Genomic DNA, 144,179 nt, shown 5'->3' on the forward strand with positions numbered 1-144,179 from the left:
GGTTATCACAGAATGGGATCTTAATCCTTCTAAGATCCCTTGCAATGGAATGCAAAATTTCTTATTACAAATTCAGCTTATTAGTAACAATCAAATGTGAGAACCACAAATGATGAAGACATTCTTCTTATTATTTTCATATACAGAACAGCTGACTAAAACATTTGAAAACAATTCCCTTATATGTCAATTAGCTCATGTGTTTTTCCTTTGCCTCATTTGTAGCCATATCACAGTCTTAAAGTATAAAGATTATCTCAGCTCTTGTCCCATAAATACTTGCACACGAGTGACTTTATAATGCTGCATGGTCCCATTAGTTACTCATGTATGCATGTGTTTGCAGGATTGGGGCTAGAGTTTTTTAAAAAAAAACAAAAAGCACCATGCAGGTTTTATATAACTTTTTAAAAAAAAATCTGCGCAGATCACAATGGGCTTGAGATTGATCTCACTTCCACCCATCATTTTATATTGTATTAAGTGAGTGAAGTTCTTAATGTTTTTCAGGGGGAGGGGGAGAAGTGTCAATTCCATAAATTGTCCGTCAGTCAGTCAATACCTTGACCGCAAGTAATTCTCTACTCTAAAAAGAGCAAGACTTTGTGGTGATGTATGTAGACAGCAATCTGTGTTTGAAATCACAACTGGCCATTAGCCCTAAATTGAACTTCTACGATTAAGACAGGGTTCTGTAACAAAGCCTTCACTTACTACTGTAACTGAAAACACAACGCTTGGTGTTGCAAATTGGTCCTCATCACTAAAGACAACTTTATAGTAGCTTTAAAACAAACCTAAGGGGAAGCTGTCAACGGACTGTGGAATTCTGAAGCACCAGGAGAAAATTGTGGCAGAGATGCAGAAACAACAAAAGTGCCATGGGCGGTACATTGTTAGCATGAATGGAAAGGAAAGTTGTAACACCCTAAATCATTTGGAAAGGAGAAGTAACTCAAAATTCTGTGAAAACCTGACATTTAAATGTACTCACTTGCAATGTATCATGTAGGTAAATGTTTTGCAATTAAAGGCTCTGGAAAATCTCAAGTCAATGGCACTAATTGAATTAGCAAGGCCTGCCTGCATGAGTGAGATGTTTCTGCATCCAACAATTGCAATTCATTTGGGCCCTGACTGAACAAAGCACGAAAGCATGTGCTTACCATTAAGGACACAAAGCCCTTGACTTCAGTGGGAGCACACATGAGCTTAAAGGTAGGCATGTGTGAAAGTGCTTTGATGAATCTGGTCCTCAAGATGCTAAAAGCAGCTCAAAGAGATTTTTGTCAAAAGAAACAGACAAAGAAAGAACCCTTTAAATGTGATGTTTGCAAAGGACACAAATAATGCGGGGACTGATACTGCAGACATTACTCAATCAAAACTCCCATCAAAATGAGCCCTGCAGAGAAGTTTATCATCTAGAAGTTAATAAGCCAAAACAAGAGGGAATACAGAGACTTAATTGTTTCCTCTGTTGGGATTGCAGCATTGGCAACTCTCACAGTTTAACAAGTGTCTGGTGCTATTTGGTGCTTTTCTTAAAGCCCCTCTTCTGGAGTCATGAAAGTTAGAGGAGAATCTCAGCTTTCATTTGAAAAATAAGGCAGTTTCTAACCCTCCTGGCTGCAGAGAAAAACTTGAAAACGTAGCCCAAATGTAACCGAAAGGCCCAGAAGCCAGAAAACAAATCAAAAGAACCCAAATTATATATTTGTTCATTTTGGATTTTTTAAAATATCATAGTTTTAAACCAATTGAATGAGTTTTTGAGGCCTAACTCGCAATTTTTGAATGCTTGAGGCTGGCAATACTGGGATTGTGAGTCATTGTCTCCAGTTTTCTCACAGGAGGAATAACAGCTGCAACAGGAAACAATAAAGTTTACAATGAATTAAAAGTTTTAAATAGGACTCATTTTATTACTTACAACTGACATCACCATTGTTATTGAATGGATGGGAGACTGTAGCCAAGGTATGTTTTGTTCCAGCAGTTTTGTTATAATGAAAGTATTATATTTATAGAAGCATTTGATGTCTGATCAATTACCATTACAATATGAATTTGAGGCATATTGATACTAAGGAATATATTTTGCCCTTGGATGCATGTGGGCTGAAATTAATGTGAGCTTCAGTGGGTGATGTTTACATAGATAACAAACCATGCTGTGTTACGCTAGGCTGGTTAAGGGATCTAAGAACTATAAACCCTCATGCTTCATATTTCATGAACCAATATCTAACAAAGGCGTTTAAAAAGGAACTTCCTCTATGGGCAGAGAATTCCATAGTTACTTGCTACAGGGTTTTTGCACCTTTTTTGAAGCATCTGATACTGGCCAATATCAGAGACAAGATGCTGGGCTAGATGGACTGCTGGTCTGATGCGGCATGATAATCCCTAGGTTCCTGTGTGCTCATTCAAGTGTGAAGATCACAGTGCAGAGTGGCCCTAAATCATGAAATGAAACTCACACAATCAGTTAACTTGACTTTGTTTTAAACAGCTCAAGAGCAATGTGCGCAGCAGCCATCTGCCAGAGTGAACTGTGGATATCCGTACATCAGTGCTGAGGCATGCAACAACAGAGGGTGCTGTTTTGATAACTCTATTGTTGGTGTCATCTGGTGCTTCTTTCCTAGGACAGAAGAAGGTAATAGAGCCATGGGCTTGTTTTTCCCAGTTTCTGAATACACGGAAAACATCACTGTAGTATAGATTAGCTCAGTGTGATTAACCTAAAGCAGTAGTTGGATGGGAGAAAATCGTCTGTAAACAAATAACAGTTCTGGGCTGGGATTATGTGCTAAGACTCCAGGAGGCACAGAACACACAGGACAAGCCAGCGGCAGAGAGGGCCAAAGCCTTTAATCTACTTTGGGGAACCTTCCCAATTCCGGACACCTTCCAATTCTGGACTAGTCAGTGGCCAAAACTTGGCAGAATGAGTGAGTGTGAGGATGGGGGAAAAATCAGTGTCTGGGGAAAGCAGGGGCATGGCGGGTGAGAAAGGAGAGTATCCATCTACATATCCATTCCTTAATTTATTGGATTATTTTTACTTACATAGTAAACACCATCTGACATATCCGAGACTGCATATTTCTGAAGTTCCTTAGGGTTTGTGACTTATAAATTAATACTGTTGGGGAAACATGGGACTTTTGGTGCCGCTCTGTAAAACATTAGAACTGAACAAAATTTGGAATTTTGGTCCCATGGGAAATCCTGACATTTCCACATTTGTTTTCATCCCACAATGGGGTGAAAGGTGGAAATTTCTATTTATTTGTTTGTTTTTTGCAGAATGGAAATTCTAAAAACATTTGATTCACCATTGTTGAAACAATTGAAATGTAATATTTTGACATTCCCAAAACTGAAATGTTTCATTTCGGTGTATTGAACTGAACCCAAACATTCAGCATTAATCTGCCTTTTCCCATTGTGGCTCATTGCCTCTTGGGAGCTATAATTCAGGGGTTTGATGTCCCTATCCTCCCCTATGGGCCAGACTCCCTGGCCAAACTACATCTCACATGATACACCCAGAGTCATGTTACTCCCATGATGCATCATGCAGCTTGATCAGAGGGAAATCCACTTTGGATTGTGGGAGATGTAGTATTCCAGGGAGCCTGGCCCAGAGGAGAAGATGGTGCTTCCAACTACAGCTCCCATAAGGCAATGCACTGATAGGGAAATTCAGCTTAATGTTTTGTTGAACTAATTCAAAACAAAATGTTTGGGATCAGTTCAACAAAACAAAATGTGCTGATCTGGGTTTAACTGATCCAAAATTAGATATTTCATTTCAGTTTTCCTGATGAAAAATCAATTTGGGGGGCAAAATCAAAATTCTCCTGTGGAAATTTAAATTTTGCTGAAACTCATTTTCCATAGGAAAATCATTCCCAACCAACTATAGTAAACACCTTTGAAAGTTAGCTAGTCCTGTCTTTGACGTGGAATGGACAGACTTTGGTTTGGAAGCAGATATCAATGATGTGCTTTTGTTTTGTTTTGATTCCAGAATGTGGCATCTAGAGTGAATCTGTCTCTCTCCGCTGAAATTCCTGAAGCAGGACAAGAACAGAAAGCTTTCCTGGCTTACACTATGATTTACATTAATTGCCGAGCCATTTTTGGCTCTCGTACTTTTGCTTTTCAGTGAGATGGCTCACCACTTCTGTCCACAAATGTTTCAATACTTTACTATACAAAGCACATGTCTTAAAAAAATAAAAGCGGCAAACTAAAAGCTTTAAAGCAGTTTCCAATTCTTCTGCAATTACCTTGAGGCTAGATTCTGATTTGTGCTAGGGAGTAAGAGGGATTACAAATCCCCCAACATCCCTATAAGGGCCCTTGGATATAGGTATGCATGAACAGGTGTCCCACACACGTTGGAAATGGGCAGAAGCTTTACCTGCAATGGTAATAACAAGCAAAACATCTGTAAAATATGTATGTATTATGTAACTCTTCATGGCACAGAAAGAATGCAGAGTGCCAAATGAGACCAAAACAAAAAGAGAGAAATTGATGTAATCAGTGCTTCTGAATGATCTGACTCTTGACAGTTTTTCTTCAGGAAATAGATCTTCCAAAATATACTTCCTAGATAGGTTCCCTTTTATGGAACTTCTAAAGATAGGCCTCACTACTGAGGCATTGTACTACCTTAAAACTACTAACCATCTCTCTAACAATCTGATCCCTGCCCAGTTACTTTATCCTTCAAAATAATTTTAAAGATGATGTAGGAAAAAGATTAACCCTTATTGTGATAACTTTCCCAAGACTTTGTGCTTTTATCCTGCATTATGAATCAGGATTTAAATGGCTAATAAGTTGAAGATACAGCACAGAAGAGAAGCACAGAAAATCCTTTTACTTAATATTCTCTTTATTTTTTTAATGTACTTAAAATGAGTTACAGAAGGTAGTTGTACATGTAATGTATACCACTTCTTGCACAGTCGCAAGAATGAGAGGTTTGTGTTTTGGCTTAGTTTTATAGTATTCACTATAGAATCATACCCTGAAATAATGAGTTTACATTGACACTAGCACTAGATAACATTTTTGGGAGGCCTGGTGCTTTTTGGTCTAGAAAGGGTTAGTTTGGGGAGCAGACAAAATCCATGACTATGACCCATACCCAACCTTTTAATTTTGCAGGCCTATATAAATACAATATCCACGGCGATCTCAGCTTTAATTGTAAAACTGTCTGGCCTGTAGCAATAGGTTTGCCTTTTTAAGGCAAAGGATGAAACTTTGTTCGTGTGATCTTTCCAAAAGCTCACTAGTTGCTCATATCATCCAGGATTGGCCATTTTACTGACCTGTAAAAAAAAACAATAGCCAAGGGTCCCCTTATTATGAGTAGCCCTGTGGACCATTTAAGAATGGGAGTCAGTGTTGTATGAGCTGCCTCTAATGAGCTTAGGCCCACTACAAAAATCGACAGCTTAATAGGATAAGAGGAAACCTTGCCCAATGAACTAAGCATTAGGACTGAGAGTAAGAGACTCATATTCTAATCCCTGCTCTGATACGGGTATCCTCTGGGGCTTCAGTCAAGTCATTTAGTTTTTCTGATGTTGTTCCGTGCCTGTAACATGGATCATCTACTAATAGGACCTCCATCATTGAAGTGTCTGAGCACGGAGTGTCTGAATTTAGTCTCATAATACTCTTGTGAGGCTATTATCACCATTTTACAAATGGGGAGCTGAGGTACAAAGAAACTAAGGGAGAAATCCTGACTCCACTGAAGTTAATGGCAAAACTCTCACTAACTTCAATGGGGCCAGGATTCCACCCTTGAGTGGCTTGTCTGAGGTCACACAAAGTCTGGGAGAGATCTGGGCATTGAACCTAGAATTCCCAAGTCCCATTTCAGTGCCATAGCCACAAAATCCTCCCTTGTAACTCTGTCACAGGGAGCAGGAGATTCCTTAATATTTGTAAAGCACAACTTGGAGTGCTAAAAATCACCAGAAGGAACATGTATAAAAGCATCTGAACAGCTCCCAGACAAAAAGGCGGGGAATGTGGACAAGAAGGAGCATGTCTGTGGTGACATGGACTTCAGCATGATCCTCAGCATGAAGATGAAGTGCTTAGCAACATGCTCCTCTCTTTGGCCTTACTCCTCCCAGGCACGAGTAACTTGGTAATGCTCTCATTTATGCAGGATTGGGTTTGTCTGCACACCCTGGCCTGTTCATCGCTCCTTCCTTGCATTTATACGGACTATATCTTTGTCCTGCTCTTCTGCTTCCTCCTTGATATTTTATCTGAAAAGGTTCACCTAATGAGAAGATTGACCCTGTACCAGAACTGTACATAAGGAGGGCATGCACGCAAGTAATATACAGCATGCTTCATTAGCATGTGTGTACAGGAATGAAACTGTTGTAGACCTTCAGCTTTTCAGAATGAAGAAAGGAGAAGATGAGGAGCACAGAGAGTTGAGTAATGCTGCTTGATATGGCTTATTCTTTAAGAAATTTCCCAGCACCCTCTAGTGCACAGTCGGTGACTATCTCATCTGAGAAAAGGCATTGGTATAAATAGGAACTAGGGTCATGGCTAATTTGTATTATTATTAAATATTGATATTGTGGGTAGTAGCAAGAGGCCAATCAGGCTGGGGTTCCATTAGGCTAGGCACTATAAATGACAGTCCCTGCCTCAAAATTCTTATGAAAGACCCTAAAAATTCACTATAGACAAATAAATTGATTTCATGCGCAATTCATAATCCTGGGACACGTGAGCTCGCATTTGCTCCAGATTTGTATTCACAGCACTTTTCACTGGGTAAGAAAGCCCCTGGCATATGTTGGGCTTGATTTGCAAAGACAGTCACCTAATTTACACATGCAGGAAAGCGTGAGCAAACTGACTGTGTGTGCGTGTGACCAACGAGATACATCATTGCCCAGCTGTGCACACAAATTCCTGCCTTACCGGTACTGCCACAATAAACACACATACAAATTAACCATGCATTTGTAATTACTTTTTGCACATGACCCTTGCAAATCTGACTCTTTGAACACGAGGCCTTTCCTTAAAAGTGAAATATTCACGTTTGCAAATTATTAATTTCAAACCAGTTATATCTTTACGACAAGTATATGTTCTGTCACGACTTCATAGGCTTGTCTACACTGTGGGGGCTTTGGCAGTACAGCTCTGATGTCATAACCCAATAGCGTTGATGCATCCTACAGTGACGGAAATAGATTTGTTTACCTGCCGCATCCGCAGGTGCGGCCGATCGCGGCTCCCACCTGGCCGCGGTTCGCTGCTCCAGGCCAATGCGGGCTGCGGGAAGCAGCATGGGCCGAGGGATGTGCTAACTGCTGCTTCCCGCAGCCCCCACTGGCCTGGGGCTTGCCCTGGAGGGCAGTGTGCCGAAGGTTGCTGATCCCTGACCTAGCATCTTGCATCCCAACCAAAACACTTTACAAACTTAAACTGGGATAAAAACTATAGGCTTGAGCCTGCAAAAGCCCTTACTCCTGGGAGTAGGCTCTACTCATCCAAGTAGTCACACTGACTTCAATAGGATTAAGCAGTCAGGTTGATGGGAGTTGTAAACATGTATACCAGGGCTGAATTTAGCCCAAAGAGAAGTTAAGTGATTTATTCAAGGCCAAACAGCAAGCCAATGGTAACGGAACCAAATTCTGATCTCATTGCAAATCTGGAGTAACTTCATTGAAACGTGGGAAGTATAAATCCAGAAGGAACAGCTGTAAAAGTCATAAGCTTGCAAAACCAGGGGAGTACTGCTAATATTGTTAATTTGTTTCTACTGGTGCCCAAAATGTGCAATCTACAAATACAACAAAGGGCACAATCCCTGCCCTGAAAAGCTTGCCTTCTAAGAACACAAAACAGAGTTGGAGGGCAAAAGAAAGAGGTTCAACGAAGTAATAAAATGGTCAGAGGGGAATTGGCAACATCCTCATTAAACAACATTTTAAGAACATTTGCATGATAAGAAATACCAACCGCACAACTTAGCCACAATCAGCCAGTTCGTTTCTTGAAGGCACTAGGATAGAATGTTGGTCTGTGGACCAGCTCAGGATGGATACTCCTTGCATAGGGGATAGTGTGGAAGAAGGCATAGGGATGCTGGTGGAAGATGCAGACAAATGGAATGTCCAGGTTGTCATCACAGGCAGAACATTGGGATGGGAATAGGGGTATAATGGAAACTCTTCTTCAGCCTAACTATATTGGGAGATACCTGTAAGTGCCATAATACATATGTGGAACTAAACAAAGAGCAATACACTGCCCTGGATTCATGGCAGAACTCCCCAGATTGGGTGTATACGTCTAAGAGCAGTCTATGAAATTCCAAATCATTCACTGGCGGATATGCTTGTCATTTCTGATTGAGAGTGAACAGGGTCTAAGGCAGTAATCTTAAAATAATTAATACTTTATTTGATTTTTGTTACATCATCATAAATGTTCTCTGTTTTCAGAAAACAAAGCCCTAATTTGGAAAATAATGCACATACAAATCTTCTACAAGTATACAGAAATATACAAAGCTTAATGTATCGTTAGAATGCCTCACATCCTAAAGTTGGTACTCAGGTCTATTTTGCCAATGAGTATGAACTACAAAGGTAACAAGCAACCTGAAGAAGACCAGGTTTATATATACCTACAACAGTGCAAATATATCTCAGCGCGCAGGCAACAACTGTCTCTAAAGAAGCGTAACAAAGTTGATTCTTAGTAATGCATCTTGCATCACGGAAACGAGAGAGAACAATTACATATTAGACAGACAGTGTATGCACACCTTTGCACACTGATTTAAAATGTTACTTGCATTGAATCTTGCTTTTTAAAAAAAATTAAATAACAATAACAAATTCAAGGGCAATATCTCACTACAAGTTCAACTGACTGAGATCAGGTATTGCACAAACAGTCTAAAACAAGTTAGCTAGAGTCCCAGCTACACTGTAGGACTGATTTTTTTCCCCCTATTAAAACGTATCTATAATAAAAAATATCATTTTCCTTCCCCATCAGAGGAGGACACTACAAATGCAGTATATTAACTTTTGTAGCATGCTTTATGAGCATTTTTCTGTCAGAGCATTTTTTATTTATATTGCATTGTTTTTCAAAATATTCCCATTGGTAAAGGTTGGTATAGTCAGAGTTAACCCAAGCAGCCTGGTTTTCTGAAGTAATAGAAAGAAGTCATTAATAGCATTTAATTTTAATGTGCTCCTAAAATAAGAAGTAATGGTGCAAAATCATGGATGTCACCAAAGCACAAAGATCTTTCAGAAACAAGGACTTCATATTGTCTCTTCAATACACTTAAAGTACATTTTAGATTATTTAGGGGGGAAGGCAGGGGGAACACCATTAAATCCAGCACTTCCATTTTCAATATTTCAATAAATTTTGCAAAGGCTGTTAAGATATTGGAATACCTAACATTGGCACCAAGGGCTCAGTTATGCCATTCTGTTTCTACACTATACAGTGCAACACCCAGTGAATAAGGACATGAAGTAACTTGGAGTGAAAGGGTGAAATTCACTCCTGTGCAGAAGCCTAGCAGAAGGACCATGGCCCAGAGCCTTAAAGATATTTAGGTATCTAACTCCCAAGGTCTTGATCTATGCCCCAATGAAGTCCCACTTAAGCTGTGGATAGGCCTTGTGCTGGTCCCATGCACAGAGGTGGATTTCATCCCAGAAGAGGATCCAATTTGATAATTTACATTAAAAAAAGACTTGGAAGAAAGCAAAGACCTATTGAAGGAAGACCCTTTAAATGAAAACAATATAAAGTACCATACATTACACCAGGGATCTCAAACTCAAATCACCAGGAGGGCCACATGAGGACTAGTACAGTATGAAGTCCGAGGGCCACATCACTGACATCCTCTGCCCCCGGCCCTGCCCCCACTCCACCCCTTCCATGAGGTCCCACCCCTGTCCCGCCTCTTCCCATCCCTTCCCCGCCCCCATTCCAACCCCTTCCCCAAAGTCCCCACCCCAACTCCACCCCCTCCCTGCCCCTATTCCAACCCCTTCCCCAAATCTCCATCCCTGTCCTGCCTCTTCTCCGCCTCCTCCGCCAAGCACGCGGCTCCCCACTCCTCCCCCCACCTCCTGGAAAGCCCTAAGCGCCTGGAGGTAGGCAGAGGAGTGGGGACGCGGAGTGCTGAGGGGAGGGGGAGCTTGGCAGGCCACAGGAAATAACTCCGGGAGGGGGGGGGGTGGGTGCAGGGAGCTTGGCGGACCGCAGGAACTAACTCCGCGGGCTGCGTGTTTGAGACCCCTGCATTACATGGTGATGGTATCAGAAGTCTAAATTAGGGCTCATGCTCTTCAGTACTTTTGTTCTTAGTGTATGTAGGTGCTGCATGGAATGTGTACAAATAAGTAGAAATGGGCCAGTGTCTACACAGAGTTAAAACAAAATTGTTATGGCTGAAGGCAATTGCAACTCATAGACATGTCCAAAGCACAGTAGCGTACATACTGCAATCCACCTGAATGTAACACGTTAAAATGATCCCTACTATATAAAAATATGATTTAAAACAGGATAGTCTGGATTCAATCCTGGAAAGTTGCTGAGTATTCTGGGACCCAATGCAGCAAAGCCCTTTAGCACATGCCTAACTCTAAGAAAACAAGATTGACCTCAATGGGACTTAACTACTTGCTCTATGTATTCACTAGTGGCCGTGCTGCAGACCTAACAGGGCCTACCTAATGACATGGCAGGGATGGGGGTTATACAACATATAGATGACATGTCAGAACATCAGCCCCTGCCTACTTCTTAGTTCCAGCACAGCTTTTAAAATGTCTTCAGTATTATCACACTTTATGAATGGCACTTCACAATGTGTAAACTACAAGAGCGCAACAGATGTACATACAGCTGAGCAAAGAGCTGATAGGTCAAGGCTGCATACCGCACATACAATTTTTGTTTTCCTGCTGCCAGGGGGTGTGGGGTGCACTGAGTCAGGATTTGTCAATGCACAAGGTCAAGGTAAAATGCATTAGGGCTTAATGTCCCCATTGCTTGTGCCACGGGAGTTAAGACACAGACACCATAAAACAGCAGGTCAGAGACAAACAAAACAAGGCTGAAAATGAGTCCATGGAAGTGCTGGGTGTGCAGTGAAGGCAAGATCAAGCCCTAGGTTTGCTGTGTTATCGTAGTAAGATTTAACATCTCATGCAAGGCTCCAGTGCAGCGCTAGGGTGAGGTTGCTGTCTTTTAGCCAACAAATAAGCAGAATCAGACACAAACACCATGATGTACAAATAATTCGCTAATGGGATTTTACGTAAAGGGCTGCAAAAGAAACAGAGCTACACAATCGCTGTCAGGAAAAGACTATGTTGATGTTAAAATTTAAAATAAAAGATATTCACATTTAATTGGCAAAATCAGTGTAGACGGTGGCTAAAACAGCACGGAAATCATTTTCATTGTGGTTCCTAACTACTGGTGCAAATATTAGTGCTGGATCTTTGGGACAGGAACTCTAGGCTCTTGCTACATGCATTAAGAACGGGCTTCTGCTCTTGCTCCAGTGCACTGCCGATTCCATTGTTTACCACCCAGCTATTTGTGTTCATGCTAACTCCCAAAGCATGGGTTGAACCAAAGGCACGGGTCAATTCAGGAAAGCATCCCTGCTCAGGAAAACACTTAAGTGGATGTTTAAATCCCACTGAAGTCAATGGGGCTGAAGCACGTGTTTAAATGCTTCCTGAATAGGGATGGATTTAAGAACATGCCGAATCAGGGCCCCAGTTACCAGACTGGAATACAAAATTCTGCAAAAGGGAGGTGTCAAGTACTGACTAGCACAGCTTAACCCTTGTGAACAAATCCAATTATCTGAAAAAGTTGGGAATCACTAAACTAATAACACTTCCTACATCAGGGCCTGATCCAACTGCCGTTAAAGTCAATGGGAGTCACAGTTTCCACTGGTATCAATGGGCTTAAGATCAAACCCCATACATGAAGCCCTGTCATCCTGCAAAGCCTCAAAGGACTAACTTCAACCCACTGAGTTAGCTACTTTCATAGATCCTAGCGCTGGAAGTGTCCTCTTGATTTGTCCACTACGAGTCCATTGTATTTATCTGGAATGTCAGGGGGGTAAGTAAATGGCAATGTTGAGGAGAGGAGAGCTTGGTGAATTGAAAAAAGGAGGCACATGTTGTTAGGCCACCTGGGGGTTGCATCCCCCTTTGCAAGGATTTTCAGTGGGGGCTGTGTTCACAAATACAAGTTATGATGCCTGAACTCTTCTCTTGAGCCCTGTACGGTTCCCGAATACAAGGGTCACAGGGCAGGAGAGAAGAGGGAAATAGAATTAACACAGTATGTTTAAATATAACTCTATTATGTCACCACACTTATGGCTGTAAATACTAAACACTTTTTTTAGGATCGAACAGCAGTTCTAGATTTGCACTTGTTATACAGTGAGGAAAATATAAGTATACAATCATTTTTTTGTTTAGCACAATTATGCCATTAACAGTAGTATCTGTTTTACAGTGAGCACATAGAAAAAAAATATACCTTCTTCTCTGTGGTGGTCAGTTTCTTCCTTCCTTCCCGGCCCCCAGGAGAATACTTTGCATTGTAGTAAAGAGCTTAAAAGGTTATTTCCTATTTAGTCGGGGTCACTCTGGGGAATGAACCCATTACACGAAGGCCATGTCTACACTACAGGGACGATAATGGCATAGCTACAACGCTGTAGCTATGCTGGCGTAATCCCATAGTGTAGACACAGCCTATAGCAATGGAAGGAGTTTTCCCATCGTTGTAGGAACACCACCTCCCTGAGTGATGGTAGCTACGTCGAGGGAAGCATACTTCCATCAGCCTAGTTGCAGCTACACTTGGGGTTAGGTTGGCATAGCTCTGAGGTGGATTTTTCTCGCCCCTGAGCAACATAGCTATATTGACCTAAACTATAAGTGTAGACCAGGCCTTTGATATAACAAATACACTTTTCACCACAGCCTTGGAGCCAGTGCAAAAAGGAGATGTCAGCTTTCTGGACAGTATGGCCCTAATCCAGCAAAGCTTTCCAACATATAGTCCACTTTGAAGACATGAGTAGTCCCAGAAGTCAAAGGACAACTCTCAAGTATAAAGTTAAGTATGTACTTAAGTGCTTTGCTGGAACTGAGTTTATAAGAACCTCATTGGAATGGAATAGATCCATCTAACATGGAGTAGATGGAGTATCAGAGAAACTCTTCCTTTTGTGAGAACAATCAGGACAGAATGGGTCACCTTACACCATCACACCATTTTCTAAATGAAAACATGGTGGTGATCAGTACAGTGTTAATTTCTGTAGTCACACAGACATTGATGCAAGACCGTAGACCCACACGCCAGCCTCCTACATAGAGTACTGTGATGGGGTGTCCTCTCTACGCAAGGCCCGAAGGGGTTAAGGTGGCCGGGGGGCCTATTAATTGCCTAGGCTGCACTTGGAGGAGGAGCCAGAGAGCAGGGACTAATTAGAGACCAGGCTCAACAGGAAGGAACAGGGGGGCTTGCATAAAGACCAGCAGCTGAGAGTAGCTAGGGGCTGCAGAGAGAGAGGATGCAGTTACTCTGAGGGTGAGAGCAGGCAAGGTAGGAAGTAGCCCAAGGATACAGCAGTAAGTTTTAGGACTGTGCAGACCTTAACTGCTTGTTGTAGGTTCTCTGGGTTGGAATTCAGTATAGAGGGTGGGCCTGGGTTCCCCTACCAGCCACTGCGGAAGTGGCACTATGAAGGGGCAGTGAATGGGAAGACTGCCTAGGATAGTAGGTCCTGAGAGACTCTGATACCCAAGTCAGGGAAGACTACACTGACCTGGTCTGAGGGCCAAGCCATGAAGCAGGAGCAGTTTCCGTCCTGAGACAGAGAGAGAGTGATGGAGTGTAACAGCAGGAAGGGGAGTCGCTCTGGTAGAGCTAATCCCGAGATGTGGACAGAAGGAGGCGCTTCAGCAGTGAGTAGAGCATCCCATGACAGTAATTCAGACACAAATGTTCACTGTCTCACAGACAGCATTTAACCAGCTATCCTGGTTTGCAGGATTCCTTTAACTATATTCAAGCTTCAGCCAAAAGGAAATATCTGAAGCATTTAATGTTTCAACTGATGCATATATGACCAAAAGTAAAATGATACAAACCATATCCACAGATATGGGCTAGATAAACGAAGAACCCAACAGAATGCTAAAAACTTCTAGATGTCATTACAAAAGAAAACAGCCTTGGAGCTCTTTGCTTTTGCATTCATAGGAGGTAATTCATGTGGATAATGAACACAATTAGCATTTTAAGTATCACAATTAAGGTGGGTTTAAAAGACTTTGCAAAAACAGATTTTTTAAAAAAATAAAGCAATCATCTGTGGACAGCTTAAATATTCCTGACTATCTGTGCTCTATATTTTTTTCCATAGGGAATCACAGGTTTACAGCTCTAACTCTGATTTTGTCTTTTTTCCTTACTATTACAATTTCTGAATCTCAGACCATCTTGTCAAGTAAAGCACCAGAATTCTAAATTTAGATACACACACAAAAGTGACATGTATCACTGATTTTTTTCTTCTTTTTTTACATATTATCCATCCCTATTGAAAAGATACATCTTTTCTTGAGAATCAATAAGCTTACAGACTTTGGGTTTGGATGGATAATTCTTGTGGAAGAGAACTGCAAAGTGATATATAAAAAAAATTTCAAAGATGACACTCTGAATTTAAAATGACGTGATAATGCTACTTTCTTTGCATTCCCGCACTTGGTACTTGACTGAATGTTGATCAATAATCACCAGCCACGTAAAGATGTCACTTTACAACTCTGGCTATCAGGATAAACATCATCTTATCACAGAGATGGTTTTCAGAAAGCAAAGTTCCTGGAACCAGTTTTTACATCGTTTCACAGCTGAAATTCTACATGGCAAAATTCCCTTCTATTTCTTCTTCCCAGTTAAAGCTAGAAGTGTAATGAAAATGTGACCCAATCCAACTGGACTGATTAGCTTAACACTACACATCCACTAACCCAATACGGTTCTCTATGGGCTGGATCATAACAGCGTCTGTAACTGGGCACTGGACACCAGCCTGCCACAATGAGACAACAACAAGTGCCCTCTACTGCATGTCTAGGGTTCTTCCTATTGGATAGTTTTGTTTGTTTTTCCTTTACCTCTCTGCTTGGATTTTGTATCTGAGAACAAAATAGGCAATGAGACGCAGAGAGAAGAAGAAAATTCCAAGCACAATGAAGTCCAGGTAAAGTTTGGCATTTTCTACATCCAGTTCTCTCAGGATGGCCGCTGATTTTTGGAAGTGGCAAGTATCATCTTTGTCGCAGTGAAGATCTTCTCGATCCAATCCATAGATGGAGAGAATAACACCTTCAAACCCATACCTAGAAAGGAAAGGATGGATTACAAGATAAAATTCTAACCAGGGCAAGCATTGTTCATTTTTTCAGATGTACCGTATATACTCATTCATTAGCCCGTTCGTTTATAAGCCGACCCCCCCAAGATGGATACGTAAAAATAGTAAAAACTGTATGACCCTTTCATAAGCCAACCCTATATTTCAGAGGTTGGCAAACTTTGGCTCCCAGCCTGCCAGGGTAGGCTGCTGGCAGGTCAGGATGTTTTGTTTACCTGGAGCGTCTGCAGGCATGGAGCCCCTCAGCTCCCTGTGGCAGCGGTTCGCTGTTCCCAGCCACTTTCCGCAGCTCCCATTGGCTGGGAACGGAGAACCATGGCCAAAGGGAACTGAGGGGCTCCATGCCTGCAGACACTCCAGGTAAACAAAACGACAATGTATTAGATATTCAATTCAATGATTTCGCAGAGTTTTAAATCATCAAATTTTGGTGTAGACCCGTTTATAAGCCGACCCCCGCTCTTTGATGTGTCACGTTTTTACCAAAAATATTCAGCTTATGAATGAGTATATACGGTACTCAAAATGGAAAACACTCATAATTACAGCTCAGATGGTAAACACTGAAGATTTAAATACTGCCCTCAGAGGCAGGAAGTTTTAGGCTAGATTCTTTCTTCGGTTGCATTCAAGCAAATCACACTTCAGTGGGTTTTGCATGGGTGCAATAGGATAGAATTTTGCCTTTAATAGAATATGCAAAAACAATACAGTCAACTTTCCTTAAAGGAGAACACTTTTTAAAAAAAATCAGAATAATCTCTTTTTATATTAAAAAAACATGCTAATGACTTTATTAAAATTGACATGGTTAATATAAATATTTTTAAAGAGAAAATATACTTAGTGCCTGGAGACAGTTGTATTGTGTGATGAGGAAGAAACTGGAATGTCTCATTTTAACTGTCCTCTGCATGCTTCTCGTGGCACACCCTCACCACGAAGGAAACTTCCCCCAGCTCCCCCGTCTAACCTGGATCTGGTCTCACTTAGGACCAGATGAGCTAGCATGGATCCCTCTGTGGGACTCTGATTTCAGTGGGACTTCACATGGGTTGGTCAGGGGCCTTAGGAACAAAACCATTTCTCCTCCATCCTGACATTGGATGCTAGCTACCATCCCAGTTTACACTGACTTCTGGCTTCTGATAAGTCTTTGGATATGAGGCATGAACTCGGTCTGGTGTATTTGCAAACAAGACCAGAGTTTGACTTGTGTTGTCTTTATAGTTCTACAACCTGGAAAGAAACTATTTTTCCCCACCTTAAACTGACTTTGCCATTATCTAGGACATATACAAAAGTTCTTTTAGTGGACATTTCCTAAGTCCCCTTAGCTCCCTCTGCGATGTCACCTTCCTGACCCTCTTCCTCTGGAGAAAACGCATTGCTCACCTACAGTAGTATCAGTATTGGTTAAACTGGACAAACAGGCTTTATCCAGGAGGTCTGTCTGAACCGTCAGTGAGATATGCCATGAGATACACAATAAAGTGCTAAACAGCCTCCAAAGTGAAGTGCTGGCAACCCCATTCAAGTCTTGCTATGGACACTTTTTGTCTTCACCTTTATATGTCAAAGCAACTAGTCCAAATTCTCTGCAGACTTACATGCTGTGCACCCATTGAATTTAGTGAGATTGAACAAGGCATAAATCAGCACAGATATTGACCCATTACATATAATCCATGGTAAGATTTTTCTTATTTCATGTTGTTATACATACTTCGTACAGTAAAATAATTTGGTATTGTTCTTTTACATATTTCTTACTGGAAACATGGAAATACATCACATTAAATCCTGAAAGAATGTGCTGTAAATGTGGTAACCTTAGCATTAAAAGACAAAAAATTCCAGGTTAAGATACCACTGGCTTCCCACATGGTACCTGACATATGAGATGTAGGACATCCACTGGAGGTATGCGGGAATGGTATCAAAACTGACAAAGAATCCTGAGAAAAGGAGGACTGGGATGGCTGTAACTGGACCCACGAATGTTGCCACCTGGAAAAAGGAGGAAACAAAAGATGCCTTCTCAGACAGCCAAACAAACATCCAGGGGCTCGGGGTACTCCCTGCTTTTAATTTCTGCATTGCTGTGAGTCTTTAATTCAGCAAACACTCTTTAAGGCACAAATCCTCTGTCCTTGTGTCAAACTCAGATAAGCAGTTGAAGTTCACCCGGCCAGGCTATGGAATGGCATTGCAGTGTCGCCCCCTGCAGCTAGACCTTCTTCAGGGCAGCAGTCATGTCAACAGCTGCTTCACTCTCTCTGTGTAGATGGTTTGGGTTATAGATCTGTTTAGTGGTGACTCTGCCTTGCCTCCTGCACATTTCTGTCTGTACTTGGATGCCACCAGTGAGCACAGCTGCAGGTCCCCAGCACCCTAACTCCCTTTGCACTACAGAATCACATCAGTTCTGCAACTTATAGGACATAGTGCACTTGTGGGTGAGTGGGGTAGAACATCCATTTGAAAGAGATGGGTGATCTGGCAACTCATTCAGTGCTGAGGTGCTTAAAGAGCTCATTCTTTTAAAATGCTGTAACAACATCATTGCTTTCTCGCTATTATTTATTAATTCTCAAGCAGCTGTAAAGATACCAAGAACAGGCTAGAGAACCCCTTCTTTGCTGTTTCTTTGCAGGTGGTTCAGAGTCAGATGAGAAGTGCAAAGGAGGTCAGAGAACTTACAGCAGCAGCCGTGGCAAGAAGGCATAAGTAGCCATTGCCAGGGGAAGCAAGGTTCTGGTGAGTTCATAAAATACAAATGCCAGTACCTGAAGTGATGTGGAGGCTGCACCTATCAAAAGACCTAATGACTGAGCCACTAGCGATGTCATTGTTCCCAGGGCTGCGAACAGGACAAATCGGAGCGCATCTGATGGCTGTGAAGTCATCCAATACACGATGCTGCAATACGCCACAGGAAACATAATCTGCAGAAAGATACATCTGCAGTTACTACATTATAGAGTCAAGCCAAAAGCCATACAGAATGTTTCAGTGTTGCTGAAAGCAATATCAACACCTAGAAAGCATTGTATCCCACTTAACCCATCTCTCTCATCCCTCAATGCTGTACTCAAAGTGATGATGCTCAGAGGAGTTAGCACCTCCACCACATCCTATCAAATCTATCGTGTCCTGCATGCTACTTTAGACTAAAAAACCTGCTTCCACTTGTTATCAGCCCTTTGCAGCCACTAAGCACAAAAGCAAATGAAAAGTCCCAATCTTTGTTTAGTTTATTTATTCAGGAAAGCTCAGGTTAGACACAGGATCTTGATTTCAATAAGGTCCTGCCATTTATTCCCAATGGGGTGTTTGGTTTAAGTCAAGAAGCTCACACACTAATACACAGGCAGTTTTCCACCACTCTGGTATGTATATGAGATTAAAACATCGATGAAATGCTGGTATCTACTTCATTTGCAAGCGGATACAAGAAGAATGCTCTGTGGTTTATTCAAAAGTATATACCTGAAAAGGAACATCAGCCATGGTTTTAGCTAGATAGTAGGCCTTCAGACTATACCAGTAGTTCAGATGCTCTCTGAGAAATACACCCATCTCAAGAGGAACTAGATAGAATAAAAATTAATAAGATGGTTACTTACACCGTTAGAGTGTGACATGCTTGTGCATAATAACACCCTACCCGTTTATAATTCTGAGATGCTGCAATACTACAGCGTGCCAGGAACTCCAAAACAATTGTCAGACCAGCAACACACACTGACTCATGTCTCTTGAGGCACAAGAGGTCAGCCTGGAGAGCCTCTCCTTGTGCACATATCTGCCAGGCTGCTCAGATGACACGGTTCTCCCTTAAAGTGGCTTTGTAAACAAAAACTATGTGGTTAAAAGTTGAAAGCCACAAGTCTTCTCTCCTGTCATAGAGGGATTCTAAGATGACAGCCTAAAATGTAAGACTGCAAGTCCCTCACATGTTAATGGTGACAGCCCTATAGTTAAAGAGTCACAAGTTAAAAAGCTTAAAGATGTCATCCTAGTACCTATCCATATACATTGTTTACATATGACACAGGGTCACATCACTGGCATCTTCTGAACATGGCAAATTTCAGACCAGAGCTGGAAATTTTTCTCTGTCCAGTGCAATTAGTCCTTGAGTTGAATGAGTGCAAAATTTACTCAAACACTTTAATTAAAAATTAAGCTAAAATTCATATGTGGTTTCACATGAAATAGGTATACTCCAGCACTGCTTACTTCATTCCAGCTAAAATAACTTATTTACAGAAAATATAGTAACATGGTCAGTACTCACATGTAAGGACAGTTGGCATGAGAGCAGCAAACATAAGGAACAACATGGAAAAAAAGAGGAAGCCAGAGTTGCTTAAGACCTTCTTAGCTTCATTTCCAATCCCTAAATATAGCAAGCCTATGAGAAGTCCAATTCCAATGTGTGATGTGATCCGCAAATGTGTCAGGACCTAGGAGCAAGGAAAAGTAGTATCTCTGATCACCATGTTTGGATCTAACAGCTGCCACACTGAATGTAAAATCAACTAACCGCCTGCAAAAATCTTAAATATATCCTAAAATGAACTACTTTCAAATGGGCATTTCCTACTAGCAAATTGGGCTTCAGATGGACAAAGCTACATTAATGGGATTTCTAGATGTACCCCTGCCAATCAGATACAAGGACCAATGGAAAACAGAATTTTGCTCTCCAGGCAAAGGCTGTAACTGAGGATGTGCCAGAATAGTGTCTGACAATCTCAGTGTAGCCACTGGCATACTTCCTTTAGAGAAGCAGACTTTTTCCTCTGCCTAAAAAGTAGCTGAATCATAATAGAAAGGGCCCTGAAAGAGTCAGACAAGATATTTTGAGCTTATATTGACAAAACCAAATTAATCTGATATTGATTAGCTCTTGGTATTCTCTCAATCATTCAGTATGACTACAAATAGATATGGCACAAGGTACAGAGGCCAGAAGAAAATCTAGAATAGTTGCATCTTTATGATTAGGCAAAAAGAAACTTCCTAAAGTAATAGCTATTAAGTGCCCAATTTGAGCACCCCACTGGAAGAGATGAGGAAACTATTGTACAATGAGAGGATGGTCTTTTGAAGGTCTTATCTGTGGGGTAGCCTCTGTAGGTAACTAGTAAAACTCATAATTTTCTAAGAGGATAATGCCTAGATGGGTAATCTGGAAAATCTGAAACTGGATATTCCTTTTTGGATGCTATTATTCCTTGACATTAAGATTACAGTGTCTTAACTAAACATTTTAATTTACCTTAATTAACTATTGGGAGCTTTGACCAACGGGGGCAATGGTCCCGTGCTGGCACATGTGGAAGTGCAGGGTGGTGAAGCTCCTAATCCAGCATAGCCGTTCAGAGCCACAAAAGGAACTCTAGCTGAGTGACCTGAGAATTCCTCCCAAGATTCCTGCTGCTGTGCAGCCTCCATACACCCAAACATATACACAATGCACACTGTGACTTCACCTCATTAACTGGCCAGTTATATTTGAAAAGAACACATTTATCTCACTCCTCCCCTTATGACTCTGTAATTAATAACAGCCTGATTCTCCACTGCCTTACAGTTGGCAGAATCATTTACACCAATGCACCTTTGCACTCCCTTTGCACTGGTGTAATGACTGCACAGGGTGTAGCGTAGCAGAGAATCAGGCCCTGGATGGGATTTTTTCAGACGTTTCTCCTATCGGAATACCAATGAAAACTGCATGATTCCCCACTCTCGTACTATTATTACTGAGACTCAAAACACAACCACCATGTTTCAAAGTTCTGTGCCAATCTGCACGCACATAAGGTGGATGCTGAAGTTAAGCCCACATCACAAACACACGAAAAGTGCCTTGGGCTACAAAAATATGTTAAAAGCAGCCTTACCGAATCCCTCATGATGGTGAGAAAAGTTCTTTTAAAGAGGATGCAGAACTGGGTGAGGCAGCTGGCTGAGAAGCTGTGACAGCCTTCTGTGGATGAAGAGTCCTGAGGCGACAGACAACACAACAAACTAAGCTCCGTGCAGAATCTTATTTACTTTTCACTAACAAGCCCCAACTTCACGCAGCAGAACATGCAAAACTCTCCGCTACTTCCTTAATATTTAGATTATTTCTCTCAACCTCCCTCCCCTTCAGTGCTCTGCATGGATTTACCTCTTCAGAGGGTCGATGCCATAAGAAGGGGTTCAGTTCATGCTCGCCACCAGCAACTCTCTTGTAGTCTGTGTCGCACTTCCCTTCCCGTGCTGCTCTGACCAGCCGACTGTTCTGGTCCCCGTATTCACCAGATGCAACCTCCATCACTACACAGAGCATTTAGAAGAGATGTACTCATTCTACACCAAGCATTAGTCACAGGCTTGGCTACTGGGGCCTAATCCTGCAACACTGAAGTCAATGAGAGCTTTTGCCGCTGATTTCAATGGGAGCAGAAGCAGGCCTTAAATGCACAATATTTGTATGTAAAAATCCCACATTTTTCTGCTGCTAATACTTGTTAAATACAACATTTTAAAGGAAATATAGTGAATGTATGGCTGCCTTAGTACTCATTATATGGATTTCAGACCTGTTTCTTTTGGTCCCTACTGTTACTGTGAATCACTCAGCTATGACTGTAGAATGATATAGTATTGTTTTCATAAGGGCTGTGGTGTTTTGTTAGAAAACCACGGTAGTTTATAGGTGTGACCCACATTCTGCCTTTCATTTCCTACTACTCCATAGTTTGCATTTCAATCAGAAAAAGTCACTAATTAGTCCCACCACTAGATGGCATTAAAATGATTTACAAAGAAGAGGGGACTCATTTCACACTGACTCAGTAAAAATATAGAAACAAAAACCAATAAAAGCCTCCCTATTTCTATTTCATTCAGAAGAGCTAATCAAAAGCAAAATAAGCAAACCAGAAAAGTTATTCAATTTTCCTTACCAAAATCTGCTGGATTGTGGTAGGTTGGACAGTTTAAACCCAAATCTCTCAAATAAGGGACAAGGTTTAACACTTTCCCACGGTAAATACATTGTCCTTGACTTAAAACACAGAGCTGAAAAATAAAAGATATAGAAAGTGAGAAAACATCAGAACCTTTGAATGTGTGTCTACCTGCTTTCTGACAGCAACTGGAGTAGTCAGTTACTAGCTGTTTGATTTGGAAGGAAATAGCAACGGATTGAAAAGATTTGTCAACACTGAATGTGGAATTATAATTAATGGAAAATCTGCAGAATATTAAAGATGTTCAAGATGTGAACTCTGCAAAACTACCCCTTCAGGGCTTGTAGTGTACTAATACAGAAACATCATGATTCACCCCTTAGACCAGAAGTGGGCAAACTACGGCCCGCGGGCCACATCCAGCCCACAGGACCATCCTGCCCAGCCCCTGAGCTCCTGGCTGGGGAGGCTCACCGCCAGCCCCTTCCCTGCTGTTCTCCCTTCCCCGCAGCCTCCGCTCACTATGCCGTCAGCGCTCTAGCCCACCGCTCCTGTGGCTGGCTCCGGCATGGTAAGGGGACGGGGAGCCCCGAGGGGCAGACAGGGAGCAGATGTTCTGGGGGGATGGAGGGCGCCAGTCAGGGAACGGGGAGGGGCTGGATAGGGCATGGGAGTCCCAGGGGGCCTGTCAGGGGGTGGGGGTGTGGATAGGGTCAGGGTAGTCAGGGAACAAGGAGCAGGGGGGTTGGATGGGTCGGGGATTCTGAGGGGGGTAGTCAGGGGGCAGGGGCAAATAGGGGGTGGGGGCCAGGCACAGCCTTCCCTACCCGGCCCTCCATATAATTTTGCAACCCCGATGTGGCGCTCGGGCCAAAAAAAGTTTGCCCACCCTGGTCTTAGACACAGGTTGGAAACCAGGCTGGAAATGGCATGACTGTGCCATCTTATTTCCATAAATTATTTGTGTTTTTGGTATGAAGATGGGGCTGGTGAATTCAGGGGGCAATGGGAGAACAGGAGGAGGAGAAGGAAGAGCAGTAAGAAATAGCTTGATTAGTCTTGCTTTCAGCCTATTGACTTCATTTAAACTTATTGAAAGAGTAGTAATCTTCAAGAGCTTGTTCACCTACTGTAGAGTGGGTTTTCTCTAAGCTCTCACAACTCTCACTTAAATGGCACTGTCATAAATATAAAGGGAAGGGTAAACCCTTTGAAATCCCTCCTGGCCAGGGGAAAGCTCCTCTCACCTGTAAAGGGTTAAGAAGCTAAAGGTAACCTCGCTGGCACCTGACCAAAATGACCAATGAGGAGACAAGATACTTTCAAAAGCTGGGAGGAGGGAGAGAAACAAAGGGTCTGGGTCTGTCTGTATGCTGCTCTTGCCAGGGACAGAACAGGAATGGAGTCTTAGAACTTTTAGTAAGTAATCTAGCTAGGTATGTGTTAGATTATGATTTCTTTAAATGGCTGAGAAAAGCATTGTGCTGAATAGAATAACTATTTCTGTCTATGTATCTTTTTTGTAACTTAAGGTTTTGCCTAGAGGGGTTCTCTATGTTTTTGAATCTAATTACCCTGTAAGATATCTACCATCCTGATTTTACAGGGGGATTTCTTTATTTCTATTTACTTCTATTTTTTATTAAAAGTCTTCTTGTAAAAAACTGAATGCTTTTTCATTGTTCTCAGATCCAAGGGTTTGGGTCTGTGGTCACCTATGCAAATTGGTGAGGCTTTTTATCCAACATTTCCCAGGAAAGGGGGGGTGCAAGTGTTGGGAGGATTGTTCATTGTTCTTAAGATCCAAGGGTCTGGGTCTGTAGTCACCTAGGCAAATTGGTGAGGCTTTTTACCAAACCTTGTCCAGGAAGTGGGGTGCAAGGTTTTGGGAAGTGTTTTGGGGGGAAAGACGCGTCCAAACAGCTCTTCCCCAGTAACCAGTATTAGTTTGGTGGTGGTAGCGGCCAGTCCAAGGATAACGGGTGTAATATTTTGTACCTTGGGGAAGTTTTGACCTAAGCTGGTAAAGATAAGCTTAGGAGGTTTTTCATGTAGGTCCCCACATCTGTACCCTAGAGTTCAGAGTGGGGGAGGAACCTTGACAGGCATAAAACGTTTAAAGTAAACTTAAATCTAATCTAAACAGGAACAGACCATATCCTGCCACCAGCGTGAACAAAGATTTCTGACAGACTTTATTTTTCCGTTTTATTCTTTTCACATGAATGCAAAAAAGCAATCTGTTCTCAGTTATTCAGGGTCAAACAGGAGTAATTCCATCAAAAATCAGTGGAATTTTCTGAATTTACACCAGAGTAGCCAGGATGAGAATTTGGTCCAGCAACATTACAGACCTTAACAGTAACGCACTCATACTAATTCTTATTTACTATAACACACACCCAAAATTCAAAAGTGTGATAATCACGACTTCTAAAATTTACCAGTCAGATTCTTTAAAAATCAAATAAATAATAAATATAACGTAATATAAAAATAGGAACATGAAGGAAAAAAGTGAAAACCATTTTGTTCAAACCTACGACTCCAGTGATACTGATTTGGGACATGATCTGTGATTTTGCATTATCTCCAGCCTACACCAATTATAGATACAACATATTCAAACAAATATGTAAAGAGAAGAATTTCTGAAGGGTACCTGATCAAATAACTCAAACAGTTTGGCACTTGGTTGATGAATAGTGCAGATGATGGACCTGCCACCCTGGGCTAATGCCTTCATGAGAGAGACAACCTGAAAGCAAGATGCACTGTCCAAGCCACTGAAAATAAAGGCACAAAGGTGTTTATTAGATCTGTGGTTCCATATGCAACTGTTCAAAATAATACATGTCCTATGATGTTTCTGTTTCTCATTATTATCTTTTTACAACATGCATCTTTATCATCTAACAAGAACCCAGAGATGCTGTGTGGTATAGTATTTCTCTTCCCTTCCCGTCCCTCCCCACAGCCTTTTCCTTTATCAGGCATTCATCATACTTAATTAAAATGGGAGCTATTCTCAGAGCTACCTAATGCAATTTTCAAATTCTGTGATTGTGGGTTCTGACTAATGACGCTCCCAAGTCGAACAAACTAAATTCTACTCTCAGATACACACCTGTGGCCCGACTGTCTTCAGGGCTGTCATGAGTGTCTACCTGAGGGCAGAATTTGATCCTAAATATATTATATTTAAAAAATTCAATAATCAAAAATGTTTAAGCTAATTGGAAATCTTCACTTAAAGGGAAACTACACATTATAATCTGAAGAATTTTTTCTGCCTCTCTTCTGCGGGATCCTCTAGGATTTTTCTCAATCTCCCCCTTCTATATTGTTTCCCTAACAACCACCTTTAACAGCCTCATGTCATGTCAGGTTACAAGAGTTAGCCAGTGCACTAACTGGTGACCCTATTAAAATTATTTCTTGGGGGTTGAATTGCTCTATAGCTGTACGCAGGTGTAACACAGTTGCTTTCTACAGTATTATGTCAGAATAAACTGGAGTAACACAGATGCAAATCAGGCCCTTTAAAAACAGTATTAAAAAATTACAGCTTTTACTGATGCTGTTACAAATATTTTAAGTAAAACATACCAGAAGCATTTTCTAGCAATGAAAGGTGAGTGTAGCAAACGAGAAGCTACATAGCCTGATGCAGCATATAATCTGCTGTCTACGTTTCAAAGGAAAGTCTTGATTTTCTTCTGTTTCAGCTAAGATGCTAACAAGGGCTAGTACGTTCTGTGGTAGTTCTCTAGCACATGCTGGGGGGGGGGACTCACAAAGGTAGGTAGGCATCTAAGTCCCATTTATATCAATGGGCATTAGGTGCCTAAATACTTCTGTGAATCCCACCCATAGTAGCAGTGGTCCACTTTCTAACATTTGGCCTTGATTTACCTGGTAGGTTCATCAAAAAACATAACTGGCGGGTTGTTCACCAGCTCCAAAGCAATGGCAAGACGCTTCCTCTGGCCCCCAGAAAGACTTCCAGTTCTTGTATTGGCACATGTCAGCAAACCCAGAGCTGTCAAGATCTCCTTTACCTGGGGACAGAATCAAAGCAACAACACAGGTCATTTAGATTGTTACCACAAAAAACCCCAAAACATCTCTTACTATTATCACTGGTTTTTCTATAAAGGATGAAAACAAACCAGTTGAACACCCTCATGATTTATGCAGATTCTCTGGGATACTTACTCAGAGGATGTACAGAACACTCCAGAAAGGAACATATGCCAGTATCTGTTAGAGCCTCACGCTCTATTGTGTTTCTAAGGTTTCAAATAGCTTTTGTCGTCCCTACTGTGTGCACAATTAGGTCAGAAACAAAGGCAAAGAAAATGTATTACAATCTCTGAGTGCTTCAGGAAGGGTGTAAAGTGACCACCACACGGGTCAGAAAGGGTTTTCCCATCTCTCATCTATGAGCAGCACAGCCGCAGCTAATTCTGCAGGAAGGGGCAGAGTGGGAGGAAACCTCAGAGTCTCAAGCAGAGTTCCTCTCAAGTCGTTGAGTCAATAGGCCACGGAGCATCCACAAACCCTGACAGATCCCCCAGGGATGTGTGTGAAATTTGGCGGAACATCCCTGAGAGGCCCTGTGCACCTGACCTCACCCCATGCATCCAGGTAGTGTGGTTCAGAGCAATCTACCAAGGACTCCTTGTTGTCACAGCTGCCCTGATACACCACAGAAAAAGGAATATAGCTCCAGTCTGCACTCCCTCTCCAGCTATACCACCAGTCAATATGGGACTGTCCACTTCCCATCCTCAAAAAGAAAAGGAGTACTTGTGGCATCTTAGAGACTAACAAATTTATTTGAGCATAAGCTTTTGTGAGCTACAGCTCACTTCATCAGATGCATTCAGTGGAAAATACAGTGGGGAGATTTTATATACACAGAGAACATGAAACAATGGGTGTTACCATACAGACTGTAACAAGAGTGATCAGGAAAGGTGAGATATTACCAGCAGGAGAGCAGGGGGGGACCTTTTGTAGCGATAATCAAGGTGGGCCATTTCCAGCAGTTGACAAGAACATGTGAGGAACAGTAGGGGGGGAAATAAACAATGGGAAATAGTTTTAATGTGTGTAATGGCACATCCACTCCCAGTCTTTATTCAAGCCTAAGTTAATTGTATCCAGCTTGCAAATTAATTCCAATTCAGCAGTCTCTCGTTGGAGTCTGTTTTTGAAGTTTTTTTGTTGAAGAATTGCCACTTTTAGGAGTTTGTGTGTGTGTTTTTTGGAGGGGGGTGAGGGGATGAGAGAACCTGGATTTGTGCAGGAAATGGCCCAACTTGATTATCATGCACATTGTGTAGAGAGTTGTCACTTTGGATGGGCTATTACCAGCAGGAGAGTGAATTTGTGTGTGGGGGGGTGGAGGGTGAGAAAACCTGGATTTGTGCTGGAAATGGCCCAACTTGATGATCACTTTAGATAAGCTATTACCAGCAGGACAGTGGGGTGGGAGGAGGTATTGTTTCATGTTCTCTGTGTGTATATAAAGTCTGCTGCAGTTTCCACGGTATGCATCCGATAAAGTGAGCTGTAGCTCACGAAAGCTCATGCTCAAATAAATTGGTTAGTCTCTAAGGTGCCACAAGTACTCCTTTTCTTTTTACTCTGAAACCAAAGAGACTGAAGCGTTCTCCGACGGGTTTTTGAATGTTATAATTCTTGACGTCTGATTTGTGTCCATTTATTCTTTTATGCAGAGACCGTCCAGTTTGGCCAAGGTACATGGCAGAAGGGCACATCCTCACTCACTTAGCCCTGACCCGCTTTCCTTGTATGGATTTCTGTACCATAAAGCAACCTCAGTGGGCCCTGGTCAAGTAGACTGTGCCCCGCAGGTGGCTGATCCCCCACCTCCTTTGCCATTTCCATGCAGATGAGGTGAGATGTGTAAATGGTGCCTGGATCTGGGGAGCACAAGATGGCCCCTCAGCATTTATACTAGGTTAACAGAAATTAAAATCTGGCACTTCTTCCAGTAAAGAAAAAGTGACAGTACCCAGAAAAATCACGGACACCCTAAATCTTGAACCCCCACCGAAAGAAAATGCAGCAAGCAATCTGTTTGGGATAGAGTTGTGTTGTATTTAAGTAGTACTAGTAGTATGTTAAGGCTGGGTCGTGGGTGGCCTGTGGGCACAGAATGAGCTGCTGGCATTGGAGCCGAAGGTCAAAGGGCAAGGGCAGGTAAAAACCGCAAAGTCAGAGTCCATTACCAAATTGGGAGCGTGAGGCGAGAATTGGGTCAGGCTAGGCCAGGGTCTTTCACAGAGTCTGCAATGGCCTTAAGCCAGAGACAATAAATCAAGGCTGGGCTCAGGAGCTGAGCCTAGGTCAAGAGCAGGGAATCAAGGCAAGTTGCAGCGGGGGAGACCTAAGGCAGAAGCACACCAGAGGTCTGCATTGCTCAGACGACTACCAGAAGTGGTTTCCTGGTTTATATGGGCAGTGCCAGCCAATCAAGGAAAGCTATCAGTCATGCCTCTTAGAATGGGATTTCCTGCAGCGCTTAGCCTCTCAGTTCCTCTTAGCAGCAACCCTACATGGGCCCCTGGTGCTGATGAGGAAGCAGCACCTGCCAGAGACCATAGTTCTAGGCCTATGGGTTCTTACAAGCATCAATAATAAAACAGACCAGTTCCTTTAACAATCCCTGCAATCTTTACTCAGAAACAATTCCCATCGACTTCAACTAGAGTTTTGCTTGAGTAAGTGTAACACCGACAGACCCCAGTCGTTGGCGGGCGGGATTGAACCTGGGTCCACTGAAGCTTAGTGCATGAGCCTCTACTTCATGAGCTAAAAGCCACACGGCCCTTAGCTAAGGCTGTGGCAGACTCATTAATCTCTAAGTCGTGGTGGGCAAACCACGGCCCGCGGGCCGGATCCGTCCCGTCAGAGCTTTGGATCCGACCCGCGGGATTGCCACCCCCTTGGCGCCATGGGGCTAAGGCAGGCTCCCTGTCTGCCCTGGGCCCGCACCACTCCCGGAAGCGGCCGGAACCACGTCCCTGCGGCCCCTGGCACCGCCCCCCACAGCTCCCATTGGCCGGGAACAGGGAACCACGGCCAATGGGAGCTGCGGGGGAGGTACCCGCAGGCAAGGGCAGCGTGCAGAGCCCTCTGTCCCTCCTCCCCCAGGGGCTGCAGGGACGTGGTGCCGTCCGCTTCTGGGAGTGGCGCAGGGCCAGGGCAGGCAGGGAGCCTGCCTTAGCCTCACTACGCACCGCTGTCACCCTGGACCCGCTCAAGGTAAGTGGCGCCAGGCAAGAGCCCACACCCCGAACTCCTCCTGCACCCCGCACCCCAATTCCCTGCCGCACCCCAACCCCCTGCCCTGAGCCCCCTGCCACACCCTGTACCGCTCCTGCACTGAGCCCCCTGCCGCACCCATTTATAACACCAACAGACCCCGGTCGTCGGCAGACAGGATCGAACCTGGGACCTTTGGAGCTAAAGGTATAAGCCTCTACTGCATAAGCTAAAAAGCCATATAGCCTTGGTTAAGGACTGTAGCAGACTCTTTAATCTCTAAGTGATATGGGTGCCACTAGTGGGGACAGAGCACCACACCCAGAAGGTGCGTGGGTTACATAAGCACTGCAGGATTTATCCCATAATGTCACTTATACAACATTCAATTACTAAAATAACAATAGTTTAGACTTCTATAGCTCCTTTTGAATGAAGACCTTTTATAAGGATGGTGAAGTATTACTGTCATCTTACAACTGGGATAACTGAGTCACAGACTTGCTCAAAGTAACACAGCAAGTCAGTAACAGAGCCAGGAATAGAACCCAGTTCTCTTGACATGTAGTCACTGCTTTAACTACAGGAACACATTATTATGCAAATCCTATTAGCCCCAGCACTGCCCACAATCACACTAAAGGCTTCCTACATTAAGACACACAGGGACGTGTCTTTTGCTTGTTAGTGTCATTTTATGCTGGACAAAAACACAGCTTTCAGCATGCAAAAATAACCCCCAGCTAACAAAATATCGTATTTTAGTAAAAAAAACCTGACCTAATATTTCACTTCTCATGAATCTCTCAACAACCTGAACTGTCTCTGTTTTCACCAGTGCTGTGATTTCTTTATTTTTAGCCTCAGTTGCCATCCTCCCCGCCCCAATCACATTCTGTATTAAAACATCTACACAGCAATGAATAGGTCTTTTATCACATGCATGGGAATGCTCCTGTAACCTCACCCACACAGTGATGAGCACTTGAGCTGCAAGTCTGCCTAGGAACACAGGCCCACATTTTCAAAGGCCCTGGCTTGCCAGACAAAAAGGGTGCATTTTCCAATTCTGTTACTTCAACTGAGTTAGCTTAACAAGAAGTCACATTAAGATGCAGGCTAACATGTCAGAAGCCATATCAGCTGGCTGTATTTTAAACTTAGTCTCCCCACTAGACCACGGAGTGGCAAACTTAACAGTTTCAGATGTGTTAGCCTGCACCTTCATGGATCTTTTTAATTGTGTTAACTCAACTGAACTAACATGACTGAAAAACACACCCTTTCTGCCTGGCAAGATGTACCCAAAAACTCATGCCCTTATGTGTGCAGTACCTGACTTATGCTTGCAAATTTCTGTAGCAGTTGTAAGAGCTATTGACTATGTTTGTGCATTCCTAGGTGCACACACACAGCAACGGAATTGTACTCGTAGCCAGGCACTGGGGATTAGTATGGACATGTGCAAGAGTGTGTATGCCCTTAGGCACGTAGGTCCAAAAATTTGAGCCACAAAGTGCAACTAAAAAAGCCCCACAAAAACTGCAATATATTTGAATAAATCTTTCATGTTTACCTAATCAACCTTCCCGTCAGCCATACTGAGTGCTACATTTGTAGGATTTTACTATCCCTCCCACACAGTAACAGCTGTCAACTTTGTTATGTTATTATTTACCCCATTCATGCACATTAATTGCAATTCAATTTTAGATACAAACTCAAGCTATATAAATTTCACGCTAACATCTTCACTATGCAGCCAAAGGAATACCTCAGTTTGAAGAGCAATATACATACCATCTCCTTTCTGCCTTCATCCTTCTCTTGAAGTTTCAGATGAGCAGATACCTATTATATAAACACACAATATGATGCAAGTTAAATTGGAACTGGTCAGCAACATGATATCTTTGGAATATCCACTGTAAGTCTAAGCGCAGGTCTGCGCTTAAAATGCTGCATTGGCGCAGATACACCAATGCAGCTGTGCTGCTGAAGCACTGACAGGAGAGCTTCTCCTATTGGTGTAGTTAATCCACCTCCTTGAGAGGCAGCAGCTATGTCGACAGGAGAAGCTCTCCTGCTAACAGTGCTGTCTGCACCAGGGGTTAGGTCAGTCTAACTTCATTGCTCAGGGGTGTGGATTTTTCATACACATACCCCCGAGCAACGTAGTTATATCGATATAAGTCTGTAGTGTAGACCTGGCCTAAAACACACAATGCCAGAATTGCAACTGGACAATTTGTTCTAACATGAGGCAGAAATTAGAAATCAGAAGCTTAAGAAAAGCAGTAATAGCTATGATGTTCTAATCATGAGTATAGTGTAGGCATATGCATGCTTTCTTAAGGGACCCTCAAGGCACTGACAAAAATAAGTGCTTAATAGAAATGCTCTCTCATATCAAAAAGGATAGTCCAGTGGACAAGGAAGCACCGTGGGATGCAGGAAGTTCAATTCCTTGCTCTGCCACACACTTCCTGTGTGATGCTGGATAAGTCAGAGTCTCTCTGCTTTAACTCCCCATCTGTAAAGTGAGGACAGCAATATTTCCCTACCTCACAGAAGTCTTAAAAAGCTAAATTCATTAGTGTTTGTAAAGTGCTCAGATACTACAGTGATGTAGAAAATAAGTAGAGAGATAAATAATGCTGTATAAGATGCCATCTGCTGTCCTAAGAGATAACTACAAAATTCTGCTCTACCTTTATTAGAAGCAATTAAATGTTAACTAATTAATTTTTTGTCAGCACTTTGGGTGTTTAATTTAGACAAAATATATCATCTGGGCCCAACTTACCAAAAGAGGCTCTTTTTTTGCAGCTGTAATTTAGTTTGCCAGTTTGAAAAACATTACCCTATTGGTCTTTGACTTTGATTTCAACTAAATGAACTAGGAAAGCTTTTTGACAGAGACGATCCCTTCCAGAAATCAGTATTAGAAAAATTACAACTCTGGAAAGTAAACAGACAAGGCATACGCCAGACTAGCTGATCGTAACGGTCCCTTGTGGCTTCAGAGAATTGATGAAAGCCCTTTTCCCCTTACCAAATGATAACAGCCATGAACTACTGACTTTACATATTGAAGGTTCGGCAGGTACAACAAAACTATTGGGCTGATTTTCTCATCAAACTGAGCAGCAGAAGGTTACAGACTGAACACTCAAGCTGGCTCTCAGTAAACAGGCACTATGTCAAGAGTGAAGAGGAAGAGTTTTTATCAATGTTAAGGCCTGGACTCCTTCACAAGGAGCCCAGGTGAAGACAGAAGGAAAGAGACTGTATCTGAGGGCTCCTGGACCCAAGACAGGGACAAAAGAGTAGTGACAGCCAGGAGCCCTGGCATACAGCAGCATCATGCCAGCATAGAATCACCTGGTTAGGACATGGAAACCTGACAGAGAGATTTAACAGGTCACCTGCCAATGTTCCAAGGAAAGAGATTCACACAGGGGTCTCACAGACTCACTCAGTCTGGCAACACTGACCATGACCAGCATTTCAGGCTCCAATGGTTGGCAGCTACTGGAATACGGAACAAGTGACAGGATACTGGTAGGCACTGGGAGGATGCGTGGGTGAGAAGGTGTAGTTGCCCTTCTCTGGTATCAGCCTATTGTTGCCGTTTTTATCCAGACACTAGCCTGTCATGGTATTTTATTTCCCTGAGGGTGAAATGAATGCAGGCTCACAAATTTTCTTCTGAACCCTAACAGTGATCTTAAAACAGCAGCGAAGCCTGGGAGACTCAAGTGAAGTCCAGTCTATCTCCCAGAACCACAGCCAGGAATAAAAATGCGTGCTCATGCATAGAGGGGGCCTCACTCTAGTCCCACACCCCAAACCAATCAGAACCAGATAGAAAGTTCACCATCATAGCTTCTTGGACAGTAAGATGAGGGAGCAGCATGTCATCTTGCATGATGTAACAGGACACTTTGCGAAAAGAGCGCAGGTCACGAGGCTGCCCGTTAATGAAGATTGTTCCTTTCATCCCAGTCTCTCTGAAATGAAACAAACAAGTGAGTTAGAGTGAGAGTTCCCTTTATAATCTTTACTACACATCTCAGAGAGTGGGCCTATTGGGCAATTTTAGCCTCTTTTTAAGTGATTTCTTAGGACCAAAACGACAGTGGAGGGAGGCGCACATGTCCTGTGTGTGCATCTGTGTGTGTGCGCGAGTATTGTTACATCAGAAATGTCACACCTTGGCAAAAAAATTAATTCAAACTTGTGCAAAAAAGTGTGCTGCCCATCTGAACGTTTGCAGAAATGCTGGGTCATTTCTTGAAAGGCTGTTTGTGAGGTGTCTCTGCCCCTCCTTTTTGTGATCTGGTAGCAGGAGCAGCAGAAAGCAACAGCTTATGGGGGGAGGGGAGGGAAAACCACCCAGTTGTTTCACATATTGCAGTTTAATCAAGAATTATTCTTACATCCTGAAATTTTTGATGGAAACATATTTTCAAAGTGTTGATAAAACCTAATTTAAAATACTCCACAGATAAAATCTTGGGCCAAATTCGTCAGATGGCAGGCCATCAGCCATTTCTCATTTTTGGAATTTTAATAACTATATCTTAGTCTTGCATTTTTGCATTTAAACAAATAACTCAGAAATGTCTGCTGTATAGAACACCGGAACATGACAATGGGGATAGTATAATTCAATATTTGTGAAGTACTTATTTTCTACAAATATTGGGTGAGAGGCTGTAGAGAGGTGGAGTGGCCTCCCTCTGAACTAAAGAGCAAGGGACCACTAGACTCCCCCCTAGTAGGCAGAGCTGAATCCACCCTGCCTCCGGCACCGGAAGTCCAGAAGTGGGGCAGGAAGTATAAAAGGAGAGCCCTGGAGTTCAACTGGGGCTGGACCACCCGAGGGAGCAGACATCTCTTTCAGGGAGCTGAGAGTTCTACAGGATCCCAGACTAGCCCCCAGGCGGAGCTGCCCCCTGCGGTCAGAGGAGACAGATGAGTAACTCAAGTAGCTGCCAGGACTGCTGCCAGACGAATGCCCCAAGAAGCTGTGGGAACAGCGTGGCCCCTCCCCACTCGAGAATGGGGAACCACTACAGAGTCCTTCTGATTTTCCAACAGAGGTCAGACTAAATTATCATGGTGGTCCTTTATACTGACCTGTACCCTGCCAGGATATTCATGAGAGTGGATTTCCCAGCCCCAGAAGGGCCCATAATTGCAACAAGTTCTCCACTGCTGAACTTCCCTGAAATTCCTTTCAAAAGGGTCTTGTAACCTGAAGGAAGAAAGAAAATATTACTAAATGGTGACACTTCACAGTTATTCACTGTATGTGAAATATGCTTCACCTATGCAGAGGTGACAAGGATGGCTGTTAGTGAGTGGAATGCAAGAGGCTGGGAGGAAGCTGGCAGTTATATCAGCATACCACAGCCACTTTACCACAACCTACAGAATGCACTGGAGGTTGCAGCCTTTTTCTACTACTTGAGCAGTGGTGATGAGCCTACACTGATCCATTTAAAAATGGCTCTGTTTTTGATTCACTCCAAGAAAATAAGAATGGCCGTACTGGGTCAGACCAAAGGTCCATCTAGCCCAGTATCCTGTCTTCCGACAGTTGCCAATGCCAGGTGCCCCAGAGGGAATGAACAGAACAGGTAATCATCCAGTGATCATCCCCTGTCACCCATTCCCAACTTCTGCCGAACGGAGGCTAGGGACACCATCCCTGCTCATCCTGGCTAATAGCCATTTATGGACCTATCCTCCACGAACTTATCTAGTTATTTTTTGAATCCTGTTATTGTCTTGGACTTCACAACATCCTCTGGCAAAGAGTTCCACAGACTCACTGTGCGTTGTGTGAAAAAATACTTCCTTTTGTTTGTTTTAAACCTGCTGCCTATTAATTTCATTTGGTGACCCCTAGTTCTTATATTATGAGAATGAATAAATAACACTTCCTTATTTACTTTTTCCACACCAGTCATGATTTTATAGACCTCTATCATATCCCCCCTTTGTTGTATCTTTTCCAAGCTGAAAAGTCCCAGTCTTATTAATCTCGCCTCATATGGCGGCCGTTCCGTGCCCCTAATCATTTTTGTTGCCCTTCTCTGAACTTTTTCCAATTCCATTATAACTATTTTGAGATGGGGCAACCACATCTGTATGCAGTATTCAAGATGTGGGCATACCATGGATTTATAGAGAGGCAATATGATATTTTCTGTCCTATTATCTATCCCTTTCTTAATGATTCCCAACATTCGGTTTGCTTTTTTGACTGCAGCTGCACCTTGAGTGGATGTTTTCAGAGAACTATCCACAATGACTCCAAGATCTCTTTCTTGAGTGGTAACAGTTAATTTAGACCCCATCATTTTATATGTATAGTTGGGATTATGTGTTCCAATGTGCATTACTTTGCATTTATCAACACTGAATTTCATCTACCATTTTGTTGCCCAGTCACCCAGTTTTGAGGGATGGCAGTTGCCTGGGACTTAACTATCTTGAGTAGTTTTGTATCATCTGCAAATTTTGCCACCTCACTGTTTACCCCTTTTTCCAGATCATTTATGAATATGTTGAATAGGACTGGGCCCAGTACAGACCCCTGGGGGACACCTATTTACCTCTCCATTCTGAAAACTGACCGTTTATTCCTACCCTGTGTTTCTTATCTTTTAACCCAGTGGTCTCCAAACTGGGGTGCGCGAGATGATCCCAGGGGGTGCGCGGCAGCAGGAGTGCCGCCGGACGGCACTCCGCAGTTTTTTTTCTTCGGCGGCAGGTTGGCACGTCCATGGCTGGTGTTCCCCTCCGGCAGCGCGCCTGCGGCAGGTCTTCCAGTCTTCACCCTGGGGGTGCGCGAGCCAAATAGTTTGGAGACCACTGTTTTAACCAGTTATCGATCCATGAGAGGACCTTCCCTCTTATCCCATGACAGCTTACTTTGCTTAGGAGCCTTTCGTAAGGGACCTTATCAAAGACTTTCTGAAAATCTAAGTACTCTATATTCACTGGATCCCCCTTGTCCACAAATTTTTCTAAAGTGACTTGGGAGTCCAACTGCCATTTTCCAAAGGCTTTGTTCCTGTATATTAGCCAGGTGCTAGCCTCTCCATTGCGATCCCTGCTACTCAGGAGTTAATACCTCAGCTTTGAAGCAAAAATCCAGGCAGTTGCTTCAAATTTTATGCCAAGTCCCTGCCCAACAAAAAAATAAAGAGTAATCGTCATCATATTTGGAAATCTTAAAAGCAAAATATATAAATATTTGTCTTTCCCCCTCAAAGAGGTCAACAAAAGTAACACGGCAAAGGGAGACATACTGTGCAGAAAATCCTACTTGATCCTTTTCTCCTAAAGATAGACCTGAGCCAAAATTCAAAGGGCTTGTCTGTACAGGGAAATTGACTAGAATAGCTATTGCAGAATGTGCCCACATGGGGATCTATTCTGAAATAGCTATAGCACGTTAAATTCACATTCTACCTATTCAGCATAACTTCCTCATGTAAACATGCCCTAAATTGGAACACCCCCAAACTTTGGATATGCAGATTAAACTCATAGCCGCACCTATATTTGACCGGTTGAATGAAGACCTTTGATCCAAATGTTATGATCTGGGTTCATCTCGAGCTGCTTAATGACAACCTTTGAAAGTATACCCAATCTAACAATATGGCTGTTGTGCACTGAAATTCAGGACCTTTAGTATTTGACTCATTAATGATGCTGATGAAGAGAAAGACATTTTACTTGCTCACACATGGATTCAGTGTTCTGTATGCATAAAACTGTCTAGATTAGCACTCAAACAGATGACATCTAGTTAACTATCATTTATAAAGCTGAAGCCACATTAACACAGAGATTGTTAACTGCAGAACATCACTGTCTAACTGGATTTTCATTCTAATCTGTATCTGTGATCCACTAATGTACCTTCTTTGATTATTTGGATTTAGACGTCTTTTTCCATCAACTGCACCTGGGAGATACACTCGAGTGTGTGATGTGCATTTGTACTTCTCAGGATTGCCTCTCCTTTTGTTTCTAAAGAGTTAAAAAACGACCCTTTGCTTGGGTTAAACTTTGTAACCTGAAAATATTGGTCAGATGGCAGGAAACAGCAATGCTTTGTTTTGAATGTTTCTATAATGAAATAAAAACAAAAATGAAGGGGGAAAGAAAAGAACCAAGCATATGACATGTTGGGATTTGGCAATTCACTGAACCTAGGTTAATTAATATGCAGGAAGCATTTACACGCAATGTGTTACATATTCCCACTGTTGGAATTATTAGCATAGATTTCAACTGGGACACTGAAATGCCAGAAAATGAACTTGATCACAAGCATCAAGAAAATAGGTGGTAGATTCTCTTCACATAATTTCTGTCTCCTCGTTACCACCTCATGGCCCATCCTGCCTTATCTTGTTTTCCTTTCATCTCCAGATTCCCTCTTCCCTTTCTCGGTCTCCCCTTCTCCTTTATACCTTCTTCTCCTCCTCCTCCTGTGTTCTCTGTCCATGCTGCTCTAGCAACAGAGGGCACCCTTGTGCACTCAGGACATGCGATTGAGGGATCTTTCTGATCCACACTCTAGTCCAGGGATTGGGAGCCTTTGGCATGCTGCCCGCCAGGGTAAGCCCCCTGGCGGGCTGGGCTGGTTTGCTTACCTGCCGTGTCCACAGGTTTGGCTGATCGCAGCTCTCACTGGCTGCGATTCACAGCTCCAAGCCAATGAGGGCTGTGGGAAGCGGCGCAAGCTGAGGGATTTGCTGGATGCCGCTTCCCGCAGCCCCCATTGGCTTACCCTGGCGGGCCACATGCCAAAGGTTGCTGATCCTTTGCTCTAGTCTCTGCTTTGAATGTTCCACAGGCAAGGAGCACATCCATGGCCAGAAGCAGCTCAAATACTTCTAGAGGGAGCAACATGCCTGCTCCCAATACCACAGACAGTTGTCTCTAAAAAAAAAATAATAAACTAACGAAATACTCCCATATACTGGCTCTGAAACCATCCTTCCATTTTTTTTCACAAGCCAGAGGATATTTGTTTTGAAATGCTGGCCTAATCTGACTAATGCAAGCCATCTGGGAGCTGGCAAGATGCTATGTGCTTAAGCATGACCCTAATGGTGCAATATTACAACCTCCGTATGGAGCAAACCTCAAGAACAGTAATAACAGTTTAAAGAGTCTGCCGTATGAGGGTTAGGACAGGGGAATCCAGAAAGGCAAGGATGAGATACCAGTGGCTGCCTGTCTTGCCCTTGATGTCAATATCACCACAGATTGGATCCCATAATTCAAGGGAAAGAAAAATCACACCTTTTACAGGGGTATGTTTTTAAAATATGTTAAGATTTATTTATTTAATAATTGTAATAGGGATATGGCCCTTCACACTGGTCCTTTATGTCAAAACTGGTCCTTATTGAAGTATTCTTGGCTTTACCTCAGGTCTTTAGTAGACTGATGAAGGACCAGAATGTCAGGCCTTATCACGCAATTAAAATTACTACACATTACATGCAAATGTGATACCCTTACACTGGGTGAAAACCTGGCCCCACTGAAGTCAATGAAGAGAATTTTATCATTAACTTCAATGAATCCAGGATTTCACTCTTTATGTAGTACTTTACTCCCACAACTAGCCCAAGTACTAGCTTAGTTTAGAATACTATTGACTGTAAGAAAGGCCAATAATGAAGCTCATGTGATAACACAGAACACATTGCAACTTTCTGGTACACCAATTTCTACTGTTTGAGATTATCCTATACCAGTAAAAATCTATATCAGAACAATTTATTCTCACTATAAGGATTTCATAATATGCAACACATCATAAGCACCAAGAATAGTGCATGTGCTTCATAACGATTTTATACTACAGCATAAAGAACTGGGCCAGTTATAAATACGTAAGGAGATATAATCCAAAAAATATTTCATAGCCCAAAAAACTTGTATAGCCTCAAAATATTCATCCAAAATATACATTTACTGACTAAAAATTAAGCCTCTCTTTACTAGTAGTTACACTAGTTTAACTAAAACAGGTTAAATATATTTCCACTACTGGTCCACCTAATGACTCAAAAATAAACTAGGCTTGTTTTAATTGCATTTTCCTTTTAAAAATTTATTTGTAAACCTGTAAGTCAAGTTTTAGTGTATTTGTAACTTGAGTTTTTTCACTGTAAAAACTCTTCTAAACGGAAATGAGAGATCTCCTGCCAAAAGGAGATGTAACGTGCAACAAGTCGGTTGTTCAGAGCCCGTCCATTAAATTGAAGAAAATAGCTAAAACTGCAGAAAAATAAGGAATATCCCTATCTTTAATTAGACAGATTTAAAAATTTGGATCCAGCACTACTGTCTTTGACAGGATACATTTTAAGCATCTTACATATTGTATTTTGACTAGAGTGGACTGAACTTGCCAAAATCATCTTCATGACACACAGTACGAGAATGATTTTAAAAGGACAAAGAAAAAGAAACTCAATGAATTTTAGGTCAGGATGTCATTAATTAACATTGTCATTAATTGGCACCACTAAGTCCCAACATATACAACACCATCCCTTATTCTCAGCAGGAGTGGGTGAGAGGTCTTTCTACTTACAAAGGTTAATTCTGCCAAATCAAAGAGAGGAGGTTTTATTATGTAGTGGTAGTATTGTGCCCTGCATAATCCCTTATCAGGAATTAAAAACGTTCTGAGCCATAAGTAACTAGAGACTTCTGTTACAGAATATTGAGGCTAATCTTCCACAGAATCAGTTGACCTATAAATTCTATACTGGAGTCACATGCTTTTCATGAGGAATGGATTATGTGTTTGGAAACATTTGCATTTCTCAAATACAGGGACTGCTTTCCAGCGATATATCTACCATGTATAGCAAAGTTTCCCTTATTTCCCAATTCACTTTGGCCAAATTGTTCCATTTACGCACTAATTCATGTTGGGGGAGCAAGGAGTTGCACTGCTTTAGAGAAAGTTCAGGGAGGGATTGTACCTCAGAGAGGCATAATCCACTCTTAGATTTGCCCAGTGTGTGTTAAGGACTATGGTCAATCCTGATCTAAGTAGCTAAATCTCTGCTGAATTCAGTAGAGTTAGACCAAGGTTGAATTTAGCCCTAGACTGTAAAATACTTTCACTAAAATTATTTTATTTTTCTTAACAGAAAAATGGCCCGAATTCTTAAAGGGGCTGAACTCTTCTGACATTTCCCAGGAGGCTCTGTGTACTTTAAAGAATCAGGCCTGTATTTGGAATCTACCTGAAATACCCTTTTTTTTTTTTTTTTTTGGCAAGTTGTATCTTAAAAGCTGGCTAATCAGTTCATACTATTGTCAACAGTTGAATTAGTCAATTTCCTATCGAACATTCTTCCACCAGAAAAGGCGGACACATCAACATCAAAGTGTGTTTCAATAAGGTTGTTTCAAAATGACTTTTTTGTATATTACCTTAAAATACTTTTATCTGTATATTATATCAGTTACTAAATAGATTACAGATTACCAAACCAATTAGAATATCAATAACCAATTTCAATAGTTATTACCAGTGACCAGTTAGAATACCAACTGCCTGTCAGAATATCAGTAACTAACTTCCAAATGTCATTTAGACTATCAACTCCAATACCAATAATTAAGGCTAAGATTTTGTCATGGATATTTTTAGTAAAAGTCGTGGACAGATCACAGGCAATAAAGAAAAATTCATGGAAGCCTGTGACCTGTCTCTGATCTTAATAAAAATAACCACGATAAAATGGGAAGGGACTGGGCAGCTGCTGGGTGGCTGGTAGCTCTGGCACCCCGACCACCCATGGGGGCTCAGAGCTCCAGGATCTCCCTACCCCCTCCCCCGGTGGCGGAGGGGAGCTGCAGGGTCCCCCTGCCCCCTCCCCCGTGGTGGCCAGGGACTCAGGGGGTCAGCCTGTCCCCCCGTAGTGGCTGGGGGCTCTGGGGGTCAGCCTGTCCCCCTGTAGTGGCCGGGGTCCAGGGAGCTGCAGGGGTCCCCCTGCCCTGCCATGGTGGCTGGGGAGCTGCGAGCGTCCCCCTGTCCCATGCAGAGGCCAGTCAAAGAGGATGGAGGCACAGAATAGGTCCACAGTTAGGAATACAAGATTGCCCAGCAGCAGGGTGCAATAAGCAAGTAGATTTCTCTAGCCTTCTGATCCTAGGTCAAGTACTAAGCAACCTTGTATTTCATGTATAAACAATTAACTTTCATCAACTGAATTAGGGAGATTTCCTTACATAATAAAGAAGATAAGAGGGGTCTAATAGAGAAGAATTTTCTCTTTGCTGGAGTCAAAGGCTTTGTTGCAGGACTCAGCAGTGAAGAAGCTTGCAGGAGATTACATCTGCTTTCTCTGGTGAAAAGAAAAGGAGAACTTGTGGCACCTTAGAGACTAACCAATTTATTTGAGCATGAGCTTTCGTGAGCTACAGCTCACTTCATCGCGAAAGCTCATGCTCAAATAAATTGGTTAGTCTCTAAGGTGCCACAAGTATTCCTTTTCTTTTTGCGAATACAGACTAACACGGCTGTTACTCTGAAACCTTTCTCTGGTGAGGAATACAAGGGTTTCTGGGGAAACTGAGATTTTTCATTTTTTCTAAAATTAGAATAGTCCCAAGGCAGCACATGCTTAACTTTAAAGTGAACAGGACTACTCATGCTTAAAATTACACACATGCTTATGAAGTAGGCTGTCGATCTGGGGTCAAAATCATTATTAGAACTACTGCTTTTCCAATGGATTTATTGAAGTAAACAACGTCTTTAAGGTGACAGATTCATTTGCATTTCATTGATGTAATGCATTCATTTGGTATTCAGAGAGATGTCACACAGACTTTCTAAAATTTCCATGAGTTCTAGCATAATTCTGCATCATTAATAGACATGTGGAGCCTGGCTGCGCTCCCATTTAAATCTATGGAAGTTTCACACTGTCTTAAATGGCAGCAGGACTGGGCCTTGAAAATGAATCTAAGCTGTTTCCATTGCATCACCAATCCTTTTGAAGGTTCTGAATGGCTGCTGATGCTGTTTATACCTCTACTGTACACATGCCATTGACACCTTTTTGCTTCTCTGTGGATTTTCATTGCATATGATGACTAGAACTGCTACCATCTGACCTTGAGGATGTTATAAATGTAGACAATTAGCACAGGTTTCAGAGTAACAGCCGTGTTAGTCTGTATTTGCAAAAAGAAAAGGAGTACTTGTGGCACCTTAGAGACTAACCAATTTATTTGAGCATAAGCTTTCGTGAGCTACAACTCACTTCATCGGATGCAGTTTCCACGGTATGCATCTGATGAAGTGAGCTGTAGCTCACGAAAGCTCATGCTCAAATAAATTGGTTAATCTCTAAGGTGCCACAAGTCCTCCTTTTCTTTTTACAATTAGCACAGTCAGCTTCTATAAGCAACGGTTGGAAGACAGGATACTGGGCTAGATGGACCTTTGGTCTGACCCAGTTTGGCCATTCTTATGTTCTTAACTGTTTTTATTTATATAAACATACAACCTCTCTCATCCTTTTATTAAGCTACATATAAAAAACTATGTTAAAATGTTAAGATTGTAAAGTCATGGACTCCAAAATTAGGCAATGTCAGAATTAAGACTTCCCATGCTCAGTGCAATTAGCACATCCACAAATTATATCTGCAAACCTCTGACAAATCTAATGAATATGTGCAAGTGGCAATTTCCAGATGATTATAACGGAGTCAAATCTGGGTGGATATTCTCTCTTTCACTCACACACACACACACACACAAAAGACATCTCTTTGACCCCACCAAATTTCAAGTTCCTGCTCCAAAGCATAGAGGAGCTAGAGCTCTTCAAATAAATATTTGGAAAAATGAACATTGGCAAAACTACCTATTTTTCTCTTATGTCAGTCTAGGAAACGGTCAAACCATTTTTGCTGAAACTTTCTCAGAAACCTCAACTTCAGGCAGACACATGGCATGAGAAATTTCAGCCTAAATTGCTGAAGTTTGGCAAACGTATAAGCAACTGAAAACAAGGGTTTATAACAGAAAGTGCTAGGAAACCTTAACTATAAGCATTGTTATCAGCTTTACCTTCCATATTTCTGCCTGCAGCCAGCTGTAATTTTTAAAAGCCTGAAGATTTTGTAAAGCAACCAGTGCTTCAGTTGTGCTGGGCACCATTAACTATTGGACAAAATTTATTTGCAAAGATTATTTTTCATTTTTCAGCAGGGATGTTATTTATTGCTCTCCAAAATCACCCAGCTGTAAATTCAACAAACCGTCCTGGTATTTAAGAAAATCAATAACCTATGTGACATTAATATTTTCACAAGAAATATGCTTTTTAAAATATTGTAGTTACATCTGTTAATTTATTTTATCATAATTCAATTGCCTTGGTGAATTGTAAAGAGAAACCTAGGAACTTTCTTGATTAGATTCACTAGTGCTATTCCATTAGGAAAACAAAATGGTGTTTTCTTGCTCTAAAGTCCCTGGGCCCATTTCTGATCTTTCTGACACCAGTGTAAGTCAAAGTACAGTGAAGTCAATAGAGTTCTCCAGTATAAAAAGCAATGTAAATGAGATCAGAATCAGGCCCTGTATTCTTTTCTTTTTAACTTGGGGGCAGAAGTAGGGAATCTTCCTACCATACAAAAAGGCTCCTAGTAAATTCATGAGTCTGCTATCTCACTGAGGTCCATTATGCCCATAAATTAATAGCTAAAGACCTCTTACTTACAGAACTTACTACAGAACAAGGCAAGCATGGACTAACGTTTTTACGTTTCCTATTAAGGGACCAGTTGGTTGAATTATTCAAGAGAAAAACAAGTTGTAAAAGTCCGCCCTGCAGAGGAAAGCTTCATCTGAGTATATTGTGAGGATGTGTAAAAGGACAGTCCCTTTAAATATGTTGCAGAAAGCCTGGCAGGACAGGGCTGGGGAAGGCTGGCAGAAACTCCGCAGTGAAGCAGAGCAGCACATATACACTAGCTTTAGGCCAGGTCTACACTGGAAATTTTTGCTGGTATAATGTGGTTAGGGGTGGGATTCCTTATGACATATTCATGCTTGAAAAAAAAGTTTTTGCTAGTATCATTTATTTCCTTCAGGGAGCTGGTATAATCTACAAACTGCATCTCCCCTGGGAGAGTTTGGCAGGGCAGCTATGCCACTATACAGGCACACCTTTCTTAAGGAAAGCAAGGTCTTGGGTTTTTGTTTTCTTTATCTTAACGTTACTCTTTGTTTCACTGTTAGAAGCAAGCAGCTTTTTACCATTGCCACACGAAAAATACGAACAGCTAAGGAAAGTCACTGAAAAAATGTAACAAGCATTTGTCTCATTCTAAAATACAGATATTTGTCCTATTTGGGGTTTGATTTTTTTTTAGGCTGTGTTGTCTTTCCATGTACCACATGCACAATTTGTTTACCCTACTTATTTGAATATAGTGTTTGTGTGGTGTCAGTGATACAGATAGGGCACTGAAGTTCTCTGTTTATCCACAGAACAAGCTGATCATAGACTACGTCCCACACAGGTTTCAGAGTAACAGCCGTGTTAGTCTGTATTCGCAAAAAGAAAAGGAGTACTTGTGGCACCTTAGCGACTAACCAATTTATTTGAGCATAAGCTTTCGTGAGTTACAGCATCCAATGAAGTGAGCTATAGCTCACGAAAGCTTATGCTCAAATAAATTGGTTAGTCTCTAAGGTGCCACAAGTACTGCTTTTCTTTATGTCCCACACAGCGTTCCACCAATGTTCCTCACACCTCACCTACCTTTAGGCTAGTATAAATTGCAATCCAACATTCATATCAGCTCAATCCTTGGCCTCTGCTGAAAACAGGCCATTACTCTAAGGAAACAGCTGTGCTTGTGAAAGAGACCATGGCCATCAACAGCACCTTACTAAGTGCAGCCACAATAGGTCTAACAAGTTTTGGTTGCTGAAGATGCTAGAGAAGCAAGCAGGGAGTGAGAGCAGGAAGACTGCTGGAGTTCTCAGAGAAGATCATCCCAGAGTGGAGTTCCAACTGTGTACAACTTTTCTTTCCCTTTACTTCACACAGCTGACTGTATCAGCTCAAGAACAAGCAACACAAGTAATTCCACAAGCAACACAAGGAAGTTCCAGCCCATTCAAACTGATCAAATCTCACAGCCAACATTCTAAGTAGCAAATGAGTGCAAAGTTACCATCAGCAGTGCAAGTAGAGTGGTACGCTCCAGTACGCAGTACCAGCAAGAGATTTTTAAGCGGGTCTGGGGTACCGGAAAGACTTGGGGAGGCTAGCCCCTGCCCCGGAGTGGGGGTGAAGCTGCACTCTGCTCATTCTTTATATGGGTTTAACAGGCTTTATTTAAGTTTGTTAGCATATGTATTGTGCTGTTACGTTGGTCAGGAGTCCTCAAGAGGGGAGGCGTGGGGGGACGGAAGGTGTTTAAGCAGTGGTTTTGATTCCTGCTCCAGCCTCTGGACTATGAACATATACTGATGGGCGCATTCTAACCAAGGGACTGAGGACTTTAAGGTAATCTGGAGCCTTCATATTTCCTTGATCCTTTGCAGATGGATTTATGAGTTGGATATGGTACAAAGACTATTCTAGCCTCATTGATTGCCGATTTCTCCCTTTCAATGGACAAAGACAGATGTCTGCTGGCTTTCTCACATGACTCAGCAGCCTTTGATATCTGTGGTATAAGCAATATAGCCCTTGCTTGAGTGGTTTTGTTCTTTCCTCTCCAAATGTCAAATCCTGTCCCCACTGAACTCAATAGCAAAACTTCTTTTGATTTCAATGGGAACAGGATTTGGCCCCAAGAGATCAGAGAATGTGATTTTGACCAATTTCTTATCTGTCCAGAGACAGTTCTGATGCACGTTCTGCCAGGCTGATTTTTATTGCCCCTCCTGTATGTCATGCGGAGGAAAATAACAACACAATTTGAGCTGTAGTTCTATCAAGATGCACATGGCACACACAGTTCTATGCCTCTTTTCCATCAAACCCAGATGGCGCAGCATCTTTGCTTTCCTACCGCCTGGCAGAGAGCAATACATAGGCCTTATCTACACTGCCACTTTACAGCACTGAAACTTTCTCGCTCGGGGGGTAAAACACACCCCCCTGAGCGATGCAAGTTTCAGCACTGTAAAGGGGCAGCGTAGACAGTTCACCAGTGCTAGGAGCTGCACTCCCAGCGCTGGTAGCTACTCCCCTCGTGGGGGGTAAGTTTTTTACAGCGCTGGGAGAGTTTTTTACAGCGCGACCACACAGCCATGTTAAAGCGCTGCCGCGGCAGCCCTTTAACACTGGTAGTGAAGACCTACCCTTAGATAGAGGTAAGCTGGCAGAAGCTTAGTTTGGATGTAAGGGAGGCACTGTTAGTGTTTTAAGGGAAAGTGGGGTGATTGTCCTTCCTATCCTTTTATTTAAGAAGTTTTCAATTTGGAGTGCTGCTGGATCCTCAATGACACCTGGAAATGACATCTGTTTAACAGATTCAGTTGTATAATTTTAGACAGGTAAGGGGGGTGTCGACGGGATGGGGAGAGAGTGGGGGCCCCGGGCTGGGGAGGAATTACATGGAGGGTCACATGGGGAGGTCACGTGCCCCCCCTTGTGTCCCTCCCATGAGTGCAGTACTGGCAAGAAATGATTTCTACTTGCACCACTGGTTACCATGAACAAGTTCATTAACCTATTTGGTGTCCTGAACAGATAAAGAACATGTCTATCATAGCAACACCTTCATGGTTCTACATATATTCATTCCTATGTTTTGTTCATGTTTATGAGGCTCCAGCAAACCAAATTTCTGTACACAATCAAGACCTTTAGTTTTTACTCTTTAGCTCTATAACCCAAAGAAAGTCTGAGAAATGTAGCATTCTCAAAATTAGGTGAGTGTAGGTCCTCCCCAGTCCAATGAAGAAATGTGGGTTTATGGTCCGAGTAGGGGTCTGGGAATCCAGACTTCCGAGTTCTGTTATAGCTTTGCCATTGGCTAACTGTGCGGCCTTGGGGACAACTCACTTATGAACAGATTTTCAAAGATGAGTGTTTCAGAGTAACAGCCGTGTTAGTCTGTATTCGCAAAAAGAAAAGGAGTACTTGTGGCACCTTAGAGACTAACCAATTTATTTGAGCATGAGCTTTCGTGAGCTACAGCTCACTTCATCGGATGCATACCGTGGAAACTGCAGTAGACATTATATACACACAGAGACCATGAAACAATACCCCCTCCCACCCCACTGTGTGTCTCTAGTTTTTGCATACAAATACCATAACTGTGCATATAAATTAGGTCTGTGACTACTTACTTGGCCAATCAGGAATCTCACTAATCACATAAATATCCAATTTGCATATATAAACATGAAAGCTGCACACATACATCATGGGTGTTCAACTGTGTGCGCACAAATGCATACCATTCTCAAGATGTAACTAATAAGTAGATCTGGGTAGGGTGCAGATTTTCTGTTTGCAGGAAATACTGCAATTTTGATTCTTTTTTTGCACTCCAAAATGAAATGAAAACAAAAAATTGAAGTTTCCTGCAAAATGATAGTCCAAGAAAACAAATCATTTTGGGTCAATCTAACTGTTTTATTTTGATAAAATCAAAACATTTTTCCTATTTTAACTTTGTCTATTTTATATTGTATTATAAAAAATTGGAAAGTCATTTCAAAATGGAAAATCAAAACTTTCCATTATTTAAAAATAAAAATTTAGTTGAAATCAGAATATTTCCACTAAATGTTTTTCTTTAGACAAATCAGCATTTTCCAATGGAAAAGTGTTTTTTCAGAATATTTCCAAACAGTTCCACAATTGTGTGATGCAGTTTCCTCATTCAGAAAGTACTTACCTCTCAGTGCTACTGTCAGGATTTATTTCAGAGCGACAGCCGTGTTAGTCTGTATTCGCAAAAAGAAAAGGAGTACTTGTGGCACCTTAGAGACTAACCAATTTATTTGAGCATGAGCTTTCGTGAGCTACAGCTCACTTCATCGGATGCATACCGTGGAAACTGCAGAAGACATTATATACACACAGAGACCATAAAACAATACCTCCTCCCGCCCCACTGTCCTGCTGGTAATAGCTTATCTAAAGTGATCATCAAGTTGGGCCATTTCCAGCACAAATCCAGGTTTCCTCACCCTCATCCCCCGCACACACAAACTCACTCTCCTGCTGGTAATAGCCCATCCAAAGTGACCACTCTCTTCACAATAAGAAAAGGAGTACTTGTGGCACCTTAGAGACTAACCAATTTATTTGAGCATGAGCTTTTGTGAGCTACAGCTCACTTCAAGTGAGCTGTAGCTCACGAAAGCTCATGCTCAAATAAATTGGTTAGTCTCTAAGGTGCCACAAGTACTCCTTTTCTTTTTGCGAATACAGACTAACACGGCTGTTACTCTGAAATCTCTTCACAATGTGTATGATAATCAAGGTGGGCCATTTCCTGCACAAATCCAGGTTCTCTCACCCCCTCACCCCCCTCCAAAAACCACACAAACAAACTCACTCTCCTGCTGGTAATAGCTCATCCAAAGTGACCACTCTCCCTACAATGTGCATGGTAATCAAGGTGGGCCATTTCCAGCACAAATCCAGGCTTTCCAAACCCCCCCCCCCCCCCCACAAACACACACAACCCCCTGCCCCCCCCCCGACGTTCTGGTTAAACTTGGATTTAAACTTGGAGAGTGGTCAGTTTGGATGAGCTATTGCCAGCAGGAGAGTGAGTTTGTGTGTGTGTGTGGGGGGGGGGGGCGGAGAGTGAGAAAACCTGGATTTGTGCTGGAAATGGCCCACCTTGATTACCATGCACATTGTAGGGAGAGTGGTCACTTTGGATGAGCTATAACCAGCAGGAGAGTGAGGTTGTGTGTGTATGGGGGTGGGGAGGGTGAGAGAACCTGGATTTGTGCAGGAAATGGCCCACCTTGATTATCATACACATTGTGAAGAGAGTGGTCACTTTGGATGGGCTATTACCAGCAGTAGAGTGAGTTTGTGTGTGGGGGGGGGGCGGGCGGAGAGTGAGAAAACCTGGATTTGTGCTGGAAATGGCCCAACTTGATGATCACTTTAGATAAGCTATTACCAGCAGGATAGTGGGGCAGGAGGAGGTATTGCTTCATGGTCTCTGTGTGTATATAATGTCTTCCGCAGTTTCCACGGTATGCATCCGATGAAGTGAGCTGTAGCTCACGAAAGCTCATGCTCAAATAAATTGGTTAGTCTCTAAGGTGCCACAAGTACTCCTTTTCTTTTTGTGAGGATTTACTAATCTTCAAAGAAGGGTTTTCAGATCCTTGATGAAAAATGTTGTTATTTATAGGCATTACTTCAAAATAATTTAAACTTCAAAACCACTTGACAAAAATTGATAAGATGGATATATGATCTCCAAACTCCCTATTGGGTTTAAGCCAACTTAAGTCAATTCTAAATAATGATATTTGGGGAGGGAAAAAAAAGACATCTTTTGACTTCAAGGAAATGTGAACGACAGAGTGGGCATTCTGGAGAGACAGAGTGAAATATATCGCTAAAACAATAGGAACTTTCCTTATTACAGAGAGACAGTTAGCATGTATACAAAGGAGGGCAAAATTCCACCTTGGAACTAGTAAATGTATTAAGGTAACTATCTACCAAACAAGTCATAGCAGGAAATTCACAGGCATTGGTCACAGTGGCTTCATCTGTCATTGGTATGTTACATTTACCTTTATGAACCATTTTGCACTTTATTGCTAGAATCCAAAAATCCCCCAAAGATTATATTTCACCCATTTTCAGGGGTGCAGAACTACAGGATTTTTCCCATTGTCTGAGCTCTGTGACCCGCTTTATGACAATTAATGGAATTTACAATTGTAATGCAGTATTATATGCCTCAGAGCAAACACTCTTCATTATATAAGTGTCTGTAAAGCAGCATGCCCTGGACTAAACCATCAGAGAAGGAAGAAACACTGAATGCAGAAGTGTCTGAAGGGGCCGGATCAAATTCTACCATTTCAAGGTCCTCTTCACTGCTCATTTTGGGGATTTTATTTCATTCAGCTTGACCCAACTAATTGCTTCTTTCATAGTTGGTGAAATAAAAAAAGGTGAGTCAAGCTAATTTTTGTAGAGGGCTAATTTGCATTTCTAATTGTAGTCCATGGCCAGGTTTAGGGTTATACACTTCACTTAATCCACAGTAGATCCACCATCTAATAACAATGAAAGGGATTATACAAATTCCAAAGGGAGAATATGGCTCCTATCTAGTAAGTACACAAGCTACTTACATTCAACTTCACTCAAGAAGAAAAATGGTGTCTGGCACTTTAGGACAAGTACTATTTCTGCCCTGTGTTTATTTGGCCATTTATGTGTAATTATATGTGTAATTACCTGATTTGTATATGCCGATTAGTATGCAGTAATTGTGCAAATTAAGCACACAACTATACATCAAAATTATTACTATTTGTTATTTAGATAGAAAAATATAAGTTGGTTCTAGCACCAGGTGCTTCCCTGGAGAAGAGGGTATAATCTAAATCATTTTAAAAGACAGATTTTCAAAACAGTTAAATAAATAGAGCTGGGCTTTTCTTTTTTTTTTTTGGTGGCTAATAATTTATTAGCTGAAAAATGCAGTTTTGGTTGACCTGAAACTATTCACGAATTCAAGTTGAGTTTGCTGAATAGTTTTGACCAAGCCAAAAAATTGAAATTTTTTGGTAATTTCAAAATGAACCATTTGATTTTGACATTACCAAAACATATAATTTTTTAGGCTGGAGTCATAAACGGCCAGAGGAGGCGGTAGTCTCTTTATAACCTGAGATACAGAAGACCCTGGTTCAATTCTCCCCTCCACCTGATGTGGAAAAGGTATTTGAATGTGGGACCCCCATATTGCAGGGGAAGGACCTAGCCACTAGACTATGGAATATTCTAGGTATGGCTCTCCCAATCTCTCCTGTTGATGCAGTTCTATTGTGCATAACTAATTAAACAGTCATTGGAGCAGGGACTTCACAGCCTAGGTGAAAGTCCTAGCTGAGAGGCTACAGAATCATTGGTTTCAGAGTAACAGCCGTGTTAGTCTGTATTCGCAAAAAGAAAAGGAGTACTTGTGGCACCTTAGAGACTAACCAATTTATTTGAGCATGAGCTTTCGTGAGCTACAGCTCACTTCATCGGATGCATACCGCGGAAACTGCAGCAGACTTTATATATACACAGAGAATATGAAACAATACCTCCTCCCACCCCACTGTCCTGCTGGTAATAGCTTATCTAAAGTGATCATCAGGTTGGGCCATTTCCAGCACAAATCCAGGTTTTCTCACCCTCCACCCCCCCACACAAATTCACTCTCCTGCTGGTGATAGCCCATCCAAAGTGACAACTCTTTACACAATGTGCATGATAATCAAGTTGGGCTATTTCCTGCACAAATCCAGGTTTTCTCACATCTCCCCCACCCCCATACACACACAAACTCACTCTCCTGCTGGTAATAGCTCATCCAAACTGACCACTCTCCAAGTTTAAATCCAAGTTAAACCAGAACATCCGGGGGGGGGGGGTAGGAAAAAACAAGAGGATATAGGCTACCTTGCATAATGACTTAGCCACTCCCAGTCTCTATTTAAGCCTAAATTAATAGTATCCAATTTGCAAATGAATTCCAATTCGGCAGTTTCTCGCTGGAGTCTGGATTTGAAGTTTTTTTGTTTTAAGATAGCGACCTTCATGTCTGTGATTGCGTGACCAGAGAGATTGAAGTGTTCTCCGACTGGGGGGTTTATGAATGTTATAATTCTTGACATCTGATTTGTGTCCATTTATTCTTTTACGTAGAGACTGTCCAGTTTGACCAATGTACATGGCAGAGGGGCATTGCTGGCACATGATGGCATATATCACATTGGTGGATGTGCAGGTGAACGAGCCTCTGATAGTGTGGCTGATGTTATTAGGCCCTGTGATGGTGTCCCCTGAATAGATATGTGGGCACAATTGGCAACGGGCTTTGTTGCAAGGATAAGTTCCTGGGTTAGTGGTTCTGTTGTGTGGTATGTGGTTGTTGGTGAGTATTTGCTTCAGGTTGCGGGGCTGTCTGTAGGCAAGGACTGGCCTGTCTCCCAAGATTTGTGACAGTGTTGGGTCATCCTTTAGGATAGGTTGTGGATCCTTAATAATGCGTTGGAGGGGTTTTAGTTGGGGGCTGAAACAGCAAACAGGGAAAGATTAAGAATGAGCTCTCAAAAATGGATACTCTCATAAAAAACCAACCTTCCACACAAACTTCCTCGTGGCTGGATTTTACTAAAACTAGACAAGCCATTTACAAGGCACACTTTGCTTCTCTACAAAAGAAAAAGGACACTAAACTTTCTAAACTACTACATGCTACAAGGGGCCACAGCAATGGTTCCCTCAACCCACCTAGCAATATTGTTAACCTATCCAACTATACTCTCAGCCCAGCAGAAGCAGCTGTTCTATCTCGGGGCCTCTCCTTCTGCCCCTCCACCCCCACGAACATGATACAGTTCTGTGGTGACCTAGAATCCTATTTTCGATGTCTCCGACTCAAGGAATATTTCCAAAATACCTCTGAACAACATACTAATCCACAGAGGTCTCCCTACCAACACTACAGAAAGAGGGATTCTAGGTGGACTCCTCCTGAAGGTCGAAACAGCAGACTGGACTTCTACATAGAGTGCTTCCGCCGACGTGCATGGGTTGAAATTGTGGAAAAGCAGCATCACTTGCCCCATAACCTCAGCCATGCGGAACGCAATGCCATCCACAGCCTCAGAAACAACTCTGACATCATAATCAAAAAGGCTGACAAAGGAGGTGCTGTTGTCATCATGAATAGGTTGGAATATGAACAAGAGGCTGCTCGGCAGCTCTCCAACACGAGTTTCTACATGCCATTACCCTATGATCCCACTGAGAGTTACCAAAAGCAACTACAGCATTTGCTCAAGAAACTTCCTGAAAAAGCACAAGATCAAATCCGCACAGACACACCCCTGGAACCCCGACCTGGGATATTCTATCTACTACCCAAGATCCATAAACCTGGAAATCCTGGGCGCCCCATCATCTCAGGCATTGGCACCCTGACAGCAGGATTGTCTGGCTATGTAGACTCCCTCCTCAGGCCCTATGCTACCAGCACTCCCAGCTACCTTCGAGACACCACTGACTTCCTGAGGAAACTTCAATCCATCGGTGATCTTCCTGATAACACCATCCTGGCCACTATGGATGTAGAAGCCCTCTACACCAACATTCCACACAAAGATGGACTACAAGCCATCAAGAACACTATCCCCAACAATGTCACGGCTAACCTGGTGGCTGAACTTTGTAACTTTGTCCTTACCCATAACTATTTCACATTTGGGGACAATGTATACCTTCAGATCAGCGGCACTGCTATGGGTACCCGCATGGCCCCACAGTATGCCAACATTTTTATGGCTGATTTAGAACAACGCTTCCTCAGCTCTCGTCCCCTAAAGCCCCTACTTTACTTGCGCTATACTGATGACATCTTCATCATCTGGACCCATGGAAAAGAAGCCCTTGAGGAATTCCACCATGATTTCAACCATTTCCATCCCACCACCAACCTCAGCCTGGTCCAGTCCACACCAGAGATCCACTTCCTGGACACTACAGTGCTAATAAACAATGGTCACATAAACACCACCCTATACCGGAAACCTACTGACCGCTATTCCTACCTGCATGCCTCCAGCTTTCACCCTGACCACACCACACGATCCATCGTCTACAGCCAAGCTCTGCGATACAACCGCATTTGCTCCAACCCCTCAGACAGAGACAAACACCTACAAGATCTCTGTCAAGCTTTCTTACAACTACAATACCCACCTGCAGAAGTAAAGAAACAGATTGATAGAGCCAGAAGAGTTCCCAGAAGTTACCTACTACAGGACAGGCCTAACAAAGAAAATAACAGAACGCCACTAGCGGTCACCTTCAGCCCCCAACTAAAACCCCTCCAACGCATTATTAAGGATCTACAACCTATCCTAAAGGATGACCCAACACTCTCACAAATCTTGGGAGACAGGCCAGTCCTTGCCTACAGACAGCCCCGCAACCTGAAGCAAATACTCACCAACAACCACATACCACACAACAGAACCACTAACCCAGGAACTTATCCTTGCAACAAAGCCCGTTGCCAATTGTGCCCACATATCTATTCAGGGGACACCATCACAGGGCCTAATAACATCAGCCACACTATCAGAGGCTCGTTCACCTGCACATCCACCAATGTGATATATGCCATCATGTGCCAGCAATGCCCCTCTGCCATGTACATTGGTCAAACTGGACAGTCTCTACGTAAAAGAATAAATGGACACAAATCAGATGTCAAGAATTATAACATTCATAAACCCCCCAGTCGGAGAACACTTCAATCTCTCTGGTCACGCAATCACAGACATGAAGGTCGCTATCTTAAAACAAAAAAACTTCAAATCCAGACTCCAGCGAGAAACTGCCGAATTGGAATTCATTTGCAAATTGGATACTATTAATTTAGGCTTAAATAGAGACTGGGAGTGGCTAAGTCATTATGCAAGGTAGCCTATATCCTCTTGTTTTTTCCTACCCCCCCCCCGGATGTTCTGGTTTAACTTGGATTTAAACTTGGAGAGTGGTCAGTTTGGATGAGCTATTACCAGCAGGAGAGTGAGTTTGTGTGTGTATGGGGGTGGGGGGGATGTGAGAAAACCTGGATTTGTGCAGGAAATAGCCCAACTTGATTATCATGCACATTGTGTAAAGAGTTGTCACTTTGGATGGGCTATCACCAGCAGGAGAGTGAATTTGTGTGGGGGGGTGGAGGGTGAGAAAACCTGGATTTGTGCTGGAAATGGCCCAACCTGATGATCACTTTAGATAAGCTATTACCAGCAGGACAGTGGGGTGGGAGGAGGTATTGTTTCATATTCTCTGTGTATATATAAAGTCTGCTGCAGTTTCCACGGTATGCATCCGATGAAGTGAGCTGTAGCTCACGAAAGCTCATGCTCAAATAAATTGGTTAGTCTCTAAGGTGCCACAAGTACTCCTTTTCTTTTTACAGAATCATTCTCACTCTCTTCCCCTGACTCAAGGACTGTCCATTATTATTCACAGTGGCGATTCATAGATTCATAGATATTAAGGTCAGAAGGGACCATTATGATCATCTAGTCTGACCTCCTGCACAATGCAGGCCGCAGTTCATAGTCATTTATGATTAAACAAAAAAAATGGAGTCAGGTGGAATGAAACCTTTCATTTGACCCAACTGTGATGGGATCTTGAGGTGCAATTTGGAAATGGGGTACTGCTGTGCCCCCTTAACTCTCCAGTCTTACACCCCAGAGCTGTATCATCTTGCTCTAGTCAGAAGCCTGATCAGTGTAAGTTAATATCCCAGTTTGCCCCTCCCCCAATGTGTAGAAGACATGCACCATTTTTGTAAACTGAGCTGAAGTTTCCCAAGCACTTCAACCAAAACACACTGTTTTAGGTAAAGTACAAAACCAATTTATTAACTAGAGAAAGATAGATTTTAAGTGATTATAAGTGGTAGGCATGAAAAGGTCAGAAATCGCAACCAAAAAAATTAAAAGATAAACGCATAATCTAAATCTTAAACCTTATTACACTAGGCAGTATTTAGATCAACAATTTTTCTTATCCCACTGGATGTTACAGTTCATAATACACAGATTTCCCTCTTAAACCTGGACTAGTCTCCTCAGATACAGTTGTTGTCTTCTCAGCATTCCTGTTGCTTCCAGCGTAGGCGGGGGAGGAGAAAGGCCAAGACATGATGCCACCGTCCCTCATTTTATATTCTCAGTCCGAAGAGTCTCAAAGACACTTATCCAGACATGTCCTGGTGAGCTTTGTTGAGTCACAGTAACTGAGTAAATCCCCATTGTGTGGACTTGTGCAACTGAGCTATAGAGTTGATTATTGGTCAGTTAACACCCACCTAGCAGTAGAGATTCTCAAACTTACAACTTATTTCAGTAACAACCATACAGCAAAACTCATAACTTCTTACACATTGACTATATTCATAATTGGGCAAAACAATGAGTTTCAGTAGATCACGAATGTTCACATGACACCTTACATGGCACGCTTTGTATGGAACCTATCATAATTATAGGACACTGGGGAATATGGAGGTTCCAGAGTGCTGTTTTGAGGTAGAGAGAGCCACCCAACACAAAATGTTTTTTGACTTTTCAATTTGCCAAATATATATATATGTTTTCAGTTAAACCCTAAAGAAAACTTTTTTCAATTTTTTTTGGAATTGCCAACAACCTGAAAAATCCATTATTTGCCCTGCTCCAGTCAGAATTAGGCTTTAGAATTAACATGCCACTGAGATGAATGGGAGCAGCTGACACCTCCCAGTGCTGTTATTTCTGGCTGTCAGCAGACTCAAGAATACATCACTGTATTGGTTGTACTCAGTTCAAACTCGGTAGGTTTTCTTCACAAACATAAATACTTGTTTGTTTAATAAACCCTTGCATCCTGCAGAGTTTGAATGGACTAAAGAGGGCAGATCTTGATCAAGGCTGGGTGTTTCACACCAGTGCTCTAAAACACGTTTTGAACTCTCTTTGTTTAGGTGCCTATAGTGTCACTGCCACCAGCACAAGCTGCTCGTGTCAAAAATACAACCTGACTTTTTCCACTGGATTCCCTACACGCTGCAAGGTAAAGTGGAGGCTAGTTACAAATTCTTAGCACTTAATATTGACAGAGACTTTGGCATGAAGTCATTCACCACTATATGTGGTTTTGTTAACAAAAGATGACAGGCTGGTGAGAAGTTGGGAGTTGAGGTGAGAAACTGATCTTAAAATTATAGTTGAGGGAGAATTTGGAACTAAACTGTAGATTATGAAGGACCTGAAAAGACCCTGTTAATTTATTGTTCTCTCAAACCCATGGATTAGATATTAAACTTGTGCAAGATATTGGATCTGACAGTCTGCATTGTTCACCCAAATAAAAAAAGCCCCACGTTTTCAGTCTTTTGAAATTTCACAGTAAGGGCTGTATATACCATGCTCTTTCTCCATTATACAGCCAGCTCATTGCATAATTTTAATATCTGAATAATGCTTTTCTTCAGGGTAACTAATAAGATGTGACAGCCTGTTAGGCAGCTAGCCCTCCAACATCATACCATTCAATTTCAAAGTTTAATAGATGGCGTGACCTCACCCATCTTGCCTGGCTGTAAAGCATCTCCTGGCCATACATTGTTCATGAAGAAACTTTAGAAGGAACAAATTTCACCTGCATATTTGCCATATCCTCAGAAAACACAAAACCAAGTGCCTGAAAATGAATTCAACAAAAAAATTACAGAACTTGCCATAAAACACTCTATGCCAATTCCCAACCCCTTCCTAATTATTCAAAACCAGTACAATGTTGGAAAATGGATACGCAGATGGATTAAATGACACTTGCATTGTGAAGGCAAGATATGTGTAACATTCATCTGCTGCTTCTTTATATCATCAACTTTGAATGTGTACATCATCTTAGTTTACATAAACTAGCATGTCAGAATTGTACAAAACCCAGAGCACACAATTATGGTGCATGGAACTTTAATCTGTCCTGCGCCTTTAAACTTTTAAGCACAGATATCACATGAAGAGTTTTGTTCTCACACTTCTGTAAACTGTTAGAGAAGAGATGCACATGTGCATATATACAGAGAGTGTTCTCTATCACGCGGACATAGAGTCCCCAATTCAGGAAACATTTAAGCATGCACTTAAGCTTCATTGGGACTTAAGGGCGTGCTAATAGTTAAATACATGCTTAATTTGTTTAATTGTCCCCTCTCTGTCCCCCTCTAGTGGCAAGACCACATAGAGGGTTATGAATCTGATACTGGCTTTATGCTAACAGCGCTGGGTCTTTTATCTTAAGTAATGATGGCTCATGCCTTTTGGTCCAGAAAATTAATCCCCACTACTGAACACCTCAGGATTACATGTATATGGAATACATAACACCAAGCCTGATCTGTCCTGTCCGCTTGGGCATGGCTAAAATAAGACTCTAGTTAGTGTGATTTTGGGGTGTGTCTTAATTTGGCTCCATATAAACTCTTTCCCTCAAAATACAATACAACATTGTATTTACAATGTGGTGCACTGAGTTGGATTCATTAAGCAGTTTACTGGTAGGCAGGCTTTGGGTTTTCAAATCTTAATGAACAACAACATTTCCATTCTTTATTACATATAATGATAATTTTCAAATTTCATCATTTATAGAAAAAATTGTCACATGTAGGTAACCACATAATGTGATATTTATGAGGGGCCTGGCTTTTATAAATACAGAAGTTCTATATTTATCATTAAAGCTACCAATTTACCTACTTTTGAATATTAAAATGTTTAACCAATAGGAATGTCATTTATTCATTATGGACCAAATTCTGAGACCCTTAGTATTTCTTCAACCTTTACTCAGGTGAACTCACTACAGTTTGTTCTTACTACAGCATTATTATTTTTATAAGTTAATCATCATACACCCTAAAGCAGGGATTAGCAACCTTTGGCACACAGCCCATCAGGGAAATCCACTGGCGAGCCGGGACGGTTTGTTTACCTGCAGCGTCTGCAGGTTCAGCCAATTGCAGCTCCCCCTGGCCACGGTTCGCTGTTCCAGGCCAACAGGGGCTGCGGGAGGCATCGGCCAGCACATCCCTCAGGCCACGCTACTTCTCGCAGCCCCCATTGGCCTGGAACAGCGAACCAGAGCCAGTGAGAGCTGCAATCGGCCAAACCTGCGGACGCTGCAGGTAAACAAACCGTCCCGGCCCGCCAGTGGATTTCCCTAACGGGCCGTGTGCCAAAGGTTGCCGATCCCTACCCCAAAGTGTGTTAGGTGCCTTAGAGACAAATAAAAAGGACACAACGTCCCCCCCCCCCCCCCCAAGGCCTTACAATGGAAGGGTCGGTTCCTGCAAACTCTACTGAACGGAAGAAAGACTCCCTCTTTAAGAAAGGTCTTTAAGCATGCGTGTAAGTTCTTTCCTGAACCAGAGGCCTATGCTTGCAATCATGAACGGTCCTATTGCAAGGCAATATGAGTTGGGATTAAGTTTAGCAATATGTGTTTGCAAGACGAGACCCTCAAGTAGAGACATGATAAGATATGTGAAAAACAAAACAGAAGGAGAAGGCAGGGGAGACGGGTGAGAAGGGATACAAATACATGTGTTAGCTTAGTTGTCCTATACAAGGAATCTTTTTTACTGTTTTGCACCAGGCCTATCTCATTTGCATCTAAAATGTTCCCACCCAAGTTCTATAAACATTGGCTCAATCTAGCTTGAGAATTCTTTGCCTTGCAACTCCACTTATTCACCTGTTGCTTAAAATAATAAAATAAAAAATGTAATATGAATTAATCTAAACAACTTTAAAGTCCAGAAAACCTTTTACTCCGACCCTTGTGTTCCATCACCATCCAATCCTTCCCTCCCAAACTCCCTACAATTAACAACCGTTGGTGCAAAATAAATGGAAGCATCTCTTAGTGACCATTAAAGTGACCAAAGGAATTGTTATGGTAAACCTTGTTTTGTGCATAGGTCATGGTGAGAGGAGGGGATGAGCTCTGAAAAATGGGCAGGTGCTAAAAATAACCTTCTGCCATGTCTGAAACAGAGAGATGAGGACAGTATTAACCATGTAAGCCAACGGCTAAGAATTCAACTCAGGATTCTCCTGCCACTAGAAATCTTCTCTTTAACACATGCAGTGAGTCACCAGCCGACTTTGCACTCAGCTTGTTCCAAGGAATGGTAGCAGGACACATCATGGCAGAATTCAGGCAGACCGCCAGCTTCCATGGGGGGCAGGGAAAGGGTGGCTCAGCCTGATGTACTGAAAGATCTCTGTTCACACACATTTATCAGGAATGTGCTTACCTCAGCAATGAGGGCTAAGAACGGAAGGCTAAGAAGCCACTAAGGCCACTGTCCTGTCATGTCACTACCCAGGCCAGCTGCTGGGTTGTGAAGCTGCTCAACATTTTTCTAATTTCAAAATTCTAAATTTATGGGTGGGGAGAAAAACAAAGAGAATTTGTTTTAATACTTCATAAAATGCTTTCCCTTCTTTTTGACCAGCTATACTGGGCTTTGTTGCTAAATGCTAATGTGTTCATCCACTGTTCTGAGCCCAAAGCACAACAAGGTCCAGGTGGTGACCTCTGGATCACAAAAAGAGCTGACTAAAACCTCAGAAACATACAAAACATCAGCAATGCCAAAACTGTTCAAATCGATGGAGGAAACCCTCACATTATGCTTGCTATGGACAACTTCAAGAACAATTTTTGCAGAAAAAGCAACATGTGTACTGATTATGGGGCAACGGCAGCATATTTTGCCCCAAAATGATCAATTTCCAATAAAGACAGAAGACCGCATCAGGAGCCATCCATTGTCAGCAGCAGTAGCAGCTTTCACACAAAAACACTGGTCTCACCCAGGGGCCACAGCCACCCATGTGGCCATGTGGCATGGGGATGGGAGGGGCAAGGGTGGGCATGCTTTTGTGAAATGGGTAGGCACTGAGGACTGTCTTTTGTTGCAGGCACCTGTAAATGGGAACAGTAGCAACCAGTATGCCACCTGCAAGTCTGCATTCCCCTGTCCACTAGAAATTTATTTCACACCATGCACATGGGGTCCCTAGCCAACCACCAGTTCCAGAATCTAATAAACCGTCGCTACTTTTCATTACTTAGGGGGGAGATTTTCAAAGGAACAGAAAGCAGTTAGCGCCACAGCTCCCATTGAAAGTCAATGAGTGCTGGGCACCTAACTCCCATTTGTGCCTATGAAAGTCACATCCCATATGAGTAAACCCCTTCGTTTTCAGTTTAAACCTGTTTTTACACACACACACACAAATATCCCAGGTTTTATAAAAAGTATTATTTTTCCCCCCAATTTTCACCCTACTTTTGTATCATTCTAATATATAAAAATAACTTGTTTCATTAGGAAAATACAATACCTTGCATGAGATATATGTATTACTATAATACATTAGTCTGTGTATATATGCAAAGCTGCCTGTTGAAGTAAGGCTGTGTGTTAGTCTAGAAGATACACACAATAAACAAACAGGCATGTACACAAGCTCCTAAGCGCATGCGCACTTGAACGTACTGATGAATCTCACACCCACCACACACACATTTCAAGCGGTTAGCAGAGGGGTGGCAAACTACAGCCCGGGGGCCACATCTGGCCCTCCAGATGTTTTCATCTGGCCCAGGTGTTTTAATCTAGCTCCCCACAGGGGAGCAGGGTCCAGGGCTTGCCCCGCTCAGGTGCTCCAACCGAGGAGCAGGGTCCGGGGCTTGCCCTGCTCTGTGTGGCTCCTGGAAGCAGCAGCATGTCCCTGCTCCAGCTCCTACGTGTAGAGGCAGCCATGGGGCGCCACACGCTGCCCCCCACCCCAAGCACCGGCCCCATAGCTCACATTGGCCGGAAACTGCAGCCAATGGGAGCTGCAGGGGCAGCGCCTGCAGACGGGGCAGCGCCTGCAGACGGGGCAGCGCCTGCAGACGGGGCAGCGCCTGCAGACGGGGCAGCGCCTGCAGACGGGGCAGCGCCTGCAGACGGGGCAGCGTGCAGAGCTGCCTGGCCATGCCTCTGTGTAGGAGCCAGAGAGGGGACATGCTGCTACTTCTGGGAGCTGCTTGAGGTAAGCGCCATCTGGAGCCTGCAGCCCTGATCCCCTCCTCAACCCCCTGCCCCAGCCCTGATCCCCTTCCCGCCCTCCAAACCCCTCGGCCCCAGCCCGAAGCACCCTCCTGCACACCCAACCCCTCATCCCCTGCCCCACCCCAGAGCCCACACCCCCAGCCAGAGCCTTCACCCCCTCCCACATCCCAAGCCCCAATTTCATGAGCATTCATGGCCCACCATCCAATTTCCATACCCAGATGTGGCCCTCTGGCCAAAATGTTTGCCCACCCCTGTGTTAGCAGATAATGGTTTAAAGATTTGACACACTAAAATGGGAAGAAAACAAAAATCTGTATCAGAATACATTTCAGAACACAAGGGAGTATTCAAAAGTAAAAATAAAATTAAAATTAAAAACAGAAGAAAAGGATCAAGTTGATTGTATGCACTGCAAATGGTGAGGCCCAATTATTAAATGTAAATATTTATAGGCTAATAGTTCTAAGTCTACAACGGTAAATTGTTTAATCCCCAAATAAAACTTTTCATTTGAATAGAGATGTATTGTTTTCTTAAACTCAGAAGTGGCATTGTGTTTTGAGTTCTGCAGCAAACCACATGAATTCCATTCGTCAAAGCATTAATCTACTGAATACTTTTTTCCCCTGCCCTTCCTCCCACCAAAATAAACCCCAATATTTACCGAGAAAAATTAATATTTTTGCACCGATTTTCATCTGTTTTTGTTGTTGTAGTAATAAACACTGATAAATTCCCAGAAAAAAAAGAAATAAAATAAAAACCGAAAATGCAGGGCCCTACGTATGAGGAATCCTTTTCCCTGAATCAGTCTCTAAATCTCAAAGGAATTCTCTAAGAGCTAACTAACAATATTTCTGAAGTATATGGTACATTAACATAAGGTGGTTTTTCAAATGACCACAAGATCTTCATGGGGAGGTGTCATAAATATAAAGGGAAGGGTAAACCCCTTTGAAATCCCTCCTGGCCAGGGGAAAGCTCCTCTCACCTGTAAAGGGTTAAGAAGCTAAAGGTAACCTCGCTGGCACCTGACCAAAATGACCAGTGAGGAGACAAGATACTTTCAAAAGCTGGGAGGAGGGAGAGAAACAAAGGGTCTATAGTCTGTCTTTGTCAGGGATAGACCAGGAATGGAGCCTTAGAACTTTTAGTAAGTAATCTAGCTAGGTATGTGTTAGATTATGATTTCTTTAAATGGCTGAGAAAAGAATTGTGCTGAATAGAATGACTATTTCTGTCTGTGTATCTTTTTTGTAACTTAAGGTTTTGCCTAGAGGGGTTCTCTATGTTTTTGAATCTAATTACCCTGTAAGATATCTACCAACCTGATTTTACAGGGGGGATTTCTTTATTTCTATTTACTTCTATTTTTATTAAAAGTCTTCTTGTAAGAAAACTGAATGCTTTTTCATTGTTCTCAGATCCAAGGGTCTGGGTCTGTAGTCACCTAGGCAAATTGGTGAGGCTTTTTACCAAACCTTGTCCAGGAAGTGGGGTGCAAGGTTTTGGGAAGTATTTTGGGGGGAAGGACGCGTCCAAACAGCTCTTCCCCAGTAACCAGTATTAGTTTGGTGGTGGTAGCGGCCAGTCCAAGGACAACGGGTGGAATATTTTGTACCTTGGGGAAGTTTTGACCTAAGCTGGTAAAGATAAGCTTAGGAGGTTTTCATGCAGGTCCCCACATCTGTACCCTAGAGTTCAGAGTGGGGGAGGAACCTTGACAGGAGGGGAATCTATCAGTTCCCTGAAGCGAAGCCTGCAAAACAGATATAATCCCAATTTCTGATCTAAACAACCCATCAACAACAAACCCAAAGCGCTGGGTTTGCTTGCAACTACAGGCACAGCATTTTTGTCACACCAGGCCCAGCTCCCCTCCACTCCACCTTCCTTCTCCATTGTTGTGAGCAGGCCGAGTTTTGCAATGTGTAAGAATCCTGCTGCGAAGAACTACTTCAGCGAAGTGCCTCTGTGCCTGCTCCATCTCCTTCCTGCTGAATAAACGTCCAACCCTGACTGCTGCCATTACTCTAACTGGCATGGCTCTTCTGAGCAATTCCTCATCTTTACAGACACTAATAGCCACTCATCCACTTATCCGTACGTTGGCATGTGAGAAAGTGGATGGGAAAGAGCAAGCCGCTTGTTTCCAAATGGAATAAAGTATTTACTTCAATGGGAGTTTTGCCATGTGCCTGAAGGAAGAATTTCAGCCAAATCCTGAGGAAGAGCTCCTGCCCCAGCAGCAGCACATGCCGAGCTACTATGTGGCTACTCAGTCCTAACCCCTCCCTCAGAAACAGAGAGCACACTCACCCCCCACAGCCATTGTCAACAGAAGGGCTGCTGGAGAATTATGTGGGAGGAGGATGTCTTTATATGGGTTGGGGTCTCCCTAGCTGAAGGACTGCTGGGGAGATACTGAAGCCAGCAAGCAGCCACACCTCAGGACACAGACACCCCTCTCCAAGAGCCACTGCAGTGACGGTAGCAAAGCCCGCACCATCCTTCCTTAACACACAGTCAAAAGGCAGATTTGAGGGGAGCAATGCCTCCCTCCGTCTCTTCCCCATAAGCTTCTCCCAAGGAAGTAGTAGTAGCCGCTATGGTCCTTGCATTGATAATGGACCGAGAGAGGATTAGCAGCAGGCAAACGCAGAGCGTGGAGGGAAACAGGGTTCTATATAGATGACACTAAAGACCTATGGAATTTTATAAAAACAATCACCTCTGTATGAGTTTTTTGAGCTGTTTTATAGCAGGCATATAATTCTCTATTCAATCCTATATGATGACTAAAAGAAAACATATAGAAGGGATCTCCTTTTCTGTTAATTTCTATGAGACTTTTGCATAGGGATTTGACTCTTAGATAGGGAGCGTTTCCTTATCAAATGTTGCTTCAAAGGGAGTTAAAGCCTAATTCTGCCTTCGGATGCATGCACATGCAGCCATATGCCTGCATCCAAGGACAGGGATTGCCACTTAAATAGGTCAATGAACTGTAATAGCCCCCACTCCCGCAAACATACATATGAGTAACTCTGTGCTTGTGAATAGTGCTACTGGCTTTAGTGCATTTGGCATTTGCAGAACTGGGGGGAAGAGTATCTATTGTGATCGAGAAGAAAATAGTCTCTTTGACTCCCTCTCCTCCCACCAAAAAGATAATCAGGGTGAGATCACAAGTACCTGATGCACAACTTTGCCTTTTTCACACATCTATTGAAAATTTATTTATTTTCGAACCAGTAAACTCAGACAAATATTGGACAAGTGCTTTTTTTTCTTTGAGTTTCTTTTTTTAATTCTTACATTTGTTTTTGCAGCTTAAAAGTACAAGCAGGTTTATTATTGCCCCCAAAAAAGCCATCCTACGGAGAGATGAAAAGCTGACACATTCAAGGGAATGACAAACAGCAGTCACGAGCATGGTACGTACATAGAGATGAGAGCCCCTTCCGTATGCCAGTCATGCAGAAGGTAATTTCCTCATAATTACAGTACTTTTATACCTCAGAAAATACAGATAGTACTATTCAGTCTTGAAAAACAGATTTAGAAAAACCAATAGGTTTGGGTTGTTTGGTTTTTTTTGAATTCTTATTCTAAATCATTCCAGTAGACTGTTACTTGCTTAACAATCTCACCTAACCTCATTTTATAAACACACAGATTTAACTGGGCTGCTCTGTTACAGGGGAGTCGGAACCTGCCTCACATTTCTGCATGGACTATCTGGACCACGGGTCTGGGTATACAAAAATAACCAGGCACTGCACACTTGCTCCTCCCTTCTCCATACAGAACAGATAGGCGGGGGGGGGGGGAGTGGGTGAAGGCTTGTCACCATCCCCCTCCCTCCCCAATGCACAGTAGGCTGGAATGGCAGCTGTTGTACTTTGCTGCTGGTGGAGGCTAGAAGCAAATTCCACCCCAAAGCAAAAGGACAATATTGTTGTTCTGAGGGGTATCTCTGAGGCACAATGCTTCAGGTAGGGTGACCAGATAGCAAATGTGAAAAATCAGGACAGGGGATGGGGGGTAATAGGTGCCTATACAAGTCCCAAATATCAGGACTGTCCCTATAAAATTGGGACATCTGGTCACCCTAGCTTCAGGGCTGCTGCTGAAGTAGTGCATGTTCTGTGCCACCCCTTTCTCCAGGCTGAGTCTACTGGCACTATATAGCCCATAGTTTTTTATTTGCAGAGAAAAGCTTTTCAAACACTATTTCTTTTCTAAGTCAAGGTTTGTCAGACTCACTAAACCAAAGGGGTGAGTGCTGAAAAGCATTGTGCAGACCATAAAGAGAATACCCATCTCCTCCCAACATATTGCAAAGGAGAGTGGTTATCACAAATGTGCATCCAAGATCACATTTTCCTTCAAATCCCTACAGAAATTGACGGATCCACATTTTGTGGATCTTGAAAAATGTTTGGGTTCCACTGCTTATATGATAAAAGTTACTCCACTCTTTGACTTTTAAAATATATGTTCCACATTAAAGGTCAGCTTTAATAATTCATGAAATAACACATTTGACTGCAAACAAAGAGTTGTTCCACGGCAGTTAAATCAAATTAAATTGAAAATATTGTTCAGGCAACAAGCCATCTATATTTTTTGGAGAAGGAGAAAGAACAACATTAGAACAGATCAGCAATCATGCATTCTAAAATATTCCTACATATGCCTCTCCCTCCTGCCAAGTCCCCACAAATAGATTTGCTTCATGTTTATACATTTAAGAGTCCTCCATTATTGTCCAGTTCCCCTACTCCAACTCCCATTTCTTCCATTCTGCCATCTATTCCATAGACAGACACGTGAGGTTGAGGGAGAGACTTCCACCAAACACACTCAAATATACCCAACTTGTTTAAAAATGCATTTTAAATGAGCTTTCTGCAGCTTTTCACAAGGATCTGAGCAGGCGTGAAAAGGCTTCAAGTCTTTCATTTTGTTTCATCCACCCAATGCTAGGGGGCTCAGAGTTGCCTGTGTAACAACCAGAGAGAAGCTGAAGCAATTGCTCTCAAAACCAGGAGGAAACCAGAGGGAGAAAGAGAAATAAATCCCATAGAAAGTCGCTTCTGAGGTTGAGATAATCTTAATTTCAGCTGAACATCCCCGGAACCACTTCCTACTTGTGCCTGCCACCTGTTAGCAGTGGGTAGGTGGCAGGCTACCCATGGGGACTCCTGCGTTGAGAAGCATCCATACTGATCCCTCTTATTTGTTTTTCCTGCATCCACTGAAATAATTTGATAATTACATGAAAGAGAGGCAAGTATAGTGGCAGCATCTGTGATCCTGAATATAAAGAATAAAGATGAAGAGTGTGGCAACAAGCCTTGGATTTCTACCAGCTCTTGGATTTTGGTTAGAATAACTGTTTTTCCTCTCTCTTTCTGAATAGTTAGATTAATGAAATCTCCTAAATGAAACCACGACTGAACTATTCTAATTAACTACCCCATCTTCTGTAGCATGTCAGTGCTGAATAAGTTACAGAAACCTACTGTACAGTATGCTGGTGCTGCTGGAATGAAAATGAGTTAGAATAAGCAGATTTCAGAAGGCTGATTTCTGCTTTTTCTGCAGTTTGGAATTGGAGAAGTTGGCAGCCTCATGGGAGCATCCGCTGAGCCACAGTAAACTACTAAATTTCCATCTGTTTTAAAAAGCTCCAGTTGACCTACATTCAGTGTTACGGATTAGCTAAAACTGATAGGGTAACATGCAAAAGCTTTGATTCTTGCTGCTAACCATATATCCTAACCAATTAAAGATTTCATCAGTAACATGTAAGAAGGGTGTTTCAAAAGGAGGATATTTTTGACACAAACCAAAAACAGTTTGTACAACGCATAATTTAATGACATAGTATAAATATACCCAATAATCTCATTACTGACTTGTTTCCAGTACTTTGTTCCACTCTAATGGACACATTTTTTAAAAAAAGGTATTGGCCAATACATTCAAAAATGACTAATGATTCTGGGTACCCAACTGAAGATTCCTTAAATAAGCCAGTTTTTCAGAACTGCTGAGCACCCACCTTCTGGAAATTGGATCTTTCAAGTTATCTTGTGTTGGACATGCAAGATCACGAGTCATTTTGGAAAATCTTGGTCATTATTCTCCAAATTACCTACAGAATTATAGATTTATTATGAAATTTAATTGATTTATAAAACAATCATCTCCATACTTCATCCGTACAATCATCCAATGGAAATCTATTTTCCTGAGCTGGTTTTCAGTTGTCTAAGAAAAATAATCAGTAACATTTTCTTCTTTTATCAGATGACAGTGAAATTATGCTTTCTGTGTAATTTAGGTTGTCTGGTTTTTCAGTTCCTCCCAGGACTTCTTTTGACATCTTCTGTCCTCATTTACATCTAGACTATTCAATTAAGTTCAGTGGGGCTGTGAGATTGTGTGCAGTGAGGGAGGGAGCTCTGGATAACACTGGGCTGTACATTGACTGGTTCGTCTGTTGATAAATATTAGAATTAACAGGAAATTAATGGCACAGAGAGATGCTTCCATTGCAACTGGAAGCCCATCAAAAGGAATTTGCAGATTGAAGTACTCTCCTTTACTCTTGTTTTGCTAAGTATGTCCCTCGTAAGAGGCAGATTCATAAAAGGGAGTATCGGTCTTCCTGTTTCTTTCTGACTAGTTACCCTGGCAATCCTGTGTCCCAAGGTGTGTTTGTTTTTCCAGATACTAGGTACAGTGCTGCCAAACACTGCCTGAGCACTACCTAGGTTATATAGGCATATCATTTGGGGGTAATATGGATGGGATAAATGTTACCAGAAAATGCAACCTGAATTTTTCCTTTAGAATTCTACGTTCTCTTGCAGTACAATTTTGTCACAGGACTCATTTATGTTAAGGTTGCCCTGTGTTCATACTACCTATTATCCCCCCCAAAAAATGAAGATTAACTTGGAGTTAAGTTTACTCAACTGTTTCTCCTAATAACACAATCACTAAAAAGCAAGGAAATAATCAGTTGAAGCAACATTAAACACCCAATCCAACCTGAAATCACACACCTTACAGACAAATCACCATAACATCCAATATAGGCTACGTCTACACTACACAGCTTTTAGCGACATGGCTGTGTCGCCACAACCGTGCCACCAGAAGTCGTGCAGTTTAGCTGCTGTTTGTCGGCTCTCCTGCCGTCAAAAAACGTCTGTTTGCATTGTTGGCAAGAGAGCGCTCCTGCCAACAAAGCACCGTTCACACTGGCGCTTGTCATTGGAAAACCTTTTCTTTCGTTGTGGGGGGGGAGAAGAGGAGTTTAACACTTCTGAAAGACAAAAGTTTTGTCATTCAATTGCCAGTGCAGACATAGCCTAAACAGAAACTGAAACTGCATCATGGGATGAATTATTAATACACAGCTGTCTGACAATCACATTTTCACCTGTGTGCAGCCTTTACTTATATTTGCAATGCATTTGCCTGGTATGTTGAGGAAACACAGATTTAAAGCTGTTATAGCAAAATCTGCTGTACGTACATGCGAAAGCAAAGAAAAGCAATGAAAACTGTAGCATCTGTTCATGGCACTTTTGATTTCAATAAAAAGAAAAGGAGTACTTGTGGCACCTTAGAGACTAACCAATTTATTTGAGCATGAGCTTTCGTGAGCTCATGCTCAAATAAACTGGTTAGTCTCTAAGGTGCCACAAGTACTCCTTTTCTTTTTGCGAATACAGACTAACACGGCTGTTACTCTGAAACCTTTGATTTCAATGTGAGTGTTTGTGAGCACTGTCCAGAGGTGAAAGGAAGCTGGTACGCCTGGTACAGCGTACCAGCAAGAGCCCGTGCGCCATACCGGGGCGGATCAGCTTCCCCAGGTGGCAATTTAAAGGGCCTGGGGCTCCCAGCAGCGGCTAGAGCCCCAGGCCCTTTAAATTGCCTCCAGAGCCCTGCTGCCAGAGCCCTGGGGAAATGGCAGTGGGGCTCGAGCGGCGATTTAAAGGGCCCGGGGCTCCTGCCGCACCTACTGACCCAGGCTCTTTAAATAGCTGCCGGAGTGGCAGCAGGGCTCCGGGGACGATTTAAAGAGTCCGGGGCTCCGGCAGCCGCTACCGCCCGGGTCCTTTAAATCGTCCCCGGAGCCTGCCGGAGCCCTGGGGTAGCAGCGGCAGGGCTCTGGCTGCTATTTAAAGGGCCCGGGGCTCCCAGCCGCCTCTGCAGCTGGTAGCTCTGGGGTGATTTAAAGGGCCCAGGGATGTAACGGCCCCGCCTCTTCTGGTTGAGGCCCTGCCCCCTCCTAAAAGCTCCGGAGTACCGGTAAGTCCTTTAAGTTACTTTCACCCCTGGCATTGTGTTTACATAGTGAACACAATGGCTGCTTTTTTATTTTTTTTAAGGCAAGTTAAGATTTCATTAGACTGGCAGACAAGAGATAGGAGTTGCAACAATTTGGATAATGACAAAACACAGTACATTATTCTGTCACTGGATCACAACATTTTTAAAATATTACAGGATAATTTTCTTAACTTGTGTACCTCTCATTAACATTGAGTCACTAGACCTTTGGTGAAGATATGTGTGAAACCCCCAAAACGACTTTTAAATAGGCTTTCCCTCAGTTGTATGATTTGCTGTAAACCAGTCTAGGAGATGTGATCTTGTCTGCAAATATTTGTTTGCAGCTTATACTTATCTATTATTTGTATTACAGTAACATCTAGATGCCTCTGTCCAATTCAGTCCCAGTGTTTTAAGTACTGTATAAAACACATACAAAATAATCCCTACACCAAAGAGCTTACAGACTTATCACCCTGTTCTTCCAGTACTCCCCACTCTCTATTAACTGTTACTGTAAATTCTCCTTATACATGAAAAAGGAATGCTACAGCATCTTACTGCTGCAATGATCCAAAGCTCTGCCGTAAAGCTCATAGAAGCAGAGATGGCCTAAGAAAGCAAAGGGTCATGTTAGCATTTGGTTAAGATAGGCCTTAGGATTCAAAACATAATCAGGGCTAGAGTATGTTTTCAACAGCCCCACAAGTTTGTTCCCTTAAAATTGTCATCTGCTCGAATGGCAGAAATCTCACAAGAGCTGCTCTTCTCGTGACGAGATGTTCGCTACATCTGAACCGGAAAAAAAAGGCCCGTAGGCCAGCCTTTGGCATAAGGTAGAGCAGCTGTCACCTGACAGCTGTCGCTCAGGGACTGCTCTGGCAGTTGGGGAGCGCCAGGCTATAGACAGACCCCAACCACACCCCCTGTTGCCCACCAGACACACTCCCTGTGTCTAGGGCAGAGGTAGGATGGCATGGGAATTGGCATGATGGCTCCATACCACCTAAAGATCTATCTATACAGAGGAGAACCTATCTTTTAACCAGAAAGAAAAGGAGTACTTGTGGCACCTTAGAGACTAACCAATTTATTTGAGCATAAGCTTTCGTGAGCTACAGCTCACTTCATCGGATGCATAAAGTAGAAAATGCAGTGAGGATGTTTTATACACACAGACCATGAAAAAATGGGTGTGTATCACTTCAAAAGGTTTTCTCTCCCCCCACCCCACTCTCCTGCTGGTAATAGCTTATCTAAAGTGATCATTCTCTTTACAATGTGTATGATAATCAAGGTGGGCCATTTCCAGCACAAATCCAGGGTTTAACAAAAACGTCTGAGGAACAGTGGCGGGGGGGAGGGGAGGTAGGAAAAAACAAGGGGAAATAGGTTACCTTGCATAATGACTTAGCCACTCCCAGTCTCTATTCAAGCCTAAATTAATTGTATCCAATTTGCAAATGAATTCCAATTCAGCAGTCTCTCGCTGGAGACTGGTTTTGAAGTTTTTCTGTTGTAATATCGCAACTTTCATGTCTGTAATCGCGTGACCAGAGAGATTGAAGTGTTCTCCGACTGGTTTATGAATGTTATAGTTCTTGACATCTGATTTGTGTCCATTTATTCTTTTACGTAGAGACTGTCCAGTTTGACCAATGTACATGGCAGAGGGGCATTGCTGGCACATGATGGCATATATCACATTGGTAGATGTGCAGGTGAATGAGCCTCTGATAGTGTGGCTGATGTTATTAGGCCCTGTGATGGTGTTCCCTGAATAGATATGTGGCCACAGTTGGCAACGGGCTTCGTTGCAAGGATAGGTTCCTGGGTTAGTGGTTCTGTTGTGTGGTATGTAGTTGCTGGTGAGTATTTGCTTCAGGTTGGGGGGCTGTCTGTAGACAAGGACTGTTTAACCAGTTACTAATTCATAAGAGGACCTTCCCATGACAGCTTACTCTCCTTAAGACCCTTTAGCGTGAGACCTTGTCAAAGCCTTTCTGAAAGTCCAAGTACACTATATCGACTGGATCCCCCTTGTCCACATGCTTTTTGACACCCTCAAGAATTCTAATTTTTCGTGAGGCATGATTTCTCTTTACAAAATCTGTATTGACTCTTCCCCAACATATCATGTTCATCTATATGTCTGATAATTGTGTTCTTTGCCTGGTCTCTGCTCTAACACTGACCAAGCAAAGCTCTATGGTTTGGTATCTAACTAGATGATACTGTGATTCAAAGGACAGCCCAATCTTGATCTCCTTTTCCTATGTACAACTGTGAAGACCCTGCAAGTATTTGTAACTATTTCTTCCTTTATGTATCTGCATAACATTGAATTGTTATAAATAAGGATATTAAGAAGGAAAAAAAAGTGACACACTCTAGGTTTTAACTCCATTAAAATACATTGGGCAAGTAGGATCTGATTCGTAACAGCACTGTGGTCCATTTGTGCCAGCATAACTAGTGCAAAGTTGCTGTAAAGCTCTTCATGGAAGTACTCCTTGAGCTGGTAGCCTATCCTACCAGCTGCAGAGCTCAGCCAGCTCTGTACCTCTTGTGACAGCCTTAGGCACAGAGAGTGTTCCAAGGCATGTTGGAGGCAGGAGAGAAGTATTCTGGGAGGGGATGTGACTTGGGCTATTATGGCCCTAGCTTGGCTGTGACAGAGACTATGGACAGCCTGGCACAGAACTGGCCCCTGGCAGCCCCAGAATCAAAGGGACACAGGTCTCCCCGAGTCCCTATGGCAATCTCTGTTCTAGTGCTGAGGTGAACTGGGATCAAATAGTTTTGAGGTGTCAGAGTAGAAAAATGTCTAAAATATAGCTAAAAAACAACAGTTGATGTATCTGAACCAAACATTAGGACACGACAAGCAGAATTCAGACTCTCAGCAGGTGGTGATGGAAAAGGCCTGTTAAATTATCAAGTCCATCTCCCTGCCAGGGCAGGATTATTCCCCATTTTATTTTCTAGGGTTTTCTCCAGTGGAGTGTTAAACATCCAAAACAATGAGGCTTTCGCCACTTCCACTGGGATGCTATTCCACAGCCTAACAGATCTCACCAGAAATTCAACTTACATTTTCCCTTCCTTAATTTCATCCCATTATTACTAGTCACCCCCTCAGCATCACCCTACAAAATTCTCTCCCTCCATGGCATTCATGCCTTTTAAATTCCTGCAGCCTACTTGAAATTCAGCACACACACACACCCCGTGGCCACCACATAGCCAATCCATCCCTTCTTAGCTCCTATACCCTTTTCTCTTCACTCAGACCATGTCTACACTACAGGCGCTATAGCAATGCCACTGCAGAACTATTCTATAGACACTCCCCACATTGATGGAAGGGGTTTTCCCATTGACATAGGAAATCCAACTCCCCAAAAAGCAGTAGCTTGGCTGATGGAAGAATTCTTCCATTGAGCTAGCTGTGTCTACACTGGGGTTAGGTCAGTTTAACTACAATGCTCAAGGGTGTGAAATGTTCACCACCCTGAACAACATAGCTAGGTCAATCTGAATTTTAAGTGTAGACCAGGCCTCAAGTCTCTTCATCCCCTTGATCATTCATGTTGCTCTTCTTTGAGCTTCCTTCAGTTTCTCTATATCTTCCTGAAGACAAGATGCTCAGAAATGAATACAAGATCTATCTATATATCTAGGATTTTATTCTGCACAGATTGCCATGGTATCTGAGTGTCTTAATATCCCTAAAACAACAAGGAGTCCTTGTGGCACCTTAGAGATGAACAAATTTATTTGAGCATAAGCTTTCATGGGCTAAAACCCACTTCATCAGATGCATCACGTGCCACAAGGGCTCCTTGTTGTTTTTGCTGATACAGACTAACATGGCTACCATTTTAATATCCCTAGTGTGACTGCACCACTGCCATGTAAGAGGAACTACTACCCTTTACTGTAATGTCATGCTTCTTCACATGCACCCAAATTTTCTCTCATATCACATTGCAAAATCATGTCTAATTTGTCATCCACTCTCTCTTTCAATATTTAATGCTTTCCCTCACCCAGATTTTCTGGATTATTTTATCAGCTTTAATAACTTATTTCAAGTTGAATTTTGTTTCATCATTAGAAATATAAGCAAGGAAATACCTTCCTGTCCCTTTATATTTGTTTTGTAATCCTCACTAGGATTGCAATTCCTCCCTAGGAGTATCAACCAGGAATTTCATTAATTCTTTCCTTCAAAATAACGAACGTTAGGCTCAATTGCCTCTCCTTAGGACATCTTATGGAGATTTTTCACCAGCTACCTTATTTAAAGGGCTGGGTTTACCTCTCCATCCCTTTCCCCTCTCCTCCCCTTCCCCCATATCTTCACACACATTCCCCTGAAGAACCAGTCATAGGTGGAGTAATAGGACCCTATTACTCCTCCACCCCCGTCCTGATTTTCATACTTGCTATCTGGTCACCCTACCAATTACACACCTTTCCCCAGTTACTCAGATGCGGATAACAAACATTTTTATTCCACCAGAAAATCAGCTACAGGAAGTCTCTACTGTGTGGTCATTGTTTGACTGCAGTCCGTCCTCCCCCCCCCCAGTGTCTTTTGCAGGCTAAAGTGTACATTTTCATTACTTGTCAAATTCTGGGTATTTTACTTCTGGCTCTACCTAAAAAACATATTCCACCAAGTCTTTGCCATCAACAGATCACCAAAGAAATGGAAGTGAAACAGTTTTATTTAGTAAACATGCATGTTCCCCTTTAAACCCAGCCTGAAAGGGAGTCAGAACAAAGCCCAGGGTAACACAACAGGAATTTCAGATAACAATGTTCTAAGTTGCAAATAGAGATCTAATGTTGTACCACATCTGAGCTGGAATCCCTGCTGACATATTCTGAGGGGTTCAATGACATTCTTCCATGTCACTACTGAGGAAAAACAGTGATAAAACACAATATGAACAGTATGGATTGCAAGAGAAATTATTACAAACAGTAGAAAATTGCCCAGCTGATACAACACAATACGCATCTATTGAGCACTCAAAAGAATGAGAAAGCTTCCATTTTACAGTCCACTTTTCTGCTATGTTCATTTATTATGCAGCTTATCCAATGAAAACAGGCTTGAACAACTTCTAGGAAACTGTCATTCCCTTGCTTTTGATGCAAAAAATCACAATTTTGCTTATCTGGACTGGAGTTTGAATCAAGGTCAGGTTAAAACTGGGGGAACTATCATCATTTGGTTTATCTCCAAGCTAGTCTGAATTCTTATATGGCCTTGCAGACTATACTGTTTGACTCTCTAAGTAAAGCACCTTACTATTTATCATGATGGACTACAAACCTAATTGCACTGGATGATATTAATGTACCTGAACTTTTAAGTATTAGAGCACGCTAATGAATGAAGAGAGGTTTTAAGGACAGAGTTTGATCAGAAAAGAATTTGGCCTATCAGCTTCAGTGTGTTTATATCAGGGATGAATTTGGTCCAGAATAGTCTTTCATGAGAAGACACACTTGACAAACTGTTAAAGGATATGTCATGTGGGTCAAATTCATCCTTGTACCACCACAATAACTCTAAGACAGAGGTTCCCCAACTTTTCTTATTGCGTACCTCCTTCCAGATCTACCAGCTCCCTGCATACCCCTACCCTTCTCCTCACTGATACTGTGTTCTTCTTAACACTACCTGTCTTCAGCCAGCTGTCCATATTTCACTGTTATGTACAGATATAATGCAACGTATACAACGGGAAAAAAAAGAGCTCAGTTAGACTGGATAGTTGCTGGGAAACTGAACTTGTGCTGTACGACTATTGTAGGTGAGGGCTCTGTGTGTCTGCTTTCTCATTGGTACATCTTGAAGCAAATTAATTACCGTATTTTATATAACAAATTCCCACAGAGTTTTAAAGCTTCATCAGAGTAGCCTATTATGAAAATAGAATAAATAATTAATAAAATCCACCTTTACACAGTTTCTCCCACGTACCTCCTGGAGATGTCTCACATACTGCTAGGGGTCTGTGTACCAGTTTGGGAACCTCTGCTCTAGGATGATACAGCATAAAAGTCTGAGTTGAATCACAGCCTCCCAAGTTAGTCTTGTTTGTTAACGTAAATGCATTTCTATTGCCCTGCTTCAAATAAATGCAACCAAATAAATTATTTTGACTACTGAAAAGTTGCCCATGAAAATCAAACACTATAACAAGGCTGTGATCATGCCCTATCTTCCTGAATTCCAAGTACTGTAAAGAATAAACAAGATTAATGTAATGGTGCAAAATACCCAACTTCATGTTTCTTTTACTACCCCAGTACTGTCCTGCTACTGGTCGCAATCACACTGTAGAAATATACAATAATATTGTATTCCAGGATTCAGTGATTTATGCCTGCTTCAGTTGAGTAATATCTTTCGCCGTGAGGTTTACATGACCATATCCTTACATGTCAAATCAAAATGGCAAACATTCTCTCCAAGAAGGTGAAATACTATTGCTTACTCTGACTGCTGATTCCTAATACAATAACTCACACACGGTAATAGCACACAGTCTTGGACATTAGAACTTGTTATACTATAGTAGAAATGGCAGAAATTCTATTTTCCAGTTTGCAGTTGTTCATAACTATCTGAGATTTTCACATTTTGGTCTGAAATTTTCCATACCCGAGATCCAATCCAATGCCCACTTAATTCAACGGGAGACTTTCCATTGCCTTTATTCGCTATTGGCCTGGACCCTGGGTCTGTGCTGGTGATTTGATTTATTTATTTTTAATGAAAGTTTGAGCAAACCCAAGTCAGCCATTAGGGAGTAAGAGAAGAGGGTTTAAAAAAAAAAGTCCCATTGTTCACAATTCTTGCAACCTGTTTTCGAACAGCTCCCCTATCAAACCTGCTGGAAATTGAAGGTTAAAATCTGGCTAATATTCAGAATGGTATTTGGAATCTTTGGTCCAGTATTTACATGTTAATATCAACTTACTCCAAATTTGCCCATCCAAAGAATTACACAAGGTCCAGGACCAAAACCCATCTCTTTCCCCTCCCCAAATGAATGAAACCTTCATGGAGACCTGCACTCCCCAGTTCTTTTACTTGTGTCTTGAGGATCAAAAAGTTCTCTGGTAACAGCCTATGACATTCATTTGTCTGGGAGTAAGAGGACTACAAACCCCATGGATCAAGTAGAGTAAGTTTCAACCTCAACTGATATAAGCAGGCTTTTAGAGAAAGCTGGGCCCCAATTTTCATTTTCATGAATATTCAATAAAAAAGTGTTAGTTCAAGCATTTTGACCCAACTGCAATGGCAAACCCAATTTGCTAGTGCAAATTTTCTAATTAAGTATTTACTCTCTAACCCCTCTTTCTTTTGATTCTACATTCATTTACTGATTAAACACATTACATTCACAGTACTTTATTGTTTAATGTCTCAGTCACTTGGAGAAGTGTTTGGCTCGCTGCTTGTAAAATGAAGTAAAAATGCCTGAGTTGTATCCATGCCATCTCGTTCACTTAAACGATTCCAGAGGGATGGCACAGGTTTAACTCAGAGCAGAATTTGGCCCAATATCCTTGGTTACAATAGTAAAACCTTTAGATAATTTTTGTTTTCAAATTTTATGTTCATTTTAACTAACCATATAATTTCTGATTTTGAAGCTCCCATCTCCTCTCTCTGACCCTAAGATCTATGCCAGGAGTTCTCAGACTTTTGTACTGGTGACCCCTTTCACACCGCAAGCCTCTGAGTGCAACCCCCCTTATACATTAAAAACACTTTTTAATATATTTAACACCATTATAAATGCTGGAGGCAAAGCGGGATTTGGGGTGGAGGGTGACAGCTCGCAGCCCCTCATATAATAACCTTGCGACCCCCTGAGGGATCCTGACCCCCAGTTTGAGAACCCCTGATCCATGCTTTGAAGGTCAGGATAAGATTGAACACAGGCCTAATTTCCTAGGGTCCTGACCATTAACTGTTCCATCTTTTTCTTTAAGTTAGCAGATGTACTCAGGAATAATTACAAGTGTTGTTTATAATTAAACATGTAAAGCAGCAAGAAGTAGCATTCTTACACAAAGGATGTAGGCTGTGGAAAGTAAATGAGAGACAGATGGTAAATTATCCTGCAAACCCTAGGCCTCTGCCATTTATTAGTATTTATTTATTTTGAATGATGAACAACAAACGAGGTTAAATTACATAATGGTTGGAATGAATTAACACATTGTTTTCCTTTAAGGATTTAGACTACTTTGCCATCACCATCCTTTCTTGTGATAAATATATATTATAAATTGTCAGGTCCTTCTCCTGGGAACACTGATTTTTGCTGAAAGCCTAAAACAACTCCAAGTGAAAATGAAAGACTGGGAGCAAAAAGTAACTCCTTCTAGCAAGCTTAACCAAGATGCTTTCCACAATGGGACTCAACAGAACACAACAAAATTTGAGACTTTAAACACTACAGGTCTACAACGACAACATTTGCAAGTATTATGATTTTATCCACACACTGCTAATATTTAGAAAGCATTAATTTGCTAGTATTTGCTAATACTTCTTTGATACTTTATCATGTGAGAAAAGCTTCCTTCTCGAAAGAAAAACAATCAAAAATTCACAAGTTTGAGCCCAGATTCAATCAAAACATATGTCTAAGCTAGAACAGCTAATTCACTAGGGAACCAATTTCCTATTAATACATTATCAGTGGGACACCATGATAGGCCTCCTGATAATTAATAAATTCCAAGGGAAAATAAATGAATAATAAATCTCCACAGCATTCCCTTCTACTACTGAAATAAGAATCTCTGTCAAAGGTCTCCTCTCTTCTTATGTCTGAGCTGCTGGTACCTCTCTCCGTGTGGTGTTTCAACTATCTTCTTGCTTGGGGTGGGGAAGGCTGGTTGAAAAACATGTTTCATGAAAGATTTTGAAAATTTCATAAATCATTTTTGTTCTGCAGGTTGTAAAAAGGAATGACTTTTCATTTATTTGATGATTAGTGAAAAATGTTGATACTCTTTTGGGCAGGGGGTTCCCTTTTCCTCACTATTTCCCCCCTCCTCCTTTCTCTCCTTTTTCTAGTTTGCAACTGAAGGGAGAGAAAGGAAGGGAAGAAAAGCCAAAAACACAAAATTCTCATTTTATGAAAAATTTAAACCTGTTCGAGTGAGCTGATTGTTTTCTTTGAAACTGTTTAATATCATATATATATATATATATATATATATATATATATATATATATACACACACACACACACACACCCCCACCCCATGGAGCTGGAGTGTGCCTTTCACCCTGAGTAGGGGCTGATACATAGATACTCCACGGTGCTCATTCTGTTTGAGGGGTGTAGACATCCTTGCAGCGTCTGCTTACTCTATGTATTCTTATAAGGTCTAGATAGCCCACGCATTAGTAAAAAAAAAAACCCTGGCACTCCCCTTATGCCAATGCATAAACACAGTCCAATTCACAATCTAGCCCTTATTGTTAGTTTTATTGTAATTGTCATAGTTCTTTTGTTAGATAAAAAGACTAAGTTCATATCAGATGCTCTGCATTTAAGTCTTTGTTTATACATAAATGCATGTGTTGCAGCTCAGATGTGAGGTAGTATAAAAAAGCAAATTCTGCCCATTTTTATACCCCAGTGAGATTACATTGATGTAACTGCAGGCAAAATAATCCCATATGCCTGTGCTAGAGCACAGAACAATTGATTGTTCCCAACATCCACAGTCCTAGGCAGGTTTTTGCCATGTGGTATGCTGGCTTGAGCCCTGAAGTTATTTCCATCCAAATATTGTGTGAGATTATCTGTCACTTTATTTCTCCATATAAAGCAAGAATGTACTAACTACAGAAACCTCATATGAGGCACTATGTTGTTGGGGGGTTTTTTGGCTAATAAATTCACGTTTTGCTTCAAGGACATTAGCTTCTGGGTTTAGCCACTAGCTTTTTATTTGTAGTGCTCTCTTTTTAAACTTAAATTAATACACTCCCTTAGGCTAAAATATTGTGTCGATTTTGCTAGGATTTTCCTTTGAAGTTCTGGTTTAGATGATGCTGAAAATGTTCATTTTCTAAGTAAGATCAAACATTGTTTGTTTGTTTTTTAAACAGAGGGGGGAATGTGTGTTGCAGTTTTACAGGCACAGTTCCTAATTATAACTCATATGGCCAGAATCTGATGTATGCAAGTAATGTCTTGTTCCATAAGTAGTCTTACTGAAATCAGTCAGCTTACCTGCTGAGTAAAATACTCGTCCATGTGAGGAAGTGTGGCAGAATTCATTCCTTAGCGAATAAGGGCTGAACCCTGCACCCTTCCCTATTCAAGCAAACTGCCCTGAAAATGAACATTTTGCCTCAGTAAAAACTGGGTAGATCCTACGTTTTCTAGAAGGTACATTTCAAAACAGCATGTAAATAGAATGGCAGAATACACAGCATGAGCAAGCCCTGCGAGTAATTACCCAGGATTCAGGGGCCGGGGCGGCTGGTACAGCCCATGCTACTGCGACTTTACTACTACAGTACCTGAGCTAGCTAGATTAAAAGTTACTTGGGTATGTCTACACAAGCTGCAGTCAGACCCTGTGATTACAGTACAGACACACCCTAAAGGTACGTCTACACTGCAAGTGAAGGGGTGATTGCAGCACGGGTAGGCATACCCATATTAGCTTTAATCTAGTTAGTACAGGTAACAATAATAATGTAGATGTGGTGGCACAGGCTTTAGTTCAGGTTAACAACCAGAGTATGTACTTAGGGTCCCTGGAGGGCTTGTACTCTGATTATTGGAGCATACGAATGTCTGTGCCACCATGTCCATATTGCTATTGCCATCCATTCTAGCTAGATTAAAGCCAACACAAATATGCCTACCTGTACCACAATCACCCCTTCAGTTCCCGTGCAGACATACCCATAAAATGGAAACAGCAGAGATTCTGGCCGGCATAATGAAAGACTACTTTAAGTATTTCAAAAATTCTGTCAAGGAACTAATTTTTCTTGTTATTCATCTTGGACAGTTCATGCCTGGCCATGAATTTTACAAAAACTATAAAATTTGTTATTTTAAAATACTGACTAGACGTCATTTTAAAAGTGAACTGAATAGTCTTAGTTTTAATATGCATTATTTTAAAAGAAAGAAAAAAGGCTTGAAAAATACAGACCAAATCCTACTAACCTTCCTCACACCAATAGACTCAATGACTAAACTCCATTAGGCCAGATTCTGCCAACCTTACTCCACAAGTAACCGCACTGAAAGTGAGTAATCCTATTAATTTCAATGGGACTACTTGTGGAATAAGGTAATACTCAACATGAGTAACAGTGGCAGAATCTGGCCCACTAAATTGAGTGGGATCTGTCCCAGAATCTGCTATTTTATAAAATGCATGCAAGAGGATGGATAGGGAATTGTTATTTTTTTTGAGGGCCACCTCATGAAATGCCATAGTTTATTACAATAGTTGTGTTTTCTCCGTACTTTTTACCATCTTTATACAGTTTGAATGCTAACAAGAGTGTGTACCTCCTACTGGGTTACAATAAAATTAAATTCAGGAATCATCAAGTTAAAGAAAAATATACAATTTTGGTATTGTCAGGCACGGGTAAAATTAAGCTGATTAAAAAAAAGGAAAAGGACCCTTAAAATATCTAGCTCTGGAGCTTGTTCTCTAGTACTGCAGTTAATTTCTACCAGTTAGACTTGTTTGCTCTAACATATGGATACTAAATTTCTTACATTTTGCTATCTGAGATGCGAATATATGATCTCAGAGCAAGCAGATTCTAAAGTGGGTGAAAACAATACAATCTAGAGAAAAGGAAAAAACTATCCCCAGCAAGGGTTTTGGTCCTTACTGTTCTACATCTTTTCCTCTCATCTTAGCAACAGTACATATAGCAGCCAATCAGACGACACTTCCTCTAGCTCTAACGTCAGACTCGGAGGTTACTATAGTGCACTGACCGACAGTAACCGTGAGAGAGGAAAAAGACAGTTCATGCGGCACCTCTACCGCAGTGCACCTGCTATGATGAGGACAGGCTTTTTCTAACTCCTCTATGAAGGATTAGCCAGTAATTTAGGGCAAGTCCTATTTTTGATCATTTGAATCTCAGAATGTCACCAAGAGTGAAATCTTTCCGGGACATTACACAAAACACAGAAAAATGTATGTATTCAATATGTCTGAATGAATTTGTAACAGCACCCAAGAAAGAATTAGAGAAACCTAGTCCTTTGAAATCTATTTTGGCATTTTGACAGTGACTTAAGTCACCTGTGTTTTCCATCTTCTTATTTAAAGAACAACATTTACACGATATATGTATCTTTTAGCTGAAATGTAGGTATCTAAAAATCTCAAATGACATTATCTCAGAATGTGATAATATTTATTAAAAATTAAAATAGCTTAACAGCTTAACAAAAATTCTACCTGTCCCCAGACACCATGAACCAAATTTGATTAAATTGACCATTTGTCTAAAAGCTTCTCCCATGCAGGGAGAGGATCTTGTTTTGCTTGATAATTTTAAGGTCAAACACATTACAGTCTTGTAAATTTCTCTTGGACCAACTGTTTTCACAGGGATTGCTGAAAAATGAAAAAAAAGCCAGAAATTAATGATCACGTATTTTACAGAGCATGGGTGTCTGTATTGCTATTAACCAAGTCAATACAAACAGAGGTTTTAGAAAAATTACATTTTGACTAGCTAGAACCCATTTCTTAATAGGTTACTATAGAGCAAATTTTACCAGCCCCTGCATTCTAACTTGGTGCAAATGAGTCATTACAACACTGAAAACAGTGAAGGAGAAAAATAAATTTCCAACTAAAATGTTGCCTAATTAATTGTGAATATGGACAAGTATTAGAAAAAGTAAAACTTGAGTTATTTCGGATTTCTGAGAAGCAAATGATCACTCTCTCCTTTGAGGATATCCTGGACTTATGTTGGAATGATATTTCCATCGGATATTAAATTAAGTCAAAGGTGTCTTGAAGTGTAGATAGGTGTCCATTTTTAGTGCATATATAAAACCATATAAAGTAAAGATGCATGTGTTTGTCAAGGGTCAGAGGGCAAAATAGTATTTTCATCCCTGTGATGTGGTGTCCATACCCCACACTAGCCAAGAAAGTATGGGCTTAAACCTATAGGCAGTGGAAGTCCCGCCCCTCACACTGTGCAGGGCATGCTCCAACTGCTGCCTCAGTATAAAAGGGAGCAGCCCAGCTCATTCTAGGCTGACCACCGAGGAAGAATACTTGGTAGAGGCTCCTGCCTAGGAGCTGCTTCAGCACTTGACAGCAGGAACTAGAGATCCCAAGGACTGGAACAGAGACCTGGTGCCTATAACTGGCCAATTGGAGTCAGAATCCCAGGGAGCTACCTACAATGAGGGGCTCGAAGACCCTGACAACGTATGGACCCTGGCTTCAGGAGACAAGGTAGTAAGTGGCCCAGGGAGGCAGTGTGAGTGATCTCTTCCACCTGAGGAAGATCAGAGTATTGCAGTAGGATCCCTGCTGATAGGGCCCTGGGCCAGGACCCAGTGGAGCAGGGGGTGCCCGGGTTCCCCCTTCCCCGGCCATCACCCCTGCTGGATGGCAGCCCTTTATTCTATTATGCCATACAACCCTGATCCCCAGGGCAGCCATATTGACTCAGGCCATTAGGCCGTATAACCCAGAACCCCAAGGGAAGCCATATTGACTCTGGCTATTAAGCAACACAGCCCTGACCCCTAGGGTAGCCATACTGACTCTGGCCACTGGGTCGTGCTGTTCTCAGTCTACGGATAGGTGGGTAGACTGTAACTGCGGTAGTTTCACAACCCCGACCTGTCCTCAAAGCAGGCCCCACGACAATCCCCTTTACTGCATGGGGCTAGCCATAATCTGATCCTAGATACATGTATTTTATTAAAGTAAACTAATCTTCTCTTTATGGTGCTTTTAATGAGAGGAGCATGACAACAGAAGAGTTAAAATCTGTTTGAACCCCTGATTTATGGAGGTATAAAAATTTTAATTTCAAATAGCACTAGACAAACTTAGTAGAAGGTCTATTTGCCCTAATATCAATCTTCATTCTTTCATTGGTTAACCTGGGTTTTTCTTTTTTAAATCTAGATTGAGGTATCAGAGTTCGGGGTGGAAATTTATTTCATACCTTATTTTTGTTCAAACTCTAGTCAAAATAAGGAGTTGCATGTTTAAAAAAAAATGAAAATTTTGCCTGCAGATAGTCCTCAAACTTTGTGGATTAGGCTTTTGTTATATTGAGAAAATATATTTGACATGGCAGAGGAATTTTTCCTTAAAAGGTGAGTTGGCTCATTGTTCTTAAAAGTGAGGGACAACCAGCATGGGCCTGAACAAATCATAGTGTGTGCACTGTGCATGTTTCCCTCCTCCAGTTCTGCCAACTCACCTCCATTCCAAAATATGTCAACACCTTTACACCAGTCCTGGACCTCAGCTAAGCAGACCGAGTCCCACTTAACTGCATAATAGTTTTGTGATGTGCCCAAGCAGTGGCCAGATTCAAACCATGGAACTCATTTTCACTGGTGGAGAACAGTAATCAGGATTTTATCCTTGCAGCCTCCAAAGCTGAACTAACTCATCCACAATCTATATCCTTCAAAACTGAACAGCTATTTCACTGTGAAAATCAGAGACTTTTCTCTATAAACCTTACGGGCAAAACTTCCAAGAGTGCCAAAGTGATTTAGGGGCTGACTAAACTATACTGAAAGTCAGTGGGACTTAGGCTCCCAAGTCATTAAGGTGCTTTTGAAAATCTTACCCTACGCCCTTTTCCAAACCCTGTGCTAATGAAAATACCCACTGAAATGGACAGGTCAGAGGTACCATTTGCTTGATTAAGTATTTGTGTGCCAAATTCATTCCCAGCATAATTCCACTGACTTCAAGGGACTTATGTCAGGGATGAATCTGGCCCAAGGTCACCCCTAGACTATCTCATGATGGATTTCTTAATGGTGCATTCCACTCATTTTAATGAGTCTCTTGCGACAAGCAGCATTTGTCATGTAATTCTTTGTAAATGAAAGTGAGTCCTTCCACAGACATTTAGCCGAACAAAAAAGGGAAAATGAAATTAATAGATATATTAAAGAGATGTTAAAGCTGGGACACAGATCAATACAAGAAACATCCTGACTTAAAGGCAGCCATGGTGTATTTAACTTACCTGTTATTGGCAAGTAATGCAGAGCTGTAGTTCTCACTCGGTCTTATAAAAAGTAGATGACGTTACATGCTATATGGGTTTCACTGTCTGAACATAAAACACAATGGCAGCATCATCACAAAATGCCCCTGCTTTTGTTAGTTTGGATCTTAACCTTACCTTTACCATACTGTTTTGGTTGGTTGGTTGAAGACTTTCAACTCCCATACAATCCATTTGCATGGATTTTTCTTGGCAAGAAAACTATATTCTCTCATATATTTGAGCATTCACTGAATGTTAACTGTTTTTCTCATTAAAACCAGGCAGAAAGATAAATCTAGGTAAACAGCAACAAATTTTCTGAGCTAGATAGTAAATGAACACCATCAATTTGAAAAAACTCACTGACATCTAAAAATCTTTTACCTATTGTTGCTATAAGTAACACCTAAGAGTGACTAGAATTTGAAGAGATTTTCTATCCTTTTTAGTTTGTGTATTTGACAGCAGTTTGCAGTTAGTTTCACAGTTTGTTTTTTTAATTAGTCATTTGTACTTCCTGGGCCTGATTTTTTTGCTGCAGGTGAGTTACTTTGCACTATTCTCGTGTAAAAGCAGACTTAAACCCAACATATCTTGCCAGCAAAAGATCTCTACAGCATGAGGAATCCCAACCAGCATAGTCAGCTATGTGTGGAGTTCATTGTTGCCTTTTTGCCGAGCTGTAGATTATGGGGCTTTGCAATGCATTAGTTTCTCAATGGAGGGAAATTGGTAACACAGACTCAGGGTATTTTCTCACATAAATTATTTTTAAAATGTATGCACTCTGTTTAGTTTATTGCACAGAGTTAATATTTTGCAGAAACCACAGACCTCATATGAAGAAGCAGCTTTTTGGTCAGCATCTTCACTTGAGAGCAGTTAGGCTGTTCAATTTTTGATCTTCTATTCCCTACTGTTTTTAGCTTGTCCAACGTAATAACTGTTTTAGTTAAGCCAATGCTCTGAGCCTGCCCCTGGTGGAGAGAGGTGGGAACTGGAGGAAGGGGTGTGGCTTGAAGGCCTCTGTGCTCTGGTGATCCCAAGCAAGCCTAATGGACCTTGAGACCCATTGGCATCTGGTATAATTTAGAGCAGTTCTGAGGCTGCTCTAAGATATGTCAGGGAAAAAGCAAGTGCAAGCCCAACATCAGGACTGGGGACTAGCAAATGGCCCCTTGTAGCTGCCCTGTACAGAGGTGCACAGAAAAACTAACCCTCTCTTTCACACACCAGCATGACGACATCACTGTCATGCACTGCTCTTCCCTACTGCTAGCAACAGATGCATACTAGTAACAGCAGCTGCAGAACTGAAACTGAATTGCCAGGAAGCAAGCAAGCGAATAAGGGAAGGGATAAGGGAAGAAGCAGAGGCAAAAGCCTGAGAATGTTTGGTAACGATGCTGTTGGTTTACCCAAAAGGTGCTCTTAAATCTCAGAAGGTGAACAGAAAAACATTTAAAAATTTGAGGCATTTTTAAAAGTAAACATCAGCGTTCAATTAGAAAAATGATTTTTTTTAAAATTGAAAAGAATTCAAGTAGATAGCATCCTTTTAATCTCCATGAAATGCTCTTCCCTGAAATAGTCATGGCTATTAAAAGCTAAATGCAAGGGGTGGTTGGAACATTTTCTACCACAATAGAACCTCTGAGTTACAAACACCAGAGCTACGAACTGACCAGTCAACCACACTCCTCATTTGAAACTGGAAGTACCCAATCAGGCAGCAGAGACAAAAATGTACAGTGTTAAATGTAAACTACTAAAAAATAAAGGGAAAGCAGCATTTTTCTTCTGCATAGTAAACTTTCAGAGCTGTATTAAGTCAATGTTCAGTTGTAAACTTCTGAAAGAACTACCATAACGTTTTGTTCAGAGTTAGGAACATTTCAGAGTTACGAACAACTTCCATTCCCAAGGTGTTCGTAACTCTGAGGTTCTACGGTAAATGAAATTTAATTGAAATATGACATTTTGTCAAATCCAAAATGTTTCACAGGGAAGTATCGGTTTTGTCGAAATTTTTATCCAGGAGGGTTTTTTGGGTGCTCTGTTCATTTCTGACCAGAGAAAGAGAAACTGAATCAAAAAGCTCAGGTTTTGGATCTGAAAAGGGACATTTCAACTCAATTCCATTTTGTGAAAACCTTTGAAAAGGTCTTGTTTTCATTCCAATGAGGAACAAAACAAAATTTGAAACCTCAAAACTTGCTGGAATTGTCGTCTCCCATGTAGCTCTACTAAATACATTAAATAGCTTTCAAAAATTCCTCACCACAGAAGGTAAGAGGAAGTAATGATTTTTTTGGGGGGGGGGGGGGGGGGGCGGAGATGAGATACATTAGGACCCTGGTCCTGCAAACACCTATGCATGTGAGTAACTGTATTCATGTGAACAGTGGGGCAGGGGCTACCCACAGGCATAGGTGTTTGCAGGATCAGAGCTTACGTGATGATGTTCCTTCACCCCAGACATTTCTAGATTATGAAAACTTGGTTACATTAGCCAGGTTGGCATGATGGTGCCTGGGAATTCTGTTTATCTGACAACACATTTTATAAAACAATTTTAAGACGAAAGTTTAAACCAATGGATACACACCCACAGACAGGTAGACTTAAATTGAGAACAAGAAGTGTCATATAAAATTTCACTTACCTTTGTCTCTGGTATGGCTCAACAGCACATTTTATTATTTTTGATGAATAGATAATACCTTACCAAAGCACACAACCATACCAATTTACTCTACAGGAAACAATTCCTTGTGGAAATGTAATGACTGCATTTAAGTATATGAAGCTCTCCTTAAAGAGTTCATATTTTCTCTTGGGTGTATTTCCTTCCAGAAGTGTCTGCTACTGGGAATATTATACATCCTACTTGCCCCTTCAAAGAGACCACTAATCTGAAGAAAAGATAACTTCACTAGAAAATGCAGTGCACCTCATTCTCCTCTCCCTTGCATCTTGTGTAGCCCTTTGCAAAGTGGGTGGAAAATGTTACTATTCTGATTGGGCAGCATTTTATACCCATATTTCGTAAGTGCAAAAGACCAACAATGGGCAAGGCAAAGGAGAATCGGGCCCATTATGACAGTTTCTGAGTCCACAAAATGGAGATTAGAATATTTACCTATCTCGTGGATGCAGTGTAATGACTAATTAATTACCAAATATGTATACATTGCTTTAAATATGTAAAGCATTATATATGTTAGAACTAAGGGTGAAATCCTGGCCCCACTGAAGTTAATGGGAGTTTTGTCATTGACTTCATCGGGACCAGGATTTTACCCTCTGTTTCACTCATCACCTCTGATGTGTTCTGAACAACTAACCCACAATCTGTTTGTTGACCACAATTTGTTAGGCAGAAATGGAAATACATCTGTCTTTGAGCTCATGTTGTTAGACTGGGACTTAAGGTCTTGAAGTGGGGGGGAAGAATAACGGAGGCATATCAGATAAAATAAACTGCTGCTGTAGCTGCAGTGGATATAAATACGTTCTGGGATACTTCAGAGCCATATTTAACAACTACTTAGGTGGGAGATTGTAGTAGTAGTTCCTCATTTCAATGAGATATACCATCTGGCTAATAGGCTTACAAACATGGGCCCAGATCTAGCAAAAGTAGCCATGTGGGCAGGCCCTTATATCCACTTGGTTTCCCAAGAACTTCAGTAGCATTCACTATTTGACTTCACCGGCACTCCATGTTGGCAGATTCCTTTGTAGGATCAGGGCCCACAAGCTGCACATGGGGTAGGACCATTTGTTCACAATTTACCTCGCAGTACTTCAGCCAAAAGCCTGAGGTGCTGAGAACACCATTTAAGTCAATAGAAGGTGCTCAGCATCTCTCAGGATCTGGCCCTATCAAGAACTACCAACCACATGGGTTCTCTCTCTTTATACATTGTTAGGATGTAAAAAGAATTGATAAAACAGACAAGAGACATGGATGAGCTGACATTTCTACATATTATGGGCTAGATTTTCAAACAACACATTTTAAGAGACACATTCTGCCCTCAACTTCGTGTGCCTACTATACCGCTGAAAAACTCACTCCTCGGAAAAAAAGTTCAAAACCTAACCATTTGCCAGTAAACGTGCCTTCTCTTTTGTCCTATACATAGGATAGAAACATATGAAATTGTAGACTAGGCAAATTTGGTAACCCTGTAATACTGTAATTACTTGGACCATGAGATCTAAATTGAATTTGGAACTCTGTCCAAGAATAAATTCTTTGTTATCTGAACAATAAATGCCAGGGGATCATACAGGATTAATAGTTTAGCTAGAATGAATTTTAATCATAGTCTTTATTTCTACTGTTTCAGCCAAACTCCCTCGGCGACTAGAACTGGTTTGTTAGGCCCAGATTGTGCCATTTAGGCACTGGCTGGAGCTGAGAGCGGTTCTGAACTGTACCACCCCATGAGAAACTCTGGGAGGTACTGTGCTTCAGAAGGTACAGCCCCACCCCCAGCTCTTCAGTACACAAGGGTGGCATCTATGATGCAGTCAGGGCCAGATTTACACCTGATGCACGCCCTCTGCCTACAGCGGACTTTAGTGTTTTCTGTAAAAAATGACACTTTTTAACCACTTATCTTTTAGGAACCCCTAGAACGCCGGCGCCCCAGGCACGTGCCTAACTGGAAATCCAACCCTGGCTGCAGTGCTTCATTGAATGGCATAGCTCACACTTCCCAGGGCATCTGCCTAGCACCTGAAGGTAGGGAAGGTCCTCTCAGCACACTCTGAGGTGATCTTCACCCCCAAAGTTACCAGCAAGGAGCACTGCCTCGAAAGCAGGGATTGCTACTGTGCTTGTCCCTTGAGCAGGATAAAGAAGGATGGTGGTGAGGAATGCTCCTTGTGTGCATCCTACCTCCTGCTCTCCCATAGCAAAGCCAGAAAAAATAGCCACTTTAGACTTTGTTAAACACATCACTTTATATTTAAGATAGTGAGCTATTTGCATACTTCTACAGATTTATTTGGAACCAGAGAAAACATCAAGAGTCATTGCAATAAGTGGCTGTGAGAATGCCCCAGAAAAAACAAACAAACACAGAATGTCTTGATGAACCACACTCATTGACTTTGCTTCCCTATAAACCACACACTACCTCCATTTACCACCACAGGCCACGTGAGAATGTAAAGACCATTTCTCTTGATATTTCTGCTAAAAACATTAGTTTTCCTCACCCTTCTTCCTCCACCATGGTCCTTCCCGGATAGAATATGACAGTTCCTTAAACTCAATGTTCACAGCTGGTCTCCGGGGTAGGTAGGAGAAACGATGAGCTTCTGTTAAAGTGCTGTCCACCTTTTTTAAGTGTCCATTCAACAACCGCACATCTTGGTTATCCGTGCCACTTGAGACCACCTCATCCACTGAAACACACACTGACTTTGGCTCAGCCATAGCAGAAGAACTGTTGACATTCTAGAAAATATGAATAGGAAACAAGAAAACTTTTCAGAAACTCTTCACTGGCAACAAATTTCATCAAACTTCTTCATCTGTTCCAATAATCCCAAAAAAAAGGTGAAAGGGAACAATTCAGTGGTTTGAGTCCTGTGGCCTGTATCTAGGCAAGTGCATAAAGGAGTAGGAGGCAGCAGTGAAAAGGAGCTGTTTCCCAAAATCTAGCAAGCTTGTATGCTGCCATCCAAAGCACACACAAGACTTCCACTAGCACCAGTCACTTTTTTCTTCTTCTTGAAGACTGCACATTGAATGTAGTAAACACATGATCCATAATTCTGGAAGTAAAAGTCAGCTCAGATTACCAAATTTCCTCAGGAGGGGGCGGGGCGGGAAAAGGTGTTTTATGCATGCTCATAACTAAACTAGTGAGAAATCCAGCAATGCCTACAAAATTTCTTCAACCGTTTGACAGTAATGACATGTAATATGAACAGGATAATGTGAAAGAGGATCTAACAAAACCATAGGCACTGAAAAAATAGTGGCTGGCAGCCCAGCAGATCAGCACCTCCCTCTCCCCACCCAGCACCTTCCGCTCGCCATTGGCCCCATTGATCAACACCTACCCCTACCCGCCAGTGCCTCCCACCTGCCGCGATCAGCTGTTTGGCCGCATGCAGAAATCACTGGGGGGTGGGGGGGAAGGAGTGGGGGCAGAAAGAGGTGGGAGGAGGGGGTGGAACAGGCAGGGCAGGGGTGAGAGCTTGGGGGAAGGGATGGAGTGGAGGCAGAGCAAAGGCGGGGGGGGGGCAAAAGTCAAGCACCCCCTGGGGAACAAAGGAAGTCAGGGCCTATGAACAGAACTAAATTTGTTAACCTCAGTGACCTGTGATGAAAGGTTTAAAAAACTGGGCAAAAAACTTGAGAAAAGAATACTGAAGGGAACCTAATAAGTCTTCAAATATGTTAAGGGCTGTTTTAAAGAGGATGGTGATCAATTGTTCTCCATATCCATTGAAGCCAGGACAAGAAGTAATGGCAATAATCTGCAGCAAGGGAGAAACTTTCTAAAGACAAGGGTAGTCAAGTTTTGGAACAGGTTTCCAAGGGAGGTTGTAAAAACTTCCCGTGAGGAGATTTCCACAAACAGGTTGGACAGAGATGGTCTAGGAGGTTTGCTTGATCCTGCCTCCGAGCAGGGGGCATGGATTTGATGACTTCTCAAGGTCACTTCCAGCCCTAGATTTCTATAATTCTATCTTGCAGGGACTACTTGCTGTGAGCAAGGGCCACTCTTTGAGTAAGGATTTGCAGAATTGTAACCTACAGTAAAGTAAGTGGCAGAACCATTTGCCCTGTTCAAGAGACTGTGATCCTTATCTTGTTAATGCCAATGGGCACAGGTTCAAGTCCTACATTTATATTTGTTTTCTTTAACAAAAGGACTGTTACTAATCAATATAAATATATTTGCATATCAGTTGATAAAAGCAAACAAGCTATTTTTATAATGATACTTATTTACAACTGTGTATATCAAACCAGTGGTTTTCAAACTGTGGGTCGCGAACCAGTCCTGGGTCACAGGATGTAAGGCACTGGATCGTGGCAGCTTTGGTCAGCATTGCCGACCGGGCCATTAAAAGTCCGGTCAGTAGTGCTGCCCGGCTAAGGCAGGCTAGTCCCTACTTGTTCCGACACCGCACTGTGCCCCAGAAGCGGCCAGCAGCAGGTCCGGCTGCTAGGCGGTGGGGCCCCAGGGCGCCGCGCACTGCCCCCACCCCAAGCAACGGCTCCGCACTGGGGCAGGAGCAGCACTTGCAGGTGAGAGCCACGCGGAACTTCTTGCACGCCTCCACCTAGGAGGCAGACCTGCTGCTGGCCGCTTCCGGGGCTCAACACAGTCCGTGGTGCCAGGACAGGCAGGAAGCCTGCCTCTGCACCCTCGCTGCATCGCTGACAGGAGCCGCCAGAAGTAAGTCCGTGCCCCAATCCCCTGCCTCGAGCCACCCTCCTCAAACTCAGAGCCCCTTCCTGCACCCCAAACCTCTCAGCCCCGGCCCAGCCACGGAGCCTGCACCCCCAGCCCAGAGCTCTGACTCCCTCCCACACTCCAACCCCCTTCCCCAGCTCTGAGCCCCCCCAAACCCAGAGCCCCCTCCTGCACTCCAGACCCCCATCTGCAGCCCCACCCCAGAGCCTGCTCCCCCCCCACACACACACACTCCAACCCTCTGCCCCAGCCCTGAGCCCCTCCACACCCCAAACCCCTCACCCCCAGCTCTGTTGGGTCACGGGCATCAACAATTGTCTTCAACTGGGTCACCAGAAAAAAAAGTTTGAAAACCACTGTTTTAAACTGATGTATGTTTCAATTAATGTGTTTTTGTGTAACAGACAAAGACTCTGCCTGCACCTTCAACCAGATTCCTATGGTTTTATTTTCCAGTTTCTCTGTTGAAGTTTTTAATTGCTTCTGTTTCACAGCAGGCAAAACAATAAACACATTCCCATTCAATGCAGTAAAACTGACCTACATTTCTTGCACTGTGAAATGACTATCTTCTACCAACCAACTTCTCTCCAAATATCTCCCTTTTGTTAAATTCAACCATACGTACACAAAACCCATTAGATAATCAGCTAGAGAGCTTCTATGTTCCTCAGAAAATTTGGTTTGAAGTCATAGGATGCAGTTGTGCAGGACAGAGCATGCTCAGAAAACTGTCTAAGCCCCCCCTTTTTATGAGCGCAAGGCAAGAGGTAACTATCGGTCAAACCTTGCTGTGTGTCCCTGACTTCAAATCCATGATGCTATAAATGAAAAATCACTGCCTCCTGCCTAGTTCTAGCCAGCCTATCCTCTGTGAAATGGCACTAACTATGCCACAAGAATAACCCCCAGACCTTGAGATAAATTCTTTACATGAATTATTTACACAATCAAAGACCAAGGTTAACCAGCCACTCCAGTTGCTTAGAAAGCACAGGCAATTAAATTACCAAGCTATGGCATCCGTTTACGTCTGCATAAAAATCAGGTGTCCTCCTCTAGATCCCCTCTCTCACGGCACCCAGACAAAACGGTTATAAAGCTACTAACCCACCGCAGGCAGACTCACAGACAAGGAAGGCATCACAGCAACGCTTACTACACATTGGAAGCCATCGACCCGGGTTTTTTGTGGCCTGGGACACTTTTGGAGACGTCCCATGGCCCTCCTCACCCCCTCCCCAAGGCACGCAACGTTGCCTCCCGCCTTAAGAACACCTGCTGGAAGGCACCGCTGGAACTCACCGCCTGGGGATTATCCTGCCTCACCGCGCCGCTTAGGCGGGGGACGCTGCCCTCTCCCTCCTGGGCTGTCCAGGAGCAACCGGGCGGCGTGTGTACCTGGGGGAGGTTTCCTCTCTCTCAGCGTGTGCGTTTTGAAAGACGGGCCGGCTGGGGGGACGAGCAGCGGGACCCGAGGTGGGAAGCTCACCCCGCAGCGCCGACCCTGCCGGTGGGAGGACAGGCTCTGCGGGGCTCGGGCGAGCCTGGGGAGCTCTGCTCAGCCCGTCGCCCCGCCAGCCCCTCGCGCACCAAACCAGCGCCGCCCCGCCCCGGGGGAGGCTTCTCCTTACCAGAGCGGTGCCCGCCGAGAGCGCTGCCATCAGCCAGGCCATGGGCCCGGAGTCGGGCGGGGCGGGGCGCGCGCGGAGTGTGGGGGGGAGGGGAGGGGGGGGAGGTAGACTCCAGCCGCAGCCGCGGGAGAAGGTAGCGCGGCGCGAACCGCGAGGCTCGTACGAGTGGCGCCGCCTCAGCCCCGCCCCGGCAGCTAGTCCCGCCGGATTGGCTGAGCAGGGGAAGGGGGCGGGGCTGGCCTCTTGCAGGGAAACGTGCTCTTGTTTTCCTGCCTCTGGCCGGGCGGGGCGCTGCTCCACCCCGCCCCCCGCGCGCGCGCGCCACTGCGCGCTTTATAGCCCCGCCCCCTCCCCCAGCCTGGTCCCTGGCTGCTCTGACTCTCGCCATACCTGCGTGCAGGGCAGGGAGTGGGGGGGTAGCGCCGTGTGAAGGGTGACCCCCAGCAGCCTTGCCCCTTCTAGGTGCAGCACTAGCGGGATGCACAGAGGAAGCTTTCCACTTCCCTCTGCTCCTTGAGCCTGGACTTGGTGGCCAATGTCTAGGCAGCAAAGAAAACGAAGTTCCTTGCCTCCTGGGTTCTCATTGCTGCTATGGGCAAAGTGTATTAGTAACAAGACAGCTTAGCAAGTGGAGAGCTTTGTATTGTAACGGCATGGGAGAGCCATGATTCCATATTCTTGTGCCATGCATAGGTGTTGGAACCAGGGGTGCTGGGGTGCTGCAGTACCCCCGGCTTGAAGTGGTTTCCATCATACATAGGGTTTACAGTTTGGTTCAGTGGCTCTCGACACACCCACTGTACAAATTGTTCCAGCATCCCTGTGGCCATAGGGTATGGATGCATTATCAGTGGTTACTGGTGATAAGTTATAAAGCACTGCAACTTCTTACTACATCAGCACAAGATGCAGAGGAGTCAAGAACTGAAAAATTGATTAATCTTGATGTCACCCCTGTAAAGTAAGGAAGTAAGTTTGGCTGCGGCTGGAGACCACACAGTCAGAGGCAGGGTTGGAATCTGAGTAATTCCTGTGTGGGTGCTGATGCTGAACAGACTGTCATAGTGTGCCACAAATGCAGCTGGAAAGGTTCTGTCACCAATGCCAGGGGTTCTAAGTACCAGGGATATCAAAGGCACGTGCTGCCGAAGTCACTGCGGGGTTCTTTTTTCCTTGTTTGTTTTTTCTCAAGACAGAAAAGAAAATGCACTCAATCAAGGTGCAGTATAGATGGATATACTGGAGGGTTGGGGACTCAAAGCAAGACTAGTGGTAGTGTCAGGCAGTAGTGTGAGAGCCTGTGCATCATTTTGTGTGTGGACGTGAGATGTGTTATATTCAAGTGGGGGGTCATGCCTCAATGGTAGTTAGCACTCCGAATTTCCTGTACTCTAGTCAAAACCATAGAGAGATGTGATCTGAGAGTAGGATGGAGAGCCAAAAACTACTGAGCTCTGTCACTTACTTGTTATGCCTTGAGTAAGTTCCTAAGATTTCTTTGGCTTTTGCAGAACTGAGAATCTGTCCCAAAGCCTGGTCCAGGTAATAACCACATACTTAGTGGACCTTGTTCTCATTTGTCCTAAGGACCATTTACACTTCTTTGGAAGTGTAAGGAGGCCTTAGAGTGGGCATAAATTACTGCCAGAATGGCGTAAAGTGGCCAGTGTCAATGAGAATCAGGCCCAAAATGTCTACAAAGCATATGATAATAAAGTTCATAAACTTTTTGAAACCTTCTAACAGGGAGTCTGTCATACTGCTTACCACGTCTATAATGTGGTATGGACATAAAAGTAATCTTCACAATGATCTTGGGCGGTAGGTAAGCATTATATCCCTCTTTTAACAATAGGGAAACTGAGATGAAGAGGTGAAGTTTTACCCTAGGCAGTGGCAGAACTGGGACTAGAACATTTGAGCCTCCAGCACCTAAGCTTTTATTCTGTTTTATAGACATTGCTGGGTCTGTTTGCAGCACAAATATTGAAAAAGAAAATGAGTGCCTACTGTGGTGTGGGGTACCAACTAAACCGTTTGCGTATCAAAAAGTGTTAATTACAAACCTGAACCATGCTGGAAAAATGATTTCAAAATTGATTCTTCCCTACTGTTCAAAATCAGCTGTCAAGCACTGTTCTGGTTATGTTAAAAGGTTTTAGCTAGCTTGGTTTTGTGAACCATTGTTGACAGAACTTAATATTTGTTTAGACTAGATTCTTCACTTCCCCTTAAAATATTTGCTTTTGAGATAGCCTTCCCTCCTTCCTTTCAAAATCTGAAAAGCATTGTGTTGTGTGTCAGTTTTTGATGTAGAGCATATGTTTAGGAGTTATGTGGTCAGATGGCCTCCTTAAGTAAGCTAACTGTAAAGTAAAACAGATGGGGGGGAAAGAGTAGAGATATTACTGAAGAAGGAGTGTAGCTGCTAGTAGTTTGAGATATGTGCAATACCCACCCATCCAATGCCTGTTACTTCTGCTAATTCTCAACTTTTTGGAATCTAAATGTGGAGTAAAACCCCAAAATGAAGGACACAAGAAAATAACCAGTCCGGAAAGTTAAATTCATAGTGCTGAAATTTTTGATATAAGCAACAGTCTCAACTCAGGCTGTAAGTAATTTATCAAAGTAAAGCCTGGACTGTGCCTTTTAGGGAACTGTCTTACATTGGAAGCTATGCAGAGCTGCTTTGCCCCATTAGGAGCTCCCAGTGCTCCTAGCTGGCTTGGATGGGTCATAATTAACACAGATAAGATAAAACAGCAGAATCAAGCATTAAAATGAAGGACCTCCCTTGTAAAATGGGACAGCTGGGAGGTATGATCTTCTCATCACCCATATTCCCTGTCATCTTGTGTGCCAGGAATGTTGTCATTCATATGATGCGTGACATAGCAAGTGTAAAAATACCCACATATTGTGTAAGAAATATCTTTAAACAATTAATGGCTGGATTCTGACGTCTTTAACCAAGCAACACTCCTGTTAACTTCCACAGGAATTTTGCCTGAGCACGGAGTGCCGGATCACATCCTACAGATTTATTTTCTCACACAGCCACTGATATATCAGTATCTAACTCAACTTCTTGTAAAGCACTTTGATGTGAAAGATCCTGTGTGAAACCAAATTCTAGCTGATTGGTATCTCAGAGGAAAAATGACATTACATAACTTGGAAGAGTATGTTAACTAAAAATAGCAAAGTGCCCTGGGTTCTTTCACATTCCTTCATTAATTCTTCCATTAACTGCACAGGTGGTCCCCAAATCCCTGCACAGACTGAGATAAAGAGCACAAGCCCAGGAAGAAGAAAAATTAAGATATGGAAGGGTGTTAAAAAACCAGGACAAAACAAACTACAAAAGCAGGTGAGTACTAGGAGTCAGGAACAAAAATCCTGAATCCAAAAATAGTTCTTCTTCACCTGTTCTGTTCTAACAGCTTCCAGGTTGCTGCTGCATAAGACCCACAGAACAATAAAAACAACACAGGAAGGATAAAGATGTATCCTACTGATGAAGGAAGCAAGAATGGGAGAAAGCAGACAAGGGGCAGGGGTAAGGGAGAAGCTTAAGACAGGAGGGAGAGAGATGCAATGGTAAGGAAGAAGGAAGAGTGTGGTTTAGGATTAGAAGGTTGTGAGGGACAAGGAAGAAAGAGAAAATGAGGAAAGAAAAAGACATTACATGAAAAAAGTGGGAGGAGCAATACATATGTTAAAAAAGTGCAGAGAAGAGGATGAGAGAGTACTTAGGTCATAGTACATATGAGTTGCTGAGTACCCCCAATTCTCAACAACTGGCTCTTAATAGATGGATTGAAAAAAGGGGAAAGGCATAGAAAAGCAAAGGAGAATTTAAAAAATCCCACAATCTCCCTGAAAGAAGGAAGAAAAAATGTGATCATAACTAAAGTATCACTGTGCTTCCTATACGAGCCCTGATATGAAAACACTTGAAAAATGTTTTTCCTGAACTTTTCTTTCAGGTAACAAATATGTAGCTCACTACAAATGAAAGCCCGATAAGAAGTGGAAAAGTAGTTTTCAGCCATTGACTCACATTAGAATAACTTCCCCACCCAACATTTACATGTAGTGGGGGTTCTTAAGCCTCTCTACTCCCCTGCCTCTTATCTGGCTCCCAGAAACACATCTTACCATCATCACCTCCCGTTGAATTTATCTGGTCATATAATGAACCCATATAAAGCAGACCAATAAAACTTCCATGAGGGAGGGGAGATTGTCGTGCTCCTCTCTTACAAGGGCCAAGAACTACAGCTGGTCAGGAGCTTGCTGACTAAACATTTTTGCATCAGAACTTGCTGATTTGTCAAAAATGAAACCGTTCAGGGGAAAAGGTCAGTTTTGATGAATCTCCCGATTCAACATTTGCTAAAGCAAAAGTTCCAGTTTCCAGTTTGAAATTACTTTTTGTTTCAAAATTTTAGTTCATTTAGACTTTGAAAAGGTCAAAAAAAATTGAAAACTCAAAATCAAAACAAAACGTTTTGAAATGATTGAAAAAACAATTTCAGATATATTAAAATGAAACATTTTGATAGACCCAGTGTAAAAACAATGTCAGATTACAGGTTTGCAACAGTTTTAATGATTTCAATTTTTCACCCCAGCTTGGGACACTGAAAAAATTTCAAAAATCTTGAAAACTCTAGCAGAATGGAAAACCATTTCCCACCCAGCTCGTCCTTTTTCTTACCTTTGTTCAGTGTTCTTTCCTGCAACATCCATTGTCAGGCCAGCCCTGGTAGCTAGAGCAAGAAGTTGACTTGTATGACTACATGGCCATTAGCCATTATGGCAGGCTTCAGCTACAAAACAAAAACAATATTTAAACACGTATAACTTCTTTCATAGTCCCAGGTTTTGTATAGCACATAGAGGCTTCCATGACTGGATGCCTTTTGTTCCATCTGGTGGCTGAGTGAGGCTCAGAGATCTGGACCCCCTCTGGCCACCTAAACATATAAAATAAACTAAAAGAGGACATGTAACTTTGTGATGAGTCTGGGTTAGGGCCGGTGCTTCCTTCTGCCCCCACCCCCAATCCTATTCTTACCTTGCTTTCATCCAGTCCTGGAATTACTAACCTTTGGCATCTGTGATAGCTGCCGAGGAGGAAGTTGATTAATACCATAACCGCTCTCATCAACCACAGGCTTCAAATACAACCAACTTGTTTTAACACTCATTGAATTACACCTCTCTCAGAATAGTTTAAAGTAGAAATAAAATATGCCATCTCTCCCCACAGGCCCTTGCTTACACCCAGAGTAGACTTTCCATACAGTAGTCAATTGTAGTAGATCTTCTTGAAAAATTTGAGTCATTGTTGGACTATGTAAACAATCTTATTTTACATATAGGTACGCTCTACACAATATACATTCCTGTTCCACCCTTTGTTCTTCAGCTAACATACTGATTTGTGGTAATACAAGAACTATCCAATTTATCTTTTATTTTTCAAGTATTTTTAGGTACCCTACCCCCTTCTTACAAGCAGGGCCGCCGGAGCATGGGTGAAAGGGGCAGTGTGCTCTGGGCTGCCCATATGAGACGGCTGTCAAACAGAGTGACATTGAGACCTGGCACACACCTGAGTGGTGCTGCAACCCAGCATGCCAGTTTGAAGGCCACTGGCTCATGATCCAGGTGCTGCCACCCCGTCGTAACACCCAGAGTGGGGAGCCAGGTCCAGCCCTGCAGGATAGGAGACTGCTGCTATGGGTGGAGTGCAAGGCAGACTCCTTGCCCAAACCTCCACCTTCCAGCCCACCCAGAGGCCTTTTCTCTGGGTTTTTGCCCTGGATCCCCCTGTGCGGCCTTATAAGCAGATTTCAGGACAAAAAAGAAATAAAAAAGAAAACAGGATCTTATTCCTTATCAGCATCAGTTTGACTAAGTTGACAGCACTCTCACTTTTATCCCAAGCTAGCAGTTAAGTTTGTAGCCCGTACAATGAATTGGATGAGATCTTAAACCATCTTTGGTGGCTGTCAAAGTGAAAGTTTTCAGAGTAACAGCCGTGTTAGTCTGTATTCGCAAAAAGAAAAGGAGTACTTGTGGCACCTTAGAGACTAACCAATTTATTTGAGCATGAGCTTTCGTGAGCTACAGCTCACTTCATCGGATGCATACCGTGGAAACTGCAGCAGACTTTATATACACACAGAGAACATGAAACAATACCTCCTCCCACCCCACTGTCCTGCTGGTAATAGCTTATCTAAAGTGAGCATCAGGTTGGGCCATTTCCAGCACAAATCCAGGTTTTCTCACCCTCCACCCCCCCCCACAAATTCACTCTCCTGCTGGTGATAGCCCATCCAAAGTGACAACTCTTTACACAATGTGCATGATAATCAAGTTGGGCCATTTCCTGTACAAATCCAGGTTCTCTCACCCCCCTCCCAAAAACCACACACACAAACTCACTATCCTGCTGGTAATAGCTCATCCAAAGTGACCACTCTCCCTACAATGTGCATGATAATCAAGGTGGGCCATTTCCAGCACAAATCCAGGTTTTCTCACCCTCCACCCCCCCCCACAAATTCACTCTCCTGCTGGTGATAGCCCATCCAAAGTGACAACTCTTTACACAATGTGCATGATAATCAAGTTGGGCCATTTCCTGTACAAATCCAGGTTCTCTCACCCCCCTCCCAAAAACCACACACACAAACTCACTATCCTGCTGGTAATAGCTCATCCAAAGTGACCACTCTCCCTACAATGTGCATGATAATCAAGGTGGGCCATTTCCAGCACAAATCCAGGTTTTCTCACACACACCCCACCCCCATACACACACAAACTCACTCTCCTGCTGGTAATAGCTCAAAAGTTAAAAATCTATCAGTTTATACTTGTATGGTCCTCATCACTGTAATATCTCATCCCAGCACACATTTGAAAATAGCAGGGGAAAATTCCTGGAAAAAAAGTGCTGGAAAGGTCATTGAATAATAACAGTGAATGAGATCATTGCCATGTAAGCTGCAGGATAAAGTAGGAAACATTTCTTCCTCAAAACTAAGACATCATCATGCGATTTTTGACAACTTCTGAATGGAATAAAGTCGTCATCATTACTTTTAAAGGACACCTGCAAATTTTTTTACTAAATGTTCTCAGTTGCAGCAATCCATGCTGCATTCTCCCATAGCCAAGATGAGAAACCTGCAACCTACATATGTTAGCCCCATGCTGCAGTCAACCCTAATGACTAATATCAGCATAGCACATACTAAGATATAGTGTAGTGGGGACAAGTCATTAGAGTGAGTCTGAGCAATGGGAGAACAAATAAAGACATAAATGGGGGATTAAACCAAGAATGATCTAAAAACTCTTTTAGCCCAGCTGTTGGGGATTTTCAGCACATATTGTTAGGTCTGAGGGAATTTTCTGCAAACGATTTGTAGGACGCTTTTTTGGAGGAGTCATTTTGCTCATCTGTCTTCACAGAATGAAGTAAAACAACAAATAAACCAATTTACCCTCCCCATGCAAAGAGGATACCACTGAAGTTCAGGTAAGTGAGAGGCAAAAAACAGCCACAGGCAGCCCTGCATTGTTGTAATCATGCTCTTATCACAGAATGAAATAAATGAGAGGACGGCACTACTTTATATTGTCCATTCCTTTAGTGGTGCTGGATTGCTTTCTAAAGTCAAGATGTAGGATTATAGCAGTATTATCAAAAAAACAACAAGGAGTCTGGTGGCACCTTAAAGACTAACAGATTTATTTGGGCATAAGCTTTGTGGGTAAAAAAAACACTTCTTCAAATGTTGCATCTGAAGAAGTGGTGCCACCGGACTCCTTGTTGTTTTTGTGGATACAAACTAGCACGGCTACCCCCTGATACTTGATGGCAGTATTATCATGCTTCCTGGTTAACTGTAAACTCTTGTCCTATTGGGCCTGTGCCTAATAACATTCCTAATGCATGCAGATATCCAGCATAACCATGCAAAGTATGTTACTGCTTACCTGTTATGTCTATAGGGACAGATTCTCAACACCTTTACTCGTGTTGAGTAGCACATTATTCTGTAAGTGGTCCTACTGACTTCAGCAAAAACTACTCATGGAGTTAGCATCCATTCAGTGAGAGTAAAGGAATCAGAATCTGTTCCTTAAATGCTAATCAAGATTTAAAATGTAATGAACAATATTCAAGCTCTATCGTTTGATATTCAAGAGCAGTCCAGTTCATTGGTAGCCTTATTCTAGGCTGTTATCCATTTCCTCATAATGGGGGAATAATTAAATATATAAAGTGACTTTAATGACAGTCAAGGAAACTGAAACATAGAGCATCAGACTTTGTAATTAACATAGAGCTAATGTTTAATTACTTTTTTGATTTACACAGGATCTTTTTGCTCAGATAATTCAGCAGTGCTCATGAAATCCTATCTTTTTAAACATGAATTCTCTTTATATGCTGATTCAGTGATTCCAAGGTAAAAATTGCCATAAGCAACTGCAATAATAATAGATAATCCAAACATTTATAGAAGACTCTAAAAACTAAAGTGGAAGCTAACACTGAAATCAGATTAAGATTTTGAACGTACTATGTCTAATGACCTTTGTATAAAATTAACCTTTTCATCACAAGAACAGAATGATGCTTATTACTGAAGTGAGTTGAATAAAATTAAGTGGCAACAATGCTACCCAGAGGGCACAGCTGTTGATTTGAAATGACAAATAGACCAATGACTCAACAAGTAGCACGCTCCCCCTCTGAGTCAGGATTGAACCAATGCCCTAACATTAGCAATAGGGGGCACTATGTTTTTGGAGGTGCTGTCTCAGATAAATTTTCCTGACTGCTTGCATTCATTAAAGATCCAGTGGCATTATACGCAAGAGTCAGAATGTTAATTCCAGTACTTTGGCTATATTCCCACATAAGTAGTTACTACTTTTATAACATGCACTCTATCCCCTCTCTTAAAAGAACATGTATCTGGGGAATATAATTTCTCAGAGACAAAAGAAAAAAAATCACTCTTCTCTTGGAAGAGTCCTGGAATTCCTGGAGATGACAAAGTTTTGTTGCATTTTCACAATGATATTCATTACAAAGAAGAATCAATTACATCTGTGGGAACCAAGTGAATGCGAGATGCAGGTGCTCAGCATCTCTCAGAATCAGTGAATCAAGCCCTTAAAGAGCGAGTTTTGTTTGTGTACTAGCTTCATACTGCACCACCCCCGGAACATTTATCTGAAAACACAAAGGAGAGCAGTGGGGAGAGTGGAGGGAACACGATAAGGGGAAACATTTATCAGTCTCTCCTTCTTTAAAATGTTTTTAATAAGTGGACTTAGAGCCACATTTTCAAAGGTATTTCACACCTGAAGATGCAGGTAGGTGCCTGCAGGGATATTCAAAGGCACGTAGGGTGTGTTTACACTGCAGCTGGGAGGTGTCATTCCCAGTGCAGGTGGATAGACTCATGCTAGCTCTGCTTGAGCTAGCGCACTAAAAATAGTAGCATGGATGTTACTGGTGGCAGCTCAGGCTAGGTGCCCAAGCTCAGGTGTCTAGCCTGAACCATTGCCACTGCTGCAATTCCCTTTGATTTCAATGAATGTTAGGTACCTAGGCACTTTTATAAATCCCACAAGACACCTAGCTACATCTTTAGGCACCTAAACACCTTTAAAAATCTGGGTCTCAGTGCTTGTGAACTGTTCTGAACAGACACACCTAGGGTGTGAAATCTGTCCTCTTTGTCCACAGTAGAGTTACAACATGGGCAACTGCAGTGCAAATGTCCCCAAGCAGCCCCTCCAGAGTGTCTCCACCCCCATATGGAGGTTCCATCTGAGAAGGTGCTGCCATTGTTCGTTTTCCTTTCCCTTTGAAACCTTCTCCTCTCTGCCAAGACTGCTGACAAGGCTGTCTTGTTGTATCCAGTTGAGGTGGAGATTTTTGTCAGATGGATGCTTATCTCACAGAAACTGAACTAAGGTCACTCACTCATATTAACCTCTTTTTTTCAAGTGCAGATTGTAAATGTATCTTTGGCATGGGTAACTAGGTCATTCAGAAAACAGTTTTCTTCACATGGAGTAAAATCCACTGATGTGGAAAAGCCAGTGCAAGATCTAGGCACTGGTTAAGTCCTATTTTGAGGGCTGAAGTGGTGCCTAGGCATTGTAGTGAATTTTATCCATGTGGAGCAAGTTTCCAAATTTCACAGTCACTGAGATTTAGACGATGCTTATTACATTTGTAAACCACTTGGCTGTAATCTAAATATTTTCCCTTGTGGGCTGAAATGGATAGAGACAGCAGCACCTAGTGGAAGTTGCAGGAATGTACTGCATTTTCCATCTGCCATTTATAAGCAGGATAGTTTTCCATTCTGTATCTAATCAGGATGCTAAAAAAAGATTTCCAGAACTTCAGTGTAGTGACTGATAAATAGACCCACTCTCAGTAGATTAAAGCCTTCTTTCACAACGTTGGTATTTTGAAAAAAAAAAGGGAAATTTATATTAATGTGCTATAAACTGTAACTTTGAAGAGCAGCTTTTTCAAAAGAACTGTCAAAAGGATTTTTACGCTATTTACTTGCTGTGCATGCATAATATAGAATCACAGTCACACCAAATGTCACAACAGTGACTCAAGCCAAGCTAGAAAATTAACACTCCTGTACTGATCAACACAGAATCAAACTTGATGGGGAATCTGAAATATGGCCCCCACAATACCAAATATGGGACGCTTGTATTTCTATTGTGTTTTCAGCAGCATGGGCCCTATGATACTAAGGAAGAAACACAGCTTCCAATGATCGAATGCACTATATTGATATGGCTGATGATAGCTAAAAGGATAGGTATTGATTTGTTTACCCAGAAATATGTCATGTCCTAAGATAACCCAGTTTTCAGGAATACGGTAAAAATGGTATATATTTGTTTAGATTCACAAAGGTGTTATTTTTATGGATCAATTATTTCAGTGTTATTACTTTTTTAAAAGTAGCTCTCAGGATGTTCTTTAAGATAGAGAACAATAACCACTAGGGTTAAATCCTATCCATAGCAGAGCAAGGCCACATAATGAGGATGAACAGGGATACTGGCACATACATCCTTCACAACAGCAATTCTGTGGGCTGGAGGGACTGGCTGCTTGAGCTTTCCAGAATTTGTTGTTCCTGTTTTCTCCAGTAGTGGAGCAAAGGGCTCCTTGACTCACTGGAAGCTTATGCTTGGCATCAGGATGGTGCTCAGTCCCTTCATCCAGCAGATCTTGGTGTCTTGCTGTGCCAGCCTGGGGATATGCTCTATGATCTGCACTCCATGACTTATGATATACCGTGAGGGCACTCTCCTGGGAGGGGGTCCATCCAGATTTCAGTCCCTGCCCCAATGAATATTTAGTTATACAGAGTGTAACAGTTTCAATAGGCAAGACTGAGAGAGACGCACCCCAGAATACCCAATGATTTGGTAGCTAAGACACCTGGGAGGGCAGAGACATGCATTCAAATCCTTGTTCCAAAGTAGTGATTCAAATCTGGGTCTCCCACATGAGTTCCCTAATTACTGAGTTACTGGGTATAAGACGACCATCAGTATTACTTCTTTTGTGACTGGTGCCAAAACCCCCATGAGTTGCTAGCCCAAAAAATCAAAAGGTTTCATTGTGATACTGTCAAAACAGTTCATTTTGACAGTTCCATTTTTTTTTTCATTTTGACTTAAACAATTCACCAAAATTGACGTGAATATGCAAAATATTTCATTTGAGCTGAATCTGCATTGTTTGGCTGTAAAAAGTTATCTCTGACAAATTTTGTTCAGCTGTAATGTAGAGCCAGCTTACCACAGAAGGGCAGTGTCTTCCAAGATCTCAGGGACCAGGGATCTGATCCAGTATGGTAAAGCCTACATTCCTACCTACTTATTACTATAGACATAGATCCTCAAAGATATTTAGGCACCTAACTCTGATTGATATCAATGGGAGCTAGGCACCTAAATATTTACAAGTTATCTGGAGCCTAAATATTTTATGAGGCAATAACAGGAATCTGCCTAATATTAACATAGCTCGGGAAAAAATATTTTGTTATGAGAAAACTTAGGGGCCAAAAAGTTAATATTGCAAAAAAGTGGACACATCAAGACCTCTTAAGCATTAAAGAATGGTATATTGGTCTGACAGAGTTGGTGAACCAGTTCTCATTTGAAGCCTAACTAAAGGACTTCAGTACAGTCTGGTCTAGAGAATTTTCTAGAGAATTATGATTAATACATCTATTATTGGATTTGTCAGATTAGTTTATTTTTTCCTATAGCTAGAAGCATTTAATATGTATGATATATTAATTTGTCATTTGTATTTATTAGTTAGTGTTTTAATTTCTGATAAATATAAATACTTCATGTTGTGCTACATTTTATTTTGGGATATACATATTTTAAAATTTAAAAAAAAATTACAGTTAGGGCTAAGTTTCTCCCCTTACAGGTGTGGGTTTATGAAACGGAGCAAAGGAGCTCTGATTTTATGTTTTTTTAAAGGGACCCCCTTAACTTGAAATCCTGTCAGTTTCAAAATATGAATGAAAATAGTGTCAGGTACTAACCCTGTCCTTTCTGCCAGTTTCTGTGGCTTTACAATAATACTTTTTTCTCTTTTAAAATTCCGTTTCTCTTCAGCGGGAGAAATTGACTGACTATGGACAAAGTTCTGTCAAATGTAAAGGAACAAACTGACGGGGGGGGAAAGAAGAAGAAGGTATGTGTTTTCTCTAATGTCTTGCAAATAGAGCAATCCAGGGTTTTATGTATATCAGTGGTAGATCTGTTTTGAGACAGCAGAGCGATTTTTAAGTTGACAGTGTCCCTTTCTCTTAAACACTTAAACTATGTCTACACCGCTGTTAAACTTCTGCAGCTGGCCCATGGACAGTGCTGGTGCTAGCCCATTGGGGGCCCTAGGCAGGAATATTTCACCCTCCCACCTGTTGGATCATATTAAAGAAGTTCTGTATTAAAATCACAAATGAGTTTGATTTCCCCATAGTTTAAATTCCAGGGTATTACTAATTAAGAGGTCTCTTGGTTTTTGGTACTGTTTCTGTCCCTCTATGTGTGAAACTTGCAAGCTGCTAATTGTGTTAGTACATTCTAAGACAGAGTCTGTTCTCAAAGCAATTCGCACAGAGAGAGACTCAAAGCAATACTCTGTAACAACAGAAACAGCACCCAGAGACTCCCCGCCCTTTTGTTGTATTAACAATTGTGATTAAAATAGAGATAGAGGATGTATGTGGATGGATGCCTGGTGTGGATAATAACTTAATGATCAGGGAGGTGCCAGCCTAAGAATCCAGTGTCCATCGGCTGAAGAAGGCGTCAAGTGGAAATAACCAGAGGACCCCCGGAGGGCAGACTGGAATCCACCCAACAGCCTCAAGAATGGGAGAACCAAAGAACAAGATAACATCTAGCAGCACGGAGCCATCAGGAATGTGCTATCTGCTGATTGATTCAGCAACAGCATGATGAAGCAATTCCCATAGACTGGCATAGGAAGAAATTCCTATAAAAATGGACTCTAGAAAGTGAGAACTTTGGGGTCTGATTCTGCAAACCAACTTCCAGGAGCATCAGATGAGCATCTGACAAGGCCCTGCTCCCTCCTCATGTCCAGGCCACCTGGCCAGTGGCTTGGCATGAGCAACTTTAAGGCTGGTAACTATGATAACAACCTTGCAGAACCTGTGTGTGTGTGTGTGTGTGTGTGTGAATAAATATGAGATTGAATGGAATGTTATAGCTATAACTAACTGCTTACTATGATTCTTTCTGTATTCACAATAAATGTGGTATTTTGCCTTTTTCCCTTTAATAAGATCCTTCTGGTTTTTATTTTATTGGTATAACACACCCACATACACACACAAGTCCTACTAATAATGGTGGGGGCCCCCCTGAGCTGCTCGGGGCCCTAAAAGCAATTGCGTAATCTGCTTATGCCTAGCACCAGCTCTGCCAATGTCAGCTGACTCAAGCTTGGGGGGCTCAGAATGCAGAGCTGTAAAACTAGAGGTTCAGGCTGTGGCTGGAGCCTGAGCTCTGGAACCCTGGGAGCAGGGAGAGTCCGACAGCCCGGGCTGGAGCCTGAACCAAACGTCTACATGACAATTCTACGGCCCCACATCCCGAGTCAGCTGGCCCGGGTGTTTAATTGCAGTGTAGACCTACCCTTATTGACTAACCCTTTACAATCAAGGATGTTATATATTGTGCCTTTCCATGGAAGGGGGGTATAGTGTCCAGAAAACTCTGCATGATGAACCTTCTAGTGTTTCTTTGAAAGCGTCTCCTCACTGGGGAGGAATGTGTGCCTTTTTGGAAGAACCAGGGAGCGTAGCCTTTCCAGCCCACAGAACCCAGGAAAGGGAACATCAAGTCCCATAGAGGTCTGGCCTTTTCTGTGTGGTTTATCTGGTCTCCCTCTTTTGGCTGGCAGCATGATCTTGTTAACAGGCACACCAGGGGTACAGAAACCTATCTCGCTGAGGAGGGGGCAGGTGTAGAGTCTAACTTAATTCTACTTGAAATTAAAGAGATTATCCCCTACCTCTGGAAGGGAGAACAGTGGCTAATCCTCTTCTTGCCCCCGCAGAGTTTCTGGAGCCTGGTCCCCACAGTACGTCTGCAGAGAGGCTTTCATAGGGCTGCAGGGAATAGGGCCAGATCCACCAGATCAGGGTCCCCCTGCTTATAAAAATGGCGGTACTGATCTTGCGCAGAGATATCACATCTCTGTATCTGTTGAATTAAGCCTTGTTAATCTGGCTCTGCCGCTACTTAATAATTTTAATCAAAACTGGAAATATTTACAAAAAAAAGTCCCCAAAATTGTACTGCAAAATAACAATAACAAACCCCTCAGAAATGCAGAATTGTAAAAATAGTATATTTATTTCCAACGTATTTCTGGAAATCATTTAAAATAATGGGTCTTCAGAGAGTTTAACATATTTTATATACATAGTATCATAGAATTCTGTCATTTTATATTACAGTACAACCCAGCTATACATAATCTTCCAATCAATATAATTTCCAGATACCAGAAAAACTTAAACCAAGAGTCATGTCCATTATTATTCATACTATATTTAAAAAAACAGAAAAAAATATTAACAGCAGCCAATGACCTTCATTTCTATTTGCAAAGCATAATACTCAGCCTATGTTCTGGGAAGCAAAGTCCCACAGGGTCTGTCTACACAGCATTTTGGAGCGAGTGAGCCTCCCAGTCCAGGTCAACAGATTCAGGCTTATAGGGCTCACGCTCTCACTCTAAAATAGCAGTGTGGATGTCTTTTTGAAGTTGCAGCTCGGATGTTGAAGGCCACGCTCCTCACTAGCCTTCAGAGCCCAAGCTCTAGCCTGAGCCGCAGCTTCTAAGCGCTGTCTATCCAGTCATTTTTAGATCTTCAAAATGCTGTGTAGACATACCCATGCAGGTCTAACCCCCTCCATTTGGTCAATTGTATCTTGGTTTCTCCATGAGACATGCTATCTGGCAAAAGAGGAGGGCCAGAGAAAGAGCACTGAGAGGTCAAACTGACTTGGGATTTGGCCTCGCAAAAAGGAACTGGCTGCACCCATATAAAACGGTAAGAATAGGTGTGCTGTCCCTGTGGACTGAGATGTTCAGAAGGGCATTCAGCCGTCTGGGGCAGTGCATCTCTGCTTTCCTTCTAACTCTGTCTAGGCTGTGCACAAAAGACATGATCTAGCCTGTTAAAGAATAGGACCCATGCTTTTATGAAGAAATGAACGCCATTCTTTTTAATTGACTGCTAACTTCTGAATTGAAGTCAGACCCCATTATTCAGAAATTCCACCCAACCACTATTTTGCAGTAATGCACATTCAGTAACAAATCATAGAACTGGGCATTGGCTCACAGACAAAAGGAAATACAGATACAGACAAAATTAAGTCTATATGAAATACACAAATCATAGTGGAATAATTATTATTATTATTTATTCGTATGCTCAGTGCTGTAAAATACACAAAAAATGTAAACAGGCCCTGTTCCAAAGAGTTTACAGTCTAGGTGTGATGAAGATAAGGAAAACTCTATAAAATATTTTATGACTATAAAATATACAGGGACTGATTTAATGATTAGTGAAATCCCTGAGTCTTTCCATTGAATTCAATGGGCTTTGGATCGGGTTTATAAAGAGCAAAGTGAAATGAGATTATATGTCAGATTTTTGTCTAATTATTTCTAATAGGTAAAAATGGATGAATTAATCTGTTCCTCCCCAAATCATCTTCCTTCCCTTTCAGTGGTATGTTCAAACTTTACATTTGGCAGTTTCTTTTTAGATCATACATACATGCCTACTTAAAGTCAACAGTACTTTATAAGGATTTTATACATTTATTGCAAACGGTGCTCATTGGTCAAAATGAAAGAAGATAATCATGGAGTTGTGTAGAGTATTCATATGTATAAGTTTATTTGTGATGCGCGTAAGACATGTAGGTACATGCCAACCCACACTTTGTATAAGTGAATTTATGTGATGGGTTCAAACTAAATAAATGTAATAAATGCACAGGCAGACAAAGAGTCAAGTTCTGCCATTAGATGCACATATACAGCTCTCCCTGAAGTCAAGTATTTCCAAGAGCAAAATCTGGACCATAATAGTGGGCTTCATCATGTTCCCATTTAAGACAATGGGAATTTTGCTGGTGGTTTCTGTTGAAGCATCAATTCCTTTGTGTTTATAACTCTTGACACCACATATCTAATCTAGAACTGCCATGTATGGACCATTTCCTTTCCTTAGGTCACTAGCATGGAACTCCGAGCTCTGCCACAGACTTCTCAGGGTAGGTCACTTAGTCTCTCTGTGGCTCAGTTCCTCCTAAATAAAATGGGGATAAAGATCTTCCCTACCTCGCCAAGCTGTTGTGACGATAAATATGTTAAAGATTGTGAGGCACTCAGGTACAACTGTAATGGGGGGCACAGAGTGTCATAAGTACTTCAGATAAAAAGATACATTAAAATATCTCTATTAAATCTATTTTAAGGTAGTGAGTGAAATCACTTAAAGTCAAAGTGAAGGCTTATAAGTATTGGTAGGCAAAATTTCCCAAGAGTCCTTTAGGTTCAAGCCAATATTCACCAGCTTTAGACCTCATCCAAAGGCACATTGACAGTATCAGCAAAGCAACTATTAATGCAACTCCAAGTAGAACTCCAAGGACAATCACCGCTGTTTTCCAGGCCAGATTTGTTTCAGAAGATGTTGGGATTGCTGTAAATGGAAAACATATTTGAGAAATGCCAGTCTGAAATGTCAAAATGTGAAGCCTTTAGAAAGCTCGGTGCATTAAATGACAGCTGCATTCAATGTCTGACAGCAGACACTTTGAAACTGAGCCGATGTTAAATACCACTGTGTTCATTCCCATCTCTTGGGGCCAGATTGTGGGCAGCCGTGGCACAGGTATGCCAGCTGACATAGCGCGCAAGAAGCTTCCCCACCTTAAATGGCTGCACAATAGCAGTCACTGTGCTGTATGAAGTGTAAGAACTGCTTGCTTCCACTCCTCCTGGGGAGCAAGGTGCCAAGAAGGGAGCACAGAGGTAGAAGGGTCCTGGCCATATACCAACCCAGAGCAGTGTCCGTGTACCAGGGGGAGCAATCAGCTGTATCCAAATAGTTGGAGCAGATTGCATGCTGTATGCGCACAGGATTATGCCTGATGTTGTCGATGCGTCTCCTGTGGCAGTGTGGCTCTGCACTGCACCCACCCCAGAGCTGTGATAGAAATGCCCTGATCCAGCCCTTATACTCAATACAAGATATGCCCATGCTGCCCAACATTCAGTGAAGTCAATAGGAGTCTTTTCATTGATTTTAAGGGAGTTACATCAGGTCCACAGAGGCAAATTCAGAGATGACTCTAAGTGAGCTGAGAGAAAGTCTAAGTTAATGTAACCTGCCTCTTCTTCCAGATTCTTCAAAGTGTGTCTTACACAACGTAGGGTCCAGCTGTGCAGTACTTATGTGAGTAGTTTTGTTCACTCCAGTGAACTACTCCTGTAAGTACGTACTTACCAGGCTAAGAAAGGGTTGTGGGACCTATATGCTTTATACTGCAGCATTTCATTTTTAAGTACTAGAAAAGGAGCGCAGCGGTTAGAAAGCAGCTCAGGGGGTCACATCATAGACCAAGTACGGAGACTCTTCATGCTCCCTTCCACCCAAAGCCAACCATCTGTATCACCAGCCTGGCTGGTGCAGTGCTGGCATACACTGCAACAAGGAGATCTATATCATTTCCTTCCTTCCGTGTAAAGAGAGCCAGGATTTGCCTCATAGATCTTTAAATATAACAATGCACCCCAGAATATTCTACTTTCACACGGCTAGGGAGAGGTATAACATGTTTAAAATAGAACAATAATCTACATTCCAGAGGGAATGTGCTGATGAACAGGTGCAACAGAAGAGGGGTGAGGTAGGGGGCCCAGGCCCACCCCCTGCTTACCCTGCTCTGAGCAGAGCCCTAGCCCTAGCCTCCCCTCCTGGCCATGCTTGAGACAGCAGTGTGAGGCAGCCCCACAACCAGAGACCCGTGGCCCACACAGGAAGTAACAGGCTGCGGCGCCCACATCCCTGCCCCCTGCTGGAGTCCTGGCTCTGCAGGCTGGAAGGGGAGGCCTGGCACTTCCCTGAGCCCCCCACCTTGGCTGAAGCAGCAGCATGGGACTGGCGGGGGGGCATGCAGCCCAGATGCTGGGGCCTTACACAGAGAGCAGGTGCACTAGGGGCCCACAGGACTGCCCTGCCTTGGCACCAGGGCCTGAGGTTGGCATGTCCCAGCACTTCTTTCCCTTGGTGCAGTCCTGAAAACCTGCCTGTAACTGGCTCTGCCCTCTCATACTGAGCCATGCCTACGGGGCACCCTGCACACCACCATCCTCATTCTTCCTTAGGAAAATTCTGGTTGTGCCCCTGTGCTGATGTGAATGTTATTTGAAAAGTTAGCATAAAAGATATGCACCTTGTAGAAGGAAATAATTATTTTTAACAGTTTCTGTGCAGGGCATGAGATTAGATGCTTTCAGGTCCCTATGCCATAACTAATAAGATGTTTTAGTAACACTTACATTGTACGGTTACTTCAGTTTCATTACCAAACACGTCCTTTACTATTTTACTTAAATTTGCTTGAAGAGTATTTTCATCAATGGTCTGTTGTCCTTGTAATAGAGAAACGAAATAGGCGATCACACTCCCAGGTCTGAATCCAACCACGATGATATCAAAGCTGTCATCTCGCAGGCTAATTCGCATTTGTTTAACAACCTGGAAAAATGTAAATCAACATTTGTTCCAAAATGTCAGAGGCAGAGCAACTGTACACATACACCAGTAAATTTATGTTTTGTACACATCACCCTTTTAGAATAAAAAATAGTTGAATACATTTTTTTTCTATAGCACAAAATATTTATTCAAGAAAGGTTTTCTTGGTGATGTGCATGATTTAAAGTATGAAATCATAACTCAATTTTTGGAGTAGCAATCTGTAGTTAACTATCAGTCGGGAATTTTTATGCTCTAACTATCCTTCTTCACATTCTACCACATATATACTGGAACCCGGCAGCACCTTACTGCTATATTTACAAAGTACATATAAGATTTCTAAGGTTACTTTTAGGGTCTCTTCCGCTTTATTAGCTTGTACACCTTGACTGCAAGTGTGCTCATCCAATGTGTACACATCCAATGGTAGAAGTTGGAAATAGGCGTTTAAAATGGATATGATGGTGCTATTAGTCTAAACAATAGCATGTACAACTTGTAAAGCAATTATTCACTTTGTTTCATCATCACATAATCAAGAGCCAGACATTTCAGAATGACTAGGCAAAGGAGAGACAGGAGGAAAGATTCTTCTCACAGCCGCTCCAGTGTAAATCAAGCATAACCTCCATTGGCTTTATTGGAGTGACTCCAGATTTACACTGGTGTACATCAAAATGCAATTTGACTCAGTATTTTCTAGTGGATAGAAGAAAAGTACTGGTAGTTCCCCCCCTTCTAGGTAGACCTGGTCAAAAATTGCTGTCAAAACTCTTCATTAAAGAAAATATTTCACAAAGTATCTGCTTTCCATGGAGAATTTCGATTTTTTGTCAAAAAAACAAATGCCTAAATAACAGAAAAATTGGATTTGGAAACGCTGTTGTAGTGCCAGCTGGGAGCTGCCTCATGCCTCTGTTCTCTTTTATGGGCCAAGCTCCCCAGCTGGACTACATGTTCCATGATGCACCATGGCCAGGGACTCCAGTAATCTTCTTCCCAGCTCCAAGACCATCATGGGAGATGTAGTCCAACCAAAGAACCCAGCCTATAGAGGAGAATGGGAACATGGGGAACTTGACGATACTTCCCATGAGGCATCATGACAGCATTTCCAACCCAAAATATTTCATATTTTTGATAAAATTGTCCGCAGAAATAGAAAACATTTTGTGACTTCAGAGGAGGTTCTTTCCCCAGCTCTGCCACTGTCTAATAATAATAATGATAATAATCGCTATTGCCTTGAGCAAGTCATACAAGGCCTGATCCAAAGTTCATTGAAATCGGTAGAAAGACTCCCACTGTCTTTAGTGAACTTTGGGTCATGCCCTTTAAAAAGTCAATTTACCCCTCTATAAAATGGGGATGCTAATAACAACACTGTATTAACGTTCAGCTGATGTGGTAAGAAGGAATTGGTTACTACTTGTAAATTACGTGGAAATTCTTGAGTGAAAGCTACAAAAGACACACTAAGAATTCTTTTCTTTATTATTCAAATCAATGACAGTCTATCCCAACCTTGCAATATTTTCACTCTTCCAGCTGGCTCAGGCATGTAAGTCTTTTTGACAGGGGAATAAATTATCATTAGATCTTTACATTATCATCATGGCGAGGTAGAGTAGATTTTTTTACCTGCCTGATACCTTTTTCATGAAAATTTTGCTAGGCTGTTCTATGTTATGTAATGTTTTTGAACTCCCATCCTCCCATCTGTATTCCACCATTCTCCCTCCAGTGCCTCAGCTGCCAGCGTAAGGCATTGGCCATGAGTTACAATATTCTACCGGAATTAGTCAAAGCCCTACATCTTACAAATATTTTTGCAGCATGACTTGAGAACACTATAGTAGCTACTCCTACAGACATTTATCTAACAGGAATGAAAGAAAACAAGAGGGATGAGGAATCCCCCTCCTTTTATTTAAAACTTTTTAAAGTTCCCTTTATTAAATGTGGTACATCTGAGAACTGAGCAGGCAGCAAAAAGCTCCTTCTCTGCCCTGATGATTCTTTTTAGGCACATGCTTTGTGTATTGCTTTCACTGTACAAGGAAGGGTAATTTTCTTCTGCTTAATCACATCAAAATTTTCAGTGATATACCAACCTCTGCGAATTACTCTGGGGCTCATAACAATATTATTAGTGCATTTCCAGATGACAAAGGAGGACAATTTACAAAATGAGAGTCCATTAGAAAGTGCCTTTGGCATATCATGACTTACGTCTGTTGTGATGCTTTGGGACAAATTCTGATACCTTTGATTTTCAGAGTTATAAAGTTCAGGACCAAACACCAAGTTTTTGAATAAAATTTCACAAGCAAAAGCTTGTTTACCTGTGGGAGGAAAAAAAGGTAATCGATTCAAAGAATCCCTGACCTTCAATCCATCACTTGTGTCTTCTTGTTAGACTTTCCTACCTCATGTTATTAATTTATTATATTAATTTTATTTTAAAAGTAAATTAATGAAATAAAAACAAAGGAACTCATCAAGTCTTTTCATAGACTAGATTATCTCATGATCCTTTCCTAGTATAATCCTCATCCCTCCCAAAACTTGTCTCACATCACAGTGGCTGCCGTTTGCTTATCATCCCTTCCTATCTTCTGTGACCATTTACAGTGCTCCCACCAAATTCAATGGCAACACTTCCTTTGATTTTAGCGGGAGCAAGATCAGGCTGATAGTTCTGGATCCTTCAAGATGCACTCCATGCTAGGTGCTGAATACCCTCAACTCCCAGGAAGTAAATGGATGATCCCTAGCCAAGAAGACGACACTTTAGAAGCAATAGTCTTATTTAAAAATAAAGACTGAGGCTGAAAGTGAAGCTTTGGTGGAGGGAGCATTCACAACTATAGGCCAAAGAAATGTGAACTTCAGGTGCTAGTTGAACTCACATACCAAAGTAGAGCATAAACTGTATACCAAAAACACTTGCTCCCATGTGGGATGTTACCCAGCAATCTGAAGTCAATCAGGAATGCTTAAAAACTTACTTGAACATATCCGATTTTTGGAGTCAAGACAGTCATTATTTTGTGTTGAGCAAAGCTTAGGGCTGCTGAAGCAGAGAACAGGGTCTGTAAAATAAATAGCAAAACCAAGTTAAGTGATACACTTAGATACAGAAAGAAAATCCACCCCTGGGTAAAGGGCCATTCTAAGATGTATATAACACATAAACATTCTGGGGCTTTAAGTAGGACAGAAATGGTATATAGAAGCCTTGTTGTGGGCTGTTGTGGTATATATAAGCCTTTGCCCAGGTGTGAATTCCACCCAGCGGGAGAGATGATGGGAATTTCCAATGGAATTATATGTCTGTAAAGCAGCTAGTACATTTTTAGGTGTGATCACCCTAGGTATGGAAGAAAGCCTGTATAAAAAGGTTCTGTTTTTCATACAAAAAGGACAGGGCTGACGAACAATATCCTCAGCCCAGCATGTAGTAGCCGGCATGGAGTAATACCCATGGGGAAAGCAGTGGATGCTCTCATGCTATTTCTTGAGAGTATCATGTCTCAAACACCAGAGAACATGTGGAATGGGAGATCCTATCTTTCTGGTGCATGAAAAGATGCAGCTCGATCACCTAGGGCTGGATCTCTTCATCTCATGGTAAAACCCACACAAGAGAGCTAATAGGGGAGGTAAGCTTCACAAGGTCTCCCCACAAAGTTCCACCCACATTTTTCCACTGGGCAATGAGGTGAACTGTGATTCCTGATCTTAGGCCCTGCAGAGCTCATGGAATTCAATCAGTGGGAAGTCAGGGCTAGCCACATGGAGGCCCTGCTGGCCCAGGGAACTGACGTTCCAATGGAGCAGTGCTGCCAGGGCTTCTGCAACTAGCAGCAGTCCCCAGCAACCCTACCCATATCTCATTAAAGGGGGTTTCTTGCTACAAAGGGGGTTCTGCAGAAAAGTTATTACAGTGCCAGGACTTTTCTTTGGACTCTGGGGGCCAGAGTGAGGGCCAATATATGTCTCTCTTCATCCATTCCCACTCAGTGCAGAGCCGCCCAGTCCCCTCCCGAAGTCCACCTAGTCTTCACCAAGTGGAGATCCCAGCCTTACACAGAGCCCACCACGGGATCCTAGGTAGACTGGGGAAGGTGCCATGGATGTGTGTGAGACCACCACTTCTACATGGGAGGAAAAAGATGTGGGAGGGGAGGACCCTGTCAGTGCACAGATCTGTGGGACATGATCTGCCCCTCAGTGTGGAGACAACGTTCAGCTCCACATCCTGTGCCCCCTATCATACATAATAATAGCTTTGAGAATTCCACAGTACAGATCTCCAGGTAGACCATTTAGTTTGAAGCTTTTATGTGTAGAGACATGTACAAGACAACGTTTTTGGTGAAATAAGTGTGGCCTGGGAGAATTTATTTGAGGTTTCTCAGCAACATATTGCAAAATAACATTTTTCTCAGCACAAGTAAGCCAAAATTTATTTACCTGTACATTGTCTTCCAGGATTTGTTGGATTCCCATCTTTTATTCCTGGATTACAGTTACATTCATAACTTCCTACAGTGTTGTTGCATGTGGCCAAGCGTGAACATGATGACGTGTTAGTAACACATTCATTTATGTCTATAAGTTAAGAGAAAGGTCATGTTTATAGACTAAGATAACATTTTCCCCCTTCTACTGTATAAAGGCAGATGGACACCGTAATACACATGAGACTGAAAATTAATTTTTCACACTTGAAAAATCACTGTATGGAAGATTTAAGCAAATAACTTCAGTTAATAAAGATTTAAATGTAACCAGTTTGTTTGTACATATAAACTTACACTGGCCTAATCAAGATCAGATGCCTATCAGTGCACATCTCCAAAATGGTTTCGTAGCCTTTCCTTCTTACCTTGGCATACTCTCCCTGGTACACCGGGGCTGTGGTCACTGAATCCAGGCTTACACTTACAGGAATAAATTGCCTCATCAGGGGTGCATAAGGCATGTTGAGAACAGTCATTGAATCCTGCTTCACAGCTGTTTCTTGCTGTAATAAAGTAAATATTTACCCTATTAAGCCCCGCTTGGAAAAAATGAAAATATTAGTGCTGACCAAAACTCAGAAATGCCATTCACAGAAAATTGTGATATTTCAATATTTTCTTTCATCCCAACTCAAAAATGAAAAGTTGACATTTCATGTGAAATGAAATTTCAAAAATAAATAATTTCAGAAGCATCAATGCAACCTTGTCAATATATTTCATTTAAATAAGATGAAAGCTCTTTGTTTTCACTTTATTGTTTTCACAGATTATATCATGTTATATTAGACAAAACAATTAGGTCAAAACAAAGGCTTTGTCCTTACCAAAATTAAACATTTTGTTAATTTTTCATCAGAAATTTCAATGAAGTTGATACAGTCCCATGAAACATTTCAATTTTGCTGAAGCAGCTTTTCCTGATGAAAAACTGTTCCATCAGAAAAATTTTGACCCGCTCTAGTGCTAACGCTAATGGCAACCAACTTTCTATTATTAAAGCTAATATCATACAGGAGTATTTCCAACTGAAGAGATGTTTCAGAGGAACAGCCGTGTTAGTCTGTATTCGCAAAAAGAAAAGGAGTACTTGTGGCACCTTAGAGACTAACCAATTTATTTGAGCATGAGCTTTCGTGAGCCACAGCTCACTTCATCAGATGAAGTGAGCTGTGGCTCACGAAAGCTCATGCTCAAATAAACTGAAGAGATGGCACACATGCTGTGGTATTATTTTCATGTCATGTTTGTTTTTTAGTTCTGAAAAAACAGAAGATTGGTTGCACTTTGTTTTCTTTGTTTCTTTGTTTTTAAGGCAGCCAGTTACTTTAAGATACTGTCTGTAACTTGCATTTTCCTGCCATTTCCTAGAGAATAACTCAGGAAGGTAGTAGGCAAAAATGTTCAAACTTTGGTTCCTAAATCCATATATAGGCACCTAAATAAAAGTGGACTGAATTTCAGAGGTGCCTAGCAATGGGTGATGTGGGAGAATGGGAGCTGTGGGTGCCCAATATTCCAAACATCAGGCCACCTTATTTAGGTGCCATAGGGCCCAGTCCTGCAAACACTTACTGCTGCATGTTTACAAATTGTACACCCCAGTGTAGTGCACTGAGTGCAATAAGACTGTTCAGGAAAGAAATCATGACACATTACAGAACCTGTTTCCAGCATCAAGCCCTTAATCTGGATTTGGGTGCCCAATTTTAGGTGCCCAATTTCAGCATTTTGGGCCATAATTCCATGGGATTACTTATGTGGATAGAGTCAATACAAGCATAAGCAGTTGCAGCATTGATTCTTTAGTCACTGCTTTAGCAAGAATAACCAAGTAAAATTACCGAAACACTGACCAGTTTAACTCCTAAGGCACAGATAATGTAATAAAGGTAGATCTGCCCCACAAGAAAGCTTGGGAGACCTTTGCCTTCCCCCACCCCCCAATCCCCATCTTGCATCAAGTGCTCCTTTGCCATATCGGATAATTGGGGCAAGAGTGCACAACATGAACAAAAACAGTGAAAGGTACAATTACTGGTCATTCAGACATCATTAATCGTACTTGAAAGACAAGGGTGTGGCTCAGCCTGGACAGTTAGATTTCTAGCTCTGCCTTGACTCAGAAATTCCCTTAATGCCTCTTGGAAATGTAGGAAATTCAGAAATGTGGCATTCAGAGGCACTGTGCTTCCACCATTCTCAGTCCTCTAACTGATGCAGACTTGCTCCGACATGAAGCAATTAAAAAACTTCTGAGAATAACATCATTTAGGTATGTACTGCAGCCAGAGAGCTTAGCAATATGGCAAGAAGCAAATCTTCCAAAAATCAGAAGTAAGAACTACTTTAAAGTATATTCACTTTTACTTTGTAAAAGTAGTCCAGCTGTTAATTTTGTCTGTCAGGGAAGTGAAGGGAATGATGCTCCCAGCAATGGGAAAATTCATACAATTTGGAAATATTTTTATTAATCTGTGACCAAACAGAGAAACAGTTTGTTACTGAGCTTTAAGCGGATGAGCAATGTATTGTTAATGTTAATGTTGTTTAAAAGCGGCATTGGTTATGTTCTCAGATCAGTGTTTGTGGTTTTAGCCAAATGTGTAGTACTAGCACTTCCATGGCGAGTTGGCTAAAAGCTCTATTGTGCTTTTAAGATTCCTTTATGGGGGCTTTGCGAAAGGCTCATCATCCCACTGAATCCTTGGAAAAGGTGCAGTGTCCTCTCTGCTCTGCCCCTAGCACTCGATCCCAGGCCCACTGCATCAACAGGGGCCTTTCCACTGAGATCAGTGGCTGTTGGATTGGGTCTATATTTTCTTGTGGGTTCTTGAACATCTGAAATAAGGAATAACTCCCCTTGTGTACTGGGCCCTTGTGGTGGGTCGGTGCCCCACTGCCCAGGAAAGATTGGGCTAAAACAGCCCAGAGCAGCTGTGCAGAATTGCAGCCAATCAGAGAGGGCCTATGGGGGAGCCAATCAGTGCCGAGCCAAAGGCAGCCAATCAGGGCCAGGCTAGGCCCTATATAGAGGCTGCCCAGGAGAGAAGCAGTGATTTGCTCCCAGATCTTCAGAGGGGAAGGTCTGTCTCCTGAGCTAAGGAAACACGCACGCACGCACGCACGCACGGCACGGCTCGGCTCGGCTCGGCTCGGCTCGGCTCGGCGGAGGAGGAGATCTCCAACCCTATACCTATCAGACTGTGGGCCCTGACCAGAAGGGCCTAGAGGGTGCAAGGGGTCAGAGGAGAAGTGGCCCAGGGAGGACGGATAGATGAGGGGAGAGAAGGAGGGCAGAGAGGCTGCCACTAGAGAGTCCCTGGGTCGGGACCCAGAGTAGTGGGCAGGCCTGGGTCTCCCCTTTCCCCCTTGTACAGCACCTGGCCGTGGAAGAGTGGCTGTGATAGACTGCCGCCGGCCCTTGAGCAGAGGGGCTAGACCTTTGTGGGTTGTAGTTGGCCACTGCAGCAGGAGAGAACTGGAAAGACTGCTGTTAACCCCTGCCACCACCCCCGTGAGGACAGACTAAGGTGCACTGTTGGAGGACAGTGACCAGAAGCAGATGTCACAAAGCAGGGAACAATGCTGGCCCGGATGCCAGCGGGGGAGCAGACGACGGCGGGACACTGCTAGCAGAGGGCGCCCCACAGAGGTCAGAGCTAATTCCCAGACGTGTCAGCGGGAGGCGCTGCAGTGGTGTGTCCCAACCCTGTCACAGCCCTAAATCCAGAAATCCCCCTACAATAGTTTTTACAGATAAGTCACCATCATTGGTAAACACAGTAATCGCAAAGTGTAACACAAACATTCCTCTGAGCACTGGGCCATACCTGCTATAAAAGTGCTTTTGAAGTCCACTTGCCCCAAGGCGCTTTCATTCAAGGCTTTTATTAAAGCGTCGGAGACCGTTGTTTGTGTTAAGTTTTGTTCCACAGGCATCACCATGTTGAAGAGCACAGTCACGCTGCCATTGATAAGACTGTCAATTACTATATGCATTTTCCCTGTGTCAAATAAGTTTTTGAACTCGCCTGTCAATTTTTTCCTTATCTGCAAAATGAAAAGTAACAATTGATCTGATTTTCTTTCACATTCAAAAATGTATAAACCAACTTTTCCTGCAGCCCTTTCATAAGTCACCGATAAAGAAATAACCTGCATTTAGGAAACAGTTCTCTGTTTCCCAAACCATTTTATAGGCCTTTCAGTTGTAAATGTAACTGTTTGATGGACTGCCTGTAAAGGAAGAAAATAAACCAAATAATGTAAAACATTCCTTATACATTTACCTGTGGTGTTGTTTAAAACTCTAAAAACAAAACAAAATTCCCTATCCTGGGGAAAAGGGGAAGAGGAACAGAAAAAGCAGCATTTCACCATGTGATTCCCATTTTAGTCTTATCTACACAAGTGAATGGAACCATTGTTAATTGAACTAATAGGATATCTCCACTGCATACAGTGGGGCCACATTAGCCATGATGCTTTAGGTGTAGGCCCGCTGCAGTGTAATTTCTGTGGACTATGTATCTGTATTTCAAATGTGCTTACTCTGAGTAACATCCATAGCTAGCTTTTCAGGTACAACAATGAAGAAGCTAGACAGTGTTGATGGCCCATCAGCAAAGACAATGGGCTACAGCAGAGTTTAACCTTCCTGTAAACATTTCAGCCAGCCAGTAAGTAGTGGCTGCTATGACTCAGCAAGGGCATGTGACCAGACCACATGATACTGGACTCCATTTTGGGTACCTGTATTTTTTCAGAAACTGGGCTGGGAACCCGGCTTGGAACAAAGGGTTCCCGCCATATGTTAAAGCTAGATAAGGTGGGGGTATGGCATCATCTAGGGGCCTCACTCCCCACACAAGAGAACTCCAAAGACTGAACTGGGGGAAGTGCTGGTCCCAGGCTAAAAGGATTTCTAGCCTGTGTACGTAAACCTGGTGGACTGCTTGTATCATCAGCCAGGGTGAGAAATTGCAAATTCATATCCAATCTATCTAGTATGTTAGGGTTAGTTTGCATTTTGTTTATTTGCTAGGAGGTAATCTCATTTGATCTGTTTGCTATCACATATAATCACTTAATCTATCCTTTGTAGTTAATAAATTTGTTTTTGCTTTATCTAAACCAGTATGCCTTTGAGTGAAGTGTCTGGGAAAAAATCTCAGCTTGGTTAACATAGGCTTGTTGCATATCCTTCCCATATTGAGGGGAAGGCAAACTTTATTAACAAGCTTCCCTTGTACAGATCCCTGTCCAGTGTAAAATGGTATAATTCTGGGTTTATACTCTAGTGGAGGGTGCGGGTCTCGGGAGCTGGGAAACTGGCTGTCTGTTTTTGAGTGGCTTAAGCACAGCACTCAGGTAGCCCAGTTTGTGTGTGTGGTGCTACCTGCTGTCATGCTGGGTGATAACAGGCGCTGGTGAGGCTGGATGTATCTCCAACACAGCAGTGTGAGCAGCGCCAGCCCAGCTGGGTGGTTAGAGTGGCACAGTAGTTCCCAGGCCTCCCAGACTACACCCCAGGGATAACAACACATCACACCTCCCATTACTGCTGACTCCATCAGAATTAATTTACATGCTTTCTCTTTCCACCTCATGCAACCCATCTCTGAGTGGGGTTCAGGCACAGCAGCCAACAGGGAAGCTCTTAGTAGCATGGTTCTTGTAGAAGCTATGTTACCAAGGGACCAGACTTAGATGGAAGCTAGTGGGAAGACATGGTGGGGCCTCTGCCCAGATGGCCCTGGCCTTCCAAGATCCCAGAGTTTTAAGTGGCTCTTAGGAGATCTGCTGGTTTGGGAGGCCTAACCCTCTGCTACTTCACCAACGTAAGGCAGAAAATTCCCCTGATCTCCCTCAAGAAGAATGTGACAAACTGAGTGCAAACTCACAGTTACCTGTCCTCTAGGCCAGTGGTTCTCAAAGCCAGTCCGCCGCTTCTTCAGGAAACCTGCGGACACGGCAGATAAACAAACCGGCCTGGCCCACCAGGGGCTTTCCCTGAACAAGCAGCAGACCGGCTTTGAGAAACACTGCTGTAGGCAGTAGTAAGCAGTGTAGGGAATGATAAAGGCCATAGATATTTTGAAGCAATGAATGGTACCTCAGCAATGAATTTCTTTTCAAAGTCTTTAAATGCTGCACTTGATTTGTTTCTGTATTCAGATCTGAACACTTGATCTATCAGCCTGGTTTGTCCTTTGAAGTTTTTGGATGCTGTAAAGAAATAGAAGCATTAAACATATCACTGAAGGATTAAGCTAATGACATTGATACACTGGGTTTACTAGGCCGAGCAAAAAATAATACTGGACTGCCACGATCAACCTATCCTCTGGGACACTTTGGAAGGCACAAAGGGTTTATAAAAGTCATTACTTATCCAGCCAATTTTAATTTTTAAAATTTAGCTGGATTGAGACAACTTCTTCAGTCAGACAATATTAGAATTGGACTGTGCAAAAGCCTTGGGTCTGATTCCTGTATCCTTCTCCATGTGGAACTCCACTGAGAAGAGTGGGTGGTTCCATTTGTAGAAGGCATACAGGTCTGGGCCCATCATCGCATTTAAACAAAGGAGCAGCGCTTCTATGCAAAGTCAGAGAATGTAACCAATGTATATTTTGTCCTGTTATTTGATGTCCTTTTTGATATTGAGTCTCTAAACCCAAACTAGAGCATCATCAGCCATAAATTAAAAGATGCAAAGGCAGTTTATTTATATCTGAGGAGTCTGAATCTCCTCTCCAGCACATCATTGTAAATTGAGAGTAATCCTTCAAAAGCAATAGAATTGCACTGGTGTAAAACTGGAATAAGTGAGAGGAGAATCAGGCCCCAGGAATTTATGAACATTACTGAAATTACACTACAATATTTTCATTCATTCAAAACCCCAATTTGCTATTTCCTTATGAGAGAGAGAGAGACATGTTGTTCTATACAGGCTTGTGCAGCTAAGTCAGCCTTGCAGGACCCGATTTTCAGAAGTACCATGCACCTGCGATTTCATGTGAAGTCAGTAGGTTCTTGGCACCTATAAGGGCTTGTCTGCATGCGACGTTAGTGTGCAGCAAGCCACGGTGTGAATCTACAGTGCAGTAGCTTGCCGAGCAGCAACGTCCCACATGGACACCGCTATAGCAGTACACTAAAAGTTCTGTAGTGAACTTTGATGTACTTTCATTTCAAACAGCAGTACCTCAAAGCACATTATGGGACAGTTAGCATGCAATAGCAGTGCCCACATGAGATGTTACACTGCAGCAATCTGGTGTGTTGCAGATTCACACCCTGGCTTGCTGCTTACTACTATCCTATGTAGACAAGCTCAAAGAGTCAGATCCACAGTTACTTGCCTCATTCTGGGAATTACACATAAGGAAAGATGCACTGTAATTCATATGAAAAATCTTCGTGCAATAACGATACACAAGAGCATTATGATGATGAACAGAATATAAATATACAAATAGGAAAAACTGTTACAAGATGCTACGCATGTGTCTGAGGTCGTAGAATTCTTTTTATCATACATGTATTTTTTAGAAATAGTGTGTAACCCTATAATTAAAACTGTGTCATTATGCCTATGCACTATAATAATAATTAATAATAATTAACAGTAACAACAACATAGGGGCACAGTTAAGGTGGCCCAGGCAACATTAACTTTGGCATGACCTTACTTTTGAGTGTTAAATTTGTAACTTAAATACTCACTCACTGTGATTTATTGTACAGATTTCTTTACCTTCTCTAAGTGCCATGGCTGCAAAATTATACAGAATAAGAGCCTGACCATGCAATCTCCTGCTTAAGCAAGTAGTCTTCTTGAAGGCAATGGGATGAGTCACATAAATAAGGACTACTCACATGAGTAAAGCTTACAGGAGCAGATTCCTGTAAATAAGATATCTTATCTTATGAGCTATCTAAAAATAGATACCTTATGAGTTAATAAAAAGTGATTAGATTATCAAGGAAATACCTGTCCGAACCATCATTGAAATATTGATCTTCTTATCACAGGTGGAATCCTCCACAGATATTGTGTATTCATGACCAGGAAGCAGATCTTCAAATGTTATGCTTGTCTTATCTCCAGTATTTTTATTCACCACTGTGTTCTCTCCCAACAGAGAAGCTGTATAAGTTCTGCCTCTTCCACCACCTTGAGGTTTCCAATTGAATTGTATCTTTTCACTGGTGACTTGCTCAAGTTGTATGGAAAAATCAACTGGAGCTACAAACAAAAAATAAATTTTCTGTAAGTAACACGTTTACTTGCTTTCTGTGATGCTAAAAATAAAAACTTCTGAAAATTAAACATTATCATTAAATGATCTCTTATGTTAAGGACAATTTAATACTTTGGGGATTTTTTAGGCTAGTGTTAAGGGCCAAAGATGCACATGAACGTCTCCCAATGAATCAAACCACAGCTCTGTGCCCCTGAGTGTAGAATCCAGCCCTAAGCATTTTGTCTCGCTCAAAGCTGGAATGTAACTATTTCCTCTAAAATTGTAAATTACATTCTAAAATATTAACTTGCATTATCTGATATATCCAAAAGAAAGTTGCATTCTCCTTTTTTAATCTCTCACCACAAATTAAAGATTGCTTCGCTGATAACCATAATCAGAAGCGGACAGACGGCCCTAAAACAGACTTGGATCTCATAATCATGGCGGGTTTTTTTTTGGGGGGGGCGGGGGGGTTAAGCAGTCAAGAACCCAAAAAGCTAAGAGTGATTTCTATCATGCTAATGTGTATACAGATTATGGTCATGGACATTGCACAATTATGCATTATAACAACAATCACAGCTCCTAACATGCAGCTTTATCTGGGAAGACAGACATTTTTGTCCGTGTCAAGCCCTTCTGAATTCACTGTGGCTCTGCATAGGTTCAGGGAGGGACTCCCCTCACAGATCTAATCATGCATTGGAGCCTTAAACAGAATTCAGATCAATATAGCTTTTATAGGATTTCTGGATCATTCTTTCCAGAGCCACATTTTACTAGAGATGTTACTTCCCAGTTAAAGTAGCTAGTAAACACAGAATTATATTTTCATAGCTTATATCACAATTACTTTTTCTCTTACAGTGCAATATTAATTAACTCACTGCAAGCTTCTGATGTGGTAGTTAAAATAGGATTAGTTGTAGATCCTGTAACTATAGCTGTAGATCTTATCGTCCTGCTGAAAGTCTCTGGAGATATAACAATCGTAGACCTATATGGAGGTGTCACAGGGATTGTAGAAAATGTTGTCGGCATTTTTGTGGTTGAACTCGCAGAAGTAGTTCTGGGTTGCGGAATCATTGTTATGCTGGACGTATCTGTAGATGATGTATCTGATGAACCTGTAGTCAATCTCACTGTGGAAGAAGCTGTAGATGATAAGGATTTTTCTGTGGTAGAAACAGGAGAAGGTGTTTTTGTGGTGTCCACACTAGTAATTGTGGAAGGGGCTGTAGATGTATCATTAGTGTCCATAGTAGCAGAAGGCCTAGAAGTGCCATTTGTTCGCACTGCATTAGACATCATAGCTGCAGTGGACTGTGTCGCAATTGTTCCTAAGGGGGTAGTCAGAGTTGCTCTGGAAGTATCAATAGATGAGGTATTTGATGACTCTGTAAAAATTCTCTCTGTGGAAGAAGCTGTAGACGATAAGGATTTTTGTGAGCTGGAAAGAGGAGAAGGTGTTTTTGTTGCATCCAGAATAGTACTTGTGGAAGGGGCTGTAGATGTATCATTAGTGTCCGTAGTAGGAGAAGGCCTAGAAGTGCCATTTGTTAGCACTGCATTAGACACAGGAGCTGTAGTGGACTCCGTAGCAATTGTTCCTACGCGGGTAGTTTCCAGGGCTGTATTATTTACAGAATATGTATACGTGGATTTTGTAGGTACTGATGAAGATACAGGCAAAGTTACACGTGTTTCAGTGGTGGCGGATGTTGAAAAATTTGTCTCAGTAGTTGCTCTTGTGTCTCTATATATTGGCGTTGTTTTGTCCGTGGGAGTACTGTTACCTATTGCTGTGTTTGTAATTATAGTACTGCCAGTAGGACTGATAAGTGTTATATTACTTATGGGCACTTTACTCACAGTATTTGTTGTTGTGACTACAATTGTAGGGTGAAGGGTAGTAGTTATTAAGGATGTAATTACATTTGTTACATTTACTGTGGTTGGATATATGAGTGATGTAGATTGTGGACTCAGCATTGGTAATGGTACTGTCGTGTTTATAGAAGTTGCAGGTGCAGTTTCAGATTCTTGTGTGGGGCTAATGCTTTCAACAGATGGCTTTGATGTAGATGGCTGTCTTGATGGTGCAGTTGTCCCAGATAATTCTATTATAGAAAAAATACGGCAACGTTAAAATTAGAGATGGAGAACATCATTTTTAAATCATACTGAAATGGAATTGCTTCTGCCAGTCAAAGATGTCGTCCATCTACTCAAGCACAGTCATGCAGGGCTAGATTGTTCCCTGGTCTTACTCAGCTAAGCAGGGGAGTAAGAAGGAGTAAGGGCCACATACCCCTTTGCACAGCCTCCCTGGATCTTGGGTCTGGGTCTCATGCAGAGTGCAGCCTCTGCTTTCTGGATCGTTACCCCACCAAGCAAGCAGGCAGGGAATAGACAGTTTTGGCTTCACCAGCCCTGCTTACTGTTGAGAGTACATGGCGAGCTGCCCTGGGGAAGTAAGCTCACCATTTCAAGGGCTGTAGTAACTGAATTTTCCCTGTAGCAAGATGAAATCAGGGCAGGAATTATGAAGCTCTGAGCCACAATTCCTTTCCAGGGCTTTTCCTGGGGCCACAGTTATGCATTACACCTTACGCAGGGCTGGGACTAATAGCTCAGTCTGATCCACAGTTTTTCCCCAGTTGTGTACTGCCCAGTACTCTGGTTGGTTCTGTGTATCTAACTTGCAGGGTCATCATGCAGTTATTTCTCAGCAACTGTACAGAATGTAAATCTCTGCACTCTGATTGGCTCACAACTATTATTTATCAAGATAAAGGTGAAACAGAAGAATTCCAAAATGTAGATGTAAGAGAAGAAAAGAAAATAGAGTTGTGAAGCTGCTGGAAGGGAAAATACCTTTTATATATTTTAAGTCAATATAATAACTTGAGAACTGTTTACTATTAATTATGTACTAAACAAAGGGTTCAACCTCAGAGTTTATATACCCAAAATGTAGTCCTTGTGTTGTAAACAGGAATCACTCTTCAGTTACCATTGTGATATGACTGTGGGTCCAATCCTACATAATTTTACTCTTATATATAATTCTTTATGCAGCCAATTTGAAGCCAAGTCCCTGTCTTTTAAATTTGATTAATCTTTCTTTCCTTTTAAAGGACCCACATATTTCTAAAGGATATCTGGGCCAGACTGTGAATTTTCATTAAGGCATTTCTCTTGAGGAAAAGAAGAGTGTTGTGTTAAAATGCTGTACAAGCATTTGGGAAAGGGGGGTCAAAACTGGCGCTTCTACAAACTTCATGTGCATCATTACTTCATCTCTCTTTGCCTTCTTTCCCCATTTGTGAAATGGAGATAATGATACTTCCTTTCTCCTACCCTTTATCTGTCTTATTCATTTAATCCTCAGTCCTGCAGACACTTAGTAAACCAATGACTCATTCCATTGTACTCTGTTTTAGCTGGACAACACTGTGCTTCAGTTCACCACATGGGGAAGTGTCTGAAAGGCAAGGCCTTAGAGTGTATGTCCTTCAGGGCAGTGAACATTTCTCCCTTATTATGTATTTTTACAGAGACTATCAAAGTGGAACTCCACTATTGGTTGGGGCCTCCTGACATAAGATAATAAAATCATCATCATCATCATCCGTTAAGATTCCACCATGTTTTATTCTAGTTATTTTTTTTTCTTATTTGCTTAAATAACTCATTTATGAATTTATTTTTAAGAATTTATTTTAAAGAGTCAAATACAAAGTTTTCAAAAATGACCATCTAAATGAATTTAAATTAATCTTACCTTGGCAATCTCTCCCTGGTACACTGGGACTGAAGTCTGTGAATCCAGCCTGACACTGACAGGAATAAGTTGGCCCGCTAACGTTGCATATGGCATGTTCAGAACAGTCATTTAATCCTGTCTCACAACTATTCGTTTCTATAATGAAGTTGAACAAACATAAAAAGAACAACTTTTTAACTCATCATGGAAAAGATGAAAGCTGAGTGCCATTAAATGACACAGTTCACTGCCAGTACAGTTGTTTTCACATAAAGTCACTATCAGTGATAAACACTGTAATCGCTAAATATAAAGAAAACAGTTCATATGAGCATTAGGCTATACCTTCTATAAGCGTAGTGTTGTGGTCCGTTAGAAATTCTGTACTGTTGTTAAAGGCCTCTGTAAAAGCATCTGTGAGCTCTGTTTTTGTTACATTTTCTTCTACATCCAAAACAATCATAAAGTCCACAAGTATACTGCCATTCCTAAGATTGTTGATTACTATATGCATTTTTCCTTCGTCTAGTAACCTTTGCATCTCAGGTGGCAAGTTTTTTCTTATCTGTAAAGAAAAAAGTTAAAATTTATTCAATTTTCCTTTCACAGTCAGGAACTCTTAAGGCAAAAAGTACCCTGCATTGTTCAATTCGTTGACAAGTATTACTGATAGTGGAACCAAATGCTTATAGAAATCAGTTCTATGACCTTCAAACATTTTCATAACTCTCATTTATTAATGGCAAATGGTAAAAAATTGCAAGAGTTGATAGGGTTAAAAACGGTTTGAGAGAGAGATCTACAAATCAGGTCGTTCCCACTCCCCTTGAGGATTGTAAGGTGTACAGGACTCTCCTAGTTGTCTAGGTCAGATCCCTTCCCTTCCATGAACACTGGTTTAGAACCAAATTGAAATCCCCTACTTTTAAATCTCTTCTTCCTGTCTCCAAAATTCTGCTTTAGTGGAAGCTTCTGAGTGGTATTTAAGTTTAGTAACAAATTAGTGTTTTCTGCAGAAATCCAGTTGGAAGGCCAAGGACTGTATAAATACGGCAAGACCCATATGAACAAAATGTCCACGTGTGTCTAGCCAAATGGAGATGGAAAAAGGCTCATCTTTTCACTGACACTATGCAGGAATCAAGGAGCATGAAAATATCCATAGTGATGGTTAGATACCAGCGTGTCATGAAAGATAGCAGTTATTTGGGTTTGGGTTTTATGCTGTTCGATACATTTTTTTCCTCTCACTTTATTTTTCACTTGCTTGTTTTTAGCTCTGTGTAACCACAATGAAGCACATGCAATAAAAAAGAAAAAATAGAAGTTCAAGTCCAAAGTCTACATATGCATTCACAATCTTTGGAAGTATGTTTACTACCAACAAGTTTTGTATTTCAGTTGTTGGAAAGACTTTAATAAAAAGTTATATTAAAATAAAATTTAGCAATTCTACCACACTTTTCATGTTCAAAGCATATTACAAGCGCTAGCTGTGAACTTCCTTAACAAAGGGGGGAGAAGCCCCCCCAATACAAAGGAGCAAATGCCAGTGTTTGCACCCTTGCTACATTCTTCACCCTTTCTAGAAGTATCATCCCAATTTTTTCTCGATAGAGCTTTGACCAACTCCCTCTCATCCAAGGCCCTACCTCATTTGGATGTGGAAAGTGTAGAAAGTACACTATGTAATCTCACTATATCTTCTAGCAGGCTCCTTCTGATGGGACAGAAACTCCAAAGTCATGTTTGACTGACCCTCAGGGCACAGAAGTAATTGCTCAACACCACCCTTTTGGATCTAAGAGGATTAAATAAAGTGCAAGTCCATCTACCCCACTTGGGTCCACAGGGCATCAACAAGATCTGCCAATCCTTTGTTACAGTGTTTTGTTTGTTATGGCGTTCACACAGAGAAGTTAGATAAAAAACATAAAATACTCTTTCTGGAATATAGCAGTGTTACACTACTTTATTTCTCAGACTCCAAAACCCTAACACACAAGCACCAAAAATAGAGAAACAAAGCAGACTTCTCCCCTAAAACAGAGAGGCAGAACTGAACCCACCTTGCTCTAGGATTACTCTTTGCAGACTGACTGCTGAAGACCCAGATTGCACATTTCCCTCCAGAGCTCCCTCAACTATAGGACAGATCAGTAAATCCCTTACAAATTAAAGTAATATCTTATCATTTGAATGGTTTTTAATATAACATATCATTTAAATTAAAGGCTGCTGAGAGATTTAGGAATTAGAACAGCCCCCTAGATTATCAGTCTCTTGAAAGTAATGGTCAAAGACTAGTGCAGTGTCTTGGTGTCCCAGGAATAATGTCAAATTGAAGGGGGATAAGGAAATCTGAGGATGTCAAAGGACACAGAGATACTTGGCCGAAACTTTAGCAGTAAAATCACTTATTGGGAAAGATAGAGACAAGGCAATAATTGTCAAAACTTGTCTGTGTCAGGAGATGATTCCCTGATTAAAGACATAATTCCTGCTCACATGTAAGAAGCTGGTACCTTACCCTTCTTTAAGGAGGCACTGATGTTCTCAAAACAACAGGGACCCAATGAATCCCTACTGGATGTTGCTAGCCATAAGTCAGGAAGTCACTGGTACCAGACTGCATTTCTCCCTATACAAAAAACTCTCAGTAAATAGAACTGGTGAAAAATCAACCAGAGAAGATTTCACATTTGCCTCCTGCTGGAAATACTCATCTACCTAGGAGGTGACCTAATCCAAATCTCATCAGTCTTATCCTCAAATAACTAGATCATTTTTCACAACAAGAAACACCTGATTCTGCTTCTGGTTAATGGCAATCCAGATTCACTATGCAGTCCAAACCCAAATTCAACATTGTCAAGGTTCCTTCCCCACTCTGAACTCTAGGGTACAGATGTGGGGACCTGCATGAAAGATCCCCTAAACTTATTCTTACCAGCTTAGGTTAAAAACTTCCTCAAGGTACAAACTTTGCCTCGTCCTTGAACCCTATGCTGCCACCACCAAGCATGTTAAACAAAGAACAGGAAAAGAGCCCACTTGGAGACGTCTTCCCCCCAAAATATCCCCCCAAGCCCTACACCCCCTTTCCTGGGGAAGGCTTGATAAAAATCCTCACCAATTTGCATAGGTGAACACAGACCCAAACCGTTGGCTCTTAAGAACAATGAAAAAGCAATCAGGATCTTAAAAGAAGAATTTTAATTAAAGAAAAAGTAAAAGAATCACATCTGTAAAATCAGGATGGTAAATACCTTACAGGGTAATCAGATTCAAAACATAGAGAATCCCTCTAGGCAAAACCTTAAGTTACAAAAAGACACAAAAACAGGAATATACATTCCATTCAGCACAACCTAATTTACCAGCCATTTAACAAAAGAAAATGGAACGCATATCTAGCTAGATTACTTACTAACTTTTTACAGGAGTTCTGAAGAGCATGCCTGATCTGTTTCCGGTAAAAGCATCACACAGACAGACAGACCCTTTATTTCCCCCCCCCCCCCCGCTCCAGCTTTGAAAGTAACTTGTCTCCTCTTTGGTCATTTTGGTCAGGTGCCAGCGAGGTTATCTTAGTTTCTTAACCCTTTACAGGTGAAAGGGTTTTGCCTCTGGCCAGGAGGGATTTTATAGTTCTGTATACAGAAAGGTAGTTACCCTTCCCTTTATATTTATTACAACCATTCACTAGCATTTCATGGACACCATGGTGGAAAATAATACATCACCTCTACCCCATTTCAGATCTCAAAAACTCATTATCCTTCAGTTAATATGACTCTGGGCCAGATCGTCATTTAAACTAAGGCCCAATAGGACCTTAGTGTAAATGGGAGTTCATGCATCACTGTGCAATAATTATCACTGGTATTCTAATCTCCAATCAATGTGTTCCATCTGTGTAGATCGTGTGTAACCTGGTTCTCACATATATTTGGATTACGAAAGGTTCAATAGAAAACTAATTTTATTTGAATAATCCTGGATATGATACCTCCTCAATGAACGTCTTTTCAAAATCCTTAAATTCTTTACTTGATTTATTGTTATACTCAGGTCTGAAGTTTTTATTTGTAATCCTGGTTTTTCCGTCAAATGTTTTAGCTTCTGTAAAGACATTGAAAAAGAGTTCAGCACAGTGCTGCAAGAATGCATTTGTTAACTGAAATCTTTTGGCTACTACCCAGATCAAACACAACATTGGCATGCTACCTTCACCCCAACTTCTGGGACATACTGAAAGGTAAAAGAATTGTAAAGTAATCAAAATATATGTGATCTATATAAATTTTTAAAAGGTTAACTAGAATGAATCTACCGTAAGCAGGAGAAAGTGGGCATGGATTCCACTGTTTGTAGTCAAAAGTTTGTCATATAGAATTATTTAATTAGTGCTAATAGCACAGTAATAAAATTGTTACTGGGGTATGTAGGGTTCTTCATTGAAAATTTTAGGAAGATATTCTTTGGTCAGTTTATTTTATGCTCTATTTCAAAAATGGTTCTCTGTCTAAACACAAACTACAATAGCACTAGGCATAAGGTAAATGTAGGCAGGATGTCTTCATCCACTAAGACACTCAATACTGTATGTAGTGGGAAGTATCTTCAATTCACAGCTAAATCCCCAGTTTGCTATCCTAGTTTTGATTTCTGTTCTATTCTTCTAGGTAAGATATATATATTTCTTTATTAAATATATATATTTGAAACCTATAATGTAAGATGGAAAATATCCAGGATAAAATATAACTATCTACTGTATCTCTCTGACTTTTGCTTAAGATATAGCTGTATGGGCCAGATCTTTTCTTTACTTACAAATGTACAACCACACTGATGGCAGAGGGGTTGAGTATGTGTAACTGAGAGAAGAATGGCTCTTATGTCTTTCTGTGTCATTAATATCTTTCAGGGGCCACTTTCCTTTGACTTCTCTCAGATTTCCTGAGTCATAGACAGACAGTCTCTGAGATTCACTGCTACATCATTTAGGACCCAATCCCAAAAGTACCCTCAACTTTCATTGAAAGTCAAAATGAGATCAAATGGGTGATCAAAACATTACAAGATGAAACACTTATTTTTCTGTTTATTTGAGTGATGTGATCACTACAAATGTGATGACTGATCCATCATCACTGACTGCACATCTGGACTTCAGGGTCCATGATATGGCCAAGTCATTTCAGGATTTAGCCCATTTATATCAAAGAGAGTTTTGCCTGAGTAAGCACTTCCAAATTTGGCCATATACGAGTTACTGTAATAAAGAAAAAAATGATTCAATTATCAAGGCAATACCTGTGCGAACTCTCTTTGAAGTATTGATCTTCTTAGCACAAGTTAAAACTTCCACAGATATTATATATTCATAACCAGGAACCAGATCTCCAAATGCTATCGATGTTTCGTTCGTAGTGCTCTTATTCCTCACCATGTTATCCCTCAACAGATACACAGTGTAAGGGCTGTCTCTTGTCCCACCTTGAGGTTTCCAATTCAACTTTATCACTTCACTGGTTACTTTCTCAAGTTGTAGGGAAAAAATAAGTGAAGCTATAAACAAAAAATGAAGTTGCTGTAAGTCATGGATTTGCTTAATTTTTGTGAGTCAAAAATAAATCTTAGTTTTCAAATACTTATTTTAGGTAAAACTAAATTATTTGCAGAATTTATAACTTAATCAAATTCTTCAGTATAGTTTAGAAATAGAGTTCCGGATCATATTTGGTCTCAATATTTAAGTCACTACTATACTCTAAAATACTGTCTAACCTCTTATTTGTTACTATAGCCTATTTGGCTGTATTTCATTTGTTTAGCAAACAGTACTCTAAATCTTCTGAGGCAAGAGGCTGTAGTAGACAGGTAACAGTTCAAACGTCTGATTTCAGAAAGTCCACATATTTCAACGACTGGATGAAGAATCCCTACATGTAGAACAATTTCTGATTCACTGTATGACATCTTTCATTCCTAAAGCCATAGTTTATTGGATTTCTTACTCCCACTTTCCAATATAATACTTATTTAAAACCAAGTATATTTTCACAGGTGACACCGGAATTTATTCTTATATTTTCTTTTTCAATCTTTAGTAAAAAGCACAAATATGCTTACTGCAAGTTCCTTGTGGTAATGTAGTTTCCGTGATAGCTGAAACAGTGCCAGCTTCAGGTGCTGTACTTCTAACTGTGGGCTCTGTATTCTTCGAGGAACTATCTCCTGCTGTTACAACTGTAGCAACAATAACTGTGGATTTGCTAGTTAATGATGTCTTAGTAGGATTAGCAGGAATTATTGTTGTGGCTGTAGTTGGTGAGGAAACAGCTATGTTGGGTGTGGAAAAAGTAGAAGAAACCTGAGATATTGTAGTGTTCGAAAAGGTGATAGGTATGACAGATTTAGCTGTTGTGGAGGAAATCGTGACACTTTCATTGGCAGTTATCCTTTCAGTAAGTGTAGAAATTTGGACAGAATTTGAAATAGAATTAGATACTGATGAACTTTCAGATGTTGATGAAAATGAACTGTCTAAACCAGTGAGGGAAGAAGAGAACATAGTTCTGGAAGATATTTCTGCTGGAGTTTGTGCCGTAGAGCTTAGGTGAGTCATTGGATTGGTTCCTACAGAAGCTGTACTTTCATCACCCAATTCAGAAGCTACAGAAGCAGTAGAGGAGACCTTCTCCGTGAAGGCAGGTGGGGTGTTGGATTCTCTATCAGTGATATCGCTACGTGTGCTGCCTATGAGTACTCTTTCTGTGTTTGGAACCGTGTTACTACTGCCAGTGATTTGAGAAACCTCTGTCTGCGAAGGACTATTAGTGGTGACGGTAGATGTTGCGGTTGGTGCCACTGTGCTGCTGTCCGGAATAACAGTGCTCACCGGAAGAGCTGACTTCTCTGTATCTGTGCTGGGCATCTCTGCAGTCGAACGCACTGAGGAATGGCTCAGGTCTGTTGCAGTTACGTCGTTCAGAGTTCTTTGGTTAGAGGAAGATGTTACCTCCTCCTGTGTACTCAGTTCAGAGGTAACCACTGATAATTCAGCTTTTGTCGACGTAACACCCAAGCTGGATTCCATGACAGTCGCAGAAGGAGTAGAGGCTGTTTCTTCGGTGCGAGCATTACTTGTGACCGGAGACCCCTGCCCACTGACACCGACAGGAGCAGTTTGCTCGCTTGCCTGAGAAGCACTCTTTGATACAGGTGAGGAGGAATAAGAGGTGCTGGATTCTGTTTTAGAGGGGTTTAAAGTCGCTGTGTCATCACCTGTTCTTGTTGTTGACAAAGGCAGCGTTGTTTCTGTGGAGAATCCAGTTGTGGCTGGACTGTTGGAAGATATTTCTGCTGGTGTCTCTGCCGTAGTACTTAGGTGAGTCATTGGATTGGTTCCTACAGAAGCTGTACTTTCATCACCCAATTCAGAAGCTACAGAAGCAGTAGAGGAGACCTTCTCCGTGAAGGCAGGTGGGGTGTTGGATTCTCTATCAGTTATGTCGCTACGTGTGCTGCCTATGAGTACTCTTTCTGTGTTTGGAACGGAGTTACTACTGCCAGTGATTTGAGAAACCTCTGTCTGCAAAGGACTATTAGTGGTGACGGTAGATGTTGCGGTTGGTGCCACTGTGCTGCTGTCCGGAATAACAGTGCTCACCGGAAGAGCTGACTTCTCTGTATCTGTGCTGGGCATCTCTGCAGTCGAACGCACTGAGGAATGGCTCAGGTCTGTTGCAGTTACGTCGTTCAGAGTTCTTTGGTTAGAGGAAGATGTTACCTCCTCCTGTGTACTCAGTTCAGAGGTAACCACTGATAATTCAGCTTTTGTAGACGTAACACCCAAGCTGGATTCCATGACAGTCGCAGAAGGAGTAGAGGCTGTTTCTTCAGTGCGAGCATTACTTGTGACCGGAGACCCCTGCCCACTGACACCGACAGGAGCAGTTTGCTCGCTTGCCTGAGAAGCACTCTTTGATACAGGTGAGGAGGAATAAGAGGTGCTGGATTCTGTTTTGGAGGGGTTTAAAGTCGCTTTGTCATCACCTGTTCTTGTTGTTGACAAAGGCAGCGTTGTTTCTGTGGAGAATCCAGTTGTGGCTGGACTGTTGGAAGATATTTCTGCTGGTGTCTCTGCCGTAGTACTTAGGTGAGTCATTGGATTGGTTCCTACAGAAGCTGTACTTTCATCACCCAATTCAGAAGCTACAGAAGCAGTAGAGGAGACCTTCTCCGTGAAGGCAGGTGGGGTGTTGGATTCTCTATCAGTTATGTCGCTACGTGTGCTGCCTATGAGTACTCTTTCTGTGTTTGGAACGGAGTTACTACTGCCAGTGATTTGAGAAACCTCTGTCTGCGAAGGACTATTAGTGGTGACGGTAGATGTTGCGGTTGGTGCCACTGTGCTGCTGTCCGGAATAACAGTGCTCACCGGAAGAGCTGACTTCTCTGTATCTGTGCTGGGCATCTCTGCAGTCGAACGCACTGAGGAATGGCTCAGGTCTGTTGCAGTTACGTCGTTCAGAGTTCTTTGGTTAGAGGAAGATGTTACCTCCTCCTGTGTACTCAGTTCAGAGGTAACCACTGATAATTCAGCTTTTGTAGACGTAACACCCAAGCTGGATTCCATGACAGTCGCAGAAGGAGTAGAGGCTGTTTCTTCGGTGCGAGCATTACTTGTGACCGGAGACCCCTGCCCACTGACACCGACAGAAGCAGTTTGCTCGCTTGCCTGAGAAGCACTCTTTGATACAGGTGAGGAGGAATAAGAGGTGCTGGATTCTGTTTTGGAGGGGTTTAAAGTCGCTGTGTCATCACCTGTTCTTGTTGTTGACAAAGGCAGCGTTGTTTCTGTGGAGAATCCAGTTGTGGCTGGACTGTTGGAAGATATTTCTGCTGGTGTCTCTGCCGTAGTACTTAGGTGAGTCATTGGATTGGTTCCTACAGAAGCTGTACTTTCATCACCCAATTCAGAAGCTACAGAAGCAGTAGAGGAGACCTTCTCCGTGAAGGCAGGTGGGGTGTTGGATTCTCTATCAGTTATGTCGCTACGTGTGCTGCCTATGAGTACTCTTTCTGTGTTTGGAACCGTGTTACTACTGCCAGTGATTTGAGAAACCTCTGTCTGCGAAGGACTATTAGTGGTGACGGTAGATGTTGCGGTTGGTGCCACTGTGCTGCTGTCCGGAATAACAGTGCTCACCGGAAGAGCTGACTTCTCTGTATCTGTGCTGGGCATCTCTGCAGTCGAACGCACTGAGGAATGGCTCAGGTCTGTTGCAGTTACGTCGTTCAGAGTTCTTTGGTTAGAGGAAGATGTTACCTCCTCCTGTGTACTCAGTTCAGAGGTAACCACTGATAATTCAGCTTTTGTAGACGTAACACCCAAGCTGGATTCCATGACAGTCGCAGAAGGAGTAGAGGCTGTTTCTTCGGTGCGAACATTACTTGTGACCGGAGACCCCTGCCCACTGACACCGACAGGAGCAGTTTGCTTGCTTGCCTGAGAAGCACTGTTTGATACAGGTGAGGAGGAATAAAAGGTGCTGGATTCTGTTTTGGAGGGGTTTAAAGTCGCTGTGTCATCACCTGTTCTTGTTGTTGACAAAGGCAGCGTTGTTTCTGTGGAGAATCCAGTTGTGGCTGGACTGTTGGAAGATATTTCTGCTGGTGTCTCTGCCGTAGTACTTAGGTGAGTCATTGGATTGGTTCCTACAGAAGCTGTACTTTCATCACCCAATTCAGAAGCTACAGAAGCAATAGAGGAGACCTTCTCCGTGAAGGCAGGTGGGGTGTTGGATTCTCTATCAGTGATATCACTACGTGTGCTGCCTATGAGTACTCTTTCTGTGTTTGGAACGGAGTTACTACTGCCAGTGATTTGAGAAACCTCTGTCTGCGAAGGACTATTAGTGGTGACGGTAGATGTTGCGGTTGGTGCCACTGTGCTGCTGTCCGGAATAACAGTGCTCACCGGAAGAGCTGACTTCTCTGTATCTGTGCTGGGCATCTCTGCAGTCGAACGCACTGAGGAATGGCTCAGGTCTGTTGCAGTTACGTCGTTCAGAGTTCTTTGGTTAGAGGAAGATGTTACCTCCTCCTGTGTACTCAGTTCAGAGGTAACCACTGATAATTCAGCTTTTGTCGACGTAACACCCAAGCTGGATTCCATGACAGTCGCAGAAGGAGTAGAGGCTGTTTCTTCGGTGCGAGCATTACTTGTGACCGGAGACCCCTGCCCACTGACACCGACAGGAGCAGTTTGCTCGCTTGCCTGAGAAGCACTCTTTGATACAGGTGAGGAGGAATAAGAGGTGCTGGATTCTGTTTTGGAGGGGTTTAAAGTCGCTGTGTCATCACCTGTTCTTGTTGTTGACAAAGGCAGCGTTGTTTCTGTGGAGAATCCAGTTGTGGCTGGACTGTTGGAAGATATTTCTGCTGGTGTCTCTGCCGTAGTACTTAGGTGAGTCATTGGATTGGTTCCTACAGAAGCTGTACTTTCATCACCCAATTCAGAAGCTACAGAAGCAGTAGAGGAGACCTTCTCCGTGAAGGCAGGTGGGGTGTTGGATTCTCTATCAGTTATGTCGCTACGTGTGCTGCCTATGAGTACTCTTTCTGTGTTTGGAACGGAGTTACTACTGCCAGTGATTTGAGAAACCTCTGTCTGCGAAGGACTATTAGTGGTGACGGTAGATGTTGCGGTTGGTGCCACTGTGCTGCTGTCCGGAATAACAGTGCTCACTGGAAGAGCTGACTTCTCTGTATCTGTGCTGGGCATCTCTGCAGTCGAACGCACTGAGGAATGGCTCAGGTCTGTTGCAGTTACGTCGTTCAGAGTTCTTTGGTTAGAGGAAGATGTTACCTCCTCCTGTGTACTCAGTTCAGAGGTAACCACTGATAATTCAGCTTTTGTAGACGTAACACCCAAGCTGGATTCCATGACAGTCGCAGAAGGAGTAGAGGCTGTTTCTTCGGTGCGAGCATTATTTGTGACCGGAGACCCCTGCCCACTGACACCGACAGGAGCAGTTTGCTCGCTTGCCTGAGAAGCACTCTTTGATACAGGTGAGGAGGAATGAGAGGTGCTGGATTCTGTTTTGGAGGGGTTTAAAGTCGCTGTGTCATCACCTGTTCTTGTTGTTGACAAAGGCAGCGTTGTTTCTGTGGAGAATCCAGTTGTGGCTGGACTGTTGGAAGATATTTCTGCTGGTGTCTCTGCCGTAGTACTTAGGTGAGTCATTGGATTGGTTCCTACAGAAGCTGTACTTTCATCACCCAATTCAGAAGCTACAGAAGCAGTAGAGGAGACCTTCTCCGTGAAGGCAGGTGGGGTGTTGGATTCTCTATCAGTGATATCGCTACGTGTGCTGCCTATGAGTACTCTTTCTGTGTTTGGAACCGTGTTACTACTGCCAGTGATTTGAGAAACCTCTGTCTGCGAAGGACTATTAGTGGTGACGGTAGATGTTGCGGTTGGTGCCACTGTGCTGCTGTCCGGAATAACAGTGCTCACCGGAAGAGCTGACTTCTCTGTATCTGTGCTGGGCATCTCTGCAGTCGAACGCACTGAGGAATGGCTCAGGTCTGTTGCAGTTACGTCGTTCAGAGTTCTTTGGTTAGAGGAAGATGTTACCTCCTCCTGTGTACTCAGTTCAGAGGTAACCACTGATAATTCAGCTTTTGTAGACGTAACACCCAAGCTGGATTCCATGACAGTCGCAGAAGGAGTAGAGGCTGTTTCTTCGGTGCGAGCATTACTTGTGACCGGAGACCCCTGCCCACTGACACCGACAGGAGCAGTTTGCTCGCTTGCCTGAGAAGCACTCTTTGATAAAGGTGAGGAGGAATAAGAGGTGCTGGATTCTGTTTTGGAGGGGTTTAAAGTCGCTGTGTCATCACCTGTTCTTGTTGTTGACAAAGGCAGCGTTGTTTCTGTGGAGAATCCAGTTGTGGCTGGACTGTTGGAAGATATTTCTGCTGGTGTCTCTGCCGTAGTACTTAGGTGAGTCATTGGATTGGTTCCTACAGAAGCTGTACTTTCATCACCCAATTCAGAAGCTACAGAAGCAGTAGAGGAGACCTTCTCCGTGAAGGCAGGTGGGGTGTTGGATTCTCTATCAGTTATGTCGCTACGTGTGCTGCCTATGAGTACTCTTTCTGTGTTTGGAACGGAGTTACTACTGCCAGTGATTTGAGAAACCTCTGTCTGCGAAGGACTATTAGTGGTGACGGTAGATGTTGCGGTTGGTGCCACTGTGCTGCTGTCCGGAATAACAGTGCTCACTGGAAGAGCTGACTTCTCTGTATCTGTGCTGGGCATCTCTGCAGTCGAACGCACTGAGGAATGGCTCAGGTCTGTTGCAGTTACGTCGTTCAGAGTTCTTTGGTTAGAGGAAGATGTTACCTCCTCCTGTGTACTCAGTTCAGAGGTAACCACTGATAATTCAGCTTTTGTAGACGTAACACCCAAGCTGGATTCCATGACAGTCGCAGAAGGAGTAGAGGCTGTTTCTTCAGTGCGAGCATTACTT

General features: G+C 42.2%; 1 protein-coding gene and 1 long non-coding RNA gene across 4 annotated transcripts; one reads left to right on the plus strand and one right to left on the minus strand.

The window, feature by feature from the left end:
• Window positions 1–12,445: 12,445 nt before the first annotated feature.
• ABCG1 (ATP binding cassette subfamily G member 1) lies at window positions 12,446–95,723 on the minus strand. 3 transcript variants are annotated; one of them, XM_048865808.2, is made up of 15 exons: window positions 95,616–95,723; window positions 91,763–92,003; window positions 34,990–35,107; window positions 33,725–33,857; window positions 31,645–31,695; window positions 26,461–26,606; window positions 25,208–25,331; window positions 22,540–22,654; window positions 21,759–21,907; window positions 21,487–21,588; window positions 19,872–20,040; window positions 19,061–19,161; window positions 18,358–18,516; window positions 17,460–17,578; window positions 12,446–15,533 (listed from the first exon to the last, which is right to left on the minus strand). In XM_048865808.2, exons 1-15 carry the CDS (start codon window positions 95,655–95,657, stop codon window positions 15,305–15,307), a joined length of 1,998 nt encoding a protein of 665 aa, XP_048721765.1. In that variant the 5' UTR covers window positions 95,658–95,723; the 3' UTR covers window positions 12,446–15,304. The 3 variants fall into 3 exon arrangements, with proteins under 3 accessions (XP_048721765.1, XP_074988661.1, XP_048721773.1); XM_075132560.1 differs by lacking the exon at window positions 95,616–95,723 and adding an exon at window positions 95,383–95,606; XM_048865816.2 differs by lacking the exon at window positions 95,616–95,723 and adding an exon at window positions 95,287–95,606.
• Window positions 95,360–109,543, plus strand: LOC142073247 (uncharacterized). Its single transcript, XR_012670032.1, has 4 exons — window positions 95,360–95,460; window positions 98,876–98,988; window positions 103,116–103,182; window positions 108,354–109,543. It is a non-coding gene; the product is annotated as an uncharacterized LOC142073247 (long non-coding RNA).
• The last annotated feature ends 34,636 nt before the right edge of the window (window positions 109,544–144,179 follow it).

The sequence above is a fragment of the Caretta caretta genome, chromosome 1 (genome assembly GCF_965140235.1).
Source record: "Caretta caretta isolate rCarCar2 chromosome 1, rCarCar1.hap1, whole genome shotgun sequence".
NCBI classification, from domain to species: domain Eukaryota; kingdom Metazoa; phylum Chordata; order Testudines; family Cheloniidae; genus Caretta; species Caretta caretta.

Coding starts and splice junctions, on each gene's coding strand:
- ABCG1 (XM_048865808.2), bottom strand. CDS start 95,657: ATGGCCTGGCTGATGGCAGCGCTCTCGGCGGGCACCGCTCTG. Junction 35,108..91,762: donor ACCATGGTGGAGGAAGAAGG/GTGAGGAAAACT, acceptor TTCTTCCTTCAG/GTTACAAGACCCTTTTGAAA. Junction 17,579..18,357: donor CAGCCTCCACATCACTTCAG/GTACTGGCATTT, acceptor TCCTTTTTCCAG/GTGGCAACATTCGTGGGTCC.